Raw genomic sequence first — 144,179 nt, 5'->3', positions numbered from 1 at the left:
TAAGTCACTTAATCTGTTCCTCTGCTCATGGCAAGTTTTCTACTTGAAGGTTATTGTCTTTTTTTTTTCTGTGATTAATTCTTACCCATTCTTCAAGCTGACTATAGTTCTCTAGGCAACAATGATCTTTCCTTCTTATAAAGTCTGATATATCTATGCTATTTCACTGTCTCATACACTTAATATGTTGTTTTTTTAGTTATTATTTTACATGTGTCTTGCTTCCTCAGCTAGACTGAAATTTCCAGTGGGTAAAAGAATGCCTTGGTACTCCTCTAGGACCAGGTCATTGTAGCATCAAGCCATTAAAAACATAGGTTTTCAAATGTTTGAGTTTTAATTGATATATTAAAAAATATTATAAGACAAAGGCCAAAATGATGATTACTAAAATAGGCAATCTAATTTACTTTTAAAAGAACTTTAAATGTTTATCTCACCTAGTTATAGGCAACGACATTCATTTTTACAATCATTTTTCTCATATGCAAAATACTACCAGGTTATAATAAAAAATATGCTATTGCCTGCCACTGTTATTATTTTTGTGTGTATATCTCCCTATTTTTTCTCTATGTGACTATATTTATAAAAATTGAATTAAAAAAACTTGACTGGGCATATACTCAGAGAAAACCATAATTCAAAAAGACACATGCACCCTAATGTTCATTGCAGCACTATTTACAATAGCCAGGTCATGGAAGCAACCTAAATGCCCATCAACAGGGGAATGGATAAAGAAGATATGGTACATACATACGATGGAATATTACTCAGCCATAAAAAGGAACAAAATTGGGTCATTTGTAGAGACATAGATGGACCTAGAGACCGTCATACAGAGTGAAGTAAGTCCAGAGTGAAGTAAGTCAGAAAAAGAAAAACAAATATCGTATATTAACTCATATATGTGGAATCTAGGAAAATGGTACCGTTGAACAGGTTTGCAAGGCAGAAATAGAAACAAAGATGCAGAGAACAAATTTATGGACACAAAGGCGGGGAAGTGTGGCGGGGGATGAATTGGGAGATTGGGATTGACATATATACACTAATATGTATAAAATAGTTAACTAATAAGAACATGCTGTATAAAAATAATAAAATTAAATTAAAAACAACAGAAAAACTTGAATGTCAAGGAATTTTATTTTGTTATATGATGTTGACTTATAATCTATAGAGAACATATTCCACATTATTGTATAGTTTCTCATTGCATCATTTTAATGGATGTATATTTTTTCATGTTTATTAATTGGCTTTGTGTTTCAACATTTTGGTCAGCTCATTGATTGAACTCTTTCCTCAGTTCTCCATTTTTCTCACCACAGCAACCATTACCAGATTACTATATACCCCTACAGAGTTAGTCTGTTTATGTAGACGCTAACTATAGAAATCTGTATATCCATCTTTTAAAAAACAGTAATGGAATCATACTATGTATACTGTTCCTTACCTAGCCTTCTCATTCAATAATACATTCTGGAGATTGTTCCACATCAACACAAGCAGGGGAGAGGCTTCAGGATGGCAGAAGAGTAAGAGGCAGAGATCACCTTTCTCCCCACAGATACATCAGAAATACATCTATATGTGGAACAACTCCTACAGAACACCTACTGAATGCTGGCAGAAGACCTCAGACCCCCCAAAAAGCAAGAAACTCCCCCACGTACCTGGGTAGGACAAAAGAAAAAACAAAGAGTAAGGATGGGGCCTTCACCAGTGGGAGGGAGCTGTGAAGGAGGAAAGACTTCCACCCACTAGTAAGTCCCTTCGCAGGCGGAGACTGCGGGTGGCGGAGGGGGGGAGCTTCAGGGTGGCGGAGGGGGGGAGCTTCAGGGTGGCGGAGGTGGGGAGCTTCGGATCCGCGGAGGAGAGCACAGCAACAGGGGTGTGGAGGGCAAAGCGGAGAGATTTCCGCACAGAGGATCGGTGCCGACCGGCACTCACCAGCCCGAGAGGCTTGTCTGCTCACCCGCCGGGGCGGGCGGGGTTTGGGAGCTGAGGCCCGGGCTTCGGAGGTCGGATCCCAGGGAGAGGACTGGGGTTGGCTGCGTGAACAGAGCCTGAAGGGGGCTAATGCACCACAGCCAGCCGGGAGGGAGTCCGGGAAAAAGTCTGGACCTGCCGAAGAGGCAAGAGACTTTTTCTTCCCTCTTTGTTTCCTGGTGCGCGAGGAGAGGGGATTAAGAGCGCTGCTTAAAGGCGCTCCAGAGACAGACGCGAGCCGCAGCTAACAGCGCGGACCCCAGAGGCGGGCATGAGACGCTAAGGCTGCTGCTGCCGCCACCAAGAAGCCTGTGTGCAAACACAGGTCACTATCCACACCTCCCCTTCTGGGAGCCTGTGCAGCCCGCCACTGCCAGGGCCCCGTGATGCAGGGACAAATTCCCCAGAAGAACGCACAGCGCGCCTCAGGCTGGTGCAATTCCCCGCCGGCCTCTGCCGCCACAGGCTCGCCCCGCACTCCGTGCCCCCTCCCTCCTCCCGGCCTGAGTGAGCCAGACCCCCCGAATCAGCGGCTCCTTTAACCCCGTCCTGTCTGAGCAAAGAACAGATGCCCTCAGGCGGCCTACATGCAGAGGCGGGTCCAAATCCAACGCTGAAACCTGGGAGCTGTGCGAACAAAGAAGAGAAAGTGAAATCTCTCCCAGCAGCCTCAGGAGCAGGGGAATAAATCTCCACAATCAACCTGATGTACCCTGCATCTGTGGAATACCTGAATAGACAACGAATCATCCCAAATTGAGGAGGTGGACTTTGGGAGCAAAGATATATTATTTTTTCCCCTTTTTCTCTTTTTGTGAGTGTGTATGTGTACGTTTCTGTGTGTGATTTTGTCTATTTAGCTTTGCTTTCACCATTTGTCCTAGGGTTCTGTCTGTCCATGTTTTTTGTTGTTGTTTTTACTTTTTAAAATTTATTTATTAATAATTATTTTTTAGTTTTTATTTTAATAACTTTATTTTATTTTATCCTCTTTCTTTCTTTCTTTCTTTCTTTCTATTGTTTCTCCCTTTTATTCTGAGCCGTGTGGATGTAAGGCTCCTGGTGCTCCAGCCAGGAGTCAGTGCTGTGCCTCTGAGGTGGGAGAGCCAACTTCAGGACACTGGTCCACAAGAGACCTCCCAGCTCCACGTAATATCAAACAGCGAAAATCTCCCAGAGATCTCCATCTCAACACCAAGACCCAGCTTCACTCAAAGACCAGCACGCTACAGTGCTGGACACCCTATGCCAAACAACTAGCAAGACAGGAACACAACCCCACCCATTAGCAGAGGGGCTGCCTAAAATCATAAGAAGTCCACAGACACCCCAAAACACACCACCACACATGGACCTGCCCACCAGAAAGACAAGATCCAGCCTCATCCACCAGAACACAGGCACTAGTCCCCTCCACTAGGAAGCCTACACAACCCACTGAACCAACTTTAGCCACTGGGGACAGACACCAAAAACAACGGGAACTATGAACCTACAGCCTGCAAAAAGGAGACCCCAAACACAGTAAGATAAGCAAAATGAGAAGACAGAAAAACACACAGCAGATGAAGGAGCAAGATAAAAACCCACCAGACCTAACAACTGAAGAGGAAATAGGCAGTCTACCTGAAAAAGAATTCAGAAGAATGATAGTAAAGATGATCCAAAATTTGGAAATAGAGAAAATGCAAGAAATGTTTAACAAGGACCTAGAAGAACTAAAGAGCAAACAAACAGTGATGAAAAACACAATAAATGAAATTTAAAATTCTCTGGAAGGGATCAATAGCAGAACAACTGAGGCAGAAGATCAGATAAGTGACCAGGAAGATAAAACAGTGGAAATAACTACTGCAGAGCAGAATAAAGAAAAAAGAATGAAAAGAATTGAGGACCATCTCAGAGACCTCTGGGAAAACATTAAACGCATCAATATTCAAATTATAGGGGTCCCAGAAGAAGAGAAAAAGAAAGGGGCTGAGAAAATATTTGAAGAGATTATAGTTGAAAACTTTCCTAATATAGGAAAGGAAATAGTTAAACATGTCCAGGAAGCACAGAGAGTCCCATACAGGATAAATCCAAGGAGAGATATGCCAAGACACATATTAATCAAACTATCAAAAATTAAATACAAAGAAAACATATTAAAAGCAGCAAGGGAAAAACAACAAATAACACATAAGGGAATCCCCATAAGGTTAACAGCTGATCTTTCAGCAGAAACTCTGCAAGCCAGAAGGGACTGGCAGGACATATTTAAAGTGCTGAAGGAGAAAAACCTACAACCAAGATTACTCTACCCAGCAAGGATCTCATTCAGATTTGATTGAGAAATTAAAACCTTAATAGACAAGCAAAAGCTGAGAGAGTTCAGCACCACCAAACCTGCTTTACAACAAATGCTAAAGGAACTTCTCTAGGCTGGAAACACAAGAGAAGGAAAAGACCTACAATAACAAACCCAAAGCAATTAAGAAAATGGGAATAGGAACATACATATCAATAATTACCTTAAATGTAAATGGCTTAAATGCTCCCACCAAAAGACACAGAGTCACTGAATGGATACAAAAACAAGACCCGTATATATGCTGTCTACAGGAGACCCACTTCAGACCTAGGGACACATACAGACTGAAAGTGAGGGGATGGAAAAAGATATTCCATGCAAATGGAAATCAAAAGAAAGCTGGAGTAGCAATTCTCATATCAAACAAAATAGACTTTAAAATAAAGACTATGACAAGAGACAAAGGACACTACATAATGATCAAGGGATCCATCCAAGAAGAAGATATAACAATTGTAAATATTTATGCACCCAACATAGGAGCACCTCAATACATAAGGCAAATACTAACAGCCATAAAAGGGGAAATCGACAGTAACACATTCATAGTAGGGGACTTTAACACCCCACTTTCACCAATGGACAGATCATCCAAAATGAAAATAAATAAGGAAACACAAGCTTTAAATGATACATTAAACAAGATGGACTTAATTGATATTCATAAGACATTCCATCGAAAAACAACAGAATACACATTCTTCTCAAGTGCTCATGGAACATTCTCCAGGATAGATCATATCTTGGGTCCCAAATCAAGCCTTGGTAAATTTAAGAAAATTGAAATCATATCAAGTATCTTTTCTGACCACAACACTATGAGACTAAATATCAATTTCAGGAAAAGATCTGTAAAAAATACAAACACATGGAGGCTAAACAATACACTATGTAATAACCAAGTGATCACTGAAGAAGTCAAAAAATACCTAGAAACAAATGACAGTGGAGACACAATGACCCAAAACCTATGGGATGCAGCAAAAGCAGTTCTAAGAGGGAAGTTTATAGCAATACAATCCTATCTTAAGAAACAGGAAACATCTCAAATGAACAACCTAACCTTGCACCTAAAGCAATTAGAGAAAGAAGAACAAACACACCCCCAAAGTTAGCAGAAGGAAAGACATCATAAAGATCAGATCAGAAATAACTGAAAAAGAAATGAAGGAAATGATAGCAAAGATCAATAAAACTAAAAGCTGGTTCTTTGAGAAGATAAACAAAATTGATAAACCATTAGCCAGACTCATCAAGAAAAAAAAGGGAGAAGACTCAAATCAATAGAATTAGAAATGAAAAAGGAGAAGTAGCAAGTGACACTGCAGAAATCCAAAGGATCATGAGAGATTACTACAAGCAACTCTATGCCAATAAAATGGACAACCTGGAAGAAATGGACAAATTCTTAGAAATGCACAACCTGCTGAGACTGAACCAGGACAAAATAGAAAATATGAACAGACCAATCACAAGCACTGAAATTGAGACTGTGATTAAAAATCTTCCAACAAACGAAAGCTCAGGACCAGATGGCTTCACAGGCAACTTCTATCAAACATTTGGAGAAGAGCTAACACCTATCCTTCTCAAACTCTTCCAAAATATAGCAGAGGGAGGAACACTCCCAAACTCATTCTACGAGGCCAGCATCACCCTGATACCAAAACCAGACAAAGATGTCGAAAGAAAGAAACTACAGGCCAATATCACTGATGAACATAGATGCAAAAATCCTCAACAAAATACTAGCAAACAGAATCCAACAGCACGTTAAGAGGATCATACACCATGATCAAGTGGGGTTTATTCCAGGAATGCAAGGATTCTTCAATATACACAAATCAATCAATGCGATACACCATATTAACAAATTGAAGGAGAAAAACCATTATGATCATCTCAATCGATGCAGAGAAAGCTTTCAACAGAATTCAACACCCATTTATGATAAAAACCCTCCAGAAAGTAGGCATAGAGGGAAATTTCCTCAACATAATAAAGGCCATATATGACAAACCCACAGCCAACATCGTCCTCAATGGTGAAAAACTGAAAGCATTTCCACTAAGATCAGGAAGAAGACAAGGTTGCCCACTCTCACCACTATTATTCAACATAGTTTGGGAAGTTTTAGCCACAGCAATCAGAGAAGAAAAAGAAATAAAAGGAATCCAAATTCCCTTTGGAAGAAGGAGTAAAGCTGTCACTGTTTGCAGATGACATGATACTATACATAGAGAATCCTAAAGATGATACCAGAAAACTACTAGAGCTAATCAATGAATTTGGTAAAGTAGCAGGATACAAAATTAATGCACAGAAATCTCTGGCATTCCTATACACTAATGATGAAAAATCTGAAAGTGAAATCAAGAAAACACTCCTATTTACTATTGCAACAAAAAGAATAAAATATCTAGGAATAAACCTACCTAAGGAGACAAAAGACCTGTATGCAGAAAATTATAAGACACCGATGAAAGAAATTAAAGATGATACAAACAGATGGAGAGATATACCATGTTCTTGGATTGGAAGAATCAACATTGTGAAAATGACTCTACTACCCAAAGCAATCTACTGATTTAATGCAATCCCTATCAAACTACCACTGGCATTTTTCACAGAACTAGAACAAAAAATTTCACAATTTGTATGGAAACACAAGTAGATTTGGTCTCATTCTTCTTAATGACTGTATACTGTTCCATGGTATGGATTTTACATAATTTGTATAATCAAGTCCCTATATAATTAATTTCTTACTTACATGATTTGCTATATATATATTTTTTCTTTTTTCCAAATGATCCATCATATCTTTCCTAACAAGATTCATTCATTTTTCTCCCTAAAGGCTTTGCTTCTGAATCCCTCCATTCTTGGGTTTCTGTCTGCTGATTTCTCTCTGTGCCACATGCAATGTTGACACCCTGGCAGTACTGCTCACCTCTCTCCTGGAGTCCACTCTTCCCTAGATACTATAATTTGTTCTTACTTTATTAACTCCTTCATTTTGCTCTAGCACATTTTCCAATAGCTAACTTTAAAAGTGCATCTGGATATTTAGATGTCCAAGCTGTTTATTTTGCCTTTATATTTATTTTGGTTGAATACAGAATTTCATATAGAAAATATCTTTTGTCCAAATTTTGAAGGTTTTGCTTCTTCAATTGTAGCATCCAGAGCAGTTATTAGGAAAGCCAGGGCCCTTCAGAACCTAGTACATTGACAGTTTTATCCTTCTTGGTTAAGTCTGTGAATATATTTTACTGTTATCTACTTTCCAAAACTGTTTTCCAGTCATTTTCTAATGACATTTCATATTCTATTTTCTTTAATAGAGTTCATTTATTATCCTCAGTGAAACCTGGGGAAGGTTTCATGTGTCAATTCACCATCTCTATCTCTAGAGTCCAATGTTTAACTATTGTGCTTCTATTGAATATTAAATTTCTAGTTTTTCACTTTTACAAACACTCGAACATCTTCATGGTTAAGTAGAAATCATTATTATTTCTTAGGTTATACTAAAGGTCAAACTCTTGCATAAAAGTGTTTACAAAATTTCTAATGTATTTGACAGATACTTCTAAGTGTATTCATTTCCTGTTGCTGCAGAACAACTTACCACAAAAAGTAGCACCTTACCCCACAGTTTCCAGGGGGTCAGGAGTCTGAGCCTGGCTTAACTGGGTCCTCTGTTCAGGATCTCACAAGGCTGCGATTCAGGTGTTGGTCAGGAATACATTCCCATCTGAGGCTCAGGATCCTCTTCCAAGCTGACATGATTGGCAGAATTCATTTCCTTGGAGCTATAGAACTCATGGTGGCTTATTTCTCCAAAGCCAAGAGGAAATGGAGTAGCTGAACTCAGGGAAGGTCTAAGCCTTCTTTTAAACTGATTAGGGACCTTGATTTCATCTGTCAAATTCCTTTACCTTGGCCATATAATGTAGCATAATCATGAAAATGACAGCTATCATATCCTACATCTCTCCGACACTGAAGAGAGGGGAATTATACAGGGCACGGACAACCGACAGGAGGAAGGAGAAAGGGGATGGGTCTTGGAGGTCATCTCAGAATTCTGCCTACCACAGCAAGTTGCCCTAAGAAAAATCTATGTATTGTAAATATATTCCAGTTTTTAAATCATTGTAATTAATTACATTAAAATCCAGAGAAGTATAAGAACTATTTACTCAAATTACATTTACTCTAATTTTTCTGCCAGTTAATTTATGTTTTCCTTACTTATACAACAGAATTTTGACAAACCTCTACCTATTACCTACCCTCTGTTTACCATAGCTTTCAAAAGACCCTATTTAATTCTTAAATGAAGTCCTATCCAGTTTTCAAAAACTAGAGGAAAATACAGTAGCATTGTTTCTGGATTTTTAACAAAAATGTCATTAGACATTCAATGACCACCAGGCATTCCGCTGGTCAGTGAGTATTAAGAATGCACAAGTAAGTAAACCAATGTTCTTGGTCTTGGGTGCATCCAGCCTAGAATAACAGTGACAAGTATAATAAGTTTTCCAGTGAAGTAAAGAATTCCTGAGAAAGGGATTATTAAACATGAAATCAGTGGAAGCACTCACAAAGGAAAATGATGATGAACTTCACTGTGTAAAAAGTTATGTCAAATTATTTTTCAATACCATTAAAAACACTTGGAAAGATTGAATATATAAATACATTTGCATAGTATCAATATAGAATACATACACACACACATACATACATATAATCAACAAATAAATCAGTAAAAACATGAAAGCATAAATCAGAAAAATTTTAAAGGATACAGATCCAAAATTCAAAGAAAATACAAATGACCAATAAGTACTTGAAAAGTTATTCTATCTCACCAGTAACTGAACAAATATACAGGAGGACAGTAAATAGAAAATATGAAAAATGTTATCACTAAGTACTGGTGAGGGTGTGACAAGCTAACCTCTACTATACATTATGTGGAAGAATAAATTGGGCAACCATTTGTGAAAGGAATGTGTCAATATAAAGGAGAATGAAAGAGCTTCATGCTTTGGTCCTATAATTCCACAAGTGAAAAAATTTGAAGGAAATGAAGATTTCAACAATAAAGGAATTTTAAGTAAATGAAATATTATACTATCATTAAAAATGATGTTTTTTAAACTATTTTAGTGATGTGGGAAAACAAATACATTGATATGTTAAATTTAAAAAGTCCACAACAAAATTGATCACTTGTAAGCTATATATATATATATATATATATATATATGAAAACTTGAAGATAAATACACCAAAAATTTTAGCCATAATTATCTCAAATACATAATTATATAGTTTTTACTCTCTTATTGCATATATTCTATGTTAAGAAAACATTCCTAAAACAATAGTAATAGGTCCATAAAATTACAAAGTTGATAAAGAGAATAGGAAAATTTAATGTCTTTAACATCTACCAAAAAAAAAGGCCTGGTCAGAATTAAAGCCCTGAAATTTCAGGAACAATATTAAAATGCAGCGTGTGAGCATGAATCTACTTCATGGAGAGGGAGTGGGTCACAGCGACATGTTCAGAGAGCTACCAACAAGGTAGACCAGATGGATGAGAATCAAGAACTGGAAAAACCAGCCCAGCTAGACGGGCATTTTCTGGCACAGTCTGATTAATTCTAACAAAAGACAGATCTCATTTTATGAACCATAATATACATTGTAAATATCAGTCAAACCTTTATCTTAACAACTGTTCTAGTTTGGAGGCTGTGGATTAAAAGCAATGTACCCAGCTATTTATTGTTGAGTTCTTAAAGAAATAAAAAAGTAAAAGGTGAAATAAACTGGAATAGATTATCTATAAGAGAAAGCCTAAGATGAGTTATATGAAATTATATTTTCTCAAAAATTTTTATATAAATCATGTTAACAAACTTTCAAAAGTGTTTTTGAATTTTAAGGATTAATTGACATTTATATTCTAGGATATGATGAGTTATGATGAAGTTACTAACAAATTTTTCTTCATCTTCATAGAGGATTGAAAAAAAGCAAGAGAAAATAAGCTGAAATCATGAAAAGAGATATTTTTTTCTTTGCTTTCTTTTCTATTGAGGGAGGGGCATGAATTAAAAATCTGTGATTAAATGATTGCAACCAATTACTCAGATAAGTTTATTGTCTGGCCACCCTTGAAGATCTTCAGAATAATATACTCAGCAGTCGGACCTGTTTTAAGGTTTTCACCTTAAACCTAAACCTTCTGCCTAGGAACAGGAATGGACAGAATGAGCCGTTCCTCTCTCTTAAACTTCCTGTATTAATAGAATATAGCATGTTGTGTAAGACAGAGATAAAATAAATAACACAATATTTTAGTTTTGAAAAATAGTTAATAAATATTGCGTTAGAAAGATTCCAGGTACATATTGGACTGTTTGTTTTCAATTTCAAATCACATCTCTGAATGGTCAACCACAGTAGATGGACCTGGAGGAGGAGATTTGAGAGAAAAGATGTGAGGCTTGTGGGTGGGCCTTGCAATTGTTAAAGCATTAGTGAATGGGATCTTTTTCCTAGAGGAGAAATGCAAGTTTGTCAGGAGAAAGAAGGAACTGTTTTTTTTTATGAAGCAGAATTCCATTCTAATTCTCTGAGCCTTTTACTATAACTGCCGTAGCATGTGTTTTAAATTATATTGTATGCATGTGTTCCCCATAAAATTAGCCATCATGACCCATTGTTCCACAGTCCTTCCTTTCATCACATTTTAGAGGCCTGTGTTCCATATTAGCAAATAACCCTTAGAGGAAATTATGCATTTTCCATACACCAGCTTTGTTACATATTTGATAACACTTATTGTATATTTAAGGATATGGGTCAATATATAAAATTTTTTAAATAATAAAACAAGTGACCGATTGTTTCCTCACGGCAAACAAACTAGGAAGTCAAACTGAATATATCTAACATCAATATCAAAACAGAATTAACAGCTCCACTGTTAACCCACATGCTCGTGAATATATAACTCCATCAATATGTTAACTAGGGTGAAGGCACATTGCCTGCCTTAGAACCCACTCAAATTCTTTGGGTTCTGAGTTTAAAATGAAATTTGAGACTTTTCAGGTTCAAGGCCCTTTTTGGTGCTGTAAAAATGTGCCTTCCTGGTTGAAAAAAACTAAAAGATTTTGGACACCAACTTGCTCACACAAAACAATATGATAAGTGTGAATGAATCAGTAACATATGGATTAGATTTTCCCTTTAAAAATCTATTATTTTTTTAAAACATTTTAAATGGAAAATTCATGGTAAAAACATGCATTGGATTTAGCCAGCTCTAAATCATTTGAAAAATATTTGTAAGGCATTTTTCTCTCAGTGGATATGTGGCAGCATTTCCAGCCCATAATGTTAGTGTAACTTCACTCTTTTCCTCAACCCTCCCCCAAGACCCTCAAATCAATACACAGGAGAAAACAAACTGCTGCTTGGTTCTCCTTCTCTTGCTCTTTTTCTCTCCCACTTCCTTGAGTATGTCCTGAAAACCTTTATGTATCATTTCCACTGCAATGGCACAGATATTTTTTAATTAAATTGTGTTTCAAACTATTCTAAATGTAAAGCTCTAGGGAACAGTAGCAAAGGATATACATTAATGATGAAAAGAAATACATTTGTTTGTAGTTCAGAATGGACATCCCAAAGATGAGAAGTATTTTTTTCTTCTCCTCAATCTACAATCCATTAATCTATTAATCAAAATTAACTACTATAAGTATATTTTCCCTGAGTACCCAAGAGTAACAAATAAAAATACAACGAAATAAGAGGATATTGTAATGTTTCAAACCTCAGTATATTGTGGTGTCTGTGTATAAAATACTATTTTCTGTATTTGTTCCCCTTTCTTTGAAATGTTTTCTGTCCTCTAGTACCTAGAATTAAGCTTTGACACTAGAAAATTCCCTAGGTTGTAGTCAGTCCCACAAGTAAATTCACTTAATTGGCCAAATGGTTTCTGAAAACAAGATCGTATTATCCCTGTGAGTTTAGGTTTGCAATTCTGTTCAGTTTTCTAGAATTCTGCATATTTATTTCCTTGAGTTGTACACGTTTTCTGAATTTGGCCAAAGGGCATTTTGCCAACTCTACGTTCTGAGAGTTGTACTGTCTTACCCACTCAGCTCAAACATTGCAGATGTCAGAGCTAGGTTTGGACTAGAGATCAGTATTTATTACTTAATGGATTTCTAATTTCAGAGTACAAAAAACAATATTCTGTTTCTTCTAAACAATAATTATCTTAGTATAGATGTGGCAGACCACCTATTTGTTTTAGATTCCATTCAAATAATACATGGGCATCGTATATGGAATATTGACTACCATCCTGTATAATATCCATCTAGGTTATTTGTATAGAGAAAAAGTGAAGGAGACTATAGAAAAACAAGACTATAAGTTCTCATATTTTATGTGATGGTACAAATTCCACAATATTACAATACATTTATTTATGTAAAATCTAACTCTAAAGCCACGAATAGTTGCAATTCCCTGAACTGTAGCAGATTAATCCGTGAAGGTTGTCTCCCAACTCTCTAATTACAATTAATGAATCTAATTACCGTGATGATTTGAATATTATGCTTTTGTCTTATAATCTACTGTGCCTGTTTTCTGATTTCCAAGTAAAAGAATGTCACCCTAAAGTTTTCAAGAATGGTGAAAATTTCCTAAAGAATTTGAAATTCAACTGTAATAATGTTGAGCTTATTTATTCAACATTTAACCAAATGTACTGTCTACAAAGTATCAGATACTTTCCTACAGTCTGAAGATTCTTTAATATCTACATAAATTTTATGCCATAAGTGTTGGGAAATACCTTTAGGTTATAACAATTATGATATTCTCTTTCATGTTTTCAAAAATTAGTGAATGAATTTTCAACTCTGTCTTCTCCAGATTTTCTGATTTACCTTTAACATAGTATTGAATGGAAGACTGATTTTCTTTCCATCCTCTTAAATGAAATTTTATTTAAGTGAAAAGGAAAATAGAAAACCCTGTTATAATTCTTGCTAAGTTCAATGTAAGTTTTCAAAAGCTGAGCATAGTAGTATCTTAATAGATGGATTGGGGATATTTTATTCCTACTGATCAATTCTAAATTAAGACTAAAGTATCACTCAAACTGAAAATAAGAACATCCTCAGAATGTCCTATTCCACTACCAATCAAGTTAAGAATGGCTCCTGTGCTTCACCCTGGTAACTTTTGGTTCCATGTAACTAAGAATAATCAAAGTGACCGGAATAATAAAACATTTTTAAATGATGATTTTTTCTAATTAACAGGTTATAATTGCAAACGTACATAAACCTAGATCCATGAATCAACAAATAAAAACAACTTTAGTGTCACTTCCCATCTCTAATGCCTTTTTTTCTTATTCAGCATCCTCCAAACCAGGAAAAAATTACAGTCATACAGTAATTGCTGCAAGTGACGCTGCATTTCTTTCAAGGTGAAGAGACAGGTACTTGCAGAGCGCAACACTGGCCATTCAGCCACTCATTTAAATTATTCATATCATCGAACGCAGAAACCCGAATGTTGGAGATAAATGTCAAAAGTAGTTGAGGGAGGAGCAAAGCTTCTAAAAAGGTGTGAGAGACAGAAATACTGGAACAAACATCCTGAGGTCTAGATGCACGGAATTACAGAGCCTTTAACTAGAAAGAAACCTCCATAATGCATCTAGTTGTCTCACTACTATCAAATTCCTGTCAGATAACTATGAGCTTCAGTTTACACCGTTTCAATGATGGAGAATCCGCTGCTTCACAAGGGCATCTGAATTCATTTTTTAAGAGCTCTAGCTATTTCAAACTTGTTACTTAATCTGCCTTACTACAAATTCTACTTCTGGGTCTGAGTCCTGCCCTCTGAAGTTAAACAGAAATCCACTCTACACATCATCCCTTCCAGTATATAAAAATAATCATCCTGTCTATTCTGTCTTCACTTCTTTGCTTCTACAGCGAAATGTCCTCAATTCATACAAATATTCCTCAGAGGGCTTGGCCTTCAACTCATTCCATCATCTTGATGGCCCTTTTGTCATTATCCTCTGGAAGGAAATAGTCCACCTGTGATTTAGCAAGAGTGAATTCAGTAAAAAATTAATACGCAAACATGTCCACTGTTTCATCTGAGTTTATTTAACCTGGTATTTTAGGATTACAAATGGATAAAGGATATCTATTGGCGAAGCATGGAAGATGTCCTCAAGGAAATCTGCTTGTATCACTAGTGGACTTAACATAGTAGCTGAAGATAATTTCATGTATCCAAGAACAAAGATCACTCTCACCCTTGCCTGTTTCACCATTAAAGTGCATGAGTTTTAAGAGTAGGGAAGGTACTCTGATACTGGAAGCAAATCTGCAGAACCAGATTACACTGGTACCATTCATAAAGTTTGTTGCTACTCAGAATCCCCACCCTCTCCACAAATACGTACACAAATCCAAAAGGCAAACTTTACTATTAATTACCTTAATTAAACACCAATATTACCTTTCCCAACCAGCATCCTCAAAAATCTAAACAGTCCCATCAGCAGAAAAGGTCTGTAACACTAAGACTTTCTTTCCCTCACCACAAGGTGTGGCGCCCAACAAGTTAGCCAAGAGAAGGAAGAATCAATGCGTTTCACACAATCCCAACAATTCTCTACTGAACATTGAAAAAGACAAAAGGCAGGTTGTGTGGTTTTGTTTGTTTGTGTTTTTGACTTTGGAAGCCACAGATCCATGGACTGGGGCAATGGGGATAAGTAGCTATGGCCAACCAGTAGACATTCCTTGGCCGAACACAAGACTCTAGATGGCAGCATGTCACTGAGTAGGGTAAAGAGCTAGTTATTAGAAGGTGACTCATGTTGAGCACCAAAATAGGTAGTGATGGTTGTCACAATCACAACTGTGTACATAGAGCTTAGCACTGCTTATCTAACAAGGAGAACAACCAGTGATCATGGCCATAGCAAACATTCACAGCTGCACTCCCATGCCCCAGTGTGGAGCACATGAGAATCCCCAAAGGGCTATAGATACTCATGGACTTGAATGAATGGGAAGATATCAGAGCTAAGAGTTGATTGGAACATTTGGAAAAAAAAAAATTTTTTTTTCCATGCTTGGGACCTAAACACTATCCAGCTCTCCTAGATACGCACACATACAAATGTACACATAAAACCACATGCATCTCACAGCCCAAACTTCTATGCCCTCATTGGGCTGCTGAAGAAGCGTATTAACCAAAACATAACAAAGAGACCAAATTTTGGTCCAGGGACTGATGGAAAACACATCTCTCCCAAAGACTTTGGGAACATTGATAAACATCAAAAGGAAAGACCTGATTGGTATAGGAGCTCAACTGGATGATGGTAAATGAATACTAGTAGAAAAAATAGTGTGAACTTTTTTACAATTTCCCATTGCCTGCAATTCCTTTTCTTAGCCCCTATATGTCAAGCTCTAATTATTTTTCAAAATCACTTCACATTTAAGCTCATTTAGCGCTGGTCAACTAAAATTCCAAGATAGATTTCAAACGAATTATTTTCTAGACATGTCTCTTCTCTCTCTGAACCTGACCTAAATGCAGTTCTCAACTTTGACTCCTGTGAAATTTTATCTTATTAGTTTTTGTCCATTATTTGAGCCTATTGAAATAATTTTTCATCTTGATTCTCTCATCCATTATATTATCTCTCATTCTCATCACTGTATAAATTGGTTGATAAGTTATCCCTGAGGTCCAAATGGGACAATAACAAATAGAAAATGTTATTTAAGAAGTGATTTTATTCAGTCTATTGACTTTTGAGTACAACCCATTTGCCTACTTCTGGTCTAATTAATGTACAGGTTATGAACTGAGGCTTTGTCTAAAGACTAATATATATATAACTTTGGGGACAAAGCATCATTAACCACGATTTGTAAATGATCATCAATCAAACTACTCTCCTTATTTACTTGCACTTTTATTAATGCACTTAACTTTTCTTTATTCATGTACTTCCATTCTTCTATAAGACACTCTCTGAAATGTTTAATAGTTCAATTCATTGAAAGGAAGAAAGAAGAGAGCTAAATTTATGATTCTTCCATTGGATCCAGGAACTTTGTCTGACGTATTATACTTGACATCCTTCCTCCCCATTATCCTATGCATAATGTTTTACTCTAATATTGTTTATAGATGAGGAAGCTGAGATTCTAAAAAAAAATTATGGGCATTGGCTAAAACCACAGAGTTGATCATCTATGGCATAAAATCAGGTTGATCTGCTTTCAAAGCATGCCTGGCTTGCTTTCCATGGAGTGTATACTCAACCCACTTAGCAAGTAACCTTTGATGATTTGTTTTAAGACACTGTGCAAAGAGCACCCAGAATACAAACATGAAAAACACAGCAGAAGTAAAAATAGTAAGTATCAGACAGGTATAAGAATGTCTAGAGTACATGATGAATGGGATTGGCAACAGGAAAGACACAAACACTATGCTTGGAAAAAGAAGAGAAGGAAAACTACTTTTTACTGGAAAGCTGTGTTTGTTTCATGCCACTCCTTTCATCTGGACTTGCATCCCTGACTGCCTGGATCATTCTAGCTTCTCCCCACATCCTTTCCCTACTGTGGACCACTGTCCAGTACAGGAAAATGGAACATGCTTTGGAATCAAGCACAGCTGGATCTGAAATCTGTTCCAGTCTCTTTCCAATGACCTTGGGCATGCTGCTTTATCTTCTAAGTCTCAGTTTCTTTCTTGGGAAAATTTTCACATTAACATATAAACACAAGTTGTCATAATAAATGATGCATGTTGCATTGTTCAGGGTATGTGTTCAGCAAAGGATTTTTTCATTCCCTTACTATCTCTCAAGCTAATTTTCCTTGTGCACTTTTTTATGTGTTATGTGCAATTTCTGAGTTTGGGTGTTACGTTTCATTTCTCTGCTTAGAACAATTTATTACTAGATTTGCCTTTCCTTTCATATACACTTTCCTGTGCGGGATTGATAAAACCCTCCCTAATCCAGTCTTTCCTACCTATGGACCCTCACACCCCCAACTCTGTATTAATCAGAACGAGACCCCCACTGACTTATGACAACACCTCACCTTCATCCTAGTTTCAGAACTTTTGACCACTTTTTTCTTCCCTTTTCCCTCTGCTTATTCATCACACAAATCTTGTTCACCTAAGACTCAGCTCTGATTCCACCATAGTTACAGTTAACTACTCCCACCTTTACTGATTTTTTCTTCCTCCTGTGAGTGCTCGCAGTGATTAGTGTCCATGGAAAAGAATTTAACACTTCATTTTCAGCTCTTCTCCCAGACTCCAGGTTTTTTCCCTTTAGACCCCACAGTTAGGCCTCCCAACTTTATCCTGTCCCAATTCTCACGCCAATCTGGAGGTAAGACCTACAGGCCTGCAGGTGTCGTTCAGACTCAGACTGCGCTTCATGCAACTGGTCCAGCACAAGACCCCTCAAGCCAGGACCCCAGACCAGCACAACTTACTAAGTTTCTACACTGTTCCCTGAGTCTGTTCAATGGCATCCCCTAGGTTCACCTTGGATATCAATGTATTTCCAAGTTATCTGTTCCCTTGTTCCCTAATGTTGGCTCAGTGCACAAAACTGGATGTCTGCATTGTCCGTCAGATAATCCCAGCATTCAAAGCCTGCTTGGACCCCACCTACCTCATGCATACACTTCTCCCCTATTGGTTTCTTTGCTGCTCTTGCCAGTTACGCATCTCCCAAATAAATATAAGAAGAAGAAGAGAGAACCTCTGATGGGTGTGCACCTTGTTTTAGGCACCTTCTAAAAGCTTTACATATGTTATATCCTTTAATCTTTACATCAATCCTAAGCTTATTAAAATGAAAATTGATGCTGTAAAGGATAACTTTTCCCAGGCCATACAGCTAGTAAGTGAGTGATCCAAGATAGGCTACAAAGCAAGTCATGCTGCCTCCACAGCCTGCCCTCTTAGCATTAATCCAGAATTGAGAGTTGTGCCACGTCACATCCGTCAAAGGAATCCCTAAAAGGTGATCCATGTTGTCAGGTTGAACTCAGGACATGATTTTAGCCTATAGCTTAGCCACTACTCTGTGCTTCATTTTGCCCAACTGAAAATCCTTGAAACCAGACTTGGGCCTCATGCCCCAGTTCTACGATTCAAGCGGGCCCCTACTACAGGGTTAGTCTCCAGTGTCTGGCAAGCTCAGCTGGACAGTTCTTGTGACATTCTCTCTCATGCCATAAAAAGGGAAAAAATCTTAATTTGAATATATGTTTCCTGACATTAGATAGTGTGCAATCTAATTGGCTGTCACACTATCACACTATCCTATCTCTGCAGCAAATACTACAGAATATATGTGATGTGGGAGCCTGTACGCGCGCGCGCGCACACGCACACACACACACACACACACACACACACACACACACACACCCCTAGGGAGCAATGTCTAAAGTCTTCAATTAATTTTAGGAGGTGTTTGGAAGAAAAATATTTCTCAAATGAAGAACACAGGAAGCAGGAATAAAGAAAATGGAAGTTATGATAGGAGATTCAATGCATGACCTCTCCAAGAGTGGATTTAAGTCAGGACATTGGTGTCACCTTTATTGGCTGCATAATTCTGGGCAACTGAAACTCAGTGTTCTTAACTGTAAATTGGGAATAATAATTCAGACCTACTGCAATGTCTTATGGGAGGGATAAAAAAGACAATGCATAGGAAAACACCTGTTACCTTTCAATTGCTATATAAACACTTGTATTGAAACCGCTCGATTTTTTTTTGCACTTCAAACAACCCTACTGAAAATATCACCTCACATTCCACAAACTTAAATAATTGCAGACATACAGCCTGGACGTACACATACAAAGTTAAATGCCCTAGTACATAAAGGTTGGAGTGGTTTTTAAGTACTTTAAAGTTTGTGGGGGGAGAAATAACTTGGTGAATTATTCTCTTTATTTTGCATGTATAGAGTCAACCATGGTCTTACTTCTCCCAGCTCAGGCCTCAGCCTCTGTTTCTCAGCAGTTCTTAAACAGTGTTCTCCTTGAGCGGACAGTCACCTGAGAAAAGTGCCCTTGGTTACATTTCTATCCCCAGGCTAATCCTGACAAAAGTCTCTCATCAAGTTCCTTCATTTCACTGCATAGAAATTCAGTGTATTAGACAACACGTTCAAAAATTCAAGTAAAAACAACATTTGTATTCCTTTATTTTAAAACATCCACATTAACTTCTTTCTTAGTGGTTTTCCTATTGGTCACAGAATGATGCTAAATACTTGAAAACAGTTCTACTCTGATTACTAGAATAGCTTACTCTTTTCTATCTGATACAGGGCTAGGATTCCATCTTGAGTCTGGGAATAACTCTGAGATGGGCTATAGGAGCATAAAAACACATTGTCATCATTTGCTTCAAAACTTCATTTGAAAGTGTTTTAAATCCTAGAACATCAGGGAAGTGTCAGCAAAACCTAAATTTGGTATGGCATCTGAGAATCACAAGATTAGAGTCCTCTGCTGAAAAGACACTGAAAATACTATTGTTCTGAGATGTATGTGCTGTGAATGTGCTAAGAGGCTGCAGCTAAGGGGCTTGGCCTTGATGATGAAGCAGCAGAAACGTGAAATGCCAAAACAACTCTTTGCTTTCACAGAATGAGCTAGAATTACAAGAGATCATAGGCAAGGAATTGTAATCATGTTTGGTGTTTTAGAGTATTAAGTAAAATGAACAGCCCTGGTTTTATGTTCGGAACTATTCTATAGGAAAAAGAAAATGGCTGAATTAAAAGCAACAATAACAAATGATTTGTTTGAGTCATAGCACTTTTATTTGAGATTGTTGCTTAAGAAAGATTGCTTTACTTGTCACTTAGGAAAATAGATATTAATGATTTGGGGGCTGTTTTTCTTCCACATCCTTGGCAAAGAAAATGGACCTAATTTTGCAGAATTTCAGATCTGCTATCTTTTTGGCTGAGCTAAGAAGATAAGGACTGATACTTTTTTTTGGTAGAGATAACTTAATATATGGTTAAAGCATGCTGCCAAAAAAGATGTGAAAACATACAAATTTTTTTTGTGTGTGTGGTACGCGGGCCTCTCACGTTGCGGAGCACAGGCTCTGGACGCGGCTCAACGGCCATGGCTCAGCAGCCATGGCTCATGGGCCCAGCCGCTCTGCGGCATGTGGGATCTTCCCGGCATGTGGGATCTTCCCGGACCGGGGCACGAACCCGTGTCCCCTGCATCTGCAGGCGGACTCTCAACCACTGCGCCACCAGGGAAGCCCCCATACAAAATTTTGATGGAGAATTTTCCTTTATCGGTGACAAAATGTAGTTATGATGATCATGTTTAGGCTTATGAACAAATTTCTGGTCACCATTTTCCAGCCTTAAACTTGTTTATCTCTGGCTCCCTACAGTAAGAGGGAACAGCCTCTAAATTATTCAGGGAAGGCTGCTGAACACTACATGATATAGTGGAGAGATTTGAGGTCATTATGTCTTAGCAAGGGGTTCTGCTCCAGATACAATAATTGGGGAGCAATTTCGTTAACAAGTGCCATTTTGAGACCTATTTCATCCTCATTTGACTACATAGAGATAAATATTAATCAGAATCCACTTATTTAGATTTTCCTATCAAGGTAAGCAGAGACATAATTCAGCTGTGAGGAAGTTTCGCAGACAGCAAGGAAAGATTATTTTAAACAGTAAGCAAATTCAGGCCCTGCTGACAAAAGCAGTTCATTAGAATGAACTAGCCCATTCTTAACTTCCCTGGCAGCCAGGGGGGGACCACAGTAGTCCATGAAAAGACTGAGGAGATAGAATCTTGCATTACCTAAAACTGACTAATGAGGAATGGCTAAGAATTATGAAAATGATACCATCCTATCAATGTCCTAAAATCCGTAAGACACCATGAAGGGCTCTACTGCTCAGCCTTTATAACAGCAATCATGCATTTGGGAGTCAATGCTCTTTCTAACCCACATAAGAAACACTAAACTTTCAGCCTTACCTAATGTGAGACAAAATGCATTAAAAAAACAAAAGTATTCAAGAATTGTGTGTGTGTGTTTTCATTTTTTTAATCTATAATATAGAGGAAGTGGGAACCCAATTCCCATTATAGAAATGAACCAGAATGTAATTTGAAGGAAATCATTCAGTTGTAAGAATAAAAATGAAAGAATTGCCGTCTTAAGACAGTAAAGGTTCCTCTCCAGGACCTCTCCTTCAAAAAATATATATACAATTAGAAAATAGAAGAACAGAAAAAGGTTTCAGCTTCTTGAAACAAAACTTAAAAAGCAAAAGACACACAAAGAAGTCTTTATTTTTATTTTTTATCATTTCTTTTTTTATTGAGGTATAGTTAATTTATAGTGTGTTAGTTTCAAGTGTACAGCAAAGTGATTCAGTTATACATATATAATATATATGTATATATATATATATAATATATATCCTTTTTCAGAGTGTTTTCCATTATATGTTATTCCAAGATATTGAGTATAGTTCCCTGTGCTATACAGTAGGTCCTTATTGTTTACCTGTTTTATATATAGTATTTATATATAGTAGTAATTGTTGGCTTTGGAATGACACCACCTGGACTCAAATCCTAGTTCATTTGCTATGTGATGAAGGGCGTATTACCTAACCTCTCTGTGCCCAATTTCTTCATTTTTAAAAGAAAGTAATAAGAGGAATTAACTCAAAGATTGGGGATGAGAATTAAGTGAAACGCTGTATATAAAAGTGATTGGAGTGCTTCCCAACATATAGCTAATACTTCATTCATTCATTTATTTGGCACATACTTATTAAACACCTACTCTGTGCAGGTACATCCTAGGTGTTTGGGTTATAGCAGTGAATAGAACCATGTTTCTGCCCTCATGAACTTTATATTCTAGTAAAAATTTTCTATTATGTGATAACTTGTTATCCAAGAATCTATGAAAAATATTTAATTTAAATATGTATCAGTACCCTAATGTATTATAGACACAAGACAGAGTCTGGCGCTCACTTTAAAGTAACTGAGGCCTAAGGAGGAGAAGTGAGAAATGACTCTAAAATAAACAAAAACATCTGCACAGATACCCTGAAAGCAATATATTTTTTAAAATTCGGGGATGTAAGGATCCCTTTGAGAGTTTATTAAAAGCTGCAGATCCGTTTCTAATAAAGTTGAAATATCTACTTAAAGACCCAACAATTCTACTGTTAGGTACTTATCCCACCCCCAAATTAAAAGATAAGTTCACAAAAATACACGAACAAGAATGTTCACAGTATCCTTATTTATAATCACCAAAAACAAGTCAACGGTCCATCAATAGAAAAAGTCAAAGTGTTCTATAGTCATATGGGAGAACACTGCTCAACAGTGAAGAGAAATTAACTATTGATAGATGCAATAACATGATGAATCCCCAAAACTTTGGAAACTGGACACAATGGGTACATACTGTACAATTCCATTAAGATGACTTTCAAGAAGAAAGGCAAAACTAATCTATAGAGATTAAAACCAGTAAGTAGTTGCACTGAGTGCTAGACGGGAAATTGATTGGAAATGGCCCCAAGGGAACTCTGGGTGATGGAAATCTTTCATATATTTTTTTAAGTGGTAGCTACACAGGTGTATATGATTGTCACAACTCAAAGGAATCAACTGTTAAGATTGGTGCATTTAATTATATATAATACTCCTTAAAAATTAAGTCGTTAAAAAACTGTAGACACTTTCCCCAGACAGAAGATAGGAGAATCTTCTAGAGAAAAAGCTTGGTCTGATTCATTGACATTTCCTATATACCAGTGCTGTTTTGACGTGCCTCCCCCATAGAGAGTCAAAATAGAAGGTTGTGCTTGATCAGGATATATTCGCGATGAAGTATTTTACCATTAATTTTGAAAGGCATGGATTCTGGAATCATTTACTATTTTCTTTGAAAGGTACGTAAGGTGGAAAGAAAGTTTAAGTTCACTAACTATGAGGAAATCAATCCATATCTCTGCTTAAACACCTTATTGTGCATTGAGCAATATTTTTATACGTTCTAAAGAAATATGTGTTTGGGCCTTTTTTTTAAAAAAAAAAGCAATTTTCTGTCAGGGATCAGTGACCTAGGCCAAGCTATACATCTGCAGAAATGTCTATAGAGCCCAACAAAGACACCGACTGTGAGCTAATTTCAAACTAGCTTTTATACTAGCTTTAGGCTTCAAATGGGGATAAGAGGCAAGAAATAGTTATATGTAAGGAAATTACTTTTGATTAGGAAAAGTCCGTCATGAGGGATTTTCCATTTTTGTCTCACTTCTGATTGGAGCAAAAGGTCGCGGAGAAGAGGAAAACATAGAGATTTTTAAGACAAAGAAGACACAAGAAGAAAGCTAAATATGAAAGTGGCAGAGAGGCCCAGAGGAGAAAAGAAGTAGTTCAGACTGAAAGCTTTTACTTAGATTTGTGAGAAAAATTTAGGATTAGGCTTAAGGATAACTGAAGTTTAATGGGAAGGTATCTGATTATACCGGTCTATTGATTTAAATATTTTCTAATTAAGTATTATTTGTATAATGATTTATTAGTTAATAGTGCTGCTTGTTGATTTAACAGAAAGTTTGGTATTTGCAGAAAGAGTATCCTATCACTTAGTATGATAGGCTAAGTGTCCTATCTCATATATGCCTATGGGTAGTTTAGACATTTAATTACTTGTCCTAAATCTACCAGCCTCTGTCCCCCTGAGGAAGCTGGCTGTCCTTATAGGCACAGAACCTGAGAGACAATAATCTGTACCCATCTGTCTTATTCCTCTAACCCTATAAAAAAAAATGACTAATTTGATACATCTTATATAAACCATTAGGAAAGACCAATAGCTTTTAAACTTTTGACCAAGACCCTCCGTAAGAGATACATTTTACCTCATGATCCAGAATACACATCTAAATCACTGAAACAAAAGTCCATAAAGTAAATCTAATCCTTAGCAAATGTGATTCACTTTGATATATTTTATTCTGTCCCACTTTTTCTATTCCATTTTTAATGCTAATTGTTATCCACTGAAATGATTTCACGATCACAGTTTAAAAAGTACATAATACAAATGCTTATTCTACTCCTCTTTGTATAAATTATCTCTGACTGGCAAAATGGCCCTAAATTTCCTTTGGCAGCATGCTAGATTCCAAAGGCTTTAAGAATAACTGAGGCATGACAAGTGTAAGAGGCCTTGGCTCTTCAAAAGAGACCTCTGGAGAACCTACCTAAAGCAGCTGAGAAACTCGTATCTTTCCCCTACCCTTCCTTCCTCAAACTCTGATGCTCATACTGTCCCCCTTGAAGTAAAATCAGTCTCCATTCCCTGTGTTCCAGAGCAGGACTCAGCATCTTGCTTTTTCTCACCTGGTTATTTCAACCTTGGCCTACTCAGAAACTGAAATTTACTGATTTAATACAGCTATATATTTTAATCAAATTGTGATAGCTTTTAGCCACTGAACAAAGGATTTATGGTTCTTTTCATTGTGTTTGCCCTCGAATCCCCATCACCATCTTGAGTATAAGTGGTGAAGATGGCAAATAGAGGAAAGCAAGGTCTTTCCCTCTAAGAACCTACATGCAAGGAAAGGGAGACAAAGTATAGTCTCTGAACCAAGCTATGTCTCTACAAGGGTGCTAAGAGAAGAAAGGTCCATCCTTCAGCATGTTCACTCATAGCAGCACAAGGATTTATGACAGTGAAAATGTAAAAGGAGGGATAGGCAGACAGCAAATTCGTTGATTGTTGGTTAAACAGCAGGGACCAGGATACCCTTTGCGTGTACAAGTTCCAGCCCAGTGAGTCCACTGATATGAATATTAGAACCACCTAAACCACAGTTAGTTTCCCCAGTGTACTGCACAATTCTAGACCCTAACTCTGAGCACAAGGAGAGATACACGGAGCCCAAGAGGAGCAAAGTGCAATTCCAGTAAAGGCAGAGAAGGAAAGTATGAGCCATGCCCTAGCAATATTTCCCATCATGACAGCTGTTGCCCCAGGATCACATGGCTTGTAAATCACAACACAGAGCCAACAACAAATGTTGATGCTATAAGACTCTTACTTAAGTATGTACACAAGAGAAGTGGGGAACATTACCCCAAACCACACAACCTGACACTTAAGCAAACCATGATCATCATTAAAATCATATACTATCCTAATTCATATGCCCATGTCACAGTCCTTAATCCTCACGTGAGGAATAATGAGAAGTTCACTGTGCCTGGAGCTGGGTGATACCATCATGCTTGTAATGCTATCCAGTAGCTCTGCAACCAATGTCCTAATAGGTAATGTTACCATAATATTGATAGTATCCTAAATGATGTATCACCAAACAGTATGAATAATACAGTTCCACAGCCAAGCTACTTCATAGGTCATGTGGCCTCAAAACACTGACCTTAGAACTTAACAACCACTTATAACGTTTCTGTGAAAAATATATTCCAGGCTCCAAATAGCACTCTTTCATGCAAACTTTGAGAAAACGGTCTGCTTAGGAACTGTCTCTACTGGTCTGTGATACGTTTGTTTTGCACATAAAGCTTATTTCAGATGCTTTTTACAAAGAATTTTCCTGCTCTTGGAAGATAACTTCAAATAATAAATTGTCACCAAAAATGGCCATAAAACTTTAAAAAGAAAAAAAAAGGCAGGAGGTGGAAAAGATGAACAAGCTGAAAACAAGTCCATTTTGGGAAGGTTTTGGACGTTCTGGTTAAGGGAGCTTTTCATGTTAAAGGAAAAAGTCCTCATGTGCTGTGCATTTCTTTGTTCATGGCACTTAATAGAGATTTCTACAATGTGAAAATAAGAAGTCGGATTTATATGGCTTTTGCTTTAACGATGCTAAACTCTGGAAATAGCAGTGCATTCTATAGCAAGTTTCAGATATTAAAAGGAAAGCTGTACTACCAAAGCCCTTTCTAAATTTTATATGAGCTACCCAGCTTTGTGGACATTCAAGACCAAAGCAAGGCAAATATGGGAAATTCACAGATGCTTTAATGGCCTCAGGCTTCCCAGTTATATTAAAAAGTTGAAAAGATACTCTGGCAGAGTCATTTCCTCTCCTTTTACATGTCATGAATTCCAAAGTGTTGGTGTCAAACTGTGTAGATGGTACTCATTTGTTAATATTTGTACTCATAAATGAGCTTACTAAATGTTAACTATTACCCACTTAGTTCGTTACAGTCATCTAACAACACCAACCAGGGTTTTCAGTCCTCTCCCCTAAAACCCTACATGCATTGCCTCAGGGAGGCTTACATAAGCCCCCATCTGGGGAGACGGGAGGAGGAGGAAATAGCAAATTGCAGGATCTGCTGATCTTGGATATAGGTCTCTGCAGGAGCTCCCAAATGTGCCTTTGTTTATGTTCTGGGCTCTGGGTTGTTGTCGGGCACAGACCTAAGAAGGAAGGAATTTGTTGCCTCAATAAAAAAAAATGTGTAGTTAAGACGTGGAAGACAGGTTAGGTGAAAGAACAAAAAGACTATCTCAGTGTATTTGAAAACAAATACTTACACGTTCATGAATTTAAACATCAGCTTTTTCTTTTTAAAAATCTGCTCGTCAGTCTTGGATATAGTCAATAAATCCTGATGCCTCCACACAAAGTAGAAAAAAAAAAAAGTATGGCAATGATGCATATAATTCAAGTAGAAAGATCACTGGCTCTGGATCAGAAATGCCTTGATTCTACTTCCTAGGCATGCAGTGTGTGTAAATTAGTAGATCTCTTTGAGCCTTGGTTTTGTTTTCTTTAAATGTGAATTATAAGGAAATGTTAAGCATGATGATTAAATACAAGAAGAAAAAATGAAAGCAACTAGCACAACACCTCTGAAATGCAGTTTCCTTTGCCTCCTTTCCCTTCTCTTTCCTTTTTAAGGGCTATATATACACATTTTTAATAAGAAATGACATAACTGATTAAAAACAATTATCCAGAAAACATAATATTTCACTGCAGATATTGGTAGTGCACTCTACATACTACTGGGCATTAGAGAGCTAAATGGGAACACCACTTTTGAATCCAGGAGGGAGGATGGGAGGGGGGAGGGTAATAGTGGGTTTAATAGTGTTACACAGGCTGAGTCCTAGTATATACATATATTTTATATATAAATAAAATGTATATATAAAAATATAAAAAAAAAACTGACCAGGAGTCTCTTTGGAGACTCCCATCAGTCAGGAGGTGATTCTCTCAGTCCAAGGAAGTTTACATTGCCCTCATCTGCCTACGCGGCTGCACGGTAGGAAACCCAGGACATGGAATATTCGCAAGAAAGACACCAGCATTTCTGGGGATTATACGGAAAGCAAATGAGCCACATGTCACATAACCTCCCCAGCAACATTGCATTAAAAGGAAAACTTGTACTAAACCTTGAGCACTTGCGGATGTAAAGGCCAAGAAAGTGATACAACTAGTAACGAAAAGCTCCAACACCTGTTCAAATCCCATCTCCCCCAGTGCTATGAAATACCTAGAGAATTGCACAAAAGTGCGCTGGCACTCTCTCCTTGTGCACCACGTGTGTGCGCCTACTGGACAATACAAGAAAAGAAACAGACTGTATCAGAACACAGACGTGGCAAGTGTCTGCACCATAAGTTTAGTGGCGATAACTAGATAAGACATATCAGAACTTCATCACAGAACATTTTAAATGTGTTACTTATACTTAGTGCTTGTCAAGTTTGTAACATGCACGTAATTCTCTTTCATTCTTTCAACCAAGATTTATTTTCTTTTAGCTAGAACAGGCTTTGTCTTTATTGCTCACTTTTAGACTTGTGACTGCCTGGCATGTAGATGCTCAAATATTTTCTGAATGAATGTATGAACTTTTCCAGGTCTAAAGAAGACTGCCATTTTAGATAAGCAATTACAATAGAGTGTGTTAATTGACAAGAGAGTGGATTCACTGGGGTACTATCAGATCAAGAGTAGGGGAGCTTTTAGTCCAGTAGCTGGCGTTATTCCTTATTGTGGGGTCAGTTATTTCCACTTAATCCTTTTGTGGTTCTCTGTACTCATTAATTAAAGATTTCCTTAGGTTTTAGTATATATGAATATATAATCAGTTTCTCTTACCCATTACAGTCACGATTTTGAGATACAGAGGAACCCAAACCCCTCTTGTTAGTAGTTTCCTTTTTAGAGCACTGTCTTAATCAGACCTATTTCTATATGGCTTTGCTCCCACTGACTGAGGCGAGGCACGTTCTGTAGGTTAGCGTGGTAGCCTATTGAGCAGCATCTACATGAAAGATATGGATATTGGTTATATTTGTACAGGAATCTACACTAGGGTGGAGGTGAGCAAGTCTCCATCTTCTGTATATTAATATAGATAAGTAATTTATGAATTTACCTAAATTGACCTTACACTAATTTATGTTTTCAATCTTCCCAGCAATGAGTTCTATACCATCGTTCCCTTTTCTCCAAAATAATAAATATTATTTTTGTTAGAATTCACCACAAGCAATTCAGCAAAATGTCATTAGTCTCCCTCTACAAAAAACCATAAAACCAAAATGTTATCTTTGCTAGAGCAGAGACTTCACTTTTACTTTTTCTTAAGTTTAAATTTTATCTACTTCTTCCCCCTTTGGCACAAACTTACAAAGAACAATGATGGTCCAGTCGTCATGATTTCCTTTTACAGAAACCACATTTTTTTTCCCCATTAGGTCATGCATGTTAACCACTAAGTGACTGCCTCATCATAACTTCCAGTGGGCGGGGAAGGGACTTCAGGGAGAATTACCAGTTTCCTTATAGAAAGGAATTTCATTAACAATCCCTCAAGTTTCCTTCTATTTGTAACGAAAGTGTCACAATCTAGTCCCTAATACCCTAACCTATTTGTATTATTAAAATACATGCCCATTATATGTATGCCAAAACCCACAGAATGTACAACACCAAGAGTGAACCCTAAGTAGACTATGGGCTTTGGGTGATAACATATCAACGTAGGTTCATCAGTGGTAACAAATGTACCACTCTGGTGGAGGATGTTGATAGTGGGGGAGTTTGGAGGAGGCGGGTGCATGTAGAGAACATATGGGGACTCTCTGTACTTTCCATTCAATTTTTCCTATGAACCCAAACCGCTTTTAAAAATAGTGTCTATTGATATTAAAAAATTTGCATAGAAATAAACACCAGACATATTCAAAGTACTTTCTATGTTTTACTAAGATTAATTTATGTAATCCTCATAGCAATCTTATGAGAGAGCTATTAATAATATTATTCCCTTTTTGATGATGAAGACATTGCAGCAGAGAAAGATTGTCATCTGACCCTGAATGGAGCAACTGAAAATTGTCTGAGCCACTGCGTGGCTACAGCTTAGGCACCATTATTACTCGGCTGCGTTACTTCTCAATCATGCCAAATAAATCTCTGTTCACACATTTCTCCCCTCCAACCCAAGTACACTTCTTTAAGCTACTAGCCACAGTTGATTTCATAGAAACATTGCGTATTTCACAGCAATGTATTTTTTTAAAATCTCTGCATGTGTCACTCTCGACGATAAGCTTCACAAGAAAAAGGGGAAGTGAAAGAGTTCCTAATGGTTTTCTCAGTAAAGATGAGTGTAAGAAGTCATAAGAGTTTTTCATTTGCATCAGCATCACCAAAGTGCCTTGCTGATTCTTTGGCTTTCTTCCCAGTTCTGAAGTATTGCACAAGTTTGTATTTATTGATTTGGCAGCTTATTGCCTTGGTTATCCCATGGTTATTTGGGGGAGGTTTTTATTTTGTTCTTTTATATTTTCTGCTTTACAAATTATCTTGATGAACTGTGTCACTTCTAAAAGCAGAAAAGGTCTTCCCTGGTGGCACAGTGGTTGAGAGTCTGCCTGCTGATGCAGGGGACGCAGGTTCGTGCCCCGGTCCGGGAAGATCCCACATGCCGCGGAGCGGCTGGGCCCGTGAGCCATGACCGCTGAGCCTACGCGTCCGGAGCCTGTGCTCCGCAGAGGGACAGACCACAACAGAGAGAGGCCCGCGTACCGCAAAAAAAAAAAAAAAAAAAAAACAGAAAAGCATCAACTTTTTTTAAAGTTTAGTCAAGAGAGGGACCTCTAAATTGTTTAGCTAACCGTAGTGACATAAATGAGAAAAGAATTTTCAAAGGACATAGCTGTTTGTTCCCACAGTTCAGGTTCTTTATTGAGGGGTTAATTTTATGAAAATAACTTTAACATATCTTTCTGAATATATCATACACACACACACCCCCAAAAATAAAAACTTACTTTACAGAAAGAGTTGCTTGGTTATAAGAAGAACCTTACAGGATACAAATGAACTTGGAGGAATTAGTAATACATTGAAAACAATAGAGAAATAACACCAAAAGTTAAAGAGGTCATTGAAATCTGTCTTTGATGGAAATAGTATCTAAAAGGAATATTGTAAGTATCCGCTGGCAGCTTTTAAAAATATTAATGATTACTGAAATTGAAAAATGTCAACAATTATGGAATGAACAAAACCTACTTCCCTAATAAGATTTCTTAAGACGAGCAATTGTTTTGTACCTTTTTTACTAACCTTTACTTTCATACTTAAATATTAAAAATAAAACAATGCAAAGAATGTTTAAATATAAAAAGGAGACTGTGGCAAATTCAGAATATGATATAATTGACCATTAAAATAAAAATAGCCTCTCTAACCAGAAAAATGAATAGGGAAATAATAATTCTCTATGACATGTCTTTACAAAGAAAAAGTAGAATATTTACTTGAAATAATATTGGTCTTCAATGTTGAAGTTTACAGAAGAGCAAACTATAGAAATAATATGTTCGTAGACAGACTCAGGATGCACACAGCAGATGCATTGCGTTTTCTCGGGCTGCATAACTACTTTGAAAGAAGATTTATTTTCTGTGTCATCAATTAAGAATTTTTGGCACTGCCAGGATATTCGACCATTTGGCCCTGGAGGCTCCAGGCATGCCTGGAGACATGTGCCAGTTGGTTGTTGGGTTTTGAAGAGCATTCTGATCTCTGCTGTGTTACCCCACTGGCCTCAGAAGAGTCTGATCCACATGTCACATTCCAGCTGTTTGCTTATTTGTTTTTAATCTCAATCTAGTTTAGTTGGAATAAGGTGAGTCACCTTGCATGCATGCCAATTGATATTTGTGTCCTGGAAACTGTTTAAAGGGGTTGGACTTGAAATTGAAAAGATAAGAATGTGATTTAATGGGCCTTGTATGAACTGTATTTTGTTTTTGTTCTTCCTTTCCCTACTTACCTTGTAAACAAATTCCTTGAATTTTAAACTAAGAATCTTAACCTTCAGCACTTACAGAGCCTTTCTTCTGTGAAGCAGAGAGTGACCTGGGAGGTAGGCAGTATCTGAACTCCCAAATGGATCTCTCATCATTATCATTATCCTGGTCATCGTCATTGTCATCATCACCATCATCCTAGCACTTACTATGTGCCAGGTAGTATCCAAAGTGTTTTCATATATTACCTCATTTCATCATGGAACCACCCCTATGAATTTTATGATGAGGAAACAGACACAAAAGGCTTAAATGACTTTCCCAAGAATGTTCAGCTAAGAAGGGGCATAGACAAGGTGCAGATTCAGACACAGCCACAGACACAAACAAGTTGTGTGACAATAAAGACCCTCTATACTGCCCCAAAACATGAATTACAGATATGAAAATTATTCACTGAATCAACAAAGTGGATATAAAACTATTTACCTTGCAGGTTTGGTAACACTAATAACCAAGAGTTATGGAGCAGTTTTGGTTGAAATAATTTAATTAGTTCTTAACTGTAGGTCCCCACCTCCAGTATAACCATGATTTCCTAATACTTAGGGAACCAAATAAAGATAGGAGCAAAAAAATTTATATATTTTAGTCATTTCTGCCTATGGCCTCAATTTCATATTCCAGGAATCCATGACTAATGATAAGTTGTACAACATTCACAGTTGTTAGAGCAGCTCAAGATGGCTGAACAGAGGTTGACTATTTCATGATTAAAAACAACAAAACAAAACAAAACAAATCAGTTCTCACTCAAAATAATTAAGCTTTCTTAAGGGACCACTGTACATTTTTAAATTGTTTCTAATTAGAGAGATGTTACTGAATACATTTTAAAGATGTTTGTCGTAACCAAAATACCCCTAGGTCATTGTATTGAATTCCAGTTTCTTTTCTTATGGTCATAGAAGAACTTTATTAAGATTCATACATTTCAAGATAAATAAAGATATCAAGCCTGATCTTTGATACTTAAGAAAACACTTCTAGAAAATCTTTTCCATTTAGTCTAGATTCAGCTAGTACTCAGAACATACTATGATATAGAACTGATCTGAGGGTAAGAAAAAGGATCCTTCTTTCACACCTTGAGCTCACCACCGAAGGGCCCAGGAAATAATCCTCAGAGTAGAGGAAATCCAAGGACTGAAAAGCAACATGGTCCTTGAGGGTCACAAAAATATCTCCTTGAGAGAGAAACAGGGGACCTCCTTGGTGGTGCAGTGGTTAAGAATCTACCTGCCAACACAGGGGACATGGGTTTGAGCCCTGGTCCGGGAAGATATCACATACTGCGGAGCAACTAAGCCCGTGCACCACAACTACTGAGCCTGCGCTCTAGAGCCCGTGAGCCACAACTACTGAGCCTGCATGCCACAACTACTGAAGCCCGCGCTCCTAGAGCCCATGCTCCACAACAAGAGAAGCCACCACGATGAGAAGCCCACGCACCGCAACGAAGAGTAGCCCCCGCTCGCCGCAACTAGAGAAACCCCGCACGCAGCAACGAAGACCCAACGCAGCCATAAATAAATTTAATTAATTAATTTTTAAAAAAGAGAGAATTAGGAAAAATCAGAGAAAGAGAGAAGAGAATGGACAAGAAGAGAAAAAAGGGGGAACTAAGGTTGAGGTAGGAAAGACAACTGGGAAGAGAATGAGGAACGGGAGGGAAGAGGGGGTGGTGAAGAAAGATGGAGAAGGTCAGAGGGGCAGAAAGGGAAGCAGGTGAAAGAGGAAGCATAGTTTTAGTTTTTTATCCCATCAATTAGCTTTAAAATCCTGAACTGGACACTTTAAAAATAAAAACTTGAAGAGGCAGGGACTGTACTTGTAAACAATTTAAAAATAATAACATCTTTCTGCCATGATAGTAGAGGCAATAGGTCCCAATTACCCTAAGTGATTTCAAGTGTCCTTTTCTCGAGTGAGCAAAAATATCTATCTTCCCCATGAAAAACATTTCCATTCCTAATGGAACTGAATGGGACTGAAGGGATTTATTGTGTATTTTACATTCTCTGAGTCATCACCACCCCAAACTGCAGACATCAGCAACCTCTAACAGAGGCTCAGGATTATTAGACTGTGGCTTGTCATCTACAGCCACTACCACAAAATATGAGTGAAAGCTAGTACATTGTTAGTAGCCACTTGTGAACATAAAGAATGTATCAAAGAAAAGGCAACCAAAAATGTTTATCATGTAATTTAGGTGATAACACATTTGAAATAGTGATAAGGTTTAGGTGTTCTAGGAACACTAAATAAAGCAACTGTGGTGACTTGGTGTATGTGATACATGCATATATGTGTACATGTACTACACCACTTAAAAAGAAAGATCAAAAGAGTTAAAAATATCCTGATTGATGACAGCTGAGGAGCTGATTGTTGCCTTCCACTACTGAAATAGTATAAATGCCAAGAGGAAAGGAATTGCTCAGCTTTGGGAGGGGATAATTAGGTTTAATGGAATCAGTAGAGACGATGCACATTAAGCCTATGTGGAAAACTTCCTCCCAATGGAAACTATTAGATAATGGACACCTCCCAAGAGAAATGCTAGAAACCCTACCACTGAGGACATTTAGACTCAGCTGGACACTAGAAGACATTCTACTGTCTGAGACTTTATGCCCTTTTGTTTCCAAACTGAAATATGTTCAAATCCCTTCTACAGGGACTATGTACACAGAGACTACCTATATAAGTGTGTGTACGTGTACAGATATACATGCATACATCATACATATGGTCTCTATAGTATGTGTGTGTATGTTATATATATGAATATGTTATATGTAGTCCATGTTTATGTTATATATACACACATACATATAGTCTCTCTATATATGTATGTTTGTATACATCATGCACTGACTATAGAGAGACTATGTATTATGTATGTATATATAATATGTATTACACATGTACAACACACATGGACCACATATATACAAAACATATTTATGAGAGAGAGAGAACTTTGAGATTTAAGGTTCTTTTGTACGTGTATGTTTAAACTTGAAGGTCACAAATGAAAACACTAAAAATTGTGACTGATGGATATTAAAGAGATATGCTAAGATGACAAGCCTCTCCATTTTCCTTATCGCACTAATTATACCCTCTAGAGTCAGAAGCAACCAGGGCTGCATTTCTTTTCAGTTAGTATCTGCTGCCTCTGAGAATAAGCCTAAAGAATAATCTAAAATTCCAATAGAAGCAACAGAAAAAAAGTACAAATGACAAATTAAAAATGCTCAAACTCTCAGTGAGAACTTAAGGTCCAATGACCTAACTTTTCCCTGCAAAAGGAACAATCGCTTTCAGAAAACCTATGCCCCACAGAACGACACATCCACTTCCTCCTAAACATAGATCACATTATCAGTGTTGCCAAATATATCAACAACCGCCTGGCTGCTGAACACCATGTTTATCTAATGGACCATAGCAGACAGCGGGAACAAGCACAGTTGGAGACAGTGATCTCTAAAAGTATTTTCCAAACCAGTACAGTTCTTTTTATTTTTTCTTCTTCATTTTTCAATTAAGAGAGAGTTATTAAACAAGACAGATACAAGAGCACTGTTTAGATATCTCCACTGAAACCATTTCTTTTGGCCAGAATGTAAAATAATTCTGGAGTCACATTTTTACATCTTCACACAAGAACTTGGACAGGGAGAAAAGAGGGCCATGGAGTGAAATTTATACTGGACACCCAACCAAAATCCATTACTAACTACATAGAGAAAGTTCCTAAGGACCCCAGAGATAAATTCTCAGCTTTTCCCCTCTACATAATGAAACAATTCAAAGCTAAGGATCAGAATGGGGCCTAGAGGGGTTTTATATAACTACTTGTGAGAAAAATAATACACTTATACAAATCACTTCACATTGTTTAATTTCAAAAGTGGCACAAGTTTGTTGTAAAATATTCAGAAAACACAGGTAAGTCAAAACAGAAAATCACATATTATCCCATATTGTGGAGGTAAATAAACACTATTAAAAATGCTGATTCACAGTTTTTCAGTCTCTGTCCTGAAAACAGATATTTTAAAAACAAATGTATAATTACCTTGTACATATTCCGCACTGTTTTTTCCATCGCACACTGTATTATCCCCATGTTTTTCTACAACACCCTTTTAATCACTATTTCATACTCTATTACAGCTTTGTTTATAATTCATTCATCTCATCCTTCATTGTTGTTACCAATGGTTTGCTGTTAACAGTCTGTGATATGAACCCTTACATTGTCCATTTATGTATATCCATAAATATTTCCTGAGAATGATTCACTTGAAATTTGTCAAAAAATAAGAAAAACTCCAAGACTTTGTGATGTAAGCAGTTAAAATATGCTTCAGAAAATTCATCATATTTTTTTTTCTACCAAGATATTTTTCTAGCAAGATTGTTGTGGTTTTTGACAGGGTACCCCTCTGAGAATTTGTTTGTTTGGCTTTTTTGCTTCCTCAAACCTGTCAATTTTCTTTCATGGTTGCTTTCATAGGTTCATGTTTAGAAAAGCTTTGCTCATCCAAGATTATTTAAACACTGTATAAATAAATAAATGATAAAAATAAGTTGGAAATTGAATGGTGAACCTTTGCTTTTTTCAAGTCACAGTATACCTGTTTTATACATCTATAATAATATTACACTTAGAATTTATATTGATGAATATTATGAGATAAAATAAACCGTTACCCAATTTTCTCAACACATTTACTAAATAAGCCATCATGCCCTCCCTGAGTTGATGTGCTACCTCATAAAATTATTATATAAACACAATTTTTATTTAATTAAATCTATAAATTATAGATTAGGAGTAGCAATTGTCTCACCTGTGTAGGAAGGAGTTAAAAGTGAGCAGATTCTCATCTTCTATGTTTATGTTCTCTCAACTGAAAAAAAAAAATCAAATGTTAGTCTCCCCTCTAAACCTTAATCCTATCCATGAATGAGTATAGAAATTAGTAGATTAAATCCAGAGGAGGTTATGCAGCAGCCTGACTAGAGTGGAGATCCAAGTGTAGAGGAAAATAAACCCTTACCTCGAAGACCAACGAAGTTTTAGTTTTTTTCCCTTTCTGCCTGTCCTTTTGTGACGTTTCATTTAAAGCTGTGGTTCTCAAAGTAAGGTCCCCAGACCAGCAGCATCACCTGAGAACTTGTTAGAAAATGAACCAACCACCTAAGATCTGCTGAATCAGAAATTCTGGGTAGGAGGCCAAGCAACTTACACTTTATCAAGCCCTACTGGTGATACTGAGACACACACAAGTTTGAGAACCACTGATTTAAAAGAACTTCATCAAGGAAGAATCTGAATAAAACCCACATGAAATATCTTGATATCTTTATCAGATCCCAGCCTTTACTGGGATCTGTAATATAAGCCTTTCTCCATTTGCCCTTTCCCCATCTATTATATATTTAGTCATTTATTAAACATGTTTTATGGGCCCAAATTGGGGCTGGGCCCTGAGTATGGACACTGAACAAGCCAAATTCTTTGCCTATAGAAAGTTCACAATTTACATATTTTTTGTTCTACCTAAAAAAAAAAGCAAACCAAAACACCTACAAAAGGAAAGAAAACTCATCTATTAGTTTTCTCATTTGTCATTTTTTTAAATCTACATGACTAGTTAAAATAAATGCAAGTATTCTGCTTCTTTGAATATAAGCTTTCTTTGTGAAAAAATCAATTCTGTGATAACTTGCAAGATGAAACCCTACAAAAATAATACTAAAAGTATTTTAATTGAATTAGAAATTAGATGGAATCAGACATGGAATCAGACTAAAAGAATCAGGAAGAAGCCCAAGTAAGCAGTAGCTGTTTGAAAGAGTAGATAACTGAAAAAGCAGAGGCTAACAAGTTCCTTTGAAAAGGCAGTAATTACAGTGAAGGCTACCCAGGGTACAACTGAAAGGTTTATCTCTGGGAAGGGAGAAGGGTGTAATAGAAGAGACAACAGCAACGATTTAGGGGATTTGGGAGTGTATACAAGTAATAGATGAAAAATGCATGGTGATCTTGAGTATTTCAATCTCAAGAAAAAGAATGCAATAACCACAGTTATTTTCGTTTGTTTTTTTTAATTTATTAATTTTATTGGAGTATAGTTGCTTTACAGTGTTGTGTTAGTTTCTGCTGTACAGCAAAGTGAATCAGTTATACATATACACATATGCACTCTTTTTTAGATTCCCTTCCCATTTAGGTCACCACAGAGCACTGAGTGGAGTTCCTGTGCTATACAGTAGGTTCTCATTAGTTATCTATTTTATATACAGTAGTGTATATATGTCAGTCCCAATCTCCAAATCCATCCCACCCCCTCTTCCCCACTTGGTAACCATAAGTTTGTTTCTACATCTGTGACTCTGTTTCTGCTTTGCAAATAAGTTCATCTGTACCATTTTTCTAGATTCTACATATAGGTGATATTGTATGATATTTGTCTTTCTCTTTCTGACTTACTTCACTCTGTATAACAGTCTGTAGGTCCATCCATGTCACTGCATATGGCATTATTTCATTCCTTTTTATGGCTGAGTAATATTCCATTTATATATGTACCACATCTTCTTTATCCATTCTTCTGTCAATGGACATTTGGGTTGCTTCCATGTCCTGGCTATTGTAAATAATGCTGCAATGAACGTCAATAACCATAGTTATTTTTGAAAAGGAGCACTAACTAACTGAATCATTGGTGTGGACTAATTATGTTAAACTGTTAGTCTCTCTCCTCAGTCTGTGGCTCTTTCCACAGTGAGTGAAGTGATCACCTTCCCTTGACACCAAATCTCCACCTTCAGGCTCAGCTCAGGACATTCATCTCCGCCAGGATACACATTTCCTGTCAAATCCCTTTCTCACCCTGTCTACACGTGCCTCACTTGGCCTTTTCTTCAAACAATTCATTCAATAATCACAAAAAACTCACTGCTATTTTAATCTTCCAGTACAGATTTATGAGTGATGTAGTAAGGTAACTCAACTCAGTTCCCCCAAAGGACATCATGGCAGAATGATACAAAAAGTGGATGTTCTCCAGAACATCTCCAGAGACACTTTCAGCAAGGTATTTTCCACTCTCCGGGGAGAAAAAAAAAAAAAGCTCTTCACAACTCAAATCTGATCACACTCCCTTATCAGTCAATTTTCTTTCCCGTCTTCATCTAGATACTCCTACTCATTGTTCAGATCGAAATTCAAGTGTCAGTTCTGCTAAGAAGTCAATTATAATTGCTTGGACAGTTCAAATTCTCCTACTAAAGACTGTCATTGCTCCAGTACCCCTCTTCACATCATGTGTTACAATTATAACTTTATGTATGCTTATGTGATTAGCATCCAATTATTCTACTTGATGCCTCTCTCCTTGTCTATTTTTGTTCACTTTTGAATCATCAGAATCTAGGGCATTGTTTACCACATGGAAGGTGCTAACAAAATATTTAAATATTTGTTGAATGAATAAATGACTGTTCGTGTTCTTGAATAAGCAAAGCAACCCCCTTCCTCTTAAGCTCTTACTTAATGCTCTCTCTGTCTAAAAAATCTCTTGAAATCCACGTCTTATTCTTGTAATTCCATTAGCAGCCTTTGTCAAATTATCAATGGGGACCTTTCATCCTAGTATTTTAATACAAAAAGCCACTTCTTCCCCAAAGCTCTTACATGTACTTACTTACTTGTTGTTCCCCTCACCCCCAAGTAAAATAAACCTCCATGAAAACAAGAATGTTGACTGCTTTACTACTATAGCTCCTGGTACAGCATTTGAATAAGTGAAAAAAAATTTTTATCCTATGTTAGAATCATTGAAGTAGACTAGCACAGAACTGAGGCACACTAGACTTTACTAAACTGTCAGCAGTCAAAAGATAAATACACTATCCCTTTTAGGTCATTCAGAGTTGGAGGAACAAGAATGGGAGTAGTAGGGAGCAGATTAGGGAGATGATATGTAAAATATGCGGATGTCTCACATCTTTAGCCATTGTAAGCAATGCAGGTTACATCCCAACATTTGCGGAACAGAATAGCATAGTGGGTAGGGCAGGGGAAACTTTGTCAAACATGAGCTAATAACTTACTGCTAATATATATCATTTTCTGTTAATTAAATATATAAATATAACTCTGTGACAAGAGCCTTTACAAGATACAAGTTATGGTATAAAAAGACCATTGCCTGGTCCCACATAATGGGTAAGTCCAGATACTCCCCTTACCAAAATGGGTTCATTGTAAGAGTTAGAATCTCACATCTTCATGACAACAATTGCCAGTGTGGGTGAGATGGATACTGTGTGCACTGTGATGTTTATTTTATTTGTAAATGCCTTCTGTTATAGGGTGAACTGCATCAATCCCCCCTCCCAAAGAAATCAAGTTGAAGCCCTCACTGTCTCAAGAGGAGACTAGGACACAGACACATACAGAAGAAAGACCATGTGAACCTACAGAAAGAAGATGGCCATCTACAAGCCAAAGAGAGAGACTTCAGAAGAAAGCAACCAACTCTGTTGATACTTTGATCTTCGGCTTCTAGCCTCCAGAACTGTGAGAAAATAAATTTCTGTTGCTTAAGCTACACAGTCTGTGGTGTTTTGTTGTGGAAGCCACAGAAAACTAATATACCCTTCATTTATTAAAAGTTTTAATTTAAACTTATTAACTCAGCAAAGTATAATATATCCCAAAAGTCTATTTGTTGACTCACTGAATGAGAGTTGAAGTTACACAGATATTAGCAAATATTAACAACAAAGTGAAATAGACAAAGTGTTTAAAGGACATTCACTGGCGATATATTTACCTGGGAGGAAAATGATCAAGACACTGGTTCTCCCACAAAAGACCCAGAATTGTCAAAGCAATCCTGAGGGAAAAGAACAAAGCTGGAGGCATAACCCTTCCAGACTTCAGACAATACAACAAAGCTACAGTAATCAAACAGTGTGATGCTAGCACAAAAAACAAACGTATAGATTAATGGAACAGAGTAAAGAGCCCAGAAATAAACCCACACACCTATGGTCAATTAATCTATGACAAAGGAGGCAAGGATATACTTTGCAGAAAAGATAGTCTCTTTAACAAGTGGTGTTGGGAAAGCTGAACAGCTACATGTAAATCAATTAAATTAGACCACTCCATCAGACCATATTCAAAAATAAACTCAAAAATGGTTTAAAGGCCTATATATAAGACATGACACCATAAAATTCCTAGAACAGAACATAAGCAAAACATTCTTGGACATAAATTGTAGCAATATTTTCTTAAAGCAAAAGAAATGAAAGCAAAAATAAACAAATGGGACCTAATCAAGCTTACAAGCTTTTGCACACAAAGGAAACCATCAACAAAACAAAAAGACCACCTATGGAATGGAAAAAAGTAGTTGCAAAAGATGTGAATGACAAGGGGTTAATATCCAAAATATACAAACAGCTTATACAACTCAATATCAAAAAACAACTACAACAACAACAGCAAACAACCCAACCAAAAACTGGGCAGAAGACCTAAATAGACATTTCTCCAAAGAAGACAAAAAGATGGCCAACAGGCACATGAAAAGATGCTCAACATGGCTAATTATTAGAGAAACGTAAATCAAAACCACAATGAGGGGGGCTTCCCTGGTGGCGTGGTGGTTGCGAGTCCGCCTGCCAATGCAGGGGACGCGGGTTCGTGTCCCGGTCCGGCAGGATCCTACATGCCGCGGAGTGGCTGGGCCCATGAGCCATGGCCGCTGAGCCTGCGCGTCCGGAGCCTGAGCTCCGCAACGGGAGAGGCCACAACAGTGAGAGGCCTGCGTACCACAAAAAAAAACCCACAATGAGGTATCACCTCACACGAGTCAGAACAGCTATCATCATTCACTTTGTTATACAGCAGCAACTAACACAAAAATGTAAAGAAATTATACCTCAATAAAGATGTTTAAAAAAAAAGTCTGCAAATAATAAGTGCTGGAGAGGGTATGGAGAAAAGGGAAACCTCTACACTGTTGGTGGGAATGTAAATTGGTGCAGCCACTATGGAGAACAGTATGGAGGTTCCTTAAAATCTAAAATACTACAGCAGTAATTAACACAATATTGTAATTCAACTATACTTCAATAAAAAATAAATTTTAAAAAACTACTAAAAATAGAGTTATTATATGATCCAGCAATCCCACTCCTGGGCATATATCCAGAAAAGATAAAAACTCTAATTTGAAAAGATAAATGCACCCTAGTGTTCATAGCAGCACTATTTACAATAGCCAACACATGAAGAACAACACAAGTGCCCATCAACAGACAATTGGTTTAAGAAGATGTGATATATATAATGGAATATTACTCAGCCATAAAAAATAATGAAACATTGGCATTTGCAGCAACAGGGATGGACCCAGAGAATGTCATACTAAGTGAAGTAAGTCAGAGAAAGACAAATATATGATACTACCTTATATGTGGAATCTAAAAAATAATACAAATAAATCTATATACAAAACAGAAACAGACACAGAAATAGAAAGCAAACTTGTGGTTACCAGAGGGGAAAGGGAGGGGGGAGGGATAAATTAGGAGGATAGGATTAACAGATATAAACTACTATACATAAAATAGATAAGCAACAAAGATTTACTGTATAGCACAGGGAGCTATATTCAGTATCTTGTAATAACCTATAAGGAAAAATAACTGAAGATAAAAAGACAGCAGTCTCCAAGAAAACTCTATATATGTATATTCCACTTGACATAAACTGCTACCAGAGGGTATATCATTTGTACAAACTAATAAAGAAGAGAAGATATAACTGAACCTAGAAGGAAAAAAAAAAGTATATTTCAAAAGAAGTGACAAGTAGAGATTCTGGAAGGAAGAAAAAAAGATTTTAAAAAATAAAATTCTTGGGGAGAGCAGGAGATCATGAAAATTACACTGAAAGAACAAAGATAACCTATAGAAGTTACAGAAAAATGAGTCTAAAATGTGAAGTGGAAGCATAAGAGCAAAGAAAAAAAGAAAGTTATTTTCACCATAGACCCAAGGCAAGAGCATTATAGCTTTTCAAGAGCCTACAGAAATATATGAAGCTTTAATATAAAATGCATTGGATCTAAAAATGAAAACCACAAAATCAAATCTTAAAATATATAAAAGCTGACAAATTTTAATATTATGTTTTCGAATCAACTGTGTCCTATGCATATATAACAGTTTATATATCAATTATGTATTCTTTGGGAAAGAGAAACATTTTTACATGCTTGGTATGATGTAGGTACATCTAAAATAAGAGCACCAAGGACTTTTGAAAGTCTAAAATTGCTACAGGGAAAGGTAACAAGGCAATGTAGAAGGATAAAGAGGATATGGTAGAGACAGAATAACTTTATCTGAGTTGTAGAATCGTGAGTTCTCTGGAAAATTCTACTGTACCACCAGACAGTTGTTCCTAGAAGAAAATATGAGGAGATGTAATAATTAGTGCTAAAAATTCAGACATAATGTACCTTGCTTTTTGGCATTATGGTTGCAAAAATACAACCCCAAAGTGTATTCTTGCATCAGCAATCTATTTGGTAAAAAGCACAGGGTTATGTCTAGATGATGACAGACAAACAATAATTTAACAAACTCAGTGAAAGAAATCTGCTATCAAAGGAAAAAACATCATTCAGCGGTTGCTTGGCATTATGAAGAGAGAACTACTTTGCTTTTTCAAGACTGAATCACCACTTCCTGTAGAAATGACCTAATAAAACATATTGGATTGCTCACATCAACAAGAATACATTGTTCAATAAAACATGGCCAGTTTTGACCATTAAAAAATAGTGTTTCCAGGGAATGAAGGCAAGCAGTTTTGTTAGTATCTTCAGAGAAACTTAGACACTACTTCAAATATAATAAAAATTCATTAACACTTCATTAGTGATTTCACCCTTGAAAGAAGAATTATGACAACTTAATTTAATGCCAAAATATAGAATTTTATTTTTAATAAGGTAGTATGGGAATTTTAGGGAGGATATAACAAATAATAAAAATCAGAATGTTTATCATATTGATAGGTCATAATAAATTTTTACAACATTCTGCCAGCCTATGAACCCTGAAAATAAACTTGACTAGAATATAAAAAAGCCTGAGTTTCAGCTCTCAGAAGAGGGAAATTGATTATATAAACCATGAAAACTAAAACCATATTTAAAATTTCCCATTATTAAAAATTCTAACACCTCTAAGTACATACTTTCTAATGTGTATTTAGGTATATTTCTTACGTAGCAGGACTAAGTAAATATGGAATCCTAAGTACTTCACACAGTAGGTACAGATTATGAGTTTTGCAGTTATGGAGTTTAATTATTAGGTAAATAACTTGTCTCCTTTCTTGAAACTGAAACTACTATCACTTGGTATAAATCTATTATTATACATTGAGTTGATATACTTCTAGTGCAAGCATCATTGCAATCCATCAATATAAAAGAGATTAACCAGGATGCTCTAATTCATAGATAAGTAATTCTGGGATAAGAGAATATGGAAAATGAACCATCACTGCTAACATGGGTAATACTGCCAAGATGTAACAATGGCCCATCAGACTTAACATAATTTTGAACTGGAATTTTTAAGCAGTAGATTTTTAAAAGAATGAAGATAATCAATATACACGTCAAGGCTTTAACTCAATCCTCTTTTAGCAAGTATACATGCTGAGATTCATCTTTTAATATATCTATTCCTGGTTTACGGTGAGCATACTGGGCTAGACATTCAAATGCAAAGTTGCAGTGTAGTGTAAATCTCTACATTTATTAGCCCTAGAACGCTGGCTAGTCCTTAACAGTTTAGAACCAAAGTTTCTTCAATCTGTGAAATGGGTATAATTTTACTTACCCTGCTCATCTCACAAGAAGATAGGAGATGCATAATACAGCTGTGTTATAAGTAGAAATTCTGAGCCAAATATTAACCAGATGATCTTAATGAGATATGTCACCGTGGGCAAATAATCTCATCTCTCTGGACCTCAGTTATGAGATAGCGAAAACAATAATAGTAGTATCAGAGATGTGCATGGCACTAACGACATGCCAGGCATTGTTTTGTGTGCATCAAATAAATTAATCATTTAAATCCCCAAAATGCATATAAAAGCTATATGCCCATTGCCTAGTAGATTTCCAGATACGTATTAAACATTCTGTTGAATGAATGTTGGGTAAATAAAATGGAAAAATTATTTGAAATGTAAGATTTTTTTGCATTATTTCTGTGTAAGTGAAAACAGGAACATTTTCTTAATTTACAAGAAAGATAAAAAGCCAGAAAAAGAGTAAAATCTGTGTATATGTAAAATGAATGTGAAAGGATATGTTTCTAATTTTCTTTAAAAAATGAATTAAGAACAAAAGTTTGTGAAAAAGAAATAGAAAAAAAGCTACTGATAATTATGTGGAACAGTCCACACTGTTAGAATTTATTAAACTTAACCTGAAAAATAAAACAAAGCTTTATATCTGCTTATAGGAGCCTTCGAGTTAAAGACTCCATTCTAACTTTTTTATTTAGTGGCGTCTGGTTGCTAGTTAGTTAAAGACACTCTGGGAGTCATTCACAGATGTGGCTCTGTACATTCAGGAGGGCAAATTATATACTAATAACCTAGGGGGAACCATGATCCATTTTCAGGATTTAACATCAAGAGTGGCAAGAAGGAATAATTATACTGAAATAAACACACGCACATAAATGCACCGAGTTAATTTTAAAACATTTAATGGTAGTGAAGAATAAATTATTTAACTCTAACCAGGGATAAGAGCCTTTTGGTAGCTATCACTTACTGCAGTAAATCTGAAGTTTGCATTTCCTGGCTGCTGGCTCTGTTTATTTAAAGTCATTCTGAATGCTCTGCTAGAAAGGATTTCAGTGGTACTGCCAAATTTTCACTAGATTAAAAATGTGCACTGCTGATAATATTTTTATAAACACTGCACACAGAACAAGAGCCATGTTCTTTAGAGATCAATTTGCTGCTCTTCTACAGCCAGTCTTTCTGCTAGGTCCTCTCTCTTGGCAGAATCTGTTTGATGGGATTATTTCTGATGAAATGTACTAGAAAACCTACATCAAAGTCCCCTTCTGAGTTAATTGCTAAAGGAGAGGTCTGTCAGTAACTAGTGAAGCCACAGGACAATTCATCAACGGGAATTTTGGAATGTCTAAATATTTGTTAGTAAAGTGTCCAGGAAAGCAAGTCTTTCTACTCCAGAAAAGGTAACAAATGATGTGATGTCAAATATAACTTGTAGAGAAGTACTCAGGTTAAATAGATCTTCCCTCAACCCTAATGCTCAGGTTGAAGTTGCCTTCACTATTATTCAAGTAGTCGTAGTTAAGGAATTCTTAGGCTTTCCATTATCACCTTACATTTATTCTGGTATACAAAAACCGCAGGAGTTTTATTAAAACAGAGTTTGCTCATAATAGGTTTCATGAGTGGCAGCAAGAAGTCTAAACTAAACTAAAAGAAGTCTAATCTAAAACTTCAGGAGTCAGCAAAAGTTAATGGCTGGAAGGGGGAAGTTAAATTGTTAGAAAAGAAAAGCTTTGACTAAGGAGTAGCAAGTTAAAGATAGGACTGACTACTCTAGGAGAATGTACAGTTAGAAGCAGAAATGTATTTCTGTAGGGTCAAAGGCAATAGAAAATCAACTGAGGAGGTCAAACACAAGAGGCAAAAAAGAAAACAAAGCTGGAGGAAAATTATCAAAATAGGTAAATGTGTAAATATTTATAACTCCTCCTGGTTATTCTATCTCTGGACCTCTTCCTTTGGATTATGTAAAATCACTTGCAAACTAAAGTTTCTGTGACCCAAAGGATATCTGGGGCCTTTGCACCAATTAAGGTCAATCTATCTGGATCACAAATCTTGCTTAGAGATGGGGTAGAAGGATTTCATATTATTTTAATTTTTAATTTTCATTTTTAAAAACAAATATGGCCTAATGTCATAGGGAGCAAATTTACATGATTTTGTAAACAAAAAATGAATTTAAACTTGCAGTTTTACTTTATGCTTTGGTCCCAGTCTCCTGTCTTTATTCCTCTAGTTAGGGGCATTTTGACCAGCACAGAAAGGTAATTAAATTCCAGCCACTGAAAAAGGAATGAAGTTTTAGAGTAAGTTCTAGAAGGGCTTCTTAATTCTTCCCAGGTACTTAAGACTTCCCTTCGGTAGTAGTTACCAGCTTTTTAATAGGGACTCATTAGGGTGGATCAGGCATGGCCTTTTGACTTTCAGCAGAGATAACTGAGAAGGACAGTCATGCTGAGAGAGAGAGAGAGAGAGAGAAGAAAGATATACACACACAGAGTGAAATATATTTAGAAAACAGACAAATTAACTCCATTTTTCTAAATATAAAGGTTGAGATATAATAGAGCAAGTGCTAAAAGTCAATTCAGGGTGGCAATATTTTAAGTGATATTTTTCTTTTAGATTTAATTAGTGTATTGCAAGTAATCCTTATTGAGCCTAAGAAAGATAGAATGTGGGATGTTGATGGCAGACATAACCTAATTCCAACCCAATCTTACCACTACCATTAACTTCTTTTTGCGAAGGCTAAGCACCTCCCTTAGAACTCTAATTACAACAAGATTGTGGTTCAAGCATGCTTATTTGACTAGAAGGAATCTAACAGAACCCAAATGCCAAGTGTGGAAATTGAAGGAGAAGAGACTGGGAGTCTCTATGAGGCTCCAAGGAGAAAAGTCACCATGAAAAATGAGAAAGTCAAGCACATTGAGTTAGGTTCTGGAATAGAAACCGAGGATGGAAGAAGTGTAGAGTGCAAACAGCTGTTATAAGAACCCTGCCCTTCTACAGCATATGAAGCCCATAAGGAGTAACACTGTGTATGGATAAAGCTTAACAAAAAGAATAACACTATGAGGCTCATGCTATCCTGCAGTGGAGACACTTGGAAAGAGCCTCACACAGCAGAGAAGGTGCTATTTCCCTACTCCTTTCCAGAGGGACAGGAAGCAGTTCACGGGCAGGCAGCGGCAGCACTGTTTTGAGTAATGGCCCAAGCCAAGGACCTAGAATTCAGCCTTGAGGAGCACACCAAGTGATCACAGCAGTTTAGGGAATAGGATAGCATCAGCCTAAGGCAGTGACAAAATGACAACAATACAGCTGGGAACTGCTCCCATAGTAGAGGAGACTACAAGATGTCAGCAAGGGGAGGCAAGGTGGTGGGTGGGTGGAGCCTGAGTCCCTGTAATTTTATGGGTGAGAAAGAGGCAGACAGTGAAAGCAAGGCATGCATGCCTATGCATCATGGGATCCACAACCCAGAAAAGTGTGGGAGTATTCAGAAAAGAGAGAAGGGAACAGGGAGGAGACTCTGTGGTGGCAAAATTGAAAAGACTCTACCAAGAGGAAGGAACAGGAGAATGGTGACACGGAAGAGGGAAAAATAGAAGATAACAGTGGTGCCTTGAATTTGGGTCTTTGATGGAAGATTAGGAAAATTATTCTTATAACAAATAATATTAAAAATAAACATAAGTGCTTGTTGATTTCAATGTCTTCTGGTTTTCTGATTAGTTCATAAAATATAATCTTTCTCAAAACAAATCTCCTAGTCTCTTCCACCTAAGATCTGTTTCCTTTGTCCTTCTCTGTGTTCCTGGGCATTGAGATTCAAAACATTCCTGCCATCTTTGAGTGGTCTCCTTTCCTTGCATCATATCCAATATCTGAATTCTTTAGATCCTATCTCAACAATGTCTTGTCTCCTTCTCTTCATCCTTATTGTCCAATTCACAGAACATGTCATGGGTACCCTTTTGAGTGTCTTTAAAGTAACAGTTACTTTACTAATCACCCATAAAATTCACTGAACCCTCAAGGAGCAATCCCTCTTCCCTGATCTCCTACAGCAGTGTATTTTTGTCTATACCTCTTTTATGGTCATTATTATTTTCTAGTTATTTTAATTTTTATGGGCATTTCATCTCACCTATTAGACTGTAAGCTTGTAGGAAGACCTGTAATGATTCATTTTCAAAAAGCTTGCACAAATAGAATAATTATTTGCTTACTTTATGAGTTAGCGAAAAAATTAATGAATGACATTCTAAAAATATGCAAAACTTAATACTGTATAATGTGTTAAAAATAATGTGTTATTTTTAGTATAGTATTTCTGATATTTATATTGACATTTACAACTCTATGTATAAACATTCATTGTCTTATCATTCTCCCACCTATAGATGTCTAGGAGGGTTTATATACATGTATCCACACATACATATCTTGCTGTTATTCTAAGAAGGCAGCATTTCATGGTGGTAGACTTAATCAAAAGACCTGAGTTTTAGTTCCACTCTGCCAACTACTGAATACTAGCCAAAATAATCTGATTGTTACTTTGCCTCTCTAAGCCTCCAATTTTTCTTATATAAGTGATTTAGTTTCTAGATATGTTGTGAGGCTAACATGACATGATGAGTGAAAAACGATAATCCATTCAAAATAGATCTCATAACTTTGCAGATCTTAAGCAATAAATATTCACAAAGTGTAAATAGATCACATATTTTTTGTTCCATATCTCTTCCTTTTATTGCCCCTCTCTCTCTCTCTCTCTCTCTCTCTGTCTGTCTCTCCATTTCTTCAACCTACTGTTTAACGTACTGGAATAAACACTAGGCCAGGACCCAAAAGACTTGTGTTTTAGAGTTTAATAGTTAAGAGACCTTGGGCAACATACTTAGTGTTTACAAATCTCAGTTTCCTTTTCTATATAATGAAAAAAAAGGATGTGAAAAATGCCATGAAAGCTATAAATCTATCAGGTTTTTTATTAGATTTAAGAAAAATAACATGAGATTATTATGACTGCCCTAATTGTTCCAAATACCTTCCCTTGAGATTATGCTCTTAAACTTGAGTATAACACAAACAGGATTTTTAGGGGGGGGGCAGATTTTATTCCTTTAGCAGAATCTAAAATGGAAGTTTAACTTTAAATATACAGATATCCATATGAAGCAATTGAACTAATGGAGGATAGACTGGTAAGGCTTAGGTAAGTCAGCTTCAAAGTCATTCTCATTAGCCTTTATAATGTTTGGGGTGGCTACACCTGGACACTGATACTTACATATTTTGAGAAGTAATAGAAATTTAGACCCTGAGTAACAAATGTACCCTGAGACAGTTTGAGGGAAAACAGGAAGTTTTCCACATTACTCATTTTACTCCATGGCTCAGAATCTTCCATGCTCCTCAGGTATTCTAGAGACAGGTGGACCTACTTGGCATATGGTAACAAAGCACCACCCTGGCTGAGCCCTCCTTTCATACTGTCTCAGAATTATTACAAATGCTTTCCTGCTCATTGCTGGTGCTGTGGGAGGACAAAATCAAATAAAAAATGGAAAAGAGCTTCCAAAGTACTTTATTACTTAGTATATTTAATCTCATCAATAAAATCTGAAAATAGGAGCTGTCAGATATGCAAATACTAAAGAATTGGCTAGTCTTTTGCTTAGCTCTTCATCATAAAATTTTTGCATATTCTGGCAAAGATTGTAAAATCATCCTAGCTGAAAGAAAACTAATTTCCACAAAATGCTATTTGCTATATTCTTCCAAAAGTCTGTCATTACCACCTGTACACATTAGCTAAGTATCTCCTGTCTGTTGTTTAAATAAATGCATTTTGTTTACAATTGTCTGTACCACTAAGTAAGAGGTCTTTAAAAATAATTGATCATGAAAAACCTGAGGATAAAAAAAAATAATAAATAAAAATAAAATAATAAAAACTTGTGGAAAGTAAATGTAATTTAAGGGAAGGATGGTAGCTTAAAGAACTGTGGAGAAAAAGACGTGGGGGAGAGAAAAAAGACAGGGAAGGAAGATGAATTCATTATTGTTTAACATAGCCTTTTTTTAAGAAAGGTGGAACCAGACTCACATAGAAAAAAAAACGTTTTTACCAGGTTATGACTGGTTAGGAGTTGAGGAAAAGAGCACATGGTATATACACCATTCTGAAGGAAAGCCCTGGATCTGGATAGACTGTGATATGAGTGAGAAAGAAAATTTTATTCTGTTAAGGCACTGAGGTTTTTTTTTTTTTTTAACACAGCCAAAATTAAGTACCCTGGTTAATACAATAAGTAAATGCTAACTCATAAGGTAAAAATAATAAGTGCTATAAAAGTTTTTAAAAGATGGAGATCTGTTAACATCTAAACATTACTCCATAGAGTCCTAATTTTAAATGGGTTGAAGCAGTCAAGAGAAAAAAAGCATGGAAGAGAAAGAAATCAAGCTGAACTTTGGAGGTAAGCATGTTGTAAGTAAATAGTAAGATGGGTAATGATCTAATCACATCGTTTTTCTTTTAAAAATGAAAACTTTGACAATATTATGTCATTAATTTGAAGGTAGCACATAATCAAGTCTCAAACCTGGGAACTATGCTAATTCTTTTGAGGGAGAGAAAAGGCAAGATGTAGGCCTAATGAAGAAGTTTGGTTAGGTAATCTTTGTGGATAGAAACTTGACCTTTGGGTTTTGGTGGGCACATATCAGACATTTTTCAGAAGAACTATTCCTAATTATAGTAGCCCAATTTCTGAACCATCGTGGATGACCAAGATCATGAAGAAAAATTCACTGCAGGCAGCTCTCTGAAAATATCAAATCTCCGTGATACTCAAATAATCACTTCCAACATCAACCATTTGTTGGGTGAAAGAATTTTTGAAGAACTCTTCCACACCAGAAATTAACACTAACTGAAATCTTTAAGATGATTTCTTTGGATTTCAGTCCACATTCACAAACCCATCCTCAGGTCTCTCTCTCATCTCCCACTCCTTCTACCAGATTCTTAACTCCTCTGAACATTTTGTGTATGTGAATTATATTTTTTGTAAACCTTTTTATATGAGTATAACTGTCTAAATCTTAGATGTGCAGTTTGATGAATTTTTATTAAGTGAATATACCGCTGTAACCACCACCCAAACAGAGCAATAGACTATTACCAGAACCAAAGAAGACTTCCTCAATCCTGCTACCCAAGAAGAAACCACTATTCTGATGTCTATCATAAGATTTTAAGTCTGCTTTTGATCATTCTGTGAATGGAATCATACAGTGTCCATTCTTGTGTGTCTGACTTTTGTACAATATTATGTATGTAAGATAAATTCATGTAGCATTTTCCATTGTTAAGATTATACTAAAAAATATTCATCCATTCAACAGTTCAGTGTATATTAGCGTTGATTCCAGTTTTCAGCTATTAGCAAGAATATAGCCATGAACACATTTCTGTTGGAAATATAATGAGAAATGAAAATGTTAGGTCGTGGGATATGATTATGGTCAGTTTTAGTAGATAATGTCAAGGAGTTCTCCAAAGTAGTTATGCCAATTTAAACTACCATTATCTATTAGCATTCCAACTTTTAAAATCTTTGCTTATATATGGTATTTTCAGGGCTTTTGCTGGCTCGTTTCAATTTTAGCCATTCCAGTGGGTAGCTAGTGGATGCTCAAAATGGTTATTATCTGCATTTCTCTGATGACTAATGATGATATTAAAGAGCTTTTTATATGCTTGTTAGTTAACTGTGTGTCCCTTATGTAAAGTACTTCCTGAATTTTTTGCTGATTTTTAATTGGATTAATTGCCTGTTTTTGAGTTTTTGGATTTTTTAGTATGTTCTGTATACAAGTGCTTTGTTGGATATATGTATTATAGATAGAGTCTCCCTCTCTTTGGTTTGCTTTTACATATTCTTAAAGATTTTTTTGGATGAAATTCTATTTATCAGTATTTTCTGTATGATACTTGAGGGCTTTATTGTGCTCTGTTAAAGAACTCTTTGCCTGTCTCAAATTAAGATTTTTCTTAAATTTTATTCTAGAAGTTCTATTGATTTGTGTTAAACAGATAGATCTACAACTGGTATGGAATTTATATGAAGGTATGAGGTTTTCTCCCCCTCCCAAGTAGATATTCAGTTGATTCTGCCCCTCTTATTTAAAAGATCATCAGTCTTGCATTTTGTTGCAGGAGAAAGTCTGCCATGCATCAAGTCAATACCACACTATATTGAGTATCTTTATAAAGTTTGATATCAGGTCACGTAAGTTCTCTAGCTTTGGTCTTATTCTTCTTTGAGACTAGGCTACTCTTCTCTTGTCCTTTACATTTTAATGTACATTTTTGTAATACATTTGTCAATTTCTACAAAATTGCCTGTTGAGATTTTGTTTGGAACAGCAGTGAATATATGATCAATTGGGAGAGAACTGTTATCTTTACAATAGTGAGCCATCTAATCCTCGAATATAGAATATCCTTCCACCTGTTTAGCTATGTTAATTTTATAGATTTCAATGTAGAAATATTTCACTTCTTCAGTAAGATTTACTCCTTGGTATTTATTAAAGATATTGTAATATATTTTAAAATTTAAAATAAATTTAAATTTTAAATAAAATTTAAAAATCATTTCCAAATTTTTGTTGTCAGAGAATAAAAATATTAAGTTATCATCTTTATTGAAGTATTACTTACATAACATAAAGCATACCAATTCTATTAATACATATACAGTTTGATGAATTTTACACAATTTTACATGCTCACTTGTAGCAAAAAAGAGTTCTCTATTATCAGTCTTTTAAATTCTAACCATTACAGTAGGTGAGTAATTGTATTCAGTTTTAATATCCCAGATGAGTGCAAATGTTAAGTATCTTTTCATGTGTTTATTGGCCATTTGTATATTTTCTGTTGCAAATTCTCTAAGTTTTTTGCCCATTAAAAAAAAATTGGATTATTTGCATTATTGTTTATATTATTATATATATACATGTACACACATATATCAATATATATACACACATATATAAAAATATTAATGTATTCTATTAGCATTAAGTATGATTTTAAATGTAGGATTCCTGTAGATGTTATTTATCACGTTCAGGAAGTTCTCTAGTCCTAGTTTGCTGAGAGTTGTGTTTTGTTTTTAAACAGGTGGGTGATGAATTTTATTGAATACTTTTTCTTTTCTAGGAGATGATCTAGAATTTTCTCCTTTATTCATTTAATATAGTTGATATCCAAATGTTGCATCAACTTTGAATTCCTGCAATGAACTCCACGTGGTAATAATATTTTATCCTTTTTATAAACTGCTGGATTTAATTTGATAAAATTTTGTTAAATGTAGTTTCATCTATATTTATTAGGGATACTGATATATATTTTTCCCTTCTGTATTGTCTGTTTTTGGTTTTAGTATCAGAGCAGTACTGGTCTCATAAAATGAGCTGTGACATGTTTAGCCCTCTTTGATTTTCTGAAGGAGTTAATGTATGATCGATAAATGTTCCTAAAATGTTTAACAGATTCACCAGTGAAGCTGTTTACATTTCTTTGTAAAAGGATTTTAAAATACACAAACAATTTCTTTAATAGATGTAGGTTTATTTGGACTTTCTCTTTTTGTCTTGTGTCAGCATTGGCAATTTGTATTTTTCAAAGAATTTGCCCATTTTGTTTCTCATTTGTCAAATGTATTGGGATAAATTTGTTCACAGTATTCCATAATTCGCCTGTTCACATATATAGGGCTTGTAGTGGTGTTCCTCTTGTTCATTCCTAATATTGGTATCTTGTGTCTTCCCCAACCTTTTTCTTCTTCAATCAATCTAGCTAGAGATTAAATTAATTTCATTGATTTTTTTCAGAAAAAAACATTATCTGGTTTTATTAATTTTCTCTATTATTTGCTTGTTTTTTATTTCATTCATCTGTATGGGACCAAGCAGAACCCTGCATGCCCACTCCCAAGTACAAAACCGAGCAGTTAATGATTAGGGCAATAGAATCACAGACTCAGTGTCTGATGCACATTCCTGAGTTGTTTTACAGATACTGTAACTGCCACCAGAGAAAAAAAGCTAACTGCATGATTACCAGACTGTAGCCATGACACAAGCTCCTCCAACTTGAGCCGTACTGGATCTACGGCTAGCACAATTCCAAGAACTGGCCTCAAGAGAATGGGACTAACATTATCGCTTATAATCTATATCTTTGTGGGCATCAAAATAATTGTAGCTTGCTCTGCCCGTATATGTAAGCGGGCAAATAAAATTGTCAGCAAAGAGATGCTACAGACCCATGTTGACATCTTTCACTCTAAGAATATGGTGTCCTATGTCAGCATGAAGAAATTAAGAAGATGGACCTTCTCCCCTAATCCCACAGAAATGGAATGATGTCTGAGAGTAGGGATTTGTAAGCCTTTGCCTTTTTCTGTTTGCTCATCCCTGTTTTCCTTAGACCTTAATCATAAAGATGAGATCATTAGGCAACATTTAACTTAGCTCCAGATTTCTGCTTTACTAAATATATACAACACCTTACCTAACCCGTTGATCCCTTTTCTGAATTAGAAGGAGTAAGAATGAAGAATTAAGTAGTTTAAGAATGACTGACTCTCTACCCCTATCTTCCCCCTGGTAAATCTGCAGGCGGACCACATGGACAAGAGAACATCCAATTGCAGGCAGACCACACAAGCAAGACAGCATCCCAAGGAAGATTGGGAGAAGTCAGCAGGCCTGCATGCAATGGAAACATTACGAAGAGTCTGACCTCCTGCCTTAATGATTAACTGAGATTGTTTCCCCCTTTTCCCTTTAAAAATTGTCATGGCTGAGCAGAATCTTTCAAGTTGGTCTCTGGACATACGTCCACCATCTCCCCAGACTGCCAGCTTTTCTGAATAAAGTACCTTTCTTCTCAACTAAAGCTTGCCCCTGGATTTATTGGCTGTTGAGGTCGAGTGGAAGAACCTGCATTCAGTTACACACGGTCTTATCCTTATTCTTTCTTTTAACTTAGTTTGGGTTTACTTTGTTCTTTTTGTAGTTTACTTAAAGTGGCATCTTAAATTTTTTATTTGAAACACCTTTTTTCTCTTCTATTGTAAGGATTTATGGTATAAATTTTTCTCTAAATCTTGCTTTATCCCATAAATTGTCATATATTGTATTTTGTTTATTGTTGTAATCAAAATATTTCCATTGTGATTTTTTTCTTTGTCCCTTCAGTAATTTAGAAGTGTGTCATTTGATTTCTAAATATTTGGAGCTTTCCAATTTTTTAATTGATTTTTAAAAATATTTTATTGCTGTCCAAGAAAAAAATTCAGTTCTTCTAAGTTTTAGGGATTTGCTTTATGTTCCATTATTTTAGTAAATGTTCACTGTGCAATTGATATAATGTGTATTCTGCTGTTATTGGTTAAGTATGCCACAAATATCAATTAGGTCAAGTTACTTGATAGTGACATTCATATACTCTCTCTCTTTGTTGATTTTCTGTTTACTTTTCTATCTATATTTAGAGATGAGAGTTGAAATCTCCAATTACAATAATGAATCTGTCTATTCCTTCCCTTAGTTTTGTCAGTTAGTGTGCCATATACTTTAAAGTTCTCTTATGAGGTGCATGTACACATTATATTGATGTATCTTTTTATATGAATAGCCCTTTTTATCTCTTAATATTCATGTCTAAAAGCCTTATATTTTCTGATATTAATAGTCACTCTATCCTTTTTATAATTAGTATTAAGTATGGTATATCTTTTCCCAAGTTTTACTTTTAACGTATCTGCATCTTTATATTTAAAGATTTGTTTTTCTAGACAGCATGCAGTTGGGTCTAGCTTTTTATCCAGGCTACTTCTGCCTTTTAATTGGAGCATTTACCTTTACATATTTTTTGAATATTTTTAATTTAATTTTTATTTTATATTGAAGTATAGTTGATTTACAATGTTGTGTTGGTTTCAAGTGTACAGCAAAGTGATTCAGTTATACATATACATATCTCCACTCTTTTTCAGATTACTTTCCCATATAGGCCATTACAGAGTATTGAATATAGTTCCCTGTGCTATACGGTGAGTCCTTGTGGGGTTTTTTTCTCAATTTTTTTTTTTTAATTGGGGTAGAGTTGTTTTACAATGCTGTGTTAGTTTCTACTGTACAGCTAAGTGAAGCAGAGTTCCCTGTGCCATACAGCAGGCTCTCATTATTTATCTATTTTATACATATTAGTGTATATATGTTTGTCCCAATCTCCCAATTCATCCCACCCTTTTCTCCCCCCTTATTGTCCATACATTTGTTCTCTACATCGGTGTCTCTATTTCTGCCTGGCAAACCGGTTATCTGTACCATTCTTTACATTTTATATAATTAACAATATGGTTACCATTTTGCAATGTTGTTTATTCTGTTCTTTGCTCCTTCTTTTCTCTTTCCCTGTCTTTTTGATTGTATATTTTTCAGTTAGCCAGTTTATTCCCACTGTTGGATTATTAGTTTATTTCTTTGCTCTTTTCCTCGTGGTTGAGCTAAGGTTTAAAATATATATTATTTACTTCTCACAATAAATATTACTTTCAAATACTAGTATAGCCTTTATAATGTAAGGGCTCTCCTCCATTTTATCTCCCCATATTTTGCACTATTTTTTTAGGACTTTTTACTTCTATGTGTTTTACAAATTCCAAAATACCTGGTGCTTATTTTTGCTTCAAACAATCAATCATCTTTTAATTTGTTTTAACTGTGAAAAAATTCTTTAATATTTTCTATACACAGCATTTCTAAATTATATTTTTGGAAATTCCAGTTTCCAGCTAGTATTATTTTCATTCTTCCTGAAGAGCCAATTTAACATTTTTGTAATGCAGGTTTACTGGCAATGAATTTTCTGTTTATGTTTTTCTGTAACAATCTTTTATTTTCCTTAAATTTTGAAAAAGAATTTCAAAATTATGAATATGGAATTGTAAGTTGACAGTTTTGATTTTTTTTAATTTTACAAGTGTCCTTTCACTATCTTTTGATGTGCATTGTTTCTGTTGTGACATCTTTAGCCATTCTCATCTTTATTCTCCTATATATAATATAGGAGAAAGTGTTATACACAACACTTTCTCCTTTCAAGATTATCTCATCATTTCTTTTTTTTTCTCAACTTGATTATTATTTTATCCGTGGATTCTTCTGAACTTTTTATGCACGCAATCATGTGAAAAGATGAGTTTTACTTTCTTACTTTATAATCCTGATGTATTTATCTTTTTTCTTGCCTTATTACACTGGGTAGGACCTCATTAAGATGTTGAATAGAATGGTAATAGTTAGCATTCTTGTCTCATTTCTAATTTCTTGAGGCAAGATTTGCATCAGAAGCCCACCTCAGTCCAAACTACATAATCAGAGAGACAGTCATGCAGTAAATATATGGTCAACTCCTTGTAAGTAACAATCAATGTTTATTTAAAAAAAAAAACTGGGGATAATATTTTTATAATAGACTGTGGGCAATGCAAATACCTCAACTTATCCATCAATTATGATTATCTGTGTTATAATAGGAAATTCACAGAGTAATCATCCAGTCAAATAGCTTCATAAAATGCTAACATTTCCCCTCCAACATATCTCATAAGTTGACATGAAAGCTTCACTTGTGCACTTCCAGGAGTAAGAAGATGCATCGTATTTCTGAGTCCTTTTGTTAGAAAAACAGTTATTAAATAATTTTAAAATCTGCCTGTTTGATTTGAATCTTATTCAAATATGTAGTTTTCCCTAAGCACCCATTCAACTACATATATTAATTACTTGCACTTAGGTTTGGTTGACTTAAAGAATCAGAGTGGAGGATGGAAGAAGAGGCAGTGATGTAAACAAAACGGAATTTTAGGTCTCCCTCAAATAAATATCTGAGTAGGTGGTCCAAAGTTGGTATCATGTTCCATAGTATCAGAAACTCAAGCTCCTTATTTCTCATTGTTTTATAAAACATGGCTCCAATGGTCTAAATGGTAACATTTATAACTGAGCTGATGTGGTTGGAAAACAGCTAACACTTCACACATGCTGTCTCATAAGGAAGTTTCCCAGAGGCTGCCACTTGACATTTCTGCTTAGACTCCACTGGCCAAAACTTACTCACTAATTGCAAAGGAGATTGGGAGATATAGTAAGCATTTATTTGGTAGTACTTCCCATATGGCAATCACTACTCTTAACTCCAGTGATCCACTGTTAGGATAACAGATCTGTTCTCTCTTTTTCTTTTTTTTTTGTAATAAATTTATTTACTTACTTATTTATTTTTGGCTGCGTTGGGTCTTTGTTGCTGTGTTCAGGCTTTTTCTAGTTGCAGTGAGCGGGGGCTACTCTTCGTTGCGGTGCACGGGCTTCTCTTTGTGGTGGTTTTTCTTGTTGCGGATTACAGGCTCTAGGCACGTGGGCTTCAGTAGTTGTGGCACTCAGGCTCAGTAGTTGTGGCTCGTGGGCTCTAGAGAGCAGGCTCAGTAGTTGTGGCGCATGGGCTTAGTTGCTCCGTAGCATGTGGGATCTTCCCGGACCAGGGCTCAAACCTGTGTCCTCTGCTTTGGCAGATGGATTCTTAACCACTGTGCCACCAGGCAAGTCCTGTTCTCTCTTTTTCTCCTTCTGCAGTTTTCACTATTTCTCCTAACTGCTGACTAAGCCCTCTCTTTGCTATGGCTGCTATATACACCTGGTGTCTATTTTTCCATGATTTCCGTTTGTTGCCTTCTCTCTATATATCCCTATGTCAATCTTATTGCAGTACCCCTCCTTATATTGCATTAGATTGAAACTCTTTAAGAAAGTAGATTTTGATTGTTTTACCTAATTACGATGCAGTGGAGAGTGCCCCAACTGGGCAGAGCTGTCAGGCTAATTCATACCCTACTATCCTGGCCAGCAAAGAGGGCTACTTATATTTTGAATTCAAATTCAAATTTTTTCAGACCATGAAAACTGCTTTTATATTCTACATGTATTACAAAGGACGTATTAAGAAGGATGTGTAGTATAAGTTTTGTTTAGTTTTCTAGACCACAGGTAATCTTCCTAATAGTTTTAATATAGAAAATTGAAAAGGAAAAGACACTAATTTCAGCCTGTTAAAAGTCACTAGCCAGATGTTGTAAAAAGAACCACTAATGAAAGTTCTCCCTGGAGACTTTAAAACTTTCTTTATATTCAACCTAATGCTCTTAAAGAGAGTATCATATTTCATTGACATACAAGGCATTCGAGTTGAATTAAAAGGTTTGAAAAATACCCTTCTCTGAATTGGAGTCTAAGAGACTGGTTTTGAAGTTTACCTGCTTTCCTAAGAGGACTTTTACTTCTTTCTGCCATAAACTGAGTAATTTTTCCCAATATGACTTGATGCCATTCAAACTTTTTAATTAGATCTATAGTTGGATGTGTAGTTCAGGTGAAGCTGAGTCAACAGTCACACTTTTAAAACCTGCTTGGGCACCATGAAGCAAGAAGTTAAACTAGAAGTAAATTTAAAAGGCAAAATAAATGTTCTTTTTGTTCAGAAATCAGGAGGAGGAGAAAGAAAAAAATAATAAGATTTTAATTGCTAGGCTTCACAAAAATCAGTTGTCAGTTGTTTTCTATGTACTTGATTCAAGAAATAATTTATGGATATAATCTGGGGGAAACAAAATTTTAAAAGAAGCAATATATTCAAATTGTTTTAAATAGACCTGGCATAGTCACAATCTTATCTCCACGAGTAACTCAACATTTTCTTTTTCCATTTTTTTCTAAAACCAACTAATTTGCAGTTACAGTTTTCTTTCTGAACTATTGCCTGTAAAAACTCACTTCCTGGTTATTCATAGCAAAATGATTCCTTTCCCCACCCCCATCTGATTCTGATGTGATGAGGTAACTTTGAACAGTTGTGTGCATAACTCATTTTCTTCACTGCTGGGAAAACATGAGTTGCTTGGGGGGAAGGGGCAAATCCTTTTTTAAAAAGTCAACACTCAGTCTGCTGCAAGTTCCTATGTTAAAGGAAAATGAAACTAAATTAAATTTTTCTTTCTCCTTCACCTTCATTTCACAGAAAAGGAGGATATTCTGCTGATTGCTATAGTAAACATCACTTAGAAGACGACGGCTTTATTCCTACAGGATTTTGGGAGAAACAACATTGGAGAGACTATAAATATTAAGAAAATTACAAAGGCAGTAGGGCTACAGGGGGTAGAGAACTTGAAGCTGAAATCAGAAAACAGCAACTTTTATGAGACCATCTGACAGAGAGTACAGTATTGCTTGGTGAGTTTTACATATAGGCAGGCAGCTTCTGCTAACACACTGAAAATAATCTTTCCTGGTTTCAGCATTGTTCCTTTGCCTGGACCCCAAAATAAGCCTAGCCATAGGACAAAATGACAGTAATTAGGATATTCAGTAGGAATTACCTGAGCTGACAACTCCCACAGGGAAGACAGCAAATGCCTGGGCAAAAGCCTGAAAGTTACATGGGCCTGTGAACAGGAAATTAACACCTTTGTGCCCAGCTTCTGCTGATCTCATTGGGAGAAGAATCACTGAGAACCCAGGAAAGTGTTTTACACATTAAAGTCCATGTTTGTCTCTGAGAACACTTCTCTTTCTGCCTGTGAACCATTATCCTCCCTCTTCTTACCTCACACTGCTGTCCCGTCACCCACCTGCTTGCTTATTTTACGCTGGCCTTTTTCTTTACTTCACTGACTGTTCTAGTCTTCTTATGTATCTCATCATTTTAGGTTTTCCATCTTGCCTGTGTACTTTGTGCTCCATGAATGTTTCAATGCATACAAGTAATCCGAGGAGGAGAGTTCTCAGAGCAAGTAATCTAATTCAGTATCTCTCCTCTCCCCTGACTAAATGACACGAGCAATGCCCCCTACTTTTGGTGCAGCTACACGCCTCCCAAATCAGGAGGGTGAGCCCAGACAGTTGCATCTCCACTTTTGCATAAATTCAGAAAAAATAACGTTGAAAGAGAGATTTAAATACATACACATATATATATATATATATATATATATGTATATATATATATTTACAGAAAGGGCCAAAAGAAAGCTAACTATTGGCTTGTCTTCCTCTCAGGAAAAAAGCAGCAGAAATATATCCACTGGAGTCATTTAATCTAATGGGACTTACTACCTCTCATTTAAACCCAGGAATTGACAACAACACCAAAACACTAGCAAAACTTTCTTAGGATGGTGTCATCTTATTGTTATAGAATAATTGCTATTTCTGTTCTCAAAAAATGGTAAGTTTACTCTGCAATTCCAAATGTTCAAATTCTGGTTTAGGATATTACATGCTAATAAACTTCATACAGATATTTACAACTTCAGTACTTTGGGCCTTTCCATTGTCATGATACATATATATTTATCACTAGTTATTGCTCAAATCCTGTTAAGAGAATTGTCCATAGTTTTGTCTCCCTTACACAACCTTCTACCTCTGTATAGTTTACTTTGCCAAGCAGCAACATGGTAATTATAGCCAGAGATGCTAAAATAAAAGTTATGTTGGGCCAAAATATCCCATTTTTTTTCTTAACAAAACATTGCCACTACTTCTGCCAAGGAGGTTGTGAAGAAAAGATGGCAAAAGGGGGTGGAAGTAAACATGTGAGACTTCAGACCAGGGCATAGCCTCAGTGCAGGGACTTTTATTCACACTGGCAGTGTAAACATTCTCTAGAAACCTCAGTGGTGAGGTTTATGCCTGTTAAGAGTACATCCAAAACGTAAACAAATGAAGATTACCAGAGACATGAGGAAAACAAAATCAGAGCTTTGACAATGTCAGAATTCCCAATAGTGTTTCTGAAAGCAACAGTGTGCCACAAATGTAATTAAATATTCTTTTGGGGCAGGGGGAAGCATTTCATGGTCAAAAAGATTTGGGAAACACTGGTTCAACAGGTCTCTCTACTGTAGAACTTCTGTCTACCCTTAGTATATAAGTCCTTTCTGAATTACCAAAAGAGTGAGAAAAAAATGCCACTTTTTCCAAACTAATTGGACTGTAAAACCCCTGATCAAAGAAAATGTATTAACCTTGCCCAAAACACGAGTGTCCCAAAGAACACTTTGGAAAGTGCTGTATTTGATGTTTAACAGTTTTCGATATCAATGTCTTTATTGAACACTATAGCTATTCGTCAAATTGATGAATTAATATAAGAAGTAGCTACAGATATAAAACCTAATTCAAGCATCACATCTTAAAAGTGTAATGAGATACGCCAACAACAAATTTATTATAGTTAGCATGCACTCAGCAATACAATTATTGCTTAAAGTTCAGACCAATTTTAGAAATATATATTGTGCTTTAGGGGAAATTTTGGTCTTTATTTCCTTCCACATGCTTGTTTCCATAACTAAATGTAGTGTGAACAATTCATTAATTGTAAACCATTTGCATCATAATTCTTCTGTCTCTCCTAATGCTTACAAAATATTTTAGAGATTTTTCTCAGTTCAATGAATAGGTAGAGTGGCTCAAAATGGAGATTGTTTTGTGTCCAAATATTGTGCTTATCAAGAAGCCACTCAGAGTATTACCTATATCATCTTTCAAATGGCAATTGAAAAGCCACCTAGGAGTAACAAGGAGCTTCTTTCTCATTTTTGATGGCTACAATGACCCCTTTCTGCATTTTTCCTACTTTATTGGTGCCCAACCTGAAAACTCAGGGTCTCTTTCAGATGCAGAGTTCCTTTACAAGCATTGAAATTGCTGAGGCAGTTTATTCTCACACAATAAAGTCTACATATAATAACATGTGTCATTCTACAACCCTCATGGTAATCCAAAATAAATAGATATCCTACACGAACTAAAATTTGAAGCATAGCTCCATGAGAAGGCAGCATTTTAAGACATTTACATTTAAAAGAAAGGCAATAATTCCTTTACCTTGAAAAATATACATAATCTTGGAAATTTTGGAGGCATTTAAATTTTATCCAAAGCAAAATTTTTCACACATCTTAATTTTCGCGTATCTTAAAAAATACAGATTTTTAATTCAGTAATCATTTGCTAATATCTGCAACTCTCTTTAAGACTAAATAAATGAAGAAGCCATCTTGTTTTTCCACATCACTGGCTCTAGCATGCTATAGAAGATCACCATGACAACAGGAGCTAGTTTGCCTGGTGTGAAGACAACAGTGTAGGCCTCATTTCCTAAATGCATGTTTCCACTAAAGTTGAATCACCAATTAAAAGACTCCTTTCTGCCCTTGGGGGCTTCAGAGATGCAAATAGTGTTGGGAGGGCTGGCTGGTCAGCTGCTACACCTAGTAACTCCTCCTGATTATCTAAAAATAAAATGATATTTTTTTAAAAAAATGGTATTTCTGAATCACATTGAATAGGAGTTAATATTCAAAATTGAAAGACTTGCTTGAAATTGTGAACTATTATCCATGTTGTAACTTGTGATTACTCTTTATGTCCCTAAAAAAAGAGTATTCTGAGTGTATTTTTAAGTATCTTATTATGGAACTGTGAGATACACAATAGTGTTGTTTGTTAACTCTCTGTCAATCATTAGCAAATATAAAACTGTAATAATGAAAATTAATATAGATTCTTTAAAAGATATGAAAAAGTGTGATTACAGTACAGTAAAATTTACATTTTATTCTGAATATATTCATAAAGAATGCCTTTATAATTTAAAGCAAGAAAATATAAAATAATTTTTTGAAGACCCAGATTCATAAAAGAGATTTTCTTGACATTTAACTAATACTCAAACTACAAATATCATTAACGAGTTTTGATTTTAAGAAAAGAAATGTGTGTGTCTATTTTAGTGGGTAAAGAAACAGAAATGTTTAATGGAAGTATTTTTGAATAAATACAGTAATTTCTAAAATATAGATCAGTATTATTTTTGGGTACAATGATAAATAAAGATACCTAATGTTTTTCATCTATCTCCCTAATGTACACTATTCTGTGCATTTCTCCTTTCTGGATCAACTTGATAAATATGTATTTCAGTTTTGACATTTTACTACCCTTATTTGTAAATGAAATACTAAAAATATCCAAATTATGTTACTCAGTATATTTCTGATTTTTTTATAGTAAGAAAAGGAGGATATAAGAATTTCAACAAAATTAATTTTCAAGTAAAATTACACATTTCCACTAATAAGCATATGATAAAGACATACATTATTAAATGGTGCTATTTAGGAATTATGTGCATAAACTTAACAATACACACTAGCCAATTTTCGGTAATGTGTGTTTGCATATTTAACTATTTCTTTGTATAGCTAATTAAATGTTTGTTGCAAAGTCTCATGGGAAGCTCATTTGCATATACCTTGTTATAATGGCTAAACACATTTTCACTAAGTATTGCCTGATGAATAGATATTTCACAAATGCCTGGCATAGACACAACAACAAACTATGGACACATGTCATTATTACTGTAGTTCATCAGCACAGCTCTCCATGGTTCTCTCTGCATAATTGGACTCATTTAGGAATCACTCATTTGCTTATGAGTGGTAACTGGTGTAGCACTGCATTTTAATTTTAAAAGTTTAATTAAAATAAAAATTTGTTCAGTTTTTACATATTTGAATATGTATAGATATTTTAATGTGAGTTCACATGTAAGTCTGATTCTAGGAGAAAATGTCACATCAGAAAATAAATTGTCAAATTCAGATATAAACTGAAATAAAAAGGAATAACAAACAAAAATGTTAACGTTGTATCTTCTTCACACAGTTCTCTTGTGAGAATTATGTGAGATAATCCATGTAAATAAAATGACCGTCAACAGTAGAGCTACAGTAAGCATTAATTTCCTTCTAGCTTTTTATCTAGAATGAAACAACTTAGAGTGACCTAAAAAGAACAGTAGGTAACTTGTGAAGTTAATTATTTCAAGAGACTCACAAGGTACATTAGCGTGGATGTGAACAAAGGTTGCTTAGTTCTGGGTGATCTTAGTTTTGCAGCCATGCAACACTATAAAAGCAGAAGTCATTATGCCTTCTTCCACTTCCTGTGAGTAATTGGTGGGCTAATTAATAAGCATTTAACACATTCTATTAAAAGTTTTTACAATCTAAATATCATTTTGCAATTTCTTTCACATATTTCTAACTTCTTTAAATAGCTGTCCTCACGGATGTTCTTAACATCTCCCAATTTAGCATCATCTGTAAACTTAATTAAGTGCTTTTTCTGTCCCTTCTTGCAGATCATTAAAAAGCATGCTAAATTAAACCATGACAAACTCCTACCAGACCCCACATTGTCTTGTCATGCAAAGCATTTTACTTCACAAAGCACCAGAATTACCAATAATACTTTTAAAATGTAGGAGTTATACAGGTATTTCATTTCTGCCAATGGAAAGAATCCTGAGCATTTATTTCTAGGAGGCTACTGAAATTTTTATCAGTTATGGCAGCCATAATTTTGATATATGAATAAATTATATCAACTGCACTAAAATGACTAAAGACACTTAAAACAACAGTCGTATATACATATGTGTAAGACTATTTTGTATGTACCTAGGAGCATTAAAGTATATGTCAATCCCATGTGTCAGTGCAGATGCTCAACTGCTGGGAGGAATGGGCTCTGAGGAATGGAATCCAGGGAGAGAAATTCAGAGGAATTTTCACTTTTTTGGTGTAATTTTTTCAATTTTTTGCAGTGAGCATGACTTACATGTGTTTTTAAAAAGTAAACATATTTATATGTATTATAGGTTGTACCTGCATGATCTGCCCTCACCATCCCAAATGTGACATTTAGAATGAGGTAACATGAAGTCACTGAAAGAAGGTCACTTTGCAAGTTCAGACAAATTGTCATTGCAAAATATCAAATTTTGCTCATCCTATCAACAAACTTATCTTTAGACTATATTACATGTGAAACATTTTGCTAAGCTGTACCTGGAATGCAGATTTCAGTCATCAGGAGGCAGTGTGGCTAATGGCTAAGATGAAAGGCTATGGCTTTAAGTGTCCATCATCGGATGAATGGATAAAGAAGATGTGGCACATATATACAATGGAATATTACTCAGCCATAAAAAGAAACAAAATTGAGCTATTTGTAATGAGGTGGATGGACCTAGAGTCTGTCATACAGAGTGAAGTAAGTCAGAAAGAGAAAGACAAATACCGTATGCTAACTAGAGAATGGACTTGAGGATATGGGGAGGGGGAAGGGTAAGCTGGGGTGAAGTGAGAGAGTGGCATGGACATATATACACTACCAAACGTAAAATAGATAGCTAGTGGGAAGCAGCCGCATAGCACAGGGAGGTCAGCTCGGTGCTTTGTGACCACCTAGAGGGGTGGGATAGGGAGGGTGGGAGGGAGGGAGACGCAAGAGGGAAGAGATATGGGAACATATGTATATGTATAACTGATTCACTTTGTTATAAAGCAGAAACTAACACACCATTGTAAAGCAATTATACTCCAATAAACATGTAAAGAATAATAAATAAATAAATGTTTGTTGTTTTAAAAAAAACAAAAAAGAAAGGCTATGGCTTTAACAACTACTAGGTACGTGGCCTTATGCAAATTAACTGACCTCTCTGAGCATCAATTTCCTCAACTTACAAATGAGCATAATAATAGTACCTATCTGATAAAACTGTAGTGAGGATTAAGTAAAATATATTTTCTAATTTTTGTAAGACCCTTATAATAGTATCTGGCACTAAGTAAGAGCACTATAAATTCAGTATTTACTTTAATTAATGAATTCATTATAGAGTTATTGAGAGATGGTCCCAGCTGTCTAAAATCCTTTTGGAACAAGGAAAGTTGTAAGTAAACACTATAGACCCAAAATTCACATGCTAAAACCTAATTCCCAACATGATTGTATTTAGAGGTGGGGACTGTGGGAGGTGCTTAGGTCATGAGGGTGGACCCCTCATGAATGGGATTAGTGACCTTATAAAAGAGAAAGCAGAGAGCTCTCTTGCCACCTCTCCCATGTGAGGATACAGAGAGAAGACAACCATCAATGAACAGGAAGCTGGCTATAATCAGATATGAAATCTGCTGGTGCCATTTATCTTGAACTTCCCAGTGTCCAGAACTGTGAGAAGTAAATTTATGTTGTTTATAAACCACCCTGTCTATGATAATCTGTTATAACAGCCCAAACAAACTAGGAGGACAATAAACAAATACAATGTTATAAAGAAACAAGCAAAAGCAACTGAATGAATTGTGGTAAATGGTCTGTTGAAGTAGTTTATGTTCTAATTAAATGGAGAAGCAAACCAAGTAAATTGTATAGCACACTGTGCTGCATCACAACAATCCTTTGAATAAAGCCATTTGGAAATAGAGGTAGGTGATCGGTTCGGCCTGTGAAGGCAGAGAAAGTTTCAGAAAGGATATGACATTCTTGCTAAAGTCTAAAATAAGACACAGGTCTTGAAAATCATGTAAAGCCAGGCCTTTCGTGTATACTTTTTCTTATGTTTATAGGGTTAAGTCCAAACTGATTAGCCCTGGAATAAAATATCTTACATGTCCGGCTCCAACTTATCTCCAGTTTCATCTTTTTCACTCCACCTTAACACCCATTAGAATTTCCCCAATATCCCCATAATCTCTTATCCAACATTGGTAGGGATAGATGTGTCTTAGAATGCAGAACTTTTCAGATTTTAGAAAGGTAATTCAGTATCCAACTTTAGATTACCAGAGGTCTGGGGTAACACCACATAATCAAACATATCAATACACCTGCAACAAAACAAACCTATTCATCTCATGCCAGTTGAGGTGAGGTTCTCCTGACAACTGAGATCAGATCAGATCAGAATTGATGGATAGATACCAAAAGAGTTAGAAAAAACTTGTAGTCTATGAAACTTTGGGGACTTTAGAATTGTGAATAAGGGATGTTGATCCCTGTCACCCAAATATGAAATGCTCTTTTGTTCCTCTGTAAAACCTCTGTTACTAATGCCTCTTCTGCCTTTCAAACAATTCATTCTTCAAAGCCCAACTCGGATATCATCATCTTGATGAATATAATCTACGACATCCATGACACGTCTCTGGGTCTCATTAGTACTTTGTGAATCCCTCTCTTATTGTTTTGATGACATTGTACACTAATTATGTGTTTAAATGTTTGTCACTGCCTCTTAACTGTAAGCTTTCAAAGGCAGGGACTGTGTCTTTCTCTTCTTAGTATCTTCTGTTCATAATATAGCAACTGGCATATGGTAGATGCTCAATATTAGTGGTGGAATAGAGTGAACTTATAACAATCTAGGAATATAAAACAACAATGCAAGTGTACAAAGATCTATCATCAAACTTCAAGGGATAGAAGTCATATGAATAGTTCAGACTAAAGGTTATAGAGAAGTAATTAGAAAAATTTCATTCCTACATAGATATATGAGGAGGGTGTTTAGGAGATGGTAACTCAAGAAACATGAGGGGGAATTCAGGCTCAAAAATCACATTAAGGAAGCAGTGCAGATGAGCTGCAGGAAATGATTCACATTCGAGACAAATAGGAGATAAGGCTACAAAAAGTGGATGCTGTAAAATTAAAGAGAATTTGGAACTTAGCAATAACACAGTCTGTTCCCGTTCTATAGAACATCAGACACCAGTATTTTTATGCTTCTGTATTGGACAAGTGAAAACCCAATAGAATGAAATTGGGCAATAAATCCTTCCTTTCTAATGTTATGTTTTGACAGGAAAACAATTTATACTGACTAATAAGCAAAATAATTTTTTGCTAGATGGTTGATGAAGGAAATCATTGCTCATTCCTGCACACTGAACCATGAAAAACAAATACAGGTAAGTTGATTTGAAAGTGAGGCAGTAAAATCAATGAAAAAGAGGTTAATCGTTTTCTAAAGAAAACAAGGATAACTGATGGATGAATTTTTTAAATGCTTTAGTATTTTATTCCAACTCTAGGAGGAAAAAATATACTTGCCAATTTTGTGAAAATGAAGAAGATGATATAGAATTTCCAAACCTAAGGGGAGAGAGAATATGAAATGTTGCAAAATTTTCATTGATGATAGAATATATTTTTTAAAAAAGGGAAGTACACCGTATTTCGTAGGAGCATATTAGTTACTAAAACTGGTGTTACTTTTTTTCCCAAAATATGCTGTCTCTAATAATAATGGTTCATTTTTACTAGATTAAATATTAGTAAAAATTCATATTTCCAGAAAGACAGACTTGAGAGCAGATCTGGACACTTCTGTGGTATGATTTTTTGATGAGTCCATCACAGAAATCTCTCTTACTCCACCATCAGTTTCTGGCCTATCACGGGGCCTAAATATTGACCACAAGAGATCATTGCATTGAGTCTTCCAGGGTTTCCATCTATTGGGTTTTTCTATGCAAATGCAAGTATTCTCCAGAAGGAAGTCCTTTAAGTCCCTATAAACTTCGATAGTTTAGCCTGTATTAGTTCACCCATTCATTCGTGGTCAGCTGCAAAGTTGAAGGTTGTGAGAAAGAATCTCACCTAGTAGGCATCTCACCTAGAATTAAACGAAAGGTAAGAAGGGCGGTGCTGTGAAGAGGAGTGAGAGACAAATTTCACTATGTTTAATGCAATTACACATTCCTAAAATGCCAGTCCCCTTCCCTCGCAGTACTTGGTTTCACAGCAAACAGAGCTGAGCCTCAGTTAATCATAAAATGGCATAAACCAGGAGCCTGGATCCCTCAACCCTGCCTGCTAATTCCAGTATTACCCTGCCTGGCCCTCCTGACTCTTTTGAATTGCTCTCTTTTGGAAAACATTTTAGATTCTTAGGCAACTCTTTAAGAGATTTTATTGTGAAGCCACTTACCAAAAATTATATACCACATTTACGAAAAATGTACATTTTTGAAACTAAAACAGTAACAGACATCTTTTTTTTTTAACAGACATCTTTTTTAATTGAAATGTAATCGACATAGAACATTATATTAGTTTCAAATGTGCAGCATAATGATTCTATATTGGTATATATTATGAAATGATCACCATAAGTCTAGTTAATTTCCACCACCGTATATAGTTACACATTCTTTTTCTTGTGATAAGAACTTTTAAGATCTACTTTCTTTCTTTTTTCTTTTTTTGCTGTATGCGGGCCTCTCTCTGTTGTGGCCTCTCCCGTTGCAGAGCACAGGCTCCGGACGCGCAGGCCCAGCGGCCATGGCTCACGGGCCCAGCCGCTCCGCGGCATGTGGGATCTTCCCGGACCGGGGCACGAACCCATGTCCCCTGCATCGGCAGGCGGACTGTCAACCACTGCGCCACCAGGGAAGCCCTTAAGATCTACTTTCTAAGTAACTTTCAAATATACAATATAGTATTATTAACTGTAGTCACCATGCTGTACGTTTTATCCCCATGACATTTATTTTATAGCTGGGTGAAAGTGGTCAAATGGTACAAACTTCCAGTAGTAAACATCTATAAGCAATTGTTTATGTTCAATTAGTGGAGGTGATTTCCATTCTTAAGTAAAAGCCACAGTGCTGAACTTCTTAGAAGTAATAATACCAATAGATTAAGGATCCATTAAACTCTGAGCCCTATCCATGTTAGCATGAACTTTACTACAATCTAATTACTTGTCAATTAGATATTTAGTTCATATTAATGTAACTGCTTAAATTCTTTTTGAAATCAGGAGGAATAAAAATAAATAAATTTTGTTTTACTGAATTTAATTGAAGGTACATTCAGAAAAATGTGATTTATGTATTAGAGTAAAGTAGCCTGGCTGATCTCTCCAATCCCTTTCTTATGTAATATGAAAAGCCTTGAAATTCTTTAAACAGAGCTTGTACAGTTTTAAGTGTACATGTATTCTTATCACCCTCCATCTCACAAATTCAGATTTTCATTATATTTTCTTCTGTACAATGTCATGGTCACCCTGGAGTCTGAATAATTTTATTTTGATTAATGAGGATAAGTAATAAAATACAGTTTGTGAATCTTGAAGAAATGTATATCTCTCTCTCTCCTCTCTTTCTCTCACACACACATGTGTACACACACGAATACATAAACACACACACCTGCAAACATATAATTTTGTTAACTCATTTACACTCTCACCTAATCCCAAGCAGAATAAATGATGATTAATTTTAAAAATGCAGAGATAAATATCAACAACTGTTACAGCAAAATAATGGCCAAATATAAATGCTGAAAGGGAAAATCAGAGAAAGAATGCAAGCAGGAAATCCTACCTGAGGAACATGGCTGTCATTGGGCCAAGTCTTAGTGCATAGTTTCCTAACAGACTAGGCAAAGAGACAACATGATGGATTACAGAGCTATCATTTTCTACGAAAAGAAAGCACACCAGTTCATCAGCAGAGGGAAAATTTCCTATCCCTGAGTTCGAAGACGAATTTGTCAAAAAGAGCTTTATATAACGGACAGTGAGCTCCATAATGTCCCCCACGGCAATTTTACAAGCAATATAGAGATGTTCCACATGGCTATTCTTTATAGTGTTCTGACACTGAAGCCAAGTAAGTGCACATTGAAAGTTGTGGATCTATAAAGGCAGAGTGGGAGGTGAAGGTGGGGAATGGAGAGAAAAAGAAGCTGGCCGAAAGAAAAAGGCACAAATATGCATGTTTCTGCAACATGCCTTAATGCAAATTTATGCTTAAACAATGTAGAAAACTGAATAGTTAATACTTAGAATATCTTGTTCGAATATCAGTGTCTTTCCAAGTTTCTGGCAGAAGTTATATGGTAGATCATTTAGTTACCAGACACATAGATAAAAAAGATGTTATATCATTCTGACAACTGAATAAGTTATTGTGTGTTTGCCATCTTAAATAACCAAACCATATGCACATGATACGGTCCGTAGACAGTATCTATTTCTTTGTGCTTTGCTTTGTCTTGTGTTTCTCCAAATAGCTCTGTATTTTGAAAAAGTGCTCAGCAGAGGCATCAAGATTTTGCCCCACTTTCCATTGATACGTGTGTTGTTTGTGTGGACATTTAAACTCTTGCTTTACTGATGTGTTTGTATGGCTTCATGGAGATTTTAGACCGTCAAAATTGTATTTCAAAGCTCTATAATTTGCTTAATAGAAAGACAAGTGTTAGATATGCAACCTGTAAAGGAGATTTTGTTGCTTTTCACTTATAAAAAACGCTATTAGCTTAAGATTTGAAACTATCCTTTACCATAATGAATGTAACTGAACATTGCAAGAGCTTTGTGGTTAGACCTGGGTTGTAATCTCAGTTCTGACAAATATTAGGTAAGTGAGCTTGGGCAAGTGGCTTTACCTTTGTTAGCTTCAGTTTCTTCATCTGTCACATGGTGATGGTAATACCTCCCTTGGAGGTTGTCTGGAGAATGACAGGTCATATGGTGAATGCACCATGCCTAAAACACAATGCACACAGAATTATCGATCACACAATCAGCCAATCAATCAGCCACAGCTACTGAGCATTTTGAGTATCGCAATCTCAAGTTAGGAACTGAGTCTTCTCTTGTCTTCAGAGAAGCAGGGGCTCTAGTTCATTCCACATACTATTTGCTAAAGGATTTGTGGTCTCTAAATGCTAAAAACTATATAAAATAAATACATGCATAAATAAAAGAGGGAAATAAGAAGCTTAGGTTGAAAACATACCTCGCACTCTGGCCAGATATGTGAACAATAATAATCATGAGTTTTATTCTGTCCACAAGCTTATAGGACCTACTTTTTTTTGTCATTTCAAATAGATTTGGATAAAGAGGTTTCACAAAGACTATCTAGAACAATTTCCTGAAGAAAAACTTTGCTAATATTTTCATGATAATTTTTGTGGAATTAAACTTCTATTTAAACTAAAATCTGGTAAACCAATTAATCCAGGAGTTGCTACAATGGGTTAAACCCATTGATTTCCCTATGGCACTGAGCTCAGAATGGCCTCTTAATAGACACCATCAGCTCACTTTCTACCTTTGGAGGCAGAGCCTCAAAATGTAAAGGAGTGTCTCGAAAAGCTGAGAATATCCTAGGAGAATAGCACTTTGCATGAGTAGATCATGAAATTTTGCCGACTTTGAGTGTGTGCCTTTATACACCTGTATGTAAATATGAATGGACAATGCCTTTACCGCTCTCTCTCTCTCTCTCTCTGTCTCTCTCTCTCTCTCTCTCAGGCAATTGTACAAATGAAAAGGGCTATAATTTTGCAAATCAACTATTACTTTCCTTTTATCTTGTTTATTATCTACAAGAAGGGGACAGTACTGGCCCTCATATGTTATCTTCTCTCATGTAAAGGCAGTGTGGTGTAGCGGAAAGAATGTGGGTTTCTGAATTAGACCAACCTGTATTTTCATTCTGCTTCCTCCTATTCACTAGTTGAGGAAGCTTGAAAACACACACACACACACACACACACACACACACATGATCTCTTTAAACCTTGGTTTCTTCGTGGATAAATAGGGTTGATAATAACTATCTCATTGTTTAAAGTTAACTTTTTTATTCTAGGGGAAGTAAAATAACTTTTTATTCCCTTCAACACAAATGAACCACTATGTATATATAGAAGCTGACACTCACAGTGTACATGAAAACTCAAGCAAGTTTTAATGCCATCTCTTTCCTCCAACATTGAGAAGATAAGGGAAGGGAAGGAATTCCAGTCAACTAGGCATGTTCAGGGTTACACACCTTCACCACTCTGGGCAGGCATGAGACACACTGAGAGCCAAGAAGGACTGCAGTGTTATCTTGACAGCCACTCACCCTTAGAAACCCTGTTCTTTTCTCACAAGCCAGAAAAATAACAGAACTTCTCTCAGGAGTTCCCAGGAAGGATATGAGCAGGACGTCAGGCCAAATTCACGTCTGTGGCCTCAGACTATCCCAGAGAAAGTCTATAAGTAACTGCCAGTCTTACAGGTCCAATGGGACTGGGTAGAGTCTGGCTCTTCTGAGGCAAGGAGAGATGGGGCAGAAAGGGGTGGGGAGGTGAGGCAGCCTGATCACATCTAGAGTGAGGAAGCGTTTAAAGGTGGAGTTTGTCAAGAGTGGCCAGGAGGACAGGTCCCATGATATTCCAAGCAACCCCAACCAAACACATCTTTTAAAATGAGAGCTAAAATCCAATCCCAAATTTTCAGCAACTCACAAATCTGTGGTGTCAGAGTCAAACGCCTCAGACATTTTTATATCTAAGTCCTACAGCTTTTAAATTCCTTAAGGGCTGGTTCTGTGACCAGATAAAATCTCCTTACAAAGTAGCTTCTCCTTGGAAGAGTCTAGACCCCAGGAAGATGGAATTGTCCCAGGGACCCCTTACCAAGATGAGGATCAAATCCATGTGAAAAGTGTCTGGCCCATAGGAGGCACTCAACACACACTAGTTTCTTGCTGTAATTAGATTCATTTCTCCACTCTTACCAAAAAAATTATGTATTTGTTGAACATCTCCTATGTGCTAAGCATTGGACTTGATCCTAGGGCAAAACAATGACTGAGAATGGCAAATCCAGATGCTCATAGAATGTAAAGTCTGGCTTTGACCTATTTTTTACACTATTTCTCCAAGATGTGGTCTTGGCAGTGTGATTCGTTAGGCTGAGCACATTACTAGTAGTTAAAAGACAAAATTGGGATTCTAGTTCTACCATTAATAAGCTATGACTTTGGAAAAACGATGTAATACTCCTACTCCTGGATGTCAGTTTCTATAGAAAAACAAATCAATGGAGAGATAAGCTTTAAAACCCCCTTCTTCTGAACATAGGTAACTACACGGTTATCAAACACATATCCTTGTACTTGTTCATGCCACACTTCAACCAACCAAGATCACTAGCCCTCTCAAAAGTGCTATTTTTCTTGCCTGATCTTATTACTGCTCTGTCTTCATGCCTAGCTGGTTAGTAATGGCAGCCGGGTTCCATTGGCCCAGTTGTGGCCATGCACCTGTGGCACAAAGTTTTGCAGATTGAAGTGACTAGCAAGGCTTAAACCATGGACAAGCAGGTCTCAGGGCACCCACTCCAGCAGTGGACAGCTGCTCGGAAGCTGTCTACACCATGATTTAACACTAAGAACTTGTTTTGAAACAGCTCTTTTCGACACCAGATGTCCAACAATGGCTATTTTCACAGGCCTGACACAGTTCCTGCAAGGCTCAGGCATGTCATTTTGCTCTAAAATGTGCTGTATCAATGACATGTCTCCACACCATCTCCTGTCTCAGGTTTCCTGAGAAAAGGAAGGCGCTTGGGTGAAATCAGAGACTCCATTGGACTGACTGGTAAGTTTCAGCCTTATCGAGGTTCCCCCACATTTCAGTGTAGTTTTGTGCACTTTGGTGATGCTGAGAACAGATTGATGCCAATAAGCCATTTGAGATAAGAACTAATTGGAAACAGAAGGTTGAAGAATGATGATGTTGGGAACGAGCAAAAGGGACAGACAAGTAATTATTCAGGCAGAATTTCTTTACGCAAAAGACAGATGGAAAAGGGAACAAAATTCCAAAGTCCATGGCAGAAGTAAGCAGCTGCACATTTCTTTCTTTGTGGAAAAGCAAACACAGTGAGTGAGTCACTGGGTTGGTAACGGGTTCCAGGGATCCCTAGGGAGTCACAATGTGCTGGCAGCCCACAGCATGTAAAATCACTCAGTGGTCTCCATCGAGTTCACCTCCTCAACTGACTCTAACTGTGAGGCACATGAGATGAGATTTAAGGGAGAGACTGAAGAGAAACAGCCTCCCATTCACACATGAATCACAGAAGAGGTGCACTGCAGAAAAGGCAGGAAGATCAACACACACACCAAACGTTCCACATTCGTAACAACCCATAGATCAGATTCAACTGAACATTTCCATTCGTAACTATAAACTCACTATAAACAGAAATCATGAGAAAGTGGCATCTCGGAAAATATTCCTCAAAATTACCATCAAGTCATCAGGTTGTGGATAAATAAAGCTCTATGATCTCAAAGCTGAATTTGAAAGACAAAGGCAATAATAATTAGAAATCAGGGTGGGAAACAGAGATACCAACTTCCCCCCAAAGCAAAATCCATTAGCAGCAACCTTACTCAGCAGGACTAATTTAAATGCTGTTTAACACTGTACTGTCTACAAAAAGCTAAAAATAAAGACCCAAAAAATGTTTCTTAGTTTTTATCCCAGGCTCAAACTATCTATCTATCCCCATCTTTCTCTCTCTCTTTCTAATGGGTAGATGTATATAGAGATATTTATAGATATAGATATATGCACATATAAGAGTGACTTAAGGACAAATGCATTGAAAGAACATTCTTCAAGGACATCCCTCCCAAGGAATGATAGGATCAAAGGAACCGGGTACCCAGTTAGCTGCGAACATGAAACCAGATCCCAGGCTTCACAGTGATGAAAGGAGTTTTTAATATGTAGAAAATGATAAAGAAAAGAAAGAAGGGAAGAGAAATAAGATCTCATACAAAGTAAAAGTCGCAATTTGGTCAATAGGGATAAGAAAAAAGGATAGGTATAATTATTAAAGAAAACAAGAAAGGGCAGTAATAGATTTCAGAATAATACATTTTAGGATGGAATGAGGTATAAATCTTTACAATGGGATTTTTACCCCATTTTTACCCCATTACCCCATTTTAACTGAAGCTAAAGTACATTCAACTGCAATCACTCCTCTGCCCCAACTCCTTCTTCCCTTCTCTCCTCAAGTTTCTAGACTCCTTCCTGCTTCAGTCCAGACACCCAGAGTTCTTCTGCTGATCCAGCTCCTCTCAACCTGCCCCTCTGGCTAAATCACACTCAGCCTTCTGGCCTCAGACTCAAAGTCTCAGATGCCTGGCTTGAGTTCCTTTCTCATCTTTAATATGGAAACTCTAGATTATTCTCCCATAAAACTCATGGGTTTTCTTGCACATTATGTAATGCAGTTTGAAGTTATATATTTATTTCTATGTTAGTTTATTTTCCTCACCACACTGTGAGCTCCCCTTGAGCAGAAACTTGTTTTGTTCACCACTGTGACATCTAGTCTCCGACAGAGAGCTTGGCACAGAATAAGTGCTCAATAAAACTTGCTGCTGATTTAACAGACACCACTCCCAAAATCTCTCATAGGCATAGCATTTTGCTACCTATGGCTAAAAATAATAATTATTATATATAATTATATTATATATTACACATGATAACAATAGCAACAGTTATATCTAGGACTTAACAATTAACCATGTGTCAGGCACTGTTCTGAGAACCTTATTTACACTGAGTCACTTAATCCTCATGACACCCCAATGATGTGGGTACTACTGTGATATCCATTCTAGAAATGAAGCCATTGAGGCACAGAAAATTAAATAACTTGCTCAAAGTCAACTAGCTATTAAATGATGGAACCTGTATTAGAAAACATTCTCCAGAGCAGCATAACCAATAGGATGCATATACATTATGAGAGATTTATTTTAAGGAATTGGATTACGTGTTTGTTGGGGCAGGCAAGTCTGAATCTGCAGAGCAGGCTGGAGACCCAGGGAAGAGTCGACGTTGTCATTTGAGTCTGAAGGCAGTCTGCTGGCAGAATTCCCTCTTCTTAAGGGATGTTAGCCTTTTCTGTTAACACCTTCAACTGATAGGAGAAGGCCTACCATCTTTTGGAAGGTAACCAGCTTTACTTGAATTCTAATGATTTAAATGTTACTCATATCTTAAAAAATACCTTCACATCAACATCTAGACCGATGTTTGATCAAAGCTAGGTACCATGGCCTTACCAAGCTAATACATAAAATTAGCCATCACAGAGCCAGGATACAAATTCAGTCTACCCCCAACATCCAAATACTTAATGAATATACTACTTAGGCATCTAGACTATAAGGACTCCCTTAAAATTCATTTTCTACACTTATGACAGTGAGATAAATATATAAGTATTTGTGTGCGTACATTTGATCGTGTGTGAGAATAAAGAATAAAATTCAGGAACATGTGCCACAATAATTTCCACAGGTAAAAATATTTCCTTGTTTTATTGGGATCATTGTTAAGTATCAAGATGGAAAAAGATAAACTGTAGGACTTACATTTTAAAGGTGACCTATTGCTTAGTATCAATTTTCAAATAAGCTTTAAATGGCAGGAAAGGAGCTCAGGACTTCAAAGACATTCTTGTACCACAGTATCCAAAGACAAGGAGAATAAAGGAATTAATATCATGGTTTCAAAGCAGAACAGTGAACGGAAGTGACAGTCCCCGGGTTCCAGTTGTAATTCTGCCATGCGCTGAACGTGGTCGTGAGCAGAGATGACCATGACCACTCAGGATGACCATGAGTTCCCCACAGCAGCACTGCCACCAACTTCCCTTCAAATCTAATAGTCCAAGTTTCATGCTCATTTTTTGGAGAAAGTTACCACCTCCAGACATCTGGGTTACATAAAAAAGTATGTCACCCTGTGTTTAATATATTAGGTCATGGACATACGCTCCACACAAGCAAAATATAATTTACTATTTATAAGCCACCATAGTAGAGAGCCAAATCCTGTCATCATGGAGTACAGATCCAGTGTTCTGTACTTTTCACGTCCATAAAGTAGGCATAGGATTTCCAATTATGGATGTTGATACATTATAGAATGTTGGAAGAAGCAATTTCAGAAGCACATTTTCAGAGAGCAGCTTTTTCTTTAAAGTAAAGCCTGGCTTTGCAGGAGATGCCCACTAGAGAATTGGAATAAATATTTGTAAGGATTTTTATTTTGAAGAGCTGAGGATAACAGAAGCTATTTGCTGAGAACTTTTATCCATCATTAAAACAGATACCCTGAAGCCTGGCAGTGAATGGAGTTCTACTCTGCTCCCTGACTTACCCACTTTTTGGTGTAAACCACAGTAAAGGTGATGAATCATCAGATCCCAGAAAAATAAGACTCCGCAGATCAGTTCCTTTGGGGCAGAGCATCCAAACGGAATGATAGCTATGTCATTCACCAGAAAGAGACATCAGTTCATCTAAAACATTCAAGTGAAAGAGTCCAAACTGAGGAATCAAAATTTTATGTATAACTAGAGGCATGATAATTGATGATTTGGAACACCAAGAAGCAATGTTTACATTTCAAACATACAAGGCTTGATTTTCCTGGCATGAACATGAATCAGACAAAAAGGATATACACAGTTACACAGGAGGAGACATGTTTCAGCTACGAACATTTCACTGGAAATGACAAAAAGAGCCTGTGGGAAAACCCAGAGGACAAGAGAATTGAGTGAACACAATAGGAACTTGCACATAGAGATGAAGTTAAAGGGGATAAAACCACACCATTTAAGAAGAGAGTAAATCACATTTCATAATTTTATATTTGCCTGGTTTTTGTCCACTCCAATGTTTTAAAAGTCCATTATTCTTCGTGTTTGTGGAAAAGCACAGGGCCATGTTTCAATTTCGCCTGAATGCCATCTCCCATGGCTAAAGATTTTGCAACAGTTTATGAGGTGACAGCATGCTAGAGTTTAGATTTCGTGGTGGTGTGTGTGTGTGTGTGTGTGTGTGTGTGTGTGTGCGTGTGTGCGTGTGTGTGTGTGTGTGTGTGTGTGTGTCTGTCCTTCCAAAGGGAAGGTGTTCTTTTCACCTCTTTGCCTCTTTGGGGCTGCGGCAGAGAAGAAAGCCTCTGCAGTTTATGTTAGCTTTGTCAGCCCTGTAAGCAACCATCTGTTTCAGCGGCGGAGTGCGATCTGTCAGTTTTGTTTTTGGTGGGGATGTAGTGGCAGGAGCTGGCTCATTGTTGCTTCTTGGAGACTGCAAAGTAATTAACCATTCCAGTACTGGTTACAAAAGGGATGGACACTCTCAACATTGGGCCAGATTTTTGCTTTATCCAGTGCTGGAAGTACTACAAAAAACTGAATAGCTATTCATCGTGCTTCATTGTTTCCTAAAGAGGCAACATGCTCTTTGTTATAAAGGCAACCTGGATTTTCTGACATACTGTTTCATTTCAATATCTGTGCGCCAAAGATGGAACAAAGTCTGGGTGCTGTAGACAAACAATCAAAACATGACAGTGACAAACACCCTGAGAGACCTCATTCGCCAACACGTGAACAGGGACCTTGTCATTCACAGACAATGGGAGGTGTGAGCTGGGGCTTGGAAGAAAATAGGAAAGGAGAGGGGGCAGGGGGTTGATTTTTAATATATTAGGGGGATGTGATAATTTTCTGATTGAGCATAACTTTATAGGGAACAATCCTAATAAATCAAAGACCTGTGGAAAGAGGACCAACAGGTTTTATATTTTATTCTATTTTTCTCATGGCTTCTCTCTATTTGTCTTTCCCTCTTTCTCTTTAATCTTCAGCATGACGTTCTGTGTCGCTTACGATCCATGAAATGGACTTAACAATTGAGCCACAAAATGTTGAAAACACCTCTCAAATGGATGCATAAAATAGGTTTTGAGAACTCTTGGAAAGAGTTACCCTATAAGAGAAAAGTAAGGGAAGATGAACAAATTACTCTCTTGCTTCTAACATTACAATCTCTGAACACTTTGTAGCATATGTTTATTAATTTAATAGGACTGGTCAAGAGTAAATACTGTCTTTATTTTCAACTGACTCGTTTATCTTTTCCAGCAAATTAAAAAGTTTGATGATAGTTAGGTTGGCTATCGTATGAGATAAGAAAATACTTCCAGTAGTGTGGGCTAAATATTCCACGTTTGTAGCTATTCTAGCCCTGTACACAATGGCAGGGTTTGAAAAATTAGATTCTCATCTTCTGAATGTATCCTCAAAAAAGTCATCCCACCATTTTTCCTGATAGCTTACTAGTTATCTTGTTTCTTTTCTACTTAACATTTTTTTTTGCTTTAAGTAATAATTTATAAAGATATTTTACTTTACAATATTATACTTTGCAATTAAAACTATTCTTTATTAGTTAATGAGAGTAATTAATCTATGTCCAATTGTCAATGTTCCTTTAGTATTTTCAGGCCAAACTCAAGTCTTCCATTCTTTTCTCCACACTAAATATTTATCAATTTTGCTTTTTTCTGTAGATGTTTAGTTATCCATTTCTTGGTCTGCTATTCCAATTGTTCCTTTACAAAAAAAAAAAAAAACTATATACATAAGTAATATTGAGGCCTAACCAAAACCATGTGGGACGAGGTATATTTTACTTCCTATTTTTAAGAAATTCAACTCTTTAAGTTAGGAAAATTATTGCTTTTTAAATTTAAGGGTATCGTTTTCTTAACACATACATATTTCACCTATGATTCTCTGCATGACTTCAAATCTTTTGAAGTATTTGTATATTTAATTAAAATTAGAATCATGCAAATGCTGCTGTCACCTTGATTAAATTCAGTTTTACAGCATCCTGCTGCTCCTTATAGAAAGAGAGAAAGTCCTGGATCTGACCTTCGGGCCCATCTGGTCAGGTGACAACGGCCTTTATGGACATACTGACTCAACAGGTATCTTTATCCTGCTGTCTGCATCCAAAATGATACAGACCACTCTTATCAAGGTAGAGTCTTCTAGAGAATACTGAAAGCCCAGCCAAAGAGCAAGTCTTGGCAAAATTACAGAGTAAGAGATGTTTTAAGTGGTGTATGTTTGACCCTCTCATTATAATTCGATAGCTGTGAAGGCCGGCTTAACGTTATGTTCAACTTTGTGATTCTTCCCTTTTGCTCTCACCCTCAGTCTCAGTTCTTTCAGTCTAATACAAGGCCTCAGAGGAGACATCTAGGAAATGTCTATACTCCGTAACATTTGCCTACACCCCATACCTTCTCTCTCTCTTTTTTTTTTTTTGCGGTACGTGCAGGCTCAGCGGCCATGGCTCACGGGCCCAGCTGCTCCGCAGCATGCGGGATCTTCCCGGACCGGGGCACGAGCCCGTGTCCCCTGCATCAGCAGGCGGACTCTCAACCACTGTGCCACCAGGGAAGCCCTGCCTTCTCTCTCTTTTGTCCTTATCTCTCCAGGATATTCAAACAGAATCCACATGAACACCCGCTCTTCCCGAGAATTCTGACATGCTCTTGCTTAGGCATCTCAGAACTTGTTGATGGGGTGATCACCCACCCTCCAACAATCAGTAAAATCTTGCCAAACTAATACATGCTCTACACTTGTACTTCTGCCTCCAGTTCCACTTCCAATGTGTGGGTTTTCCCCTCACTACCACACAACAGAGAGATAGCATCAGAATCCACAGGTTAAAGGCTCACCTTAAACTTATGAAACCAGAAGCTCCTTTTCACCTTATGAAACCAGAAAAGGAAGAGCAAATTAAGTCCAAAGTAGGCAGAAGAAAAGAAATAATGAGAGATAGAGCAGAAATCAATGCAATTAAAAACAGGAAATCAATAGAGAAATATCAATAAAACCAAAAACTGGTTCTTTGAAAAGATCAATAAAATTGATAAGACTCTAGTCAGGCAATCTAAGAACAAAAGAGAGAGGACACAAAATACTAATACCAGAAAAAAAGATCATCAACCAGTAGACATTAAAGGATAATAAAAGAATACTATCAACAGCTCTATGCCCACAAATATGATAACCTAGATGAAATGGACCAATTCCTTAAAAGACAGAATTTGCCAAAACTCACACAAGAAGAAATAGACAATCTGAATTGGCCTATATCTATTAAAGAAGCTGAATCAATAATTAATAACCTTACAAAACAGAAACTACCAGGCTTAGACAGGTTCACTGGTAAATTCTACCAAACATTTAAGGAAAAAAATATATATACCAATTCTCTATAATCTCTTTCATAAGATAGAAGCAGGGCTTCCCTGGTGGCGCAGTGGTTGAGAGTCCGCCTGCCGATGCAAGGGACACGGGTTCGTGCCCCGGTCTGGGAAGATCCCGCATGCTGCGGAGCGGCTGGGCCCGTGAGCCATGGCCACTGAGCCTGCATGTCCGGAGCCTGTGCTCCGCAACGGGAGAGGCAGAGGGAATAATTTCTAACTCATTCTATGAAGCTATCATTACACTAATACCGAAATCAAACACTCTTAAAACTCAATAATAAAGCAAACAACTCATTAAAAAATAGGCAAACGACATTAACAGACATCTCACCAAAGAAGATATGCAGGTGGAAAATAAGCATATAAAAAGATGTTCCACCTCATATGTCATCAGAGAAATGCAAATTAAAACAAAAATGAGATTCTACTACACACCTATTAGAATGGCCCAAACTGTAACACTGATAATATCAAATGGTGGTGAAGATGTGGAGAAACAGAAACTCTCATTCATTGCTGGTGGGAATGCAAAGCAGCACAGCCACTCTGGAAGACAATTTTGGTGGTTCCTACAAAACTAAACATACACTTACCATATGTTCCAGCAATCACACTCTTACTGGTATTTACCCAAAAGGAGTTGAAAGCATGTCCACATAAAAAGGTGCACATGGATGTTCACAGTAGCTTTATTCATAATTGCCAAAAGTTAGAAACAACCAAGATGTCCTTAATAGATGAGCAGATAAATAACCTGTGGTATATCCAGACAATGAAATATTATTCAGCACTAAAAAGAAATGCACTATCAAGCCATGAAAAGGCATGGAAGAATCTTACATGCATATTATTAAGTGAAAAAAGCCAATCTGAAAAGGCAATCGTCTGATTCCAATTATATGACATTCTGGAAAGACAGAACTATGGAGACAGGAAAAATATCAGCAGTTGCCAGGGGTTGGTGGGAAGGGGGAGGGAGGCAAGAGCTGAATAGGCAGAGCACAGAAGATTTTTAGGGCACTGGAAATACTCTGGATGATAGATACACATCATTATATATTTGTTCAAAATCATAGAATACACAACACCAAAAGTGAACTGTAATGTAAGCTATGGACTTTGGGTGATGATGATGTGTTAATGTAGGTTCATCAATTGTAAAAAAAAAAAGTGCCACTCTGGTGGGAGATGTTGATAATTAAGTAGGCTGTGAGTGTGTAGGAGCAGAGTGTATTTGGGAAATCTCTCAATTTTTCTTTGAACCTAAAAATGCTCTAAGAAAATAAAGTGCTAATAAATTTTTTAATAAAAAATAAAAATACCAAAAGAAAGGGGGAGAAAAAGAGCATGTAGCAGTGGTAGGAATCACAAGAGATGTTTGCATAAAATAGAGCTTTTGTAAAATGAAAGAAAAAATGTAATGAGATGTAATATGCCAGCGCTGTCAAAGCTATGCTTAGGGTGCACAACGCAACCTGACTCAAAGTGAATATAATTAACACTGTCATCAGTAACTGAAGGTCTTAATTTCTTAAAAAGCAAGACCATGACGATTTCTTTCTGTCACATCAGAATCTAGAACAGAGCTCTCTATACAAGTAGGTGCTACATAAGTGTGTTTTGAATCATTTGGCGGAGAGTGTCTATCACAATAGGCTGACAAATTTGCACACAAATATTAAGTCACCGACAAACACAGGCAGAAACTCACCAAACCTAAAAGGCAACATATTTGTCCTTAATATAAAGAACAAATGTGTCATACTCTCAAGGTGGAAGAACCGTCGTTGTGCAGCAATTAGCCTCTAGGTCAATAATGAAATGCTTAAGACACAGTCAGGGACAGAAATTTGGGACATGAAAGGCAGTGTTATTGTTGTATGTCTATATGACCCTAAGCACCATTTTATAAACCATTAAAAACTGTCAGGTCTCCCATGACATATTATATTCTCATAAAAAGACACAAATGCTAAATTAAGTTTGAATTTGAATTAGCAAAGAATAAGAAAATCAATTTATGTGTTCCCAGTGCAATCTCAACCCTTGCACTCTTGCTTTGCAACTGTGTATTTCATTAGTATATTTTGTTACATGATCATGTAATATTTATGCAGTAACACAATATTCTCTGTACATCTAAGATTAGAGAAAAAGTGCAGTTCCTTTCCATTATTTTGTGCCCTTTATCTGCTGAACACTCTGTAACATTACCCGAGGTTTGATGATTATGTAATGAGGGCTCCTATTATAATACACACTGCACAGTTGGAGAATTGCTGTGGGAACCTTAACTCTGCAAATCCTGAGTTTTGGAACAATTAAAGTCTTGGTTTTAATGTTACATTCACTCATTTTTTCCCAAAATATTTTGCTTTTTTTCCTTAAAACCCAGAAGTACTACAGTAGAAGAAATGTAACAAGAATTATAGGAAAAAGTTCCACAGGAGATGAAATAACAGCTGCCATCTGGTGCATAACAGATGTGTGTTCCACGAACTTTTTTTTTTTTTCTTTTGAGTTTTCCTATCCAAGTCCTGGCCAGACCCAAACACTATGCCTTGGTTATGCCATCTGACAACCTTACAGCCCCAGGCTGACTGACTGCAGGCTAGTGTTTTTCCTTGAATTCAATGAAGCCACAGGGAATAAACTAACAGGTTCAAGAATGATACTCAATGGTTATTTTCCTTCAGAAAGCTGTGGAGAACTGCCACTAAGTTCACTTATAAGAAATAAAGTCCAGAAAGCTTCCAATAAGGGATCATTAAAGATTCTGTGCCTTCAAAGACAGATATTCAGGACTTGGTGCCATTAGCAGTTGCTGTCCCAAAACAGAGAAAGGAATCACCTGGAGGGCCATGTGATTTCTTCCTTCCAAGTAAAATAGTCCAAACCTGGTTAGCCGTTAACATTTGCACAAGTACAACCCTACTGAAACTGACAAAGCCACTTGCTTTCTAGAACCTGGTCATGTGTCCTGAGATTTCTAAGGTTGGTGATTTGTATCAGAAAGCACTGACACACATGGCAAGTAATTAGAAGTTTATGGAGCCGTCCCCTTTGTGACTTTATAAATTAAGATAGAATTTTTCTAAAAGGTCAAATGACCAAATTAAAATTTAAAAGTCATTTTTTTTAAAAGATAGCCCATGGAAATGCAATTTTCTTTATAAATCTTTGTTCTCTTCCTGAGCTCAAGAGCAACTTACATCAGCTCTCAGATTTTGTCATGGTGCTTTTTTTATGGGTCAGATTCATCTATTCTTAATGCTTTATGGTAATAATGCCCTTGACATGCCTTTAGAGTTTAACAGTTCATTTTTTTTCTGTGAATGTGACCCTTGTCTTTTTGGCATCCACCTACCTGGCACAAGAGAGCTCAATCAAGGAAATATGGGTGTCAATAACTGTAGTCTTTAGTTCTGAGACAGTACAAGTGTCATTGCTGGAGCTTGCTGCTCCATGTTTTTCTCTTCTCTTGACATGGCTCCAAAGTGGCTTAAATTTCCATTGGTGGTAATTAATTATTTTTCTCTCTAAAGCCATTATCATACAGAATCTTGCTTTATTTCCTTAGGACCTCAACCATGCTGAAGTTCTAGTTGCTACCTTGAGGGGCATCCAGATGTTTTCATGCATTGTTAGGGGTTTGCCTCCTTTCTTGGTTTATCATTCTGCCTTACTATTGATTCTGATGATGTGGGTTCCTGATGCAGTCTGTGACCTTACTATTTGCCACTCTGTCATTGATGCTATAGTCATCACCATCATCACCACCACTTCATTTCTTCTCTAACTGAACCTCCGGCAATAAATCCCAGCCTGTGCACTGGGATATAGTGCGGAACTATAACCTCCGGCAATAAATCCCAGCCTGTGCACTGGTAGATATAGAAAGGAACCTGAAGAGTCAATTCAAGATGATTTGCTATCTGGTCATGGAGTTAATGTGTTTACAAAACAGAGATGTACATAAAAATCATTACTGAATGCAAAATAGTCCATCATACAGTTGTATGTATGTCAATCAATAAACACTAAAAAATATTTAGTTTAGCTAATTTAATTGGGAGTCACTGGGCTAAATCCTACTATCGGGCTCCCAAATAGGGTGGTTTTGAAGTCTGGGTCCTTACAATAGCCCTGTTTTATAACCCTTTTATTGGAATAATCTTGCAGTCCTATTCTCTGGAAACCTGAAACAAGTTCCTTTGGGGCCGGGGGTGGTGGTGGGGAGTAAAAACTGAACACAACATAATTTTCTGTTCCTCCATGAAATACTACTTTTGAAAGCAAAGCAAATTTAACTTACCTACTTGCACCAGAAGTACTTGTTCCTTGAGGATAAGAATGTGAACCAATAGCCAACTTATTAAGACTAATAGCTTGTTCGTCAAGAATAGCTTCCAGGCCCTGGCTTCTCAGAGCCCATCGATCCAAAGCTATTACGTAATACACTTTCTCCAGTCCCAACTTGTACTCTATCTTACAAGGCCTGACTGAAAACTTTCCCAGTCCAGGTCCTGAAACCTTGTTTGATATCCTACCCTGACTTCCCCCTTCTGAAACACTGTTAAGATATTGCCAAGGTGATGCTCTTCCTCATCTAATAAACTTAGTTTTCCTTGATCAATGGGTATTTCCAGTAGACTTTCAAAAACTGACAAACGTAGAGGTCCCATGGGCATCCAATCAAGATCCCTTCATCCTCTGTACAATAACTGGAGAAGTGCCTTCCCCTGAGGCTCCTTGATTCTCTAAGCTGGATGTTCAGGTTCCATGTTGTGGTCGACATCACACGTGCTTGACACACAGAAAATTCGATTTCCAGTGAAACCATAAAATTACTTGTTTCCATTTAAAAGAAATATAGGGAGCTCTTCATCCTCTAAGTTGGGACTGGCTGGGGGTCTCTTTGACCCCAAGAGTGAGGTACGACTTAAATTGGGTCTCGGCTCCAATTTCCTTTCATCAGCTCATAAAGATTGTTTATTTTCTCAATGAGGAATAAAGGGTTTTAGGAATTCTTTGATTATCAAGTAGAAAACTGCCTTTTCTTCTTACACTTTGGTTTATATCTCTGTCGGCCCTTCTCTCATGAGTCTGTAAGAAAAATTTTACGGGGAAAGGAGTTGCGTAGGCCCAGCAAGTCTATCACCAAGGACTGAAGGGTTCAGAAGATCTTGGAAGACACATTCTTTGGACAAAATTCATAGTATGCTTTGAATAGATGTAGTTTATTGTCATAAATTATATATTAATAAAGTTGATTTAAAATAAATATTTATGGACTTTCCTGAGACAGGTCTTCGTGTCCCTAGAAATGCTTTATTTAGTTTTGTCTGCCCTGAGCTCCCAGCTGTTAACAACTTACCTTTGGCAAGGTCTAGAGACAGGAAATGGGAACTGCTACCTCCTTCTGACTTTTACTGATTATGAGGGTCTCTTTTCACATGTTAACTCACGTGTGTAACTCTCCAACATAATTCCACCAAGGAGAATCTGACATTTCAGTGGCCTTTGGGAAACTTTTGGCATGAACAAGAATGCTTATTTGAGAGAGGCAATAAAACAAATAGAGAGATTATAGAAAGAGTCTCTGACTTGTCTGTCTCAGAGAGAGATCTCTTTGTTTAAAACAGGAAACTCTCCCTGTGACATGACCATACTTCAAAGTTTGATATACAATTAAAAAACACACAGCTTGATGGAGTTGCGAAAATTCTGAGTTACTGTTTAACTATATTTTTTTTCTCTCACTCTTTTTCTGTTATGTGTGTGTGTGTGTGAAAATAAGTTTTTGTGAAGCTAAACATTCCCCTCTGCTTGCAGAGGACAAGATAATTCGTCTTTTGCAGTGATAATTTAATATTGGTCTGAAACATGCAGCTTCTCATTTTTTTCTTTTTTCCTTTCCAACTCCTTTTTCTGTTTCTGTAACTTTAGGGATTAATCGATCAAAAAATAACTGTTTTGTTTTTCTGTACACATTCTAGGAATATCTAGCACAGATAAACTGTCAAGAATTTTCAAAAACAAAAACAAATTGCTCTAATGTGTTTTATTAACTTGCCAAAGCTGTATGTAAGAAGAAAAAGTTTACCTGTGAGTTTGGATAATGATCTTGTTAGATAAAAAGATAAGCTAGGCATTTAGAGCTTTTGACATGAATTCACAACCTTAATTGATTTTTCTGTCATATAAATACAGAGGTTAATTTGTATTTTTAAGTACATGAACTATAAAGAGATGATTACTTAGGTAAATTAGAGTGATTAATTTTAGCTTAAAACAATTTTAGCCTTCTCCATAATATCACTACCAGAAAATGTAATGTGAGCACAATATTTTAATTAATACATGATTTGAACTTAATTTCTCATGTTTTAAACTTTTTAAAAATCTTACTTTAGTTCAATGAGTCCATTAAATTATTATTTTTACAAATGGTTTAGAGTACAAATATATACCAAAATATGTTTAACTAAATGAAACTGAATAATAGTTATCTTTTTAATATTATGTATTCTTTTAATGCTATAAATCACAAGGATTTAATGTGTCAACTTAACTCATAATTTCCAGATTTATAGTCAACTTTAAGACTTCAGCCTAATATTAAGTTGTAATTAATAAATTATCTTATAGACAAGTTCTAAATAAGAAAAAGAAACTACACACATTAGTCACTAATATTGTTTTAAATAAATCATTTTTTTCTTATTTTTATATATGGAATGAATATATATTAAAAGGATGTACACATCCCTTAAATGTTATTGTTCATATGTTTATTTTGTCATCTTGAAACATGTTAAAGCTGTATAAAATGTGTTTACAGGGAAGAAAATAGCTAGATAATTCTTGATGTACTACCTTCCAGTCTTTTCTAGACATTATTCACAAAAACAAAAGTTAGCTCCTTTAATTAAAGGTTGTAATTAATAAAAATGATTATAGAGAAACAGGAATGTGCATATAAGATAATAAATCCACTTTGTTCTTTAAGGGACTTGTTCTAGTTTATTGAAATGGTAATGTTAAAATGATATATACATACTGATTATGTATAGGTGATTAAGTTAATTATATTGGAAAGATAAGATTAAAAACTTTAACTTCATCATCTCTTTGCATAGTTGTATATATATCTAAACATACACATAAAAAGTTACACTAAGATTAATTCAAATATTTGTAAATAATAAAAGAAGATAAATTTAACAGTATACTGCAAATGTAAAATTTCCATAACAAGAAAATTTTCTTTATCTGACAAAACCATATCAGGTGCTGTTAACAACTAACATAATAGTAAAATTCTAGGATGTTAGTCTTTTTTTCTTTTTAACATCTTTATTGGAGTATAATTGCTTTACAGTGTTGTGTTAGTTTCTGCCGTATAACAAAGTGAAATCAGCTGTATGTATACATATATCCCCATATTCCCTCCCTCTTGCGTCTCCCTCCCTCCCACCCTCCCTATCCCACCCCTCTAGGTGGTCACAAAGCACCGAGCTGATCTCTCTGTGCTATGCAGCTGCTTCCCACTAGCTATCTATTTTACATTTGGTAGTGTATATATGTCCATGCCACTCTCTCACTTCACCCCAGCTTACCCTTCCCCCTCCCCATATCCTCAGGTCCATTCTCTACATCTGTGTCTTTATTCCTGTCCTGCCCCTAGGTTCTTCAGAACGATTTTTATTTTATAGATTCCCTATATATGTGTAAGCATAAGGTATTTGTTTTTCTCTTTTCTGACTTACTTCACTCTGTATGACAGACTCTAGGTCCATAAGATGTTAGTCTTTAGATTCATATTTCTCAGCTGAAAACACAAACATCTCCTTTGAATCATGTTCCATCTAGAAAAATTCTTAGGAATGGTCCAAAAGCAAGCAGATGACATTTGGGAAGAGAAAGCTTCCACTCAAAACTTTTCTGTAAAGATAATTGTAAACAGCAAGACCTATGCAAGACGCACAAACAAGAGCCACTATTGTCACACTTCAATCTGCATGCTTTTTTTTTTTCACAGTGATTTTTCTTTCCTCTTAGCTGTTATAAAGATTCTGGATTTTTAGCAGACACTTGCTATCTCTTAACTGAGATATTTATAAGATTCCGTTCTTAACATTGACTTTGGCATCCTTAGTCACTCATTAGTATAAATTCAATGCCTGGCTATAATTTGCTTATGATTTGGTTAAAAAAAAAAAAAAGAAAAAACACACACAACCAAAATGACTGTAGGGTTTGTGCTCATTTTCCTAGATGTCACCCAGTTTCCTTTCATAAGAGTCACTTGTAAATTACTCTGTTGATTTCCTTAGTAATTGGAGTAAATCATTAAGCAACTTTTTAGATTAAAAACAATATACATACCAGAAAGATAGATATCTAAAATTCTCTCTTATGTCAAACCGAAAAATGGAAGTTTCACAGAAACCACCCCCTACAGAACTTTTAAAGAAGCTAGACTCTGTAAAGAGCTAGGGAACAGAGACTGTATATGTGCATGCTATCTAACTTTTACAGACCTTACCAAAAAGCCATACCACTTAGACTGTACTCTGAACTCTTTGTCTTTAGATCTACCTGATGAACTCGATACTATAAACGGATCACCTGATATAGGACCACGCTTAATGAGGGTACCACAGGGATATTTTGACTGAAAACCTATCATTGTGTGGTCTTCTGGCATTGGATTTGTAGCACTGAAGTTTCTTGCCTATTGCCTACAAATTGGACAAAGATCTGTAATCTTGGTTTAACAAGTATCTTGGTCCCTTCAGTATAGCTTTGATACCCAAGGGTCTTATTGGCCTGTCGATTTCCCATCTCCAGAAAAGAGATCTGGACATGGTTTAATTCAAAGACAAAAGCTGAGCCTTGAATTAAGTTTACAAAAACTTTAGTCATTTAAAGGAAATTTGAACTGCTTTCCCCCGTCTCAAATCTTCTTTATTTCATGTTTTTCAAGGGACCCAAAAAGTGGAGAAAAATTATACATGTTACGGTTCAGAGAATAGCAGGTGAATTGAACTATGTCACTAAAACCGTATTAGTTTCCTATTGCTTCTGTAACAAATACCACCAACTTAGTGTCTTAAATCAACACAAATATATTGTCGTCTGGAGGTCAGAAGTCCAAAATGCATTATACTGCAGTGAAATCAAGGTGTCGGCAGGGCTGCCATCCTTCTGAAGCCTCTAGAGGAAAATCCATCTCCTGGCCTTTTCCAACTCTAGAGGCTGCCTGTAGTCATTGGCTCATGGCCTCCTATTTTCAAAACCAACAATGTCATCACTCTGACCCCTGCTTCCACTGTCACAACTCCTTCTCTGACTCTCCTGCTCCATTCTTTCACTTATAAGGACTCTTGTCATTATATTGGGCCCAAAAAATTTCCTCATCTTAAAGTCAGCTGATTAGCTACCTTAATTCCTCCTGCAACCTTAGTTCTCCCTTGCCATGTAACAAACATATTCAGAGGTTCCAGGTATCAGGAGATGGGCATTTTGGGGGGCCTTTGTTGTGCCTATCATAAAGAACAAGAGGATCATGAAAATTTCACAGTGGAGGTTCACTACAGAGCTTATTGAAAGCTGGGCTGTCAAGATGGAATATGTGCTTCCTTAAGGAAAGAGTGCTACATTTACATCCTTGCCTGTCTCACAAGTATATTACTAATAAATGTTGGAAGCAACAAAATCATGAAATAAAGTGATTTGGCTAATATTCCTCATCTGATTCTACAGATTCTTTGGATTAGAAATGGAATCTCTTGTTTTAATTTGGAAACTCTTGGCTTCTGGCCTAGAAATGTGCTACAAATGATGACCATAAATAATCCTTCTCTTAGTATTTGCATTAGAGTCCTCAAATGTGTGATCTCCAAAGCCTTAAATGCTACTATGCAGTCAGTGTCCTAGCAAATAATCCAACAAATAATATTACCACATAAAAAACAAGAAAATTTGGCAAATACAAAGGTAGGAACAAGTACCATCAGAAATTCTATACAGGGACTTCACTGGTGGCTCAGTGGTTAAGAATCCGTCTGCCAATGCAGAGGACACCGGTTCGCTCCCTGGTCCGGGAAGATCCCATGTGCCGCGGAGCAACTGAACCTGTCTGCCACAACTATTGAGCTTGCACTCTAGAGCCTGAGAGCCACAATTACTGAAGCCCACGCGCCTAGAGTCCGTGCTCCGCAGCAAGAGAAGCCACCGCAACAAGAGAAGACACAGCAATGAGAAGTACGTGCACTGCAACTAAGAGTAGCCCCTGCTCGCCACAACTAGAGAAAGCCCATATGCAGCAACAAAGACCCAACGCAGCCAAAAATAAATAAATAAAATAAATAAATTTATTAAAAAAAAAAAAGAAATTCTACACATTAAGCTTAATATATAGATTGGGGTTGATCACGTCCCCAGACGATCATCATCTGTCTTCCAGCTTAGACCCAAAGAATGTCCAGCTTAGACCAAAGAACTGAAGTCAACTTTGCCCCTAAGTTAAACACTAATTGGGTCATCAGGCATAAATTCTTATCTCAGAATACTGAGAACAAGCAAAGATAACTTAGCTGCTTGCTTCAAAAAGCATCTGCTCTTGGAAGATAAACTATAAACCAATAACAATCAATTACTTATTACAACTAACACCTTGTTCATCAAGTTCTTCAAGACCATTGCCTCTCTGGGCCCACAAAACCAAAACTATTATATTATAAATATTGTCTACTCCCAACAAGTTCCCTGCCTTGAAAGACCTTAAAATCATTCAACCCACACTCTAAAGACTAGAAACATTCTCCCCTGATTTCCCTATTCTAAGACATCACTAAGATTCTGTCAAGTTGGCATTTTCCCTTTGCTGTTGCAAGTTTAATAAATGTAGCTTTAATACACAACAGGTTTCTCTAGTCATCATTTAGGGAGTTGGGAGCTGAGAGAGGCCAAGTCAGAAAACTACTATCTCATGGTAACTTCCCTGCCCCCACGGAGAAGTTACCCTCTGGTCAGAGGTCAAAGGAGCAGCCATTGTTGTTACCCTTTTGTGAGAACCATCTATCAGGTCAGCCATGAAGTCTGTGTAAGGATCCATTGAATCCTAATGCAAATCAAACCACTGCCAGTCATCCTTGACATGCCAGTGTTCCAAAAAGGATATAAAAATTACATTCTCAAATGTGAAAAAAAGAAAATTTAGGGGGAGTTTAAATTTGAAATAATATTATCATAAAATATTATATCCAATATATAGCATACCACATATATCACATCATGTAATATTACATCCCATTTATGTCTGTTTAAATTTATATATAAAATTTTACATTTCAATTTTCTAATTTTGTCAGATGCCAACATTGAGAGAGTGATACTGATTTTCATAAATGTTTTCTAATAAATCGAAAATATTTACAACTAATGCATAAAGGTGAATCCAACTCCCCAAGGAGAGCCTGACTTTACAAAAATACTTCTTGCTATTTTTAGTTCCTATAAAAAAGGAAATGCTTAGCTTATCTAATTATATTAGAATGTTTTTAGTAGAATGGTAATATCCAAAAGACTCATTTTTTTTACTGAGAATTTGTGGGTCTATTATTATGAATCAGCCAGATATACCATGCACACTCTCTCATACAGTCTATTTTATTACAGAACACATATCATGGGTTCTATCATAAGTAGTTCTAGTTATGATGATTATTACTCAAGTAATCTAAATTTTAATTCCCCTAAAATATAAAATTGGTCTAATTTATTCATGTTGGATATGTTCCAAATGAATATCCTAACCTAGCACATAATTTGTAGGTTAAGAAAATAACACATTGTTCAAGCTCGGGTTGAACTGTTAAATGTCCATAACCACTCAAACCAATCCTTTTTATACAATTCATAATCCAACATAGTAAATTAAGTCAAATTCAGAGAAAGGATACAGAAGCAGCTCTAACGATCTGATTTTTTTCATATGAAGTTCAAAATCCCAAGGTTTTATTGTTTGAGTACAACATAAAACAAAAAATTTATCTAGGAAAGCAATATTTACGAGTTGAAGCTAACAGAGCCCTAACCTCAAAAGAATATTTCAACAAATAAAATTCAAAGGGCTTACCGACTTGATACTCTCCAGCACATTGTCCTGTTTTTACCATTTCACCCATTTGGAAATATTCTAATCCAACATCTTGACTCATATTTCAACTTGGGCTTACCCAATTGCCTCTTGATAAGTCCTTTCCTTTAGATATACCTCAAATAAATAATGTCACTTCACATTCAGATTAATTAATTTTTTAGCAAAGCTTATATTCAACTTATAAAGGATCTAAATTGAAAACTAACCTCTTCTGTAAAGTCAGTCTAGGACAATCTAATTCCAGAGTTGACTTGGTTGTAGAACAAAAAGTGATGGTGGAAAAGCAAATGCACAACATACTTTAAACACTAGAGGGAGTGAAAAAAGGAGTTTGAGGGATGGAGTGTTTTTGGTTTGCAACAACTACAAGCAGATCTTTCTTAGAAACCTGGTCAAAACCCAACAATTAAATCTGCCAATGCATGGACAACCTTGCTATGTAATGTGATGATGGTGTGTCTCAGATTACTCAACACTGGATATTCAAGCATATTTAGAAACCATGTTTTCTGTATTGCCTTGCTGTGTGACTTTGGGCAAATCATTCAACCTCTCTGGGCCTCAACTCTCTATGTATTAATTGAAAATCATGCAAAAAATAAAATAATTTTAAAGCTACTTATTCTAAATTTTAAATTAAATTACTAATATTCATTAATAAGGACAAGCTGCTGAAGATTTCTCGTGACTGTTAAGTTTTCAGCAGGCTAAATTAATGGGAGCTTCACCAGTGTCTCTGCATCAATTTTATCAAAGCTTTAAATACATATGTAATAACATTAATAAATATAAGTATGTAAAATAATAAATATCTTTCATCTTAGTGAAGATCAAAATAGATGATCAATCTTACATTCCTGAGTTACTTTCTCACAGAAGCTTTTTCTAACACCCCCATCACCTCCTCTCCACATTAGGAAAAAGCACTGCCCTAAGAGACCAAGAGAGCTCACTTTCACGTATGTGGTTAAGCAAAGGTGCATTATAAAAAGAATTATGTAATTAACAGAATAGTTCTGAGAGTAAGTGAGAACTGGATTTAAATCCCCAAACTACCTAAACTTAAATTGTAGTTACTAGCTCTGTGACTTTGCACTACTTACAAAACATTTCCAAAAAATGGACCTCATCCCTGTCTCAGGAATTTTGCAAGAATTAAATATGATAATGGATTAAAACCTAAACTAACTAGTTTAGTAAAGAGTAGTCAGTTAATACTTGGCAAATACTATGTGTTTTTTTAGAAGTATGTTAGCCAGAAAATTGGTTAATATATTCTAGAGGTTCTAAATTCTAAGGTCACTTTCAGGATTCTGTTTTGACGCTACAATTACATGAATACACTCACATTAATCTAAACTGGATTCTTTCTGGCTTTCCTTGAGCTTATCAGAAAGTGTCAAAAAAAAAGGTTTTTCATACAGCTATGTAGTAATGGTTGCCACCTGAGAGAGAAACTGTAAGATGCCAGAGATCATAAAATAGCATAAATTGTTAAGTGTAATAAAGAGGTGCTCCAATTTTAAAAAAAGTCTTAGAATCAGTGAAATCGGTATCCTTAATCATTCATGGCTCCTTATGATTGAGAATCTGATCCCACTTCTTTCTAGGCTTCTCTTCCTCTAGCCTACTAACATTCCTGCCTCTGCATAGAACTTTCCCTCTTTCAAGTGCTCTTTCTTAGCGTAATCTCACATCCTTGGTATCTTCTCCCCTAAGAACACCTGTAATCCTTTATTTGTTCCTATCATGTCAGAATTAATACTTCCTGCCTTGCATAATGTTTATGTTTTCTTTTGTTTTATCTCTTGTACCAGAGCGCCAACTTTTGAAAGCACAGAAAGTGTTTATTCATTTTTATATCCCTCACAGGGCTTTACATGGGATAGAAACAATATATATTGTCTGATCAAACTGTAGCAGAATTACTTACAGTTCACTGAATGATGTTATTTCTAAGAATTTCAAAGATAATTACATATAGCAGAACAATGTTAACATAAATAATTCTTATTTTAGGTAATGTAAACACAAAGTTGTTCATTTAATCAAATAAAATGAAAACTAGAAATATTCTCCACCCTACTTTTTGACCACTGAAGAAGTCGCTTAGTTCAAAAGTTCTCCAACACATCCTTTTGTTTCCCGTTACTGGATACATCATGCTTTAATGTTTAAAAAAAAAAGTGAAAAAGACAGTATTTAATGATTGTTATCTTGTAATAGGTCCTGAACTATACTGAACAAAAATTTTTTGAAGCTATCTGCAATAGCATGACATCCCACAGAATGTTACCAAGATCTATGAAGAGTCTGAGATTTTTACTGTTTGCAAGTCAATCTGTTAATTGGCCATGGTTTCATGGATGCTCACAAAAGACATGAAACCTCTGAGTCAAAAACAAAGGAAAGCTTGTTACTCAAAGCAACAGCAGTAGCCAGAGAATGATTCTTTTTGCACTAGCTCTCCAATCCTCAATTCCTACAGGGTGATACAAAAGGGTCAAGTGACATGTGGACACACAGTTGGTTGCAGGAAAGAAATCTCGAGTTTAGGGAACCAGATCTTTTATACTGGGCAGTAAGCACATCTGCTCATTGCTCTGGAAAGAAAATCCTTCATCTTCTAAGACTGTAAGGAAATGTACCCTTTGCTCCAGAGAGACACACTTTCTCTAACTGCCAAGGCAATTTGCTATACAAACGTCCTGGAAAAGATCATCTAGAAGAAAGAGACTTTGTGCCTTTGCTCAGAAGATAGAAAAGTGAGACGCCTGTGAATAACTGTCTCCCAACAAATATCACTCATTGACTCCCATCAAAGCTGACTTGCGGACTCCAAAGTTCACTGGTCTGTCATGAATAGAATACAATCAGGTCTACAGTAATACAAAATACGCATTCCTAAAAAGTGCCATCTTATGTAAAATTGTGCAATAAAAATAACAGAGCTGGCGGGGCAGGGGAATGGTGTTAGGAGCACGGCACTCAAAAACTTTGTCTACCACACATTAAAAATAATATAGAAACCTAATGAAAACAGTAGCATAGTTTTCAACATATTAAATAATAACTAAAATATCAATACTCCCATAAATATGACAATTTGCCTTGGAAAAAACTTGACGTTTGCTTGTGGAAGTGAGTGTTGAGAGTTTCAGTTTTGAGTTATTGTGAAGTGGTGGAAGCAGTTATCTGAAATCAGATGGAAAGTTGTAACAACAGCTGGACATAGGCGTAACTCATAATACACGTGGTGAACTGAGATAGATGGTGGATGTGTGTGTGTGTGTGTGTGTGTCTGTGTACATTTTGTGTTTGCGTCACGACTCATCTGAGCTGGGTGTCATTCTACGCATTCACCTAGTGTTTCTCTTCAATGAAGTCAAACATAAAGAAACAGAACATTTGTGTTATGCTCAAATTATTCCCTAATACATCAATCTCATTAGAAAATTTGTCATTTTCAAGATGAGCGTTATAGCAGAACTAACTTTATATGACTATCTAGTCACAAATAATGCCTTGTTCTTATTCATTCATTAAAGCATATTTCCTGCAGCCCTCTGTTAGCTAGGATCCTTGTTAGCTTAGTTTGAATCAATCTGCGTACTTGAAAGTGCATTGTTTTTATTGGTTTGGGTTACCAAAAGAAAGCATATTTGTAAAAATCTAGAACAATTTAGTGATTCAGTCCTCATCTTTCGTGTTGCAATCTTATTTCTTTCCCCAGAGCTAACTGGATGGCAGTACCCTTCCAGATATTTGTTATAGTTTTACACACATGGATAGGTAGTTTTCTTTTTATTTTGCATCTATGCAATCATTCAATGCTTATGTTTCTGAGACTTATCTTTTTCATTCTAAGATTCAACATACTGCATGGATATTTCTGTTAGGACATCATTTTCACCAATGGCTATATGATATTTCATTCCATACTATTGTGAATGTGACAGCAGTTACACATCGATTAACTTGTTTCTCTAAAAACATTCTTGAAAGAGGGGAAAAAGGTATTGGTGCTCACATCTGAATCTTCTGTAGAACAACATTCTGGAAATAGCATTAAGGGATGAAAAACTATACAATTTTACATTTTGACAGATATTGGCAGGTTACCTAAAAATAAAGCACTTTCAAATTACACTATTACTCTTTTCTCCATACCTTTGCCAACACTGGGTATTACCCATCTTTAATAATTTTTGTCAATTTGATGGCAATTTATTTTCTGTGTGTATTTAACGTAATTTATCAGTGAGAGTGTGCATTTTTATATGTGTGTTGGCTACTGCATTTCATCTCTGAATGTTCATTCATAGCCACTGCCTGCTTTTGTCATTGGATTTTTTGAGGTATGTTTTTCTAAAATACTTATTTGCGGGTGTTCTTTATGTATTATTGCTAAGTTTCTGAAATTTGGTGCAAATAATTCCTTATAATACGTTTTATGTTTTTAACTGTGGCATGGTTAACTGCAAAAAAGAAAAAAAGAAAATTTTATTTCTATAAAATATTCCAAAGTTTTTTTTTCATTGCTTCCCTAATTTAGAGAAGGGTCGTGGAATGAGACAGATGTTAGTAAGTGAATAAATAAAGTAATTAAGTGGGGTTGGGCATTAAAAAAATACAAAGGAAGAACAAAAAAGAAAGGGAAAGAGCAAAACTAATAAGGTATAAAATGTCAATGAACTGTGAAAGGCACATCAGCCTTGTAGTGCTTTCTTCCTAGATGAATCCTGTTAAGAGCATTATCACTAAAGTAAAGCTCTTTTATCTAAAGAAGAAAAAGATTTCTAATAAGGAGTAACACAAATCTATAAATAACACTAAGATTATTTTCACCTATGTAAAGAAAATGTAAAGCGAGATGTTATTATTAGGTTAAATTAGAATAGCAATTAAATGGAAATGTTACATTTGATGGGTACAGTAATATTGTATAAAGTAAAAAAAAAATTCTAGGAAAACTTCTAGCGTCACAGAATTAGTGCCAAGTCAAGGCCATATTCTATTTCCTAGGTGCTCCAACCAAAGGTCCAAAGGAGAGTGGTAGAATGAAAGTGCTATAGGTCTCTGGACCCATAATAAGAAAAAAGATCAAGATGAAACAAATAATACACAGCCTTCATCTGAAAAATATTCATAGGAAGGCTAGAAATATTTTCCACTTTAATTCATATTTTCCACTTTAAATCATAAATTTAAAATATTCAAATATATTTATAACTGTTGATACCCGTTCTTCATGTAAGTAAAAATAAATTTTAAGAGCAATTTAAATTTTTTCCCCCAGTATGATCACCTGGATTTGCAACATCAGTATAAAAAAAAGAGGCCAAATTGTAACAATTCAATGATATCTGCCTTCTCAGATTAAGTGGAAAGAAATACACAACTCGCAAGGGGCTGAAATATGTGGGGGTGTGATTATAAGCCTACTGACCCTTGTGGACTTGGTAGAAATAAGATATGTATCTCTCGAGGCCATTCCAGAAATGAGAGAAATTTAGCGAATACAGACACATTGCCCACATTTCTCAGTTCTAAACATGATGTTGAGCATAGCTAGGTTCCGTTACTGCAGTTGGGCTGTAGGGCAGTGATCTGGACTGTCTTTGTTCTCCCCAGTAAGAACTGATGCATTTCAAGTCGCTAATCAGCATTGTCAGTGCATTTGCTCAGCTAATCTGGTAATGCTCGATGAACAATCTGCCTATTGACTGTCTCAGCGGTCGCTAGCCCCTCCACGCTCACCCCGTGTTGATCCTCGTCTAGTTTCTGCTGGCTGCTCTTTTTCCTATTAAAAAAAAAGAAGGAGGGGTACAAAAAGCTGGCCATTCTCTTCCCCTCCCCCAAGATACACTCTCCTAGTGAGTTCTCTTTCCCCTCATCTTTGTGATTCCTTCTGGAATTTGAAAAATGTTGCCTAATTCTTAGCTTGTACTTGGATAATTGCTGAATTTCAACCACCTTGAGCTCCCTGCTAAACAGAGAAGCGTTTCTGCTGTATCTCGTGTGTGTGTGTGTGTGTGTGTGTGTGTGTGTGTGTGTCTAGAAGAACTAATTTATAACAGATAGGAACATTTTGGTAACATCCATCATCACTTCACCCAGAAAATACTTGTGATTAACACTTTGTATTAGGATAGAGCAGTCAGAAGATATTGACCTCTGTTATTACTGTGATAAATATATGAACTTGAAGGTGGATTCCTTTATAACACACCCCAAAAGGGAATAGGGAAAATCTCTGGATTTCCTATGTTAAAACTTTTTGTCATAGACCCTCCTGCAGGAATAAAATTACAGAGGAAATTTGCCAAGACTCAAATTTTACCAGAAGGTGTAGGAGAAGCTGTAATATGAAATCTGCCTAATTATAAGTTTTAAAGCTACTAGCACAACACAAAATGTTATTGCCTGAGGCTACAAAATTTGACATCACCTGTTCAAGTAAACTGTTCACACTCAACTTCAAGCAAATGTATTTATTTGCCAGGAACAAAGTCAGAGAGGAATTAAGATAATTTACCAATACTTCTACTTAGCCTCATCTTCTGGTCTCAACCATGTATAACTCCAGCCACATATAACTCGACCACACAGAACCAGTTATATATATATATATATATATACATATATACATATATATATACACACACACACACACACACAACTACTGTGTATAACTATATATGAATCAAAAATAGAGAGAATAAAGCTCTGTCCATCTAGAAGAGCACACACCACAAGGAGAATTTGTACTCCTTGGTCCCCAATCACCTCCGCCTCTTCCCTCTTTTTCTTTGTTTCTCTAAAGGAAATAAAGACACAAACATCACCATTGGAACTGAAAACTTTCAAATATAAACACACTTCTCCTACTAATAGCAGGATCTTAGGAGAAGAGTCATGGCTTAAACACCCAAGATTTTTGGGCATAGCTGATTCTCATAGAGAAGCCCCAAATCTTTAGAGATAGATTTTAGATCATCCGTGCTTTTGTCCTATGGGAATTTAGACAGACTAGAATTTGCCCGTATATCTAGTAAATGTATCAGAGCCCTTTTACTAAACAAGTTCTGGTCTAAGATGGTTCTATGGTTACTCTGAATGTTCTGTTCAGTCCAGGAAACTTGGACTCTCCTGGGGCATGTAGTAGAGACACATAAATTTGAAGAACAAAAAATAAGCATAAGCTCCCCAAACTGCAGGGGAGTGAAAACAGGACACCCACATTGAAAAGACACTTCCACCACCATGCCCCCCAAAATCTCAAGAAATGCTATATCTAAGAGGAAAACACAGATATGATTATAAGTAGTCAAAATTATATTTTGAAAACAAGATTTAAGACTTGTATTCATGGCTAAAAAGAAAAATTAAAACGAAATGGAAAAGAGATTTACATTTGTTTAAAGCAATATTATAGACTCCTACAGCAACCAAAAAGAGAGCGCCCATGAACAAAGTTAAATTGTATTACACATGGGTTCAAAAGAATTACCGTAAAATAAGAACCCATTGGAGAAATGGAAAGCAGGAAAAAACTTACGAATGCCTGAAAGTAGAGAATGAAAATATGAAAACAATGTGATAATTCAGACATTATTTTTGTACTAAATTATCAATGTATTAAGAGTTGATGTATTATTGTTTTAGTAAACAAAGAGTCAACATAGATCTAAGGAGAGATGAACTCTCAAATCAGGCTACTTAGGTTCAAATCCCAGCTCTGCTCTTCTCTAGTTGTGTGATCTCTGGCTAGTGCCTTAACCACTCTGGACCATTTCTTCATCTGTATAATAAAGACTGTCAGAAGACCAACCAACCTGAGGATACACTGAGTTAATATATGTAATGCACTTGGCCTGGCCCACTGTAAACACTTCATAAGCCTTACTATGCTTAGCCTCATTCCCCACCCCCCCATCTCTCTGCACCTCAGTAGTATATAGTTCTTCACTCAGATCTGCGTTCAGTGGATGATACAGTAGGAAACAGAGACGCCATACTCCCATTTCTGTGCATCTCTCAATACATAATGTCACACATTGGCAGTATGGTCTGTTGTCCTTCAAATTAGATTCATGTCCTAGGAGTGAGACCAAGGCGCAATTCCATTTTCTTTGTTTTTCAAAGAATGAACTCATGCAGCTATGTTTCACCAGTTTCAAATGCAATTCCTTGAATTTGGGGATTTCTTTTCTTTTTTCAAAGGTATTTATTGAATAAAACCCAACCCATTTGTTCCCCGATTGCCATTTCTGAAGCTTCTCGGCCAGACAACATCATCAATCAAGGAGAGCATGTGTCAGCAGGGGGCTTCTCTTCTTTTTCTGATGGTCTATGATGTTTGTTTTTCAACAGAAACTGAGCTCTAAGTAAACACAAATTTTTATTTCAGAGTAAACGTTTTCACGTTCGACAGCACCTTTGTTTTATGAGAATGTCAATTTCATTTTCGCTCCTAAGTTGATAGAAAAAGAAATAAATCATTTAAAGAGCACATTTATTTCTCACAGCAAAATGGTCCAAGGAAATAGTCAAAATGTTCAGCAAAGCAAGACATTTGCTAAATAAATTAAAACTTCACAAGCTAAATAGTGAATACATGTACACGTATAGACCCACAGAAGGCAAAAAGAAGAATAAGTAAATCATGCCAGCCTTAAATGGAAAGGGCCACCGCATGCTACATCTGTATAAAGACTGCAAAACAAAAACAGGAACAGACTTAGTCTCTGTTTCCCCGAAACCTTGGTTCAGGTTTGTGTTCCTTCTTAGGAAAAAAAGGATCTTGAAATTCAACATGAAACATGGTTGTGCTCAGATTCTGAAAATATACTTATTAGTGAAGCTCCAGAAAGACGACTTCAGTAGGAGATTCGCAAACATCTGGGAAACAACTCAAGCCCTTCTAATTATTGATAGAGTGATCTTGTTCGTTATTTTCCATGTTAAGTTAACCACTGCTTCTAAGAATCGGAGACAGATGACACTCAGGTCTCCTATGGGCTGTATCCGTTTCATCACAAACTGTTATTCACACTACCTTCCAAGTCTCTACAAAGCTGTCTGCAAGTTGAAGTTTTAATGAACACAGTTTAGAGAGTCACAAAATCAAGTGGAAGGTTGGCAACCATCTGTTGAATTTGTGCTCCATAGACAGACAATCCCCACCATTTAGAAACTGGAGTGGATTGTTTTGCCCTGAATGGTGTGAATTTCCTCTCCAGGCAGTCCAAAAGCACAGATAATGACCACTGTTGTACTGGAGAGGCCTGGCCTAAGAGCTTTGAGACCAGAAATAAAATCATACATTGTATTCTTTCTTGAGGAGGTCAACTTGCTTTATGCACACTATCTAATCAATTCTCAAAGCATTCCATTGAAATGAGGGAGAGGCAGGACAATATTCCTTTACAGATGGATAACCTGAGGCTCCAAAAGGTTAAGCAGTTTGCCAAGGTCACATGGGGCCATTTCCACACAACTGCAATTACCTGGGCCACGCAGGCAAAAAGCAACAGACACAGACCGCAGACTGCTTTCACTTAAATGAAGGCATAGTACCTGAATGACTACAGAAAAACGAGGACCAGGCCAGAATTATCCAAATAAGCTGGCCTATATGCCGAGATTCGCCAGATGATTGACAATTTTCTATTCAACTTGAAACTGGAAACAGCTAGGCAAGGCAGAGAACAGGAATGAGGTCACAGATCTGCTATTTATAGGCTATCAGCTACCACACTCAGCTCCTTTTCAGTTAAGGTGAATATAGAATGTAATTTGCTTTCTTCATCTCCATACAGAGAAACTACTTTCAGAAAAGGAAATTACAGAATTTAATAATATTTCTTGTGACATGGTGATTTGCTTTGTGACAGTCTCAGCAACGTTTACTGCGTATTCATCAAGGCTTATTGACCATAAATAAAAATGCAGTCACATTCTTTCTTGCTCCACAGATTTTTTTTTTTAAATAAAGCAATAAAGATTCCATGGGCTTTTTTTCCCCTCACCTACAAAACATTCATTGAATTTGCAAATTGTAACAAAACAGAACACCAGTGTGGACAAGGAAAACACAAGGTAGCCATTTATGAGTTAAGGAATCTAAAGCAACCTGATGGGCTTGTTTGGCTGCAAGAGTTAATTCTTGTGAAAAATACACTTCCGCACATTTCCTCAGGCTGAGCGTGGTCTGAGGCTCGTGAAGGCTTCAGAGAGTGAGCAGGGGGCGGGCCGGAAGCCACCACTTCTTTTGATGTAGATTGAGGCATGACAGTAGCCCCTGTGCTAAATATCAAGTTTTCTTTCTCTTCTGCATTTCTCCCAAATCATGAAAAGAGATTCCTTTAGCCCAGATACACAGATAATAGTCTTAGTGCACACCAATAAAGTTGCAGATAAAAATGCCTCGTGTTTTCTGTGGCTCACCAACCATAACCAAAACGAAACCAGCATGCTGAAACAGAGCTTTGAATGAGATTCAAGATTAAAAATAAAAGGCAATGAAACCAAGGGGAAACTGCCCATGAAGTGTCTCTAAACTTCTAATTTAGAAGGGATTGAAGGAGGATGAGGGACTGAGAGCCCTATACCTTTCCTCCAGGGAAAAGGCTCTGAGCCAACTGCCCAGGAGCCTTGGGCATCCCAGCCAGCCTGGAGCTGCCTGCAGCTGAACCCCGCAGTCGGTGCCCGCATTGGCCAGATCAGGGGTTCTTGCCTAGGAGTGTGGGCAACAACAGCCGAACATCTTGTTCAGCACGCAGACTCCCAGGCTGTACCCAAACTGACACTGATGGCAATCGCTTTGAAGGTCCCAGGAATCTGCAATATAACCAGAACCTCACATAACCCTAGGACCACACCTGGAGGCCAAGAAATTAATAATGCCCCTGCTTACACACGCGGGAAGCCAGAGTATTACCTTAAACCCTGCATTTGATGGACATGACGACCTGCTTATTTAATGGATAAGTGTATGTAAAGGCCTAAGAACAAATCTAGAAGATATCATTTAAAGGTCTCTTTTCAACCATGAAATGAGACAAAGGTTAAATTTGTTAAAGTAGTCATAGCTGCAGCTGCCAATTTGGAATTGACAATCAGTTTTACAGGCAAGACTGGGCCACAAAGATCATTCAGAGACATTTCAACCTTACCATCGACTCTTTTTACATGTAAGAACTTTTTATAAATGCATAGCTGACTGTGTGTGCTCGTGTGTTTCTTCCACTGACCAGTGTCTTCTGCGCCTCACCCCTCCCCCACCTCACCATATGCCAGTCTTTCTTCCTGTGCCCTCACTGTTTCCTTTGTCTCATTTGACAGACCCCCTTTGTCCTCCTTTTCCCATCATCCAGCTTTTGTCGATACAATAAAGCTTACAAAGAGGACTGCTCACTGGTGAGACTGTTGACCAGTTTATGGAGAAAGGAACAAGAATCATCAAAATAATAACTCAACACTTGTTAACATTTTAGAATTTACAGAGCATGCTCACATTGTGCCATCTGACTTTCATAAAACAAGCAAAAAAACAACAAACCAACAGAGATAGTATTATTATGCCCAGCGAAGGCCCTGATAATTGAGAGTATAAGTGATTTGTTCTAGGTCACATTACTGGTAAAACTTCCAGTTTTAGTTACACTGCCCTTTCCCCATACTGTTTGGGAGAAGGGCTTCTAGGGCCACTCAGATTTTTGATATTATTGGAGGGTTCCAGTTTGAAACTCAGGTATAAAAAAAAAAAATTGATCACATAGAATCACTGGACTGTAAACAAGATTCAGTTTATCCTGAGGTAATGTATCCAATGGCGTGAAGAAAACCACTTTTTGCATTTTCCTAGAAAGGGGATAGAAAAAAATAGCAGAGAGCAGTCATCCTGTAAATTCCTGTAAGGAAGGAAGGCTTTTCATCCTGGGCACTTACCCAGCCTCTTCCATGGCTCCTGGTGGTCTTCTGAATTCAGTCCAGTGCATCTTTGAACATTTTAAAGTTGATCATTCCAATCAACAAAAGAACAACACTCAACCACTCACTCCGTTTTATTTGCAAAAATGCGGAATTAGCTGAAATATACCACAGAATGATATGCTGTTGAAATTCTCCTGTTAAATTAGTCGATGTAGTTAAAGCAATAACTGAGAACCTATTATGTGTAGGCAAGCACACCAGGCAAGTCATGGGGAGAATCACTTGAGAAGGCCAATTTTCTAAGTTAGTTACTAAGCTGGATCAAATAAATTAGACAACAACTAACACTCTGCTGTACTTCAGAACTTGTAAATACAATATATGAGGCCCAGAAGGATTCCCAAATTGCACCACTACTCTTCCAGTGGGCAACAACGAATGCAAAATTCTTGAAGAAAAGGTAATCAACTCTCAAGTGCTGCGTGGTCCTCTAGGTGTTGTAAAACATCCTTACCATCACTTTAAGCAAATATTATAAGGTTATTTTTAAAACACCCCCTTCAAACCAATTACAAGCTATTTTGAAGTGGCTTTAGAGGAGGGGAAAAGAACTTAGTGCAATTTTGATTTGTATCCTTTACTGCCAGCATGTAAACCTTTGGATTTGCTAAAGATGTGATTCCAAGCAGTCCGAGAAACAGTATCTCCTTAAAAGCATGCGGCAGAAACATTCATCAGAAGATCGTGCTTTAAAGTCAGAATTCTATCTTACACTTCTCCACAGAGACCAACATCTCACACTGTTGGGTTTTTATCTGGTTTGAAGTACTCTCTAACCTGCTCTGAGACCAATCCTTAAGGCTGAGGCTGTCATCTCATTTGGCTGCTGTAGGCAGTAAGGATTCTGAACACTCAGCAGTACATGGATATTTCCTGCTTATGGAGGTCAAGAGAAGCAGTAGCAGTAAATCTGAGAGGAAGATTTGACCCAAAGGAGAGACTTAAGGAAGATGTAGATACTATATGAACTTTATTTAGATTTTATATGCAGAGAATGCTAAATAAGGACTCATGGAGACACAGAGAAGTGAGGCTGTGTGACGTAGCCTGCCCTAGCATTCTCATCTCAAACCGCATCTCCATGTTCTGGAAGGTGATAATACTCAGAGCTATGCCATCTAGATTTTTTCTAAAATACAGTTACAGATAGGTCCAGATTTATCTAACATACTCCTGTTGTACTTACATGGCTTATAAAAATGGCCATTCTACTGTGCCCTGGGGCCCCACCTCGACATGTCTCCATCAAGGACACCGCCTTTTCTGAAGACCAGTAATACTGGTTTACAGGAATTCGGTAAGAAGTTGCCAGATAGTGAAGTCATTCCTTAATCCCAAATTGTCTTTGTTTTTCATCCCTGAACTCTCTTCACTGCAGTCACTCCCCCAGTGTTCCCTCACCTCCCAAGCACCCAAGACCTGATTTCTGACCCAACATTCCTGCTTCCGAGAAAAAGATCTGATTGAATAAAATGAATTCCCACTAGGTAATTTATATCTTAATATATTCCTTCATGCAAGAATTTGCAGAAGGCTTACACTAACTAATGGTGGAATTAAGGCACTTGCCACAGGCTGTTGACACTTTGGAAGGTTTTCCTTGGAGCTTCTCAAATACTACTGTGTAGGTGACCAACATCCTCTTCTAATAAGCCTTGAATGTGAATGTAGGTAGACAACTACTTAAGATTCCATATGTAGCTCTACAGTGGAAAACTGTTAATAAAGAAGTCAGGATGCCATCCCTTGCTCTTTTGACTACTGAAACAAATAACTTACTACGAAATTGTTTTAGAGAAAAGTAAAAATAATATCCCAGAAGCCAAAAAAATGTTCAAATAAATAAATACATGATGATTCAGTTCTTATACCTCAGACGATTCCTATAATTTGAAAAAATGACGAAATATTTGAAAGTCAAAATCAAGTATCTTTTAATTGATCCAATAAGAATTTAATGCTTCACGTCATCTTGTGGACACAACAAGGGAACATTTAGTAGACTGTGATTTGAGACTGTTGTTGAAAATTCCCTCCAGGGTGGTCATGCTATATAAACACTGCTAGTACTTTGAGGGAACATTTAATGTACTGTAACTAGGTTTTAATTGTTCTGCCCTGGCAATTCTCTGGGGATCACGCATAACAAAAGGGAGCAAGAAGACAAAGACAAAGAGAAATGTTGACTGTTTGTTGCGGGGGACCAAGTGTGTTTATGTGGGTTTGTATAAATGTTTGCATATAGTGTACACACACACAGATGTGAGGGCGACCGGATTATGACACCTGAAATCTCTTGGTTCACTGAGAAGCCCAGAACTGATCAGGTTAAGATCACAGCCTTGATGAATATTCCCTATGTTATAGGGGTCCCTCAGAAATTATACATTTAGTCAGATAAGGGGCCATGGACTATACCAACTTACACACATAGGTAGTAAAAGTATAGGAATGCTTGGGGACAGACAAAAGTACTGCTTTGCTTTATATATTTTTGAACTGCAAAGTTTTATATTTAACTTAAAAGCTATCTAAAGTACCGAAGATGAACAAAAAAGTATCCTAAATTGAAATGGCAAACATATCCACTTCCTTAAATTAGCTTTGCAAATATGTGTGATCTTTTTCTTATTATAACATTATTAGGCTACTTTCTGTACTGAATGAGAGACAAAAAGAAAGAAATGGAAAAAAAAGAAAATTACAGACCAATATCACTGATGAATATAGGTGCAAAAATCCTCAACAAAATACTAGCAAACAGAACCTAACAACACATTAAAAGGATCATACATCATGATCAAGTGGGATTTATCCCAGAGGTGCAAGGATTCTTCAATATATGCAAATCAATCAATGTGATACACCATATTAACAAACTGAAGAATAAAAAACCATATGATCATCTCAATAGATGCAGAAAAAGCTTCAAATTCAACACGTATTTATGATAAAAACTCTCCAGAAAGGGGGCATAGAGGGAACCTACTTCAACATAATAAAGGCCATATATGACAAACCCACAGTGAACATCATTCTCAATGGTGAAAAAATGAAAGCATTTCCTCTAAATCAGGAACAAGACAAGGATGTCCACTCTCACCACTATTATTCAACATAGTTTTGGAAGTCCTAGCCACGGCAACCAGAGAAGAAAAAGAAACAAAAGGAATACAAATTGGAAAAGAAGAAGTAAAACTGTCATTGTTTGCAGATGACGTGATACTATACATAGAGAATCCTAAAGATGCCACCAGAAAACTACTAGAGCTAATCAATAAATTTGGTAAAGTTGCAGGATACAAAATTAATGCACAGAAATCTCTTGCATTCCTATACACTAATGATGAAAAATCTGAAAGAGAAATTAAGGAAACACTCCCATTTACCATTGCAACAAAAAGAATAAAATACCTAGGAATAAACCTACCTAAGGAGACAAAAGACCTGTATGCAGAAAACTATAAGACACTGATGAAAGAAATTAAAAATGATAGCAACAAATGGAGAGATGTACCATGTTCTTGGATTGGAAGAATCAATATTGTGAAAATGACTATACTACCCAAAGCAATCTACAGATTCAATGCAATCCCTATCAGATTACCAATGGCATTTTTTAGAGAACTAGAACAAAAGAATCTTAAAATTTGTATGGAGACACAAAAGACCCCAAATAGCCAAAGTAGTCTTGAGGGGAAAAAAATGGAACTGGGGGAATCAGACTCCCTGTCTTCAGACTACACTACAAAGCTACAGTAATCAAGACAATATGGGACTGGCACAAAAACAGAAATATAGATCAATGGAACAAGATAGAAAGCCCAGAGATAAACCCACGCACCTACGGGCAACTAATCTATGACAAAGGAGGCAAGGATATACGATGGAGAAAAGACGGTCTCTTCAAAAAGTAGTGCTGGGAAAACTGGACAGCTACATGTAAAAGAATGAAATTAGAACACTCCCTAACACCATACACAAAAATTAACTCAAAATGGATTAGAGACCTAAATGTAAGACTGGACACTATAAAACTCTTAGAGTAAAACATAGGAACAACACTCTTTGACATAAATCACAGCAAGATATTTTTTGATCCACCTCCTAGAGTAATGGAAATAAAAACAAAAATAAAGAATGGGAGTTAATGAAACTTAAAAGCTTTTGCACAGCTAAGGAAACCATAAACAGGACAAAAAGACAACCCTCAAAATGGGAGAAAATATTTGCAAATGAATCATCTGACAAAGGATAATCTCCAAAATATATAAACAGCTCATGCAGCTCAATATTAAAGAAAGAAACAACCCAATCCAAAAATGGGCAGAAGACCTAAATAGACATTTCTCCAAAGAAGACATACAGATGGCCAAGAATCACATGAAAAGCTGCTCAACATCACTAATTATTAGAGAAATGCAAAACAAAACTACAATGAGGTATCACCTCACACCAGTTAGAATGGGCATGATCAGAAAATCTACAAACAACCAATGCTGGAGAGGGTGTGGAGAAAAGGGAACCCTCTTGCACTGTTGGTGGGAATGTAAATTGATACAGCCACTATGGCGAACAGTATGGAGGTTCCTTAAAGAACTAAAAATAGAATTACCATATGACCCAGCAATCCCACTACTGGGCATATACCCAGAGAAAACCATAATTCAGAAAGACACATGCACCCCAATGTTCATTGCAGCAATATTTATAATAGCCAGGTCATGGAAGCAACCTAAATGCCCATTGACAGACGAATGGATAAAGAAGATGTGGTACATATATACAATGGAATATTACTCAGCCATAAAAAGGAACGATATTGGGTCATTTGTAGGGATGTGGATGGATCTACAGACTGTCATACAGGGTGAAGTAAGTCAGAAAGAGAAAAACAAATATCGTATATTAACACATATATGTGGAACCTAGAAAATGGTGCAGATGAGCCGGTTTGCAGCGCAGAAATTGAGACACAGATGTAGAGAAAAAAAGTATGGACACCAAGGCGGGAAAGCAGCGGGGTGGTGGTGGTGGTGGTGTGATGAATTGGGAGTTTGGGACTGACATGTATACACCGATGTGTATAAAGTGGATGACTAATAAGAAAAACTAAATAAATATAAAATAAACAAAAAAATTGTGCCTTGATATAATATGAATAAATACGTGAAAACTGAAATTTAAAATACAGTATCATTTAAAATCATTTTAAAAAGAAATACTTAGTAAACTTAAAACATGTTCAAAAAAAAAGAAAGAAATGAATTTACTGTTATGTGATCAAATTTACAAATATTTTCACACTGCATTTATGATGGACTTCTCAAGGGTATTAACATATTCTGCTTTTATACATTTTATCAACTTTTATACATTCAGAATAAATCATTGGAGAAGGTAAATAATACCAAGATAATGCTAAGAGAGCATACTGCAATATCAAAAATTCTTGCAAAGTGTAGAAAAAAGAATAAAAACAAAGCTGAAATTAACACTTTTGTTCATTTACTAAATATTTGTCTTAATATTTGTCTTAAACATGTATTTATTATCATGAACTAAATTTTCCTTTAATAATCAGCAAAAATTTATATATAATGCAAAGTTGATCATTTCATGATTTGACAATTTAACACATATATATGCTGTCTTTATTAGGAAATTCTTAGTACATTAAAACAAATTATTAAACAAACTTTTTAAAACTTAGTGGAAAACTAGTAAGAAAATACCTATACTGGAATTCTGAAATTAGCTCATATATAACATGCATGTATAATAAAGATAGAAGAAGAATGATATACAGCCAGGAAAGCTTTGTTTGGTGTTGGAAGGTGAAAGCCAAATCTAACTGAAACTTTGTAAGATGCTAAAAGATAAAGAATAATAATAGACTGCTAAAGGAATGATTTAATGTTAACAGATGACTATCAAAAACAGCTCAAACCCAGCTCTCAAGTATGCTAGGAGTTTCAAGCTGGGAGGAATGAAGAGTAAGATGAAAACTAATCAGGATGTATCCTGGGACAAAATTCATCCTTATTAAGAGGATTGGTCCCTCCAAGATTAACCAGCTGTTAAAATATCAAGTCCAGGGAGGTTAATGCTTCTATGGAAGGGAAGATGGTCATCCTCTGACTTCAAGGGATATGTCTTTCTTATCTGTATAACCCCAGTAGCTGACGTGATTCCACAGTGAAAAAATGTGGAAGAAACAAAGAAAGAAAAGAAGGGAGGGAGAGAGGGAGGAAGGAATATAGGAAGGAAAGGAAAGAGGACTGAGCGAAACACTAAGGCAGGAAGGAGGAAGCAAGGAAGGAAGAAAGGAGCTACATTATGAGGCACAAAAAGCACATTTTATTGTTGTAAATGAGTTAAAATATTTTGAATCAAGGAAATTATATTCAACTTTAAAGAAAGGTGCCCTAATTTTCAGAAAAGAGAATGAGATGCATTCCAGAATTCACAAAGTAGTAAGCTAAAAGTTGATCCCCATTTTCTAGAATGATGTGTTAAACAGACACTAAGTAGGTAGTCTTTTGGGAAATAGCATAGTGAACACTAGGAGCCAGCATGATTCACTAAGAAAAAGTTATACAAATTAGCCTTCATTTTATTTTTTTTAATTGGGTTACTGGATTGTAAATGTATAGGGAAGCCATATTGGAAGCACAATACAGTGCATGCTAACTTCAAAAGATATTAGCCATGGCATCATGACATCCTTGATTGTGTGTACAGTTATGTGGACTCCCAGCTACTTGACGTTTACATCAGAAAAGTGTTAATTTATAGGATTTTATCAACCAAAACGTGGTTTCTAATATCTTATTCAAGTCCTTAGTCCACAGCCTAGTATCATTGTGTTTTAAATGGATAAGTTGTCTAAAGATAGAAAGAATGTCCTAAAGCTAGGAGAAATAGCAACAAACAAGATTCAAAATTATCTTAATAGATGAAAATGCTTATCTTAATCATAAGATCAAAATTTAAAAGGGTAAATAGTAAATCTTCCTGGTAAGTTAAATTATCAATTGCACAGGTATACTGCTCGTATAAAAAGTCCTGGCAATTTTCGTTACATGAAGGCAAATGATGAGCTAACTGATTTACAACAGTCCAAGGGGTCCATGGATAGAATGCAAGGGGTCCATGAACTTGAAGGGGCAAAAAATACATTATTACTTTTAGTAACCAAAGACGGAAATTTAGCATGTCCTTCCATTATGAATGTAGGCAAAATACCACAGTAGCCTTAGCAGTACCTGTAACTCTGTCAACAAAAGTAATTGCAGATATTTTCCTATCACATTAAAACTTTTGTGCACATCTCAAAATGGCATCTCTGCTTCACTACTTCAAAATTAAATAATTATTGGACCCACCACTAAATCTTGTGAATAGTACATTAATAAAGAGATGTATACATACACACGTATAATATTAAACCACACATTTCTTTTCAATTCTTTGATAACTACATTTTAATATAATTTGTTGGTTTGTAACTCCATGCATTTTATTTTATGCACTAAAAACATTATTCTGAAAAGTGGACATTTTAAACCACTGACATAGGAGTCTGTGGTGCAAATTCAAGGGTGTAAAGAAAACATGACCATGTTCATAGTGAGGAGAAACAATGACCAGGAAGACAAGTCTAGAAATTATATCATCAGGAACACAATTCCTTTAGAAGCAAATACTACTTAGAGCAAGACACAAGAGAGGAACCATGATGTGGAGAAAAAGAATACGTGCTTTGGTTGAGACAGAATTACAAGCGTCTCCCACCTCCACTACTTACTGCCATGTTATCTTAGGTGGTGATTCAACATTCTGATTCTGTTTTGATGTCTATATCTTGAAGATAAGGTGCACAATACAGAGTTGTGATGAGGGTTAGGGAAAAAAATGTATTAAAAATTCTAACAGTGCCTGGCACATAATATACCCCCAAGAGTTTTATCATGATTGGCGCGGTCTTGGCAAGGGAACCAAAATGATCAAATTCATATGCCCAGATGTCTTCTACTCCAGCAGCGGTTGGAGTGTAGATTGGATGAGCCCTTCTACCCTCGGGAATATGGAAGCTGAACAGCTCTGTTTTGTCTTGCTCCAAAGGAAAGAGACAGGACAAAGGGTGCAAGACAGATTTTAGCTCACTGTCATGAAGAATGGCCTAGCAATCGAAACTGTCCAACAATGGCCATGACTGCTTCATAAAATAATGAGGACCTTGCCTCTCCGTGTTCACACAGAGATTGGATTCCCACATTCTCTGGATGTGTAGGAGAAAAGCTTGCCGAGATGCGGTAGCCGCCCCCAGCCTCAGGGGTTACCTCCAACTGTACAGCTCGGTGTCTCCGTAGCCTCACGAACAAGGGCTAAACACAAATAATGCATCAGGCTGTCAGAATCAACAAATGTTTCTCCTCTGCTTCAGTTCAGAGGACCACAGTTATCCTTTAAATAAACATATCATTAATTTGAGAATAGGATTCCCAGCCTCTGGTAAAACAAACAATATTGGACAGGGAACATTTATATCTCAAAGAGACACAATGACAGTCATAGCTGCAGGATTCCAAAGTGAACTAATGTTCAATTCTGTAATAATTAATGACCACATAAAATGGCTGAAAAGGTAATAAAAATGTACATGAGTCTGCTATAATCAAGGGAATGCTTAAATAGACTACTGTTTTCTCAGGGGAATTATGGCTCTAAAGCCAGTTCGAGACAACCCGAGTAAGGCCATTAATGAAAAAGTCTGTCTCCAAAAATGGCTGAGTAGCAGGCTGAGAATTTCTGCTTTGAATACCAGTGAAACAATCATAAACATTTTCTTACCAGATGTACTTCCCAGATTGTAAGGACACAATGTTTTAGCGAGTAAGAAAAGGCAGAAAGAAACAGGAAACTTGAAAAGCAATACACAAGTTAATCAGTTGTTTTAATAAATACCCAAATACCCAAGAAATGGTTATCATGTATAACACATCTGACAGAAAAAAAAGTCTTTTTTTTCCTTCTCTCTTTTTTTCTCAGCATATTTTCTCAATTTCTCTCTCTCCTCTGGTCATTTTCTCTCCCCAAAGGGTCCCCTTGAATCGCTTACGAACTCTGAGGTTTCCTCATGTTTCCACACTTTAAAATGTCCTCCCCTCCCCCACTGCATCTCCATTCTGCAAAATCTATTCTTCAAAAATAGAGCTAACCTTTCCCAAAGAAAAGTCATCCTGAGAGAATCATAGTTATCAAGTCACTCATTTCCAAATAAGTTAACCACAACAAAAAAGAAACATAAGGAAAATCTCACGCCATTTAGAACTAATATTTACTATTATTTGGTATTTATCCAAATTTAGGGAAAAGCTATGGGAAAGAGATTTCAGAGCATATATCAGCATCTAAAGATTTTCCACATAAAATGTTTATACATCAAATTCTGACCTACTGCACAGCTCATGTAATGTTTTACTTACATCCTCTTTACACTGACAGCAATTATTTAAATCCTTCCTATAAAGATATCACAACATATATTGTGTTGTAGCTTAGAAATCTGAATACTGAACATGATTCAGTGTTGTGGTGCCACCGCAAAAGTTTCAAGAGGAAAAGTCACTCTCAACACAACACTACCATGGGGTGTCCAGTTGGTTGTTGAAAGTCCCCCAGGGAAGGAATTCTCTGCTCTGAAGTACAAGTCCAGGGCTTTGACCCTTTCACACCCACACAGTGAAGCCTCTTCGGAAGAGTGAACTCACAGCAGTCAAGCTCCCAGGGCATTATATACATATATACTCAATCCCAATTTATGAAGATATGGTAAGAAATGTAACTGCTAAAGAGACCAGCTCATTCTCTCCCTATAGAAGTTTTATGGGAGTTCAACCTAAGATGCTCTGGTGAGCAGTGAATCAGAAAGAGAGGAGAGGGTTTCAAAGTTGAAGGGAATGTGTAGTGGGACAGCCCAAGGTGTCCGTGTCAAGATTGAGCATCTATCATTGAGTCTGGACAAGCCAATTTCACCAGGTAGCTGTTCCCCTGGAGAGTGCTAGAAAGGACACTGACAGTGGTGGCCTTTTTCTACTTCCTCATAATTGACTAATATTCTGATTATTAAAGTTTTCTTTAAATATATAGATACTTTCAAAGCATATAGTCAAATATTGATGATCTGGGTACAAGTTATATTTCTTAAGTGATTTTGCATTTCTCTGCTTGATCTAATTTGTTAATGTTAGCGTTTTACTCTAAGGTGAGGGGGTAGGGAAACTTCTCTTGGAAATTCGAATATGAAAAACATATACCTGTTGATAACATGAAATGTAGCCATGAAAATGTTTATATAATCACATCAAAAGTGATGCACTGAGAAGCTACAGCCGTGGAGAGTGCTGACTACAGCCCGGGCTGACTCCTGGTCCCACCATATGTCACTTGTGTGAGTGTTGGTCAAATTATTTAACCTCTTAGATCCTAAGTTTGATCAACTAAGAAGTGAGAATAACATCTGTCTCTCAGGTTGTGTCAGGAAGACTTAATTGATGGAGTGACCTGTAAAGAGGCTGATGCACTAAGAGGCTGTAGCACATTCCTCACTGATTTTTCTTCCCTCATTACCTCCTCCCCTCCAAAAAATAAACCTTCACATCATTTTCCACTGTATTCCTAAAAAGTCAAGTGAATTTGCGTGGGACTCATGTATGTTTCCCCTCATTTGCATGCCCACCTCCTTCCTCTCCAATCACCTATGGGGACATCTCTCTCGATGAGCATCAACAAAGTCATTCTCAGTATTAACTTCTCCTTCTACGGGCATTATCCCTTCCCAGCTTTGCTGTCTCAATCTGTCTTATGTCAATTTGAACTTGGTGACACATTGCTCAGTTTCATTACTTCCTATGTGCCTTGTTGCCCTAATATTTCAGCTTCTTGAGAGTAAAGATTTTGCTTCCTAGCTCTTTAAAACTGGCCCCCTCGGTCACCTAAAGCCCCACCCCCAGTTCTAGCTAAAGCAGCAGTGGCATTAATTATGTGTTGATGTCTGGCTAATGAGAAATTATTTCAGCACTACAGAAGGATGAAGTCTACGGAGGAGCTGTTAGATATATCAAAGCAGCAGAAAAGAGGGGAAATCAAAGAAGGTGAGGAAATTATGTACTCTTCCCCTCCTCAAAAAGGCAAATGATTTATTCACTGCCATCTCACAAGGAATACAGGTACCTTCCCTATGGCTACTTTCTACAAATAGTGGTAGCAAAGAAAAGACAGAAATGCAAGTATAAAAGTAGAGACAATAGAAACCCTTAAAGAAAAAAGCCACAATAAATCAATAGGTACTTAGAGTTACAAAGAAATTAAAGAATGTAAATGCAAACATTTTTCTCAAGTGTACCTGACAGCATCTTAAAACATTTGCTACAAAAAGCTATATTTTCAAAATATAGTGTCTACTGTGATGCATATAATTGAATATATATAGATGGGAAATATTAGTAATTAAACCTAGGGCTTCCCTGGTGGCGCAGTGGTTGGGAGTCCGCCTGCTGATGCAGGGGACGCGGGTTCGTGCCCCGGTCCCGGAGGATCCCACATGCCGCGGAGCGGCCGGGCCCGTGAGCCATGGCTGCTGAGTCTGCGCGTCCGGAGCCTGTGCTCCGCAGCGGGAGAGGCCACAACAGAGAGAGGCCCGTGTACCGCAAAAAAAAAAAATTAAACCTATACACAACTGAGTAAATTTTCCATTAACAGAAGTGAAAATGAATAATTTCATAATGGATGAAAGACATAGTTTTGCATTGATTAAAAGTGGATTAAAAGAGAAAAAACAAAGAACTCAAGAGGCAGGTATTGTCTCTGTTTTGCTGTCCCATACAAAACCCTAAAGAACGTTTTCCGTCCTATCATTTCCCAAAGGACAGACATAAATTCCAGGAATGTGCTTCTATCCAGATAGAAAACTGCATATTTGTTACAAGAGAATTACACCTAGGAATGAGTGTTTAAACTGTGGACAGATTTGGAGGAGAAGTAGTAAATAAAATTCAAATTAGGGCAAAATCAAATCATAATAGACAAATGGGAATACAAATCCCATCTGGATGTATGGTAGTCAGATTTTTACTAAACAATAAAAATGGGAAAATAGCTTCAAGATTCAAATCTCCTAATTTAAAAGCAGCCCCATTAAAACTTGATAATTCTAAGTGAATGTGATAACTTTAATACTGTACTACCTATATAAGATTTTGATTAACATGATCTGATGGATGGGAATGAAATGTTCCTTTAAAAATATTTCAGAATTATTATAAAAGTAGCTACTTCAAAGTTACACTTTGAAATTATTTTTAAATGTTCTCTTATAATAAGGGAAAAACATTTAATTTTATACTTAAGAAGCATCCTGGAAAAAACTTCTTATTAGCATTAAAGTGGATTTATGTTGATGTCTTGAAACTTGTAAAGGACTCCATGACACTCTGAGAAAATTCTTGACCCTTGGGAGTCACAAACCATAGAAAGTAACTCACTTATCTAAAAGAAGACTACAATATTCTTCAATTAAGAGAAGTTTAAAGTAAAATGACTTTAAAGAAAATTCTGCTGCAGGAAAAACTTTAAAACACATGAAACGTATTTGGAAAGTAAAGCAGAGGAAGCCCTTGGATTTGAAAAATGCTTCTCCCTAAGTATTCATAGCTCTTCAAAAAATGTTAGTTTCAGTCAAAACTTGAAAGAAGAGATGATGAATAGGAAAGAACGGCAGCAAGCGATGAGAGCTCTGGAATGAAGTTTATAGGGATAAAGCAGCTCAGAGAGATCTTGGATTTGGGATTACGCCAAGATTAAGGTATATATACATTCGCCATAAATGAGGGAATATTGGTCAGAAGTTATCGGGGAAAAAAAAATCTATGCCAAAGTAAGTGTGTGTGTGTGTGTGTGTGTGTGTGTTGTAGGTCTGAACAGCTAGAGTCATCTCTCTTGATGAATCTAGTTGAATTACAATCCTTTTCTCCAGCAATTAGATACAAGATTTAAAATAAAATGGGACCAGGTGAAGTCAGTCAAGTGGATAAAACACAATAGATTCATGTGCCTATTTGAAATAAGAATAAGAAAATAAAATTGTGAGAAACTAAAGAACTAAGGAATACAAAAGGAAGCAAATCGTATTTTTAAAAAGCTAGCACTTTGTAGTCATTAGGATTATTTTATTATGGCTATTAAATAGTTTCCAGAATCCCTAATGCTGAATGTAGGGAGGGGGTTAGGGGAGTGGGAGGAAGAAGGGAAGAGGAAGTGGGAAGAGACAAGAGAGAGACAAAAACAGAGATGTGAAAGCTCATGGAGAAAGAATGGTGATTATTGAATATCTGGGTTTTTTCTGGCGATCTCTCATTTTAAATCTAATCTATGACTGCTCCATTGATTTGTCACAGGTTAAATTTATGGAAAACTTCTAGAGAGACTTTGAAGTTGGAGATGACTAGCATCTAATAAGAGTCTTTTTAGTGCCAAATTCTCTGCCAAAGTCTTTATATAAATTATCACATCGAAACCCATAATAGCCTTAGACTGTAGGCACTACTATTATCAATTTTTCTTATAAGATAAGAACACTACCGTACTGTAACATGCCCCAGGCCACACAATGTGTTGATCGCAGACTGGCTCTGTACAATCTCATAAATCAGTGATTGCCACAGTGGTTACAAGCCCTGCATGGGCCACAGTGGTGAGTATTACCACAACATCAGAGATGTCAGGAATCCAGGTTCACACTCACGTGTTCAGCCACTGTTACCCAAAGCACCACACCATGCCAATGTGGCTGGCTGCTAAGAAGAGTCCTGTAATTTTATGCAGCCCCCAAACACTATCACCCAATCCCTCCTCTCCCTTGGACAGGATCACTTTGGGGGGAACCCTGCTATTCTTTTCTGCCTCCAGACCTTCCATGGCCCACCCCAAAGTTTCTGGCCTTTGTGTGAGTGTGTGTGGTCAATTTCATGGTGGAGTAACCATAGATAAACTCATATCTAGAGATACTTTTTAACCTGAAGATTCTTATCCTTAACTTACTGGCATCTGCACTAATACTGACATTTAGTCTGAGACCCTTTGAAACAACTTAGGTAAAATTCAACACCCTGAATGGGATTTTTGCCAGTGGGCTGGATCCCATTTTCTGGCAGAGAAATCTTAAAGTAATTCAATTTGGTGTGACTTTATCTTGTCAACCCTTCTAGGTTCCAAATTATACAAGACTCTAAATCAAACTTAGATTGCAGGCTGCAGGCAAAGAGTGCTTCCCTTCGTCTCCCCCAACTTGGCTTTCTGATGGCTTGGTTCTAGCCTAAGTTTATCTTCCTTGATGAAAACAGCAAGAGACAATCAAAACAAGCTAATATTTTGATGTCTTCCCACTATTTCTCCAATGACTATACCTTATGGGAACATGTGGTCTCCAAGATGTAACAGGCAACAACTTGACCAAATGTTTGCAGCCATATATCATGGTCACCAGTTTTCTGAGTTTCAATATCTGAGAACTTAATACCTTCCTCCCACTTATTTCACTTAGCCAATGTCAAATTTTAGGTTCTGTTTTGTAGGACCCAGTTCCTGGTACCAAGTTCAATTTGACTTGGTTCAGCTATGTGTAACAACTATCCCACAAATAACAGTGGCCTAAACATGATAATTTATTTCTCTTGCAGATCAAGGAACTCCAAAAGGAGAGTGTCCAAGACAGGTATGGCAGCTTCACGGTTCAATGACATTCCCGACCTCTTGTTTTTAGCTACCATCTTGCCATCTTTAACACACAGCTTACATTCTCAAGACCATCATGTGCTGGCCCAAGATGGTTGCTAGGACTACAGGCATAATAACACATCCTAAACAGCAAGAAAAGGAAATAGAAGAGAAGCACTCTCAACTTTATAAGGAAACTTTTCAAAAATATCATACACGACATTTCTACTTAATTCTCAGAGGGAATAACCTAGTCGTATGGCCACACTAGATGCACAGGAAGCTGACAAATGCCATCTTTTAACTGGTGGCTTGTGCCGATCTAAAAACATCAGAATTTGTTATTAAAGAAAATAAGTGTTTTAATATGATTCTCATATATTGTTTCTCATAAATGTTTTAGAAATTTCTGATCGAAGATTAATCTTAATTTTATGTATCTACATTTGCCATCAAGCATGTTTAGCTATCAATTAACAAATTATTTTTTTTCTATTTGCCTTATGTTTTTCACATATTTCACTAGAGAAATATCTGCAAATTCAGACCGTTTTTGGAGATCAAATTGGAAAAAATATATATATATCCATTCAGATACATACATATAATTGGCATGTGTGGAAAATCTAACACCACAGGGAATTTGTTTGTCATAATTTGCTGTATAGAAAAATATTTTCTTATTTAGACAATATTTACCATACTTAAAACTAATAACAGAAATTATTCCAAAAAATTATATTACTGAAATGAATCTTACTTTAACAAGTAAAAATTACCAATAACCCAGTTTTGTTTTACTGTTATCCATTGATTTGGGGTGAAGGGGAGGAGAAAATTTATTGGATTGATTGATTTCATTTGACAATTTATATATGTAATCCTAGAGAATCTGTGATAGTATGAGAAAAATGAACTTGAGACCATTTATAACTATTACATTAATTTTCCAGTACATAATAGTTTTACCCCTTCCAATATTCTCTTCCACCCTAGAAAGATATGTTTTCCTTGTCTTCAGTATTTGATATGTATATTTCTAATTTCAACATCTCACTAACAGACAGAAAGAAAATGGATAGAGAAAAAATGACAGAAAGAAAAAAATCATAGATATGTATGATTACTGGATAATCATATGTGTGTATATATATACAAATTAAACCTTTATTATATATTATAAAAAATTAAACAATTATCCTGAATGTAGAAATTAGGAGAGCTGGATTTTTATCCTAGCTCTGTCCTTACTTTCTGGGTGAACTTGAATATAGCAGTTACTTTCCTGAGTAATACTTCTTTTGCCCATAAAATGGGAAAGATGATACTCACATTTCCTCTTTCATGGCATTGTTGTAAGAATTACATAGAACAATTTATATCAAATATTTTTAAAGTATGAAGGATTCTGTAGTAAAATGTTACCTTTATTAAAAACCAATCCAAAACATAACATGCAGTGTTCATCAGAGAGATAAACTAGGACTTTGTTATTGGCATTTCAAAATGGTTATTTGCTTTATAAACAAAATTGCCAAAGGATTCCTGTTTTCATTTAAGGGAAGTATGAAAGAAGAGAAAGGGAAAGACAGAAAATTCTAGATATATCTGGGGATAAATTACTACTCAATTTCTTGGTTCTGGCATAAAATGTTTAGTAAAAGTCTTTCTTTGAATTATTCAGATTATATCAGGAAGCAGGTCGCAATTTATTACTAATGTGAATCATTCACCACTGTGTTCCACCAAGAAGGTATCTGAGTGCCCTTTGGGGATGATTATTGTGCCCCAAGTACTGGACTATTCCAGAAGTCACCACTGGCATTACAGTCTGCATGAATGGTGACTCATGGAGTTGTGCCCCATCCAGCCTGCAGGGCCATGCAAAACAGCCCTGGTCAAGGAACAATGAGCCTGTTTCCAATACACTGGGACTGAGTCAACGATTCTAAGACAAATGATTTAGGCTCTCAGGATATATGTGAAACTACAAACGTGGAATCTAAGAGGCAGAGCGTTTCCTACCTTAAGGCTTCCTAATCCATCTCTAAATAGAAGACCACTAGCTTCATTTTGGTGGAATATACCAGGAACAAGGTTATTGCATTAAGGAAAGGTTGCACTTGTTTTTATCACTTCTCTACTTTGAAGATCTAATATTTTCTAATCAGAACTTCAATTTTTGGATGCATTTCATATTCTCATTATTCTAAACTCTCTGTAAAATTAAGAATATGCTTTCACCAGCCATCTACTTTCAATATTTTAAAAAGCTGGTAGCTCTGGGGGAGATGGAAATATGTATGAGTTGTGTGTTGTAAATGTGGCTTGTGTTTATGTTTTAAGATCACAGACTACTTAGAGTTGCCTCATGCAGATTCCTCTTTCTTTGAGGTATTTATCTCCTTTGGAATTTTGTTGATGTTTAGAATGACTATAAACCATTCCCGTCAAACAGTATGTTTCATTAGCTAACTATTTTGCAAACTGAAATGACATTCAAACCAAATGCAGAATTTAGAACGTTCTAATAGCGTGTAAATAATTTAATTTTTTTTGTGTGTGATTCCATCAGATTTCATCTTTTATTCCCCTTATGCAAATCGCTGTTTAAAGAAGACCTTCTCTACCACTCCCTTTGTACTCCCATATCCAGATTTCAGTTTTCCACACATCACTGTCCTGGGGAGTAAGTCAAGAAAGTGAGCCAGTGGCAAATGCTGACATTCCATACACAAGGATACTTACGTGTGCAGTACCGTTTAGTACCCCAGCCTGCCCACACACGTTCACACAAGTACACTCCTAAGCCAGTCACTGAAGGTTACCATCATTCTTCTGGAAATAATCCTTAGGAATGAACAAGTAAAAGACATCATTTGTCCAGCCTGTTTTCTCTCGTTTTCCCCTTCCTTCCTTCTTTCCTTCCTTCCTTCCTTCCTTCCTCTCGCCCTCCCTCCTTCCCTTCCTTCCTTTCATTCTTTCTAATTATTTTTTTTCCTGGAGATTTCTCTGAAGTTCAACTGTAATTTCTTTAGTTAACAGGAAAAAAACAAAACAAAACAGGAGAGAACAAGAAGGAATAGTAAACAGTTTCCTCCATGCCTAAGGGGTTAGTTACAAAATAAACATCTCATAGACTTGCCCACATCTCCTCTAAGGAGACAGCTCTGGCTAGAGAGACTGCAACCAAAGTTCCCCCATGAAGGGCATTCACTTGGAAAAATTAAGTGGCCCACTTGTGTTGACTGAAGTGCCTCACAGAGGTTTTTCACAACCACCTACAACATTTTTTGACAATCTTCCTTGTGCTTTCCGCTGTCTGTCCTGAAGGCTCTCTCTGCTGCGTTTTGTTTTAACGGTTCAGCCTGCTCACTGGTGATTCAAAGTCCAAGCTCTTCCTGTTAAGCCTCTACATAAAATAAAACACCTTAACCCAGGGAAAAGGGGAGGTAAGCAGGGTGTTTAGTTTGATTTTTGGTGGAACACACCGAGGCAGGAAATTACTATTACATTTTTTTTCCTTCTCCAAACCAAAACATTCTGATAAAGGAAGATTGTTCACGTTTGTAAAATTTGCCTTGAGTTCCTTGGAGAAAAAGATGCTACATAAAATCTAAAAATAAGTAATGATCAAAATGCCTTAGAATAGAACATTCTAGTAATAACCAGCGATGTTAGCATCAGTCTAAGAAATGCAGGGGGAAGTCATACTAGGATATTTCTTGCAATCCAGAGGCATGTCACATATAAAAAAGTATTATGACCTATCAAAATTAGGTCACTATCTCTAATATAATAAATATACACAAACTACTAATGAGAATGAGATGCTATTTCTATAACTCATGAAGAGACAGAAGTAAGAGACTAACTTGGCTGAAGTCGTTGGAAAGACAACTGAATTTTAGCTCAGTGTTTCCAAACAAGAAAAGCTCAGCAAGGGTCATATTTCATAACATTAAAGATGATATGAGACAAAATCTAAACCATCCATTTGTTTGCCTTTCAAGCTCCAATTAGGGGCTATTAATTTATGAAGGTGTTTGTTCACTTGTCAGCCAGCACAGCAGTAAATACTGAGACATGTAATTCACTTCCAGTTCTCTTCTGTGCTCTGGATCTATTTCTTCGACCCACTCACAAAAGGCATCTTTTCTTTCTACTGTATGAAATCATTGATGTCTGCTCTCTGTTTTGACCATTGCGTTCAGAACCAAAGAAAAATACACCCATATAAATTTGCCTCCCCAAAATGTGAAAACATGTACACTTTTAAATGTCATAAAAAAAAATAAATTATCAGCTACATCTTGGGAGCGAATCAGGATTAGGAGACATAGAACACCTTCATTTTCTGCAAGAATGGCTGGGACTTTGCTGTTATCCATTTAGATCTGCTTGCTATGGCTTCCTTGTTATCTTCAGCTTTAATATCTCCTTTCTCTGTTCCAACTAGCCAAACTCAGTGCAGTTTTCACAACGCTGCCTCAGTGCCACCATTTTTCATTCTTTGAAAATAACAGCTTTAAATTGTCTCCTTTCTCTGAATACTTTTTGCAGCTAGATTTTGTAATGCCCTAATTAGGGACTTGATGATTTTGTATTATATATGTTAGCCTTGTCATTCATCCATTCATTCCACCAACATTTACTGAGTGCCTACTATGGACCGGGTAGAGTTCTAGCTGCAGGGGATACAGAATTATCTTGATAGACAAAAAGCCGTACTCTGACTGGAGCTCATATTTTATTGAGATTTGCTGGTAATAAGCAACATAAGTTAAACATAAAGTGCCAGGTAGTGACAGTGTTAAGAAGAAAAGCTAAAGCAGAGAAAGGAGATTAGAAATCTTATAATGGAGATACATGTGGGTGAAGTAGTGTATATTTGTGAATAGCATGCTATTTTTCCCTCTAACTCTTATTTTCTGATGAAGAAGAAACTGAAAGATCTTAACACGACGCTAAAAAACAAAACCAAAAAATGGTAGTGTTTTGGAGTCTAAAGTCTTGAATTTTGAATTCACCTCTATTACTCATTTACTGTGTGACCTTGGCCAAATCAACTTTTCTCAGTATCCTTTAGTCATTTATAAAACAGTAATTCACAGAATAAGGAACAATGAGGCCAGATATTTGACAATACTGGTAAGCTTTTATACAACTGGTGGTTACTACTCTTATCCAAAGAGAATTTTGGAGGAAAAGAAATTTCCAGGATGCCCAGTGAGGATGATGCATGTAAAAGGAATCTTAGCTTGCAAAGAGCACTAGAGCTTCAAGAACATGCTTATAATTTTCACAAGGCAGTATTCTGAAACTTGCCTAAGGGCTTCAACTAATAAAAGCCAAAGTTGTCCCTGGCTGAAGGAATAAATCTCCAGAAGCTATGCAGTATCTGTTCCTTGTAGTTTACCCTTAAATGGAGAAAAGCAATCACACAGACAGAGAAATACTAAGAAATACCAAGTCAATCAGCCCTGAAGTCATTATGGAACTTGAGGAAAGCCACATACTTCTGTTTCAATAACTAACTGAACACATGCTTCACTCAGGCCGGCTCCTAGATACTTTTACAGTTTATAGTTAACTCTGCTGGGCAAAGGTCTTACTACTTCCCTGACATGGTCCCTGATGCCTGATGGCTCCACACCCTTATTCTCAAGGCTGCAGTAACCACACGTGGCATTCTACTTCAGCATTTGAGAAACAGTGTGTTCCCAGAAGCTCTGGAAAAAGATCCAGGTGTCTGTTGCCATTAACAAGCTGTCTATTTTAGCGGCTCTTTGCTTTTTTGTCTAACAGATAAAAATGCAAAGATGGAGTGTGGGACATCAAAAAAGTATACTTGAGTCACTCAGCCATTTCTGAAAAAATCCAAAGTTGAACTATTTGGATTCCATTCAGAGGCATGCAGAGAAAGAAAAATTTGAAGCTCAGTATCTGGATTAGAAACTCTTTAAAGGGAACAAGAAAATTCTTGTGTTTACAATGAAGTCCAAAGGCAGGCTCTCTCTGCATCTTTTCTATGGCATTAGGAAAGCAGGCTCTCACCAGAGCACAATCCATGTAGCCCAGCTGTCGAGTCAGTGGTGATACTGTGATCACAAATCCTTTTGGCTTTCTCAGTGATAACTACTCTGAGTCAGGGATTATTTTTCCAAGGCAATCTCTGTTCAAGCCAAAATTGTGCTTCGGCAGACCATTGGAATAGTGAGTGTTCAGTGAACCACACAGCTGCCACAGGGATAAGTATTCCAGATGCTGGGAATCAGAGGTTAAAGTAGGTTTTGTTTGCATTACTAACAGACACCTTTCTACTTAAATCAGAAAGACTCACGGGCCAGAGGGAAGTGACACACAACCTCGGAGGTGTTTACTGTCCACAGTCTGTAATAGCATCTCACTCCGTGCACAGTTTTAACGGCAGAGATGTTCTTGAACATGTGTTCCCAGCCCTAAATAATCTCCATAAACTTACCCATAAATCTAGCTACAGCTAAACGTGAGAGTTTCTATTTTGTTATTAGATATCTTAATCCTCCGTGTGGAACATCACTCCTTCCACAAGAAAAAGGAGAAGAAAGGCACTGAACAATAAAATCAGCAATGCGTCTCCTCAAATCATGAAACAGTCAAGAATGAGCTCCACTGAAAGTAAGTACAACCAGAATGTGGCACAAAGTCACAGGCCCATCGTAAAACTGCGGTCAGGCTGCCTCTGTTTAACAGTAAGGTCTTTGCTCCTGAAAAGGTTGTAAATGAAGAGAAATGTGTATCCTTCCTTCCTTGTGACTATGAGTAGCCTACAGGCAAGTCAGGAGGAGATGATAAAAGTTCATAGCAACTTTCTTAATATTGCTACCTAAAAAGTGATATTATTTTTCTCTCTGTGAAACTGTATAGCGATGAGAGGCTCATAAGCAGTTTTTCTATCTGGTGATAGCATAGAAAAATCTTTAGAGTAACAGCAAATTACAGTACTCAACCACCTTGACTTACACAGTAGCTGCTTAAGTCAGGAAAACACAGAAACAAAATGGTTGACCAGAGCTGAGAAATAATCTGTTTTATCTGTAGGCCTAGTCTTGGTATATGTGGCTATAGACTGAATCAAAATAAGGCCTAAAGGGAGTTCTAGATAGACATGGAGGACTGAACACATACTGTTTACCATGTCTTTCTCCCCAAATCACAGTAAAAACATTTAAAAAGATTACCACTTACTCAAGAGGTAAACAAAATAGGGAGAGGAGACAATAGGAAATTTTAAAAAAAGAAAAAGGAAAAAGAAGGAAGGATGCCAGAAAGGAAGGAAGAGTAATAACTGACATAGCAGAACCCCCAGCCCAGTTGAAGGGAACACTGAAGTGAAAAGTCACACTAGTATTATGGAGAGCATTAGAGTCTGGACAATATCAAGTAACTAGGAAAGTGAAGTACACAGTTAAAAGTCTATAAGGACTGGCAAAATGTTTAAAAGAAAGAGAAACTTGCACCCTAGCTGCTCAGAGTTAGCTCCTTCTCTCCCCCTAGGAGAATACTACAATTTTACTTTCTAGGGACACTGAAGAGAAGAAGCCCTAGATGCAAGAAAACCAGGCCCATATGAAGGCTGGGATTCAATTTGTAAAAGGAAGAATAAGTAAAAGTCAATATTCTGAATACTACCCCAGTCTCTTCCTTTGCAAAGTTCTAGAAGGAATGGCACTCAGGCTTTTTGCATACCTGCCATGCAAAAGATGGGAGAATTACTCTGAGGACAAAAGCCCTACAAAGCCTGCCATTTGGGGACCTCCAATGAAGAATTTCAACCCTGTCACTCTACTGGGAAACCTAGCATTTAACAAGTTCCACCCATGAATACAGAGCTTCCAGTCAGCTTCTTAGGCTCCATTAATAAATATGAATAGTCCACTAAATATTCAAAGATAATTTGATGAAAGACAGACAAAAATAAATTTTAAAAAATAAAGAAACTTGGAAGACGTGCAGCCAAGGAAGAAAGAAATAAAACTATAAAACATATAATCAGTATCATTATAAGAAAACATTACATCAATGCAGTAAGAAAATAGTGCTTTTAAAAAATCAGAACAAAAAGAGCTATTTAAAATAAAAATATGATGAAAGAAAAATTCGGAAGACACACTAGAAGACAAATTTGAGGAAGTAGATATGGAACAAAATAAAGTAGAACAAAAAGAAAGTCGGAAAGAAAAAGAAGAAAGGAAGGAAGGAAGGAGAGAAGGAAAGAGAAGAATGGAGTCATGAAATTTTGGATCACCAGAGATATAGTGAAAATTCTAAAAACTTTCATATTTTTTTAAATGTTTACTTTTAAACAAACAACAAAAACAAATTACAGACAAGAGACAATCAGAAAATAGAGTGCCATCAGTTTTCTCAAATATGCCATTGGAAGATAAAATACCTTCAACATTCTGAATGAAAATTATTTCCGACCTAGAATCCTATACCCAGCGAACTATCACATAAGTCTGAGAGTAGTATGAAGGTATGTTAAGACATGCAGATTCTCAAGAAAATGTTAACTCTCATGTACCTTTTCTTAGTGACCTACTAGAAAAGGTGCCCCAACAAAATATGTATTTGAGCCAAGAGAAGGAGCATTTGGGATTCAGCAAACAGGGGACAAACTGAAAAAGAGAGATTAGGAATAGTCCCTTCAAGAGGATGAGGGGGCATCCCAGGACAACAGGGAAGATGTAGAGCTGGGGAAAAATTGGTTCATACTGAAGAAGCAGGATGGAGGATTCCAGAAAGGATGTCTCCCATAAAAAAGTAAAAATGAGAGCTCACCTGATAGGCTTTAATGACACTTCTAGCGAAGAATTTTGGAAGAAATTAGTGGTAGGTGCACAGAAGTGTTCACTTATTAGTTTCTAGGTAAACAAAATGCTGGATGAAAATGAAATATATTCATAGTATACGGCACAGAATACTGTGAATCGTAGTTAACAAAGGCATGACAATGTAACTATTGAATGCTTGTTTAACCTAAATATTGATTTTATTGAGAGAATGGGGAGAACATTGGAGGAGGGATGGTACTGAGGGAAGGCTCTTGTAGGAGAAATCCAGAATAAGAAGTTAAGATCTGAAACTGAAAAATCAAGAAATAATAGCATAAGCATATCATATACAAGTACGGAGGTTGCTAGACGAAACTACTAAAAACTTGCAAGTATCAGCTTCTAAGAAGTGGGAACTGAATGTGGGCAAGAGTGAGGCAAGGAACTTGTTTTTTGTTTGTTTTCGTTTAGTCTTATAGGACAAGTCGACTTTGAAAACCTTGTGCAGGGTCTTCCCTGGAGGTCTGGTGATCCCTGGTTGGGGAACTAAGATCCCACATGGCAGCTCGGCATGGCCAAAACATAAACAAACAAACAAATGAAAAACCTTGTGCATGTATCACTGATAAAAATAACTTCTAATTTTAATTGAAAAGAAAGAAGAGCTAAAGAACTAAGTGTTACAATTTGGTATCTCCAGCTACTAACTGACTGGGGACATTTATACAGGAGACTACGGTTAAGATGAATTTTTATGGAGAAGTAGTTTACCAAGAAGAAATAGTTGAGATAGGCATTCCTGGCAGAGGGTACAGTCTGTACAAAGAGGTAGAGGCAGGAAAGAGCAGTCCATATTCAGAACATACAGGTAATGTGAAATGGTCATAGATCAGGGGCACCGATGGCAGTGACTCTAAGATGACGTAGGTGGGATTATATCAAAATAGATGTTGGAATCTTGCAAGCCATGCTAATGAGTTTGGGCTTTTTTTCTGTAGACAATAGGGAGCTGTTTTAAGGCAACAAAATAACAGATTTCCATTTTGGAAAATTATCTCTGACAGTTTTATGAAGGGTACATACAGAGGCTTGAGACAAGAGGCAAGGAGGGGTCCCACTTAGGGACCATCATAAAAGCCCAAGCATGAACTTGGTAATGGTAGTGTGGCTGTAGAAGCATGAGGACATTGGGTGCTCCCAACTGGGAAACTAGTACAAGAGAGAAGCAGGAAATCTTTGCGATCACCTTATGAGACACATACAATTACCCCACTTAAGAGGACACCTGCCACTTGTTAAGTAACTTGACAAGAGAAGGCAACTAGTGAAATCAGGTTTAAACCTAAGGTCCTCTGAATGGAAATCTCAGGTTCTTTAGACTAGATCACATTGAGACAAACCTTACTTCATACATAAAATGGGAATGATAATGGGACCTAGCTCGTAAGATTGTTGGGAGGAGAAAATGAGATTGCATATGAATTTGTTTTTTAACCTAAAAAATACTTACATAATGTTGGTAGTTAAAATAACTTTGCCTTAGGCCCCATTCCCCAGCCTCTTTGTTCATCACATCCACTAAATTCAGTGCATTTGTATGAAGACTTGACAAATTTTATTTATTTATTTGAGTTTTACATAAGCTATAATTTTATGCAGTTATATGTCTGTGATGTAAACCTGACCTCCTGAAAAATGGCCAGTTTGTTCCAACCTAATTTAAGTTCCCTTGAAAACCAGGAGGGGCTTTTAGGCTTGTCACATGGACTCTATCCACTACTTTTTATCTATGCCAATATATACTGGCCCTTGGAATTTAAGGGTCTTCCGATCTCTGAACTGCTACGCAAGATGATAGCACACCTTTCTTTCCCTGCCGATAGGAAGGACAGACTGAAACACAAAGACAGAGGTTATTTTTTTAGTGATCACATGCACTTGTGGGTTGGGTTAATAATAGTCAAGCACACAAAATCTATCGGAAACAAAAACACAAAAGTCTTATCTTTGATGTGCTCAGAGGTCTCCGAGTTTTTTATTATTTCTGTTTCGGTGTGACAGACATTGTCTGGAGGGAGAACCAGGAGGGGCTCTGCTGGCAGCTCCATTATCTGTGCTGCATTGTTCGCCTGGGGAAAAGATATCATTTACTCTGCCACCTCTGTAGCTCTTGGAGAATCAGATAACCTACTTATGCTTTCTAACCAGCTGAGCAATCTGGACCCTCTAAAAATGCTGTAACTCCTTGGCGCTGATTTCTCAGGCTAAACTGTTCACAGTCTGAGACTGTATACTCACTACTTCACAAAAATACCGAAGACAACGAACAGCCTGGTGAAATAGCCTTATGATCACGTATGGAGGTTGCCATGCTGGTGTTTTAGCCAGTGTCTCTCTATTCAAAATGGTCTAATTTAATTTTCTTCCCTGATTGCACTAGATTTATTGCTCCAGTAAATTTCTGTAAGGGAGGAAGGTGTGTGGGGAGATACCTGAATACCCAAGGGATTGCCAGCCAGCATGAAATCACCTGACACCTTGGACCTTCTATCACAACAAGAACATTCCTGAGGATTCAATTGCATTGTCAGTGCTAATCCCAAGCTAGAAACATCAGAGGAAACTAAAAGTGACTGTGCATTTTATATAATTGGAAAGGAAAGGAGTGAAGAGAGAATTCTCAGGAAGTGGGGAGAGAGCAGAGTCACAGCTCTCTCAGATGCATTCTTAGGGGAAATAAATGAAAAGCCACACTCTGCTTACACCTCTGCTGGAAACAGTCAAAATGGGGGCACTTCATCCAGATGAACAGTCATATTATTACAAACAAAATTGCATTATTCACTGGCTTTTATTGTTATCATGACTGTATTATGCTTAATTATTCATTACCATTTTTCTCTACTTTGCTATTATTAATGGTAAAGTTTCTTTTACCCTGTAATAAAGCTGCTTTCCTTTATCAGTCACTGTTTATTTTCTGTCTGCTGTCTCCATGGTGCGAGGGACATAACTGTTTTTCATTTTTCAGCAGGAAGCGAGAGTGAAGAGAGAGAGGGAAGGTACTGGAAAAGGAAGGCTCTCCCCAGTGCCTCGTACATCATACATGACGAAGCTACTCTTGCAGGCATTGCATTTGCACCTGACCTTCTCAGCATACTTAAGGTGTGGTGTGTGTTTCAGGAAAGAGGAACTTAACCTACAGGAGGAGTGAACCCAGCAGGACCATTAATCTGTTACAAGTCATAAAATGCCTGTGTCCAAGAGTGAGCCATAAAAGCTAAAAGATAAAGTTGTTAAGTATATGCCATTGCCTCGGAAAAATGTCTCTCCCTCTATTTCTGTCCAAAATTAGCTTGTTTTCACATGAAAATTTATCTTATAATAACTACCTGTGAAGTCTACTTAAAATCTAAAACTGAGAGCAATCACATGCTTCACAATATCCATTTTCCAGATGGAAATATTGAGGCTACGAGAGGTTGTATGACTTACTCAAGTCACACTGAAAGTCAGGGGCAGGCCCAGGAAGAGAAAACAAGGCTCTTAGATCCTAGTCAGGTTCTTTCTCTGCCCTAGACCACAGTCCCTCTCAATATCATTTTCCCAAAATTGACAATGATGAAAAATAGCTTTAAAAAATAACATAAACTCTCAGTAAAGCTTAAGCTTGCCAATGCCAAAACAAACAAAAAAGTTTCACTTAAAATGGTATTTCTCCCCCCAAAATGTTCACTGAATAGAATTTATGTATATTAGACCCTCATTGTTTAATTTACTTTCAGCAAATTGCATTAATCCTTATATTAACTGTCGTAAATCAAAGATATTGCTCTAATTCACCATATATTGAAAGACAGCTATGTGTGAAATACTGTCAGATTCTATAGGAGACAAAATAAGCTTCACCTTATAGCTCCTAATCAGTGAAGTGGGACTCAGTCTCCTCTAGACACCTCTTCAAAACCTCTAGGTGTACTCCACCTGCTTCTCAGGAAGCCTTACCCCCATTTATTGCAAGGATCCAACCCCCTTTCTCAATTCATTTTTCTCCCCATCTGAGTCCATTATTCCATCTGAATCCCACCCCAGGTCTGCAGCAGCAGGATAAAGGATGTTGAGTGTCTGGGACCACACAATTACCTCTTCAAGACCCATTGTCTTGATTGATTGAGTTGTATTTCCAGGAATGTATGCTGAAGGCAAGCCTGTCTGTATCTTTTTTGTCTCCTGATACATGAAAGTCATCTCTGAAGGATAACCATGAGGAGAGAGGGGAAAAGGATAAAAGGAAACAGCACAGTGAATCCCACACTAAAGATGAAACACTTGGTTCAGTTGGCAATGAATTCAGCATCCCATTATTGGGGAACGGGTATGGTTGATTGAATTGGCAATTCCCATTCTTCACCTTTTCTGTTGTCCCTGCCTTTTGCCATGTAACTTTATAGTTCCTCCTATAAAAGAGGGTAAGCACTTGCCAGCTCTTTGATTGTGGGTTCCCTTGACTGTTTGACTTGCTTTGGCCTGCAGGATATGGGCAGAAGCAGCAATGAGCCAGTTTCAATCTTGGATGATAAGAGACTTCATGTGTTTTGGCTAGCTCCCTGCACTAACACCAATGCAAAGGAGAACTTTCCCTGAGTAGTAGCTCATACACACTCAGCCTAGACCCTAGGATGAGCATTTGTGGAGCCAACCAGAAGCCAGCCCATGGCAAGCAGCCAAGCCCAGCTAGAAGCAGAGCCCTGCTGAGCTCAGCCAACCCCCCTCAACCTACAGGTGCAGGAGAAGTTAAGTGCTATTGTTATATGCCACAGGGATTTGCTGGTTGGTTGTTAACATAGCAATAGCTAAATGATAAAGAAGAGGGCTTTTTAAAAAAAATCTTTTTCTTTTTTCCTTCTTGGAGTAAACCAAATCAAGGATAGAACTACTTTATCATTTAATTGATGTTTTTTTGTTGACATAAAAGTCTGTGAAATGTCCATTCAGTAAAAGCTCTTTGAAATTCTTCACCAAGAATTCATTTAAGTCTTCATTTAAGAAGATGCTTTATTCTCATAGGCTTTTCTGAGAACAAGTAGAACGTTATCTTTGCAATGTAGTATTCTTGAGAGAAGAAGAGATTGGTAGGGACTAAATTATACAGATTCTAAGTGTGTGATTCAATCTGTTTTGTGAGACATTAGATCATTTACTCATTCCATGATTATGTAATAAAGGCACACTGGCAAAGGACTAGAATGAGGAGAAAGGAGGAGACAGATTAAACTGATTTTATTAGCTTGGATTACTGGGAGGATTCGGAAAATGAAAACAGAAATATTAAAAGTGAAAAAAGTGAAACAAACTACCTGCAGAAAGAACTTTGATGAGAAAATGAGAAGACCTAGGGGGAACATTGAGGTAATCTAATATTTAATGGTTAGACAGAGAAAGAGGAGCCAGCAAAGAGACAGGATGAAAACAGAGGTGCTGTGGAAGGCAAGGAGAAAGAATATTTCAAGAAGCGGGATGATGTCAACAGCGTCCAGCACTGCTGAGTGATCCAGTAAATGAGGGGCAGAGAAATCAACATTGGGTTTACAGATATCAAAGTGTGTGTGAGGGGTAAGGAATTAATCAAATATTCAATCTTTAAGAGAGCGGCTAATAAAAATAGAAATATATAGATAAAAAAGAAAAGATCTTATTGAATGGACAAAGAGTAGGTATGAGCTGGGTGATTTCTCTACTGCACAGTCCTTAGGGGAAACATGAGAAAATGAGGGTAAAGAAATTGAACAAAGGAAGACTAGAGTGGCCAAGATTGTGTCATTCAGTCACATTCTCTGTGTTGGGAGAGGGAGGTACAACATTTTTTTTTTTTGGCTGTGCCGCGCCATGTGACTTGTGGGATCTTAGTTCCCTAACCAGGGAGTGAACTCAGGCCCTCGGGCAGTGAAAGCATGGAGTCCTAACCACTGGACCTCCAGTGAATTCCTGGTACAACATTTGGAACGGTATAAAAAAATGAATCTGAAGAATCTACATAGAGAGGATTTTGTTTTCTCAGTGGTTCAGGGATTGTCTGTCAAGTATCAGGTGCTTTTGCGGAGGTTTTACATGTAACACTCATTTAATGCTTATAATTATATCTAATATACATGACTCTGCACCAGGCATGTTTCTATGAGCTTTATACGTCTTAACTCATGAATAACTTTTCTACAGTGTGGGTAATATTGCTCCTTTTTTAAAATGAGAATAATGAAAGAGTTCAGTAGCGTTCAGTAATTTGCTGAGAATCACAAGCGAATAAACAGCACATCTGGGATTCAACTCCCTGAGTCCAAAGTCTATGCTATTTTCACCATATCAGCTTACTTAGCTTAAATGAGGAAGAGAAGCAAAACAGAACTAGGAAGTGAAATCAGAGATAACTGTCAAATGTTGAAACTTAATTAATGAACCAGCTACACTTTGGTTTGGATATGCACATGCAGTGTCCTAAAAATAGCTTTGACTAGAATTGGCTAAGTAGTAGTGGGTTCTGCTGAAGTCAGTATTGCAGGGAAAAAGAAAGAGACTGACTGTGGCCCTATCACTGTGATCTTGAGTGAGAAAACCCTCCCTCCTGCAGTTTGCTTCAGTGGTGGAAATTATTCAAAGCACTGGAACACTGAATCTTACCTCTTTTTCTCATCTCTTTTTCCCAGTGCATTGAAGCACGTCTGCTTGGCTTCCACCCTCAGAAACTCTCACTGAATATGAGCTTTTTGCATAAGGAAGAACAATTTCACAATCAAGAGACAAGGTCAGGGTCTATTTCTTACAAGATATATAATTCTAATTCACTTAAATGTGTATTTTTATGGTCTTCAGCTAATTTCTACCATGGTTACTTCATGGATAAATGGTGACAATTCAGTAAAACAATATATATATAAATATAAATATTTTATAGACTGTAAAATGATATACAAATAGTACGTATTATTATTCTCTTAAACATTCCAATTCCAAGAGACTACCCCATACTCTTTGACTCTCACTAACTTTCTTCTCAAGTTCCTCATTTCACCCCCTGGCTCTCACTATTTCCCAAAAAGGATAAATTCTATACTCAGCAGTGATCATTGTTGACTGCCAAAGGCTAAATGGTAAAGCGTTATAGAAATATATTCTTAATGTTAAAACTGAGGGAAATCCCAAAGACCTAGCCCTCTGCAGTACTGAGCTAAGTATCACATTTCAATCTAAGATGCACATATTTCTACATTCTAACATCTCTGAAATCCAGGTGCATCTTGTATTAATGCGATAAGAAAACAATGTCTTACAGATCAAATCCAGTCCCCCACCGCTTTTGTATGGCTCTAGTAATGAACTTTTTTCAGTTTTAAATGTGTTGAGAAAAGTTCAACAGAAAAATATTTCATGGCACATCAAAGTTTTATGAAATTCAGATTTCAGTGTCTATAGTTACAATTTTATAGGAACACAGCCACATCCATTTGTTCACATATTTTCTACGGCTACTTTCTTGCTACCTCGGCAGAATTCAGTTACTACAGAGCACGTGTGTGTATTCAACAGAGTTTGTAGACAGACTAAAAGCTAGACTCCTGGAGGGTAAATGTAGGCAACAACTTTTCCCTGGCAGGTCTTTGAAATGCCTGCTCCTCTAGGGGGTTGGGTACCAATCTCCGAGTTGGTGAGTGGGGTTCAAACATACATAGACAAAGTTCTCAGATTTTTCTAGCACCTAAATGGTAATAGTGGGAACTCCGAGAAAAAAAAATATTTCTTATGAAAGAAATCTGGCATAAGAAATTCTTTTCTGCAATGGGCCCGAGTCTGGGGAAGAGTGCAAATTATAAGTATAAGCCACATTCTGGACCAATCAGCAAGCTAGGAGGTAAGGTTCTCAGACTGACCCTGCAGAGGTCACATACTCTTAAACCAGTAACCTTTGCTAGGCTGGCAGGGTGGTGGAACTCCCATCTGGACCTCATGTATGGAGAAGTGGGGAGTAGCTGAGGAAGAATGAAGGATGCTCCCTGAAAGGGAAGGAAACAGAGACATCATCTGACATAAAGGAAGGCCAATGTCCATGTGCACGACGACAGGATATTTTTAAAATTTATGATGATGGAAACAACTTCATAGATGATATCAAGGTGAAAATGTAAGTATAAAGTATCTACTGTGTATAGTAGTCATGTATGCTTCCTAATCTTGTTTGAGGTGGGGGAATAAAACCTAATCATATAACCATTAAAAACATATTTTTCACTAAGATAAATGTACAAATTATAGAAAGGAGATTTAATAGAAAAACAATTTGTTTTTATTATGGTTTCTACTCATGATTCAGATGCCCTGGTGTTCATCAATGTATACTCCAGCAGCCTATGAGCTCTGTACATGAGAATTAAGGATCCCTGCCTTAAATAAGGAGGAGACCACATTAATGGATGACAAAAAAAAAAACATGTCTTAGGATCAGGCAGGGGTGCTCAGCTCTCTATTTGTGTAAAGGACTAACATTTTGGCATATCAGGTGCAGCATAGAAGGATCTCTGTGGGGTTGATCTGATGGCCAAGATGCAACTCATCCCTTGTACCGCCTTCCTCCCTCAGCTCCTAACTTACAAAGGATGTTGTCCTTTTGTTAGCATAAGAAGGACAAAATTTATGAACATCTTAAGACATTTTTTTAACTGCTCAGAGACCTTTTATTTCTTTGGTAGGTCTCTAATTTCTTCTTTAACATGTTTTCCACAAATCGTCTTTATTTTTAGTCTCAATGGCTTAATTTTTTCCTACTTAGTGATTAATTCCTACTAATCCTTAGTTTTATCTATTTTTGTATTTAAACTTTTTATTTTACAGGTTTAAGTATTTTATCTTATTCTTTAATCATCTATAGCTTTATAATTTTATTGATCCATCCTTTTATGTTTTTTTAAAATCTCATGTATTTAATCTTTTTTAACTCAATATTTTATTCTACTGGAATTTTATTTCTCTGATACCCACTTCTGCTTTATTCTCTTGTCTCTTATTCTCAATTTTTATGTTTAATTTTCTTCTGTAAACCTCTATTACCTTAACTTTCTTTTAACTTTTTTCTTCTATCTTCTCTATTTCTTTTTAAAAATAAATTTTTATAATGGCTGACAAGATGAGTGTCAAAGTGGCTACAGTGATTATGAAGATAAAATTGATAAAATAATAATAATAAAAATAATAGCAGAAGAGTGAAATTGAAGCCCTTCTTTCTCTACATGGCTCTTTGGGCCTCTACCTCCTCCCTCAAGTTAATCCTTAACTCATTTCAAGGTTATCACCTCCAATCCCCAAACAACCCTCACTTTAGGAGGGAAATCTTAATCAATGCCCCCAAGATCACAATTTTCTCTACGTAGAAACACCAACTCATTTATTGAGATATTTTCACTTCCTGAGATCTTACACCATGTTGGTTTTGGCAGTTGTAGACAGTTGCAAGCAGGAGGGAATGGCTGATGAGGGATCTTGTATTTATGGATTATAAAGTCTAGGTGATCCTTTCCACTTAGGAGAGTAGTTTTAAATGGTGATAATCTACCTGGCAATATTGACAGTTATATTTTTTAGATTTAGTAAATTTCCCTTGAATTTTTATCTCAAAAGCAAAGTGATTTTTTTGTTGTTGGCTTCTCTCTCTCTGTCTCTCTCTCTCTCTGTCTCTGTCTCTCTCTGTCTCCTGGGACTCAAAGCCTGGGATCTTATACACTTCTGTGTGGTGGTAAAACTATTTATTTGAAAGAGGACTGGATTTTAAAACATCCATCAACCCAAATCCACAGTTTCTGGATCATTTATTTTTCTGGTAGATTTGTCTTAATGCTTGTGTTTATTTTCATACACACATTCTCTAGTCAAGGCTCATTCTGTGTGGACATAGGATTGCTGTTTAACATTCATTTATCCTACATATCTACAGCAGAGTTAGTCATTCTCGGATACGAACTCCAAGATTGCTGGTGGCTCAAATGGTGAACTACCAGGGCCACCCCATGGGAAGTAGATGGATTGCTTCTCCATGGACCACCTATTAAAGACCAATATATCTACGGAAATATATTTTAAGTTACTAAAATTATTTATGAACAGAATACTAGTGGTGCTGAGTGGTAACACATGGAATAAAACCAGAGTGTTTATTTTCCCCATATTTTAGCCCCTGGAGTGGTTCTTATGCAATGTGTCTGCCATCCTGGTTGGACTGGGGGAAGTAGGGAGATTGAAAGTGATAACTTACAGATGAGGAGTTGCTCTCTAAGCAACATTTAAAACTACTCATTGACATTATAAGGAAAAGATTTCTTCTATTAATGAATGTCTGATAACTTAAACTGTTTATATGCAAATAATAGAGCTGAAAAAAAAATTTCTTTCTTCCTCTGGCAGAATTACTATTAAGGAAGTAACTGTCTTTGATTAAGAAAACATTTTGTTATATGATTTAGCTATCACTTAGGGAACCTGAGAACCTGAGTTCAAAGAGTCAAGGCACCACAGTAATAGTTAACTCAACTATATCTGCATGAGAAGACTGAAGGATTTTATTTTTGTTCTGGGGAGGTGTGGGAGAGAAAAGCCAGAAAAATCGGGGGAAATTAGAGCCCATCACAGAGGCAACAGCCAGGAAGAACCCTCTGGGGTATACAGTGGCTCAGTTCAAACATCTGCTGTAATTCAGTTTCCATGAGGGCAGGGATCTTTGTCAGTCTCATTCACTGATAAACCCCCAAGCACCTTGAACTGTGTTTAGCACAATGTAGGCACTTAATAAATGCTTGTTGAAGAAATGAAAGAATGGATGAAGGAATGGTTAGTAAGATTTTTCAGCATTCAGCTTGCAATAGTTTTGATATTGGAATCAAACTAATCCAAAAAAAAAAAAGAAGAGGTCAAATTTACTATATTCCAGAGTTCTTTATGATTCAGGGAGTTCTCTGAGAATAATGAGGCTGAATTTCACATCTGGTGATATGGTGCAGAATAGAGACAGTATATGTGGTTGAACTTGTTCAGTGAAGGCAGGAACCTTGAGTCTGGGATAACTGCAAAACAAAACTCTAATGCATGTACAGAAAGAGTGAGGATCATTTTGGACTTCCATAGGGCATGGAATGGGGCTTAAAGCTGATCTTCTCTAGGAACTAAGGGACCTGAAATCGCCACCTGATAGCCAAGTCCCATCAGTGACTGTCACACCACGTGCAAAACTTTGCCTTCATGTACTGGATGAGGACCTCAAGAAACCATAGGAAAACACACACGAACAAAAACTATTGATATGATAGTGCTGTGACTAAAGGAAAGCTATAGAAGTTGACTATCCCAAGAAAGCATTACACTTAAGCCATGCTAGTCCAATGCAAATATATTTTGTGTCTTTGAAGTCTTAGAAAAAAAGTTTTCTAATTGGATGTTCCACTGCATTCAGATAACGCAAGTCAATTCTATTTCCTCCTGCCAGAAGGATAGCTACGCTTATCAAACACCAAGACCCTCATCAGTACTTGCCTTTCCTCTGTCTCTGAGGCTCCCAAGGTGGAGATGACACCTTGAAGGTGGGGTTTCGAGGGGGCATTTCACACGTTGCCACTCTGTTGTCCTCACTCAGGTTGACACTTTGCTCACCTGTGCTGATGTAGCCCTCACACGTGGAGGCAGCACTGTGCTCTTGGCACCAGGTTTGCCTATGGGCTGCTGTCATTGCTGTTGCAAAGGACCTCTGTGCCTACAGACTCTGCCCAGGTCATGAGTCACTGCCCCATTTGTGGTACCAATTCACGTACATCTTCCAAACTCTCTATGGGGAATAGAGCATTAAGTTTCTGCTGCCAAGGTTCCTCTTAGTTTATCTCACTGTCTCTGATGTTCACATCTCCAGATGGTGGGAAAATGTCATCCACTTCTTACATCTACCCTTTAGAAAAGGTACCACTAGATTCGAGTCTATTGGCCCCTAATGGTACTATTCTGATTTACCACTCAGCATCTGGCTTGAAGTTTAGTTTTACAAATCTTTAATGCTTTCTGTAGCCCTTTCTTTCCCAGGGCACAAAAAATTTCCTTCCCAAGGCACGTGAAAAAGGGAAACTGAAGCTTTGCATTTCCATTTATTTGTAACAAAATCACTTGTTAAGCATTGTTCACATCAAATATTTACAAACTGTACCTCACCCTAATTTCATCTCATTTTCATATCCTTATTTTCCTTGGGTCTTTTTCTCCAAACACTTATTTTCAAGTTATGTTATATAGCTGTTTTAAAAATGTGTTCTCCAGTTATTTCTAGAACAAGATGGTATAAAATTAAATAAACATATCCATACAGGCATACACTCATGCTGAATGAGGCCAGGCTTTTCACCGAATCCCTAGGGAGCAGGACACCAGCTTCACTCCAGTTTTACCACAGTTTCATCTTACTGTCTTGACCAATTTGCTTCCCCTTCTTTGTT

This window comes from Delphinapterus leucas, chromosome 12, assembly GCF_059928025.1.
Source record: "Delphinapterus leucas isolate spDelLeu-1000000601 "Yukka" chromosome 12, BTC_Dleu_Yukka2, whole genome shotgun sequence".
NCBI classification, from domain to species: domain Eukaryota; kingdom Metazoa; phylum Chordata; class Mammalia; order Artiodactyla; family Monodontidae; genus Delphinapterus; species Delphinapterus leucas.
This window is presented reverse-complemented; position numbering follows the sequence as displayed.